Below are 140,578 nucleotides of genomic sequence, written 5' to 3'. Positions count from 1 at the left end.
TCAAACAGCATGTAAGTACACAAATATAGTTGTATACTTAAACAGACGGTATTTTAATTTTATTGAAATTAAGTGTATTTTTGTTGCCCTATAAATGTATTATGTTTTAAGACATTACAACTATGGCTTTCCAAAGTTATATTTTAGCGCTTAAGTGGAGAAAAGTAAAAAGAGTAACATTTTTTCGTATAGGGGATTTGTCAATTCAAATAAAATTGATTTTTATCAATAATTAATCATCTGGCTAATAATGTATTGATAAATTCTTTTTTTCAGAATGTACTAGATTCGTTGAGAAGTATTTAACATGTACAATAAAGTGTTGTCGACCTTATAAAGTATATGTATATTCTTACTATGAACGTTTGTATATTTATCAATCCGTCAGTATAAACGTCCAGGTTTTGGGAACTTTAAGAGCTAGATAGTTAGGACAACGACATTAGAATAAGTAGTTGTGTAACGCCATACAATTTTTTGCACTCGATTTATTTGTGCTGGCTCCAGGCTCTCGAATGTGGGCGGGCTCGCGTATGCTCAGGTATTCTAAATTTAACAAAATATGCTCTTTACTTCAGAAGGTTATAGAAATAGTAATAGGTAAATAAGGTAGAGTATTCAGCTTTCGACGTTGAAAATATATTTTGTTAGGTGCTTATGTCCGCTGGTTCTGCGTCAAGAATTAAATTTTTCAATAAACAGGTTGCATATTTGAATTTATTTTATAAATATTAATTGTGAAATACGAATTACTTTTATAAAATATATTTCATTTTTTTTTTAAATATATGTAAATTTACCATAATAATTTCTTTTTGCCTGTGAAGTTTTTTTTTAATTATTTAGTATATTTATTAGTACAAATTAGTATTATAAAAGTTACTAGTACAAGTAAGCTGAAATTCCTAAGGAACATTAAATATCACTGGAATAGTATGTATATATTGTCTTGATGGTTTGATCCAAACTACTGCAGCTAAATTTTGAGTCGTCAAAAATATATGTATTTTAGGATCAAGAAAATAACTTTTTCTTTTTAACTAGTAAGTTAACCAGGATCCCCTTGAAAATATTTTTGCGTGCATTCGAGCAAAAGTTGGTAACTGTAGAAATTCACTAGTTAACGAATTTAATATAATAATTGCCAATCTAATATACCTACACATTTTGAAATTGTCACAAAAGTCGAATTGCGAATCAGATGAATATTTAATTTTCAGAAATTGTACAAGGCAATTAGAGGTACTTTGATCAAAATATGTATGATTTTTTGTGCCTGATTTACCTATTGAATTAACTTCGAGTACATCTTTTGTTGGATATATTGCTAAGGGATCCATCCAGTTGCGATAAATGTAGATCGTTAATCTTAACAGAAATCGAGCTCTATCAGAGCTTTTCATACATGAGAAATACTACACGATAGAATCGGACTTGGAAAACTAAAGGCACCATGATAGTTTTTTTTAATATCTTTAAGATATACATTAAAGTTTTTGAAAACATTTTTAAAAATAATAACAACTCTGCAGAGCAATGCATTAAGTGCACGAATAAAAGTGGCGATTTCTCATTATGGTTTCACTTAAATAATGAATGTTATGTGCATAAATTAATCTTTTAAACAAACTTATAAAAGTTTTACTTTTGAAGCCTTGCAAGTGGACTGTGATAGCTGATAGAAAAAAGATACGAAAAAGATAAGAAAAGATAAAAGATTATGCTCTCAATTTTAAGCGAGAGCAATTATTGCCGTCACCAAAAAAGTGGCTACATAGTGAAAAACCAATGTATCTTGTTATTCTAATGTCTTCGGTTGGGAGTAGTATGAACGAGGAGGCTCGGAAACCATAAAACCTAGAAAAGATTTTAGAGACTTAGACGCAGAAGATGCCCAACGCAAGGTCCTCTATTACCTGAGTAACGAGTTGTTTGATATTATTTTGTATTCCAAAAGTTTTATAAGCTTAAGACTGAAATAGAAATCGAATTAAATTTTAAAAATTTACAAAAAGTACCAATCAAAATTATATTTTACCTATAAATTCCACAAATTATGTAAAAAAAAACCGTGATGCCGTGATACACCATAAAGCACATAGCGTTTAGCACAATTTCATAGCCAAGGCATTAAGAAACTTTAACAAAAGTTAAACAGTTAAGTCTAGTCTAGATAGGAAGATGATACTGACCCATTTTCAAAATGTTAATTTTCGAATTTGTACTAAACTGAAACTAATGGACCATAAGTTCTTATTTCGTTTTGCACTTATGTAATTGAAAACCGTTATCTGCCTTTCCCTGGAAAACAAATTTAATTTCATTACATTTTCTTATCCACAGATTTCGGATTGATAACACTGATCATATTATCGATGTTAATAAAGGCAATCTTGCGTTTGAGTTCGACCAGGTTCATATAATATGCCCAGTATATGAGCCAGGGACTTTTGAGAACGAAACTGAAAAATATATAATTTACAATGTGTCTAAAGTGGAGTATGAAACTTGTCGCATAACAAATGCAGATCCGCGAGTAATAGCTATATGTGATAAACCTCAGAAATTAATGTTTTTTACAATAACTTTCCGGCCATTTACACCGCAGCCAGGTGGCTTGGAGTTCCTACCTGGAAATGATTATTACTTTATTTGTGAGTTCGTTTTTGATTCCTCCATTTAAATATAATACTATTTTTACTGTTTATTTAGCAACTTCATCTAAGGATGATTTATATCGAAGAATTGGAGGTCGATGCTCTACAAATAACATGAAAGTAGTCTTTAAAGTGTGTTGTGGCCCCGAGGACAAGAACAAAACCACGGTGATAAACAATTCCAAATCTGGTACAGACACTGGAGGAGTGATCAACGTCAATATAGCGAAAAATGATGATAGTCATGTTAATAGCCAGGGCAATAACATAGCTATTGGAAACAACATTGGTATAAATGGAGGCCTAATTTTAGGAGGACCTCCGTCAGCAGGAATGCCAATTAATCCACTCAACGGAAATAGCAATTTAAATGGCATACCAACTACTATTAATTCAAACATTGATCAGTTTAATCGGATACCAATCCAGCCAAACATAATCGGTAATCATGTAGGGACTAATGCCGGTGGAACTGCAATTGTTGGTGGTGGAGGGATTATATTAACTCCTGGCCATGGTCATGGCAACATTAATATGCTGCAACCAGGACGAGGTGGAATGAATGGAGCATACCCCGGACATCACCACATTCAAACTGGAATACGGATAAACAATGTGCCCACGCAACACAGCTATCCATCCCATAAGGGTAATGCTAACAGTAATATTAACGGAAACGGTACGTAATGGCATTTAGCACAAGAAAGAAAACAAATTATGAAGCATACAGGCAAAAAGTACTCCTAGGTACTTTTTTCCAGTTGTGTTTATACCCGTTACTCGTAGAGTAAAAGAGAAGAAGGAAGCGTTTCCGACCATATAAAGTATATATATTGATCAGGATCTATAGGCAAGTCGACCGGCCCGCCTGTCCGTATGAACGCTTCGATCTCAGGAACTACAAAAGCTAGAATGTTGAGATTAAGTCCAACGACTTAGACGCAGCGCAAATTTGTTTCCAAATGTTGCCATGCCCACTCTAACGCCCACAAACCGCTCAAAACTGTCACGGCCACATTTGAAAAATGTGATATTTTTTCATTTTTTATATATTTTGTAAATTTCTACAAATTTGCCAAAAAAAACTTTTTGCCACGCCCACTCCAATTTTTTAAGTTTCTCTTCATTTTAATATTTTTTCCCCAGTTTCTACCGGATATTCCAGAAAATTTTTAAATTTCTCGTTTGCACTTCCACTAACTGAGTAAGCAAGATTCGTAAAGGCCGTATTAAAGTTGGTTTAATAGGAATTCCCCAACCTTTTTGTGATGCAATTAAATTATTTACAAAAGAACAAACTTATCCTTTATTATCTAATTATTTAAGATATTAAATTTCTCCTTGTTTTTATATATAATAAATATTTTCAGATGACCACCATCATTACAACAAACATCCCAACGAGGTTGTAAAAAATGAAGAGCTGACATATAATAGTGGCACAGCGACATCGGATGGTCACATTTTCGCTTTATGGATCTGGATCTTAACAATTTTCCCACTGCCATCTATTCAATCTTGCCATTTGTCTGCATATTGGATGAACTCATCATTTTGTTTTAGCGTTTTTGCAATCCTTGGCATCCATTATCTTGTTCAAAGCACGTTGCAAACCACGTTTGCGATATAGGCCTGTTATGGTTGAAATCACTGCGACCTCTATAAATGGGATGTTTTGCCAGAAAGCAGATCTTTAAATATGACCCGTACATTTTTAATGAACATTCGATTTTGTGTTCCCCTGTTCAAATTTATTTTTAAGAATGCCAATATCACACAATATTATTTGTCTCTTCTCCGGCTATTGCTATATAAACAGTGATACAAGTAGTGGATTGGAGAGGTTGGAATCAAATGATATGCTTATTGATATTGATTTGGATATGTAATTGCAATTGATCGAGTTTCTGTGACTCACAATTTAAAATAATAGATCAGAAAGAAAGGAGAAAGGTGAAATAGAATTAATAAGTAAAGAAATTAAATATATCGAGTAAATTAAAACTTAGATTTAGTGGTTTAGATATAACTAATAATGCTTAAGAAAAGACGGAGGAGAGTAATGGTATTACGAAACAGAATAATACAAAAGGCCATTTGACACTGCCTAGCCACTGTGTCTTCTGTCCTCTCTTTTATTGTGTCCTTCTGGTTTTCCGAAAATACTTATAGCGGTATGTGTGGGACAGAAATATAATATATTCCCATTTATAACCAAAAATGGTAAAGCGTTGTAGCAATAACAAAATCATTGCAGCTATAGTTTTACCTGACTTCGTGACTGTCAGTTAAAATTATCATTCCGACTTTCTTGTTTTTTTTTTACCGACATACTGAAGGAAATTGTTAAAATATTCTAGAAGAAAGAATCGTATGGCTTTGGAATGGATTAATTCAATTACAGTTTCCCATTAAAAATCCCAATACTGTTTGAAAAAAAGTTATCCTGTACGAAGGATATTTTGACTGAAATTAATTAGCATCGCTGACTAAGAAAATACTTAGTAAATAAGACAAGTAATTTAAAGTAATTTAATTTTATTGCTAATTGCGGATTGCCACGCATAAGTATTGTAATTGTATAAGATCAAATGAAACGTATGTATGTCTTTCGTATATGCATCCATGTATATTTAAAATCGTGGTAGGTATTTTGAATATGGTAAAGGTGAAATTTGAAGAACTCAACTATAAGTTCTATGTTCTTTTTTGTTTTGTTTTATTTTATAATTCCTTTTCAATAATAAAATTTTATTTTGTAAATGAACGAAGCAGTATAGAGAAGTGATTCTTAACCTTAAATAAAGTATATATGTATATACATATAGCATTCACATACTTATATACAAGAAATGTTTAGGTGAAACGTTATAAACTTTGTAAATTTAAAATAACTTAACTAAAAATTACTAATATCGTAAAATCGTAAATTATTGAATATATATTAAGGCATCTTGTGCTACCTTTATGTGAAAAAGGTTACAATTTATATACATAGTCTATATATAGTAAACAATTTAATTATTTAGGCCGTGATTATGTGAGCGTGTCTATAATTTACTCGTATAAGCATGTGAGTAAAACGAAATTTGCCACAGTGAGTTCACTATTTACAAATTATAATTGAAGATAGGCAGAAACAAACATCTCATATTATATCGGTGGGGTGTGTTCTAAAACTGTGCTTTTGTCGCGACTAATTTAACACCTACATTGTGCATTACGTGTAAACTTCGTCGTGTTTGACCTGTTTTGCTTATTTTTTTGTTAGGCTGCTGGTTTACTTACTGCATTAAAGCCTTGAAGGTTCAATACATTTTGATAAATTTTCGGACAAATTATATTCTTATACTGCCACAGCAAAACCTGAACACTAAACCGAATTTATTACGATCCAACGGTGGAAACCGAAATCTAGATTCAGTCCAATTCTATGAGTGAATACCTTAAAAATATGCATTGCTCTACTTAGACCTGTATCCAAAACTTTCTGCCAATGTATTAAATTAAGCCTTTAAAACGACGAAAATGTATTTTTTAGAATTACAGGTTGTTATTACATTGGCAGGATAATATTAATGCGGACCGTACTGTTAATTAATCAATTACTTAATATCATACTTACAAGGAACATTACATACAACATACATAGATTCATACAATAGAACCGTAACTATCTACATATTATCTGACAAGAGTCAGAATTATATAAGGAATCGTTAAGATAACACATATTCATTCAACACAGATTGCATAAATACAGCTTTATAAGCGAGCAGCTTTCTAAAAATGTTCTTGGACAGTAAACAGAATTGAAGACTTTTACTACCTTTTCTCTTAACGCCTACCTACTCGCTCCTGTCTTAGGGAATGATTTCGTTTCAACACAGACACATCTTCATCACCATTGGGGCATACTGTAAGTTTCTTCATGAGCAAAGCTTTCTCTGATAATTAAATTTCATATCGATTATTAAGCTGCATGGTGAATAGGTTTTTGTAAGCGGTGCAGTCGGAACAAAACACGCAATTAAGTATTTATATTCTGAATTGTAATAAGCAACTGGTCGTATTGTGTTGATTTATTTGACTCTACTTAAATTGACGACGCTAGATCGTTTAAAAACAGCATTAATCTAAATTCTCGATTAATTTTTTAGGACTGAATGGCAATGCACAAAATAATTGTAAACATAATGATTCAAAACCATACATGCCGATCGATTAGCTTATATGATTTGATATGGTGGAATAAAAAAAATTCTTACACTGCAACCACGCTAGTATGCAATTGTATGTTACCAGAAAAAAATATATTGTAGTTTTTAATAGTAGCGCAGCATATATACATATGTATATATATATATATATATTTATATGTATATTTATATATATGTATATGTGTATGTATATATGTATACATGTAAGCAAGTGCATATGGAAAAAACTATGTATGAGCATAAAAAATAGCCAAGGTAATATTGAAGATGTGGCAAGCAGATGATTAATTATATTAATAAAAATATAAAAAAATTGAATCAACATACCTATAAGTTTAAAATACCGTGAATTTGATCAGGTTCTTAAAATTACAGTTTGTAGGTATTTCGACAAAGGCAGCAAACCAAGGGCTCACAGTAACACTATATCTTCGTCACCACCAATACGCTAATGAGTGCAATTTTAGTATCGAATAAAAGAACAATTCCACTAACAATAAGCTTCAGTACAAACTCTGGAAGTATATAATAGACTTCGTCCTTGCATAGCGTTTGGATTGCAACATTAACTCAAGAGCAAACGATATAGTCAAATTCCTGGACTATCAGATACCCGCTACTCAGCTAGTGGGACTGCGAACGAGAAAGTTTTAAATTCTTTTGGCATATCGATAGAAATTAGCAAGAGAAATAAAAGGAAAAACAACGCTATAGTCGGGTTTTCCGATTGTTAGATACCCGTTACTTAGGGCGAACGAGTGCGAACGTAGAAGGGCGAACGAGAAATTTCTTCACCTTACGACTAATTTTTTCGAGAAATACATAGCACAAAATAAAATATTAAAAAAAAAAACATTTTTTCAAAATGTGACAATTTTGGGCGGTTTGTAGGCGAGGCAAAATGTTTTTTGGTAAAACGATACAAATTTATATGACTGAAAAAAATATTAAAATATTTTTCAAAAGTGTGTCAGATTTGGGCGGTAGAGTGGCCGTGGCAAAAAAGATTTTTAACATATCGATAGAAAAAATATCAAATTTTTCAAAAGTGTGGGCGTGACAGTTTTGGGCGGCTTGTGGGCGTCAGAGTAAGCGTGGAAACATTATTTAACTTGCGCTGTGTCTAAGTCTTTTGAATCTGCATGCGTAATCTCAACTTTCTAGCTTTTATGGTTCCTAAGATCTCGACGGAGAAAAAAGAAAAAAGGAAACCGTTTTGAACGGTTTGCAAAACTGCAAGCGTAATCACAAATCTCTAGCTTCTATAGATCCTGAGAACTCGACGTTCATGCGGACGGACAGACGGTCATGGCCAGATCGACTCCGCTTTTGATCCTGATTAGTACGTTCTTCTACTTTTCAAGGAGTTTAGTATACCCTTTTCCTCTACGAGTAACGGGTGTAAATAGAGTTTGCCCAATGACGCTACCTTGATGAACGATATTTAATTAAAGCACTACTTACATTCCACCTCGTAGTATTGGAGAGGTGGTAATCAGTAATCAGACTGGGGTCTTATTTGGTTTATTCTGTATGAACAATCTTGCATCTGGTCTAACTCGGGTTTCTAACTAAACCTGCTTACAACGCAATGCAAGCAAATGTCTATGGCGTAGGCGTCACGAGGATCTGCATCTTAGCTTCAACTTTCCAGCTTTTATAGTTCGCGAGATCTCGACAATCATACGAACAGTACATGTTCATACGAAGTGACATGTCCAGACCGACTAGGCTAGTAACTTTTATCAAGAACATATATTCCTTCTCATTGCATTTTTGCGCCGACAAGTGTTTCAATTGTAAAGCTATCTACATGATCTTCTCGAAAAGTTTATTGTACAGAAGGCACTATATAGGTCACAGTAGGAGAGATCGGACTTCTTCATCATTTACATATGTAGCTGCCATAGGAACAGCATTAAGATGAATTCAAAATAATTAAGAAATATTAAAAAAAATACTAGTTTCTACAAAGAAACAAACAATTGTTATTCGGGAAAGTTTTAGTGTTTTTTATTTTCCTTTTTTAGAGGATATAGTGAACTCTAGAGAGTAGAGCGAACTGGTTGAGACTGGTTCCACTGAACCATCATCTACAACATTACACTTTTTCACCGCGCAGCCTCCGTCAAATTGCAGAATACCACCACCACGCAGGCCACCAAGAACAAGACCTCGAACTGGACTGGTACATTGTCGGACGCACAGTTATAAGAAGTAATTGCTTTTGCATTTCCTCAAGAAATGTAGAGCTGTAATACTACTTTCGGATTTTTCGTAAAAAGCATTAACGATCTTTTAGTAGTAAACCCAGTACAAATGTGCATGTAACTCAATTTATGCAAGCTATTTCACACTATTCCACAAATATTTGTGACAGTGAAATAAGCCAATATTGGAGCAAGGTCACTCATAACTCCTGTGAGGGACAAACATTTTTGCTGGCTCAAGGTACATCGGTTGACGTCAAAACTGGTTTCCTAGTTACTTCATTTTTCACTTATGTACTATGTACTTATTTGATATTATATGTGAAATAAACGTAAAAGATTTACATATGACAAGATTAATTGACAAATGGTAATTTTAGCTTTAATGGCCCTTCTATAACTAAACGTAATATAATCTGATCAGGCGATCAAGGCAAATTACATATAAAGCATTTAATGTGTAAGACTATATAACCTTTAATTTTTTACTTTCAGTACGATCCGAAAAGATTAAGAAAAAAAGGAGCCTGCCATGTCATGGGAGAGCATTAATTCTAAGGATCTGCTTAGGTATTCAAATACATTTATCATTTTAAAAACTAATATCTTATGTTTGTATATTTCCTTACGCTCCATTTCATGTTACCTCTCTAGCATCCCACCAAGCCAGAATCTGTCTGCAACACGTCTACTTACATCACCTGATGGATCTCGTTACCTATTGGAAAATTCTAGCGGTTTGAATATTACTTCTATAAAAGTATTTAATAAAAATTTATAATTTATTTGGTGTGCTTCATATATGATATCAGTGTTATGTTGATCTCTTTTAAATCTTAAACTCCATTGGCTATATACAAAAAAACCCAACCAGCAAATTTGTCATGTCCATATCGTTTGACATATGTATGTAAAACTCGTAGTATTCAAAAAAGGGCACTGCGATAGAAAGAAATTGTCTGTCATAACTTTCGTGCGTGAAGGGTGTGTGTACCTACACTTGCTTTTTCTGTTTTAAGTTTCAACCTTTAAGTTGAAGGACCCTATTTTTTTATATTTTATTATACATTGAAACAGTCGGAAAATGACGAGCTATTTAATGTACACGAATCATATCATCGTTGTGGAGCGAAAAGAGTTCTGTATTTATCAAAACATAAAAACCAAAATGAAATCTTCGGCTTTCTTCCTTCTTCCGACTATACCGTTCTCTCTTGTTTATTGTATACCAAACGGCCAATACACAATACGGGCATTGCTTAAAAGTTCCGAATTGGTTACTTATATTTTATTCATTAAATTAAACTAAATTGTTGATAGAAGAGGTGGCACCTTGTTCCACCACTAGGCTATGTGAAAAAGCTATGCATTTTGCCCATAATCAAACCGAAACTTAAGTCAAAACTTTTTAATTAAAAACCGGTGATTCAAACTTTTGTTGAAGCTTCATGAGAATTCTTAACAAAACATGAGTTATTAGCAATCGTTACATATTTTACAGACTTGTGTCAATTAGATGAGAGTTTTTCGCGTTTGGCGGGATATGGATCCAGCCCTGACGTAGGAACCCGTTCCGTATGGGCTAGCCAGGCGCTATTACGATCAGGTTCTATTATTAGTTGCTTTTTGTCCTGCCAGCAAAGCCTAAGGCAGTACATAGCTAAACGAAAGGTATGGCACTTATAAATACACATATAAATATTACCAAGGTATATGTTCTTCTTCCAGATCGAGCGAGGACGACGTCTATATGAGCAAAACAATCAAACGGAGGCCGTACGCACTTGGCGTAGTGCACTAAAAGGGACCTGCCAAAGAGAGGACTGCTTTCAGCTACTGGGATACCTATATCAGGCACATATGGACTGGGGAAAATTTCGTGATGCAATAGAATTTAGTCATCAGCAGCTCGGGTGAGTTTCGAGGAATTAATATATGTGTTCTAATAATAGAAATTTGGAAAATATAATAAATCGAAATAGCTCAACAATTAAATAGTTAATATTATTGGTATACCCAAATGGGCAAAACCAATAATAAAACGAACAAAAATGAAAACATTCTTCATAAGTTGAGCGTGACAGCTTTTGACGGTTTGTCGGCGTAGGCGTGGGCGTGGCGTGGACGAGTAACCGGGTATAATTATAATAATCTCTAACCGGGTATTTTATAGATCTGGGGGTCTTGCTAATTTCTATTGATATGGAAAAGGTTTGTTCTCGCTCACTTTAAGCCCTTGTTATACTACTCGTAAGGGGGTATACTATATTCGTTGGAATATATATTCTTGATCATGATCAATAGCCGAGTTGATCTGGCCATGTCCCTCTGTCCGTATGTACGTCGAGATCTCAGGAACTATTAAACCGCCCTAAGCTGCTACGCCCGCACTTTTTGAAAATGATTGGATATTTCTTAGTTTTTTTTAGTCTTATAAATTGTTATCGATTTTCTAAAGCTGTTTGCTAAGACGCCCATTCTATTGAAAAATGTTTTCAGTTTGTTTATCCATTTTATATAATTAAGATAAGCACATAGCTTATCTAATTTTGGAATTTTCTCCCTCACACCCCTCAATTTTCGTAGAATTTCAGAGGAGCTGGATTCGCCAAATATGCGAGCTGAGACGTACTTAAACCTCAGCAGGGCACACGCCAGTTTGGGAGGCTTGGAGCGATCGTTGAGTTATGCCAGGCACTCACTTTACAATGAATGCGGCACTAAATGCAGAAGTGGACTTGTCCATTTGACGGTTGCACGAGTATACCTAGAAATGGGTGGGTTCTCTAGGGCTTTGGAGGGCTTGCAGGGTGCCTACAAAATTGCTACGGCTATAGGAGATCCATCACTAGAGTTACAAGTATATGTCGCGCTCTCTGAGCTCTTCGGGCGACTTCAGGATAACGATAAAAGTGCAACATACGCTTCTAAGGCCTACGACTTATCACGATCCCTGCAACTCGGTGACCTAAACTCATGCCACCATAGAGCAGCTCTATTGCGAATGGCGGTGTCTCTCCGAAAACAGGGTGAGCTTGGAGATGCACAAGATTATTGTAAGGTATTGTCGAGCCTGTTCATCAACTGAACTCCAGATGTGTGCATCCAGTATCATTATTTCGTTTCAGGAGGCCACAAAGCTTTCACTTATTTCTGGAGACCAGGCGACGTACACGCGAAGTATTCGCGTCATGGGCGACATTTACCGAAAGAAAATGGACATGGATGTAAGTATTGCACTGCGAGGCGGTGTTCAGTGCGCACTTTTTATAGTTCGTCTGACGACCACGTGCTTCTTAAAGCGTAAATTGAATTTTGTTCGGATCGACCAGTCATTAAAACTGTATGAGAAACTATAAAGCCACCGCTGGCTTGTAAAATTTCCTTTCCCCCTTTTTGCCAGTGGGATACCTGAAGCTACATATGTACATATGTGTATATCATTGCAGTCATGAAATATAATTATATATATATATAGTAATTATATAATTATATTTACCAAATAAGACATCTTTATGTTCAAAAACAGCGAAACTACGAGTTCTTTTCTACTATTTTCCTATGGCAGCTGTGTATATGATACAGTCGTGAGATCTTGATAAATCTAAAAACAAAATAATATATTGCCAAAAAATATATAACAATAATAATAACAGAGATGGAGAGCTATGACCGGTATGTTGTTTTTTCAAAGCAACTTTGCTGTGAACGCTATCCACATCGTAAGCCAAATCAACTTCTGTGCCCAAAATAATTTTTAAATTATACAAAAACCCTTCTCTGGCATACGAGTAAGAAACCTCATTTAACCTCTGAACCAGGTATCCACTATTTTAGCTGTTATTTCCATATTCAACTTGTTTGAATGGAGGTAACATCGAAAAACGTCTATTTTCATACCCGTTACTCGTGAGTAAAAGGGTATACTAGATTAGTTGAAAAGTATGTACCAGGTAGACCCGATCTGGCATTGTCCGTCCGTCAGTCCGTCCGTATAAATAAAAATAATATGTTTCTTTTTTCGTTGTATTGTTTGTCTCTTCAATTTCTATCGGCATACCAAAAATAATTTGGTCACGTCGCTTTTAACGCCTATAAACCACACAAAATGGTCACTATTAAACAATTTTTTAATATTTTTGCATGTAATTATTTTTTCTCAATTTCTATCGAAATAAAGAAAAATTTTGAAAAATCTCGTTCGCACTTCCACTAGCTGATTACAATAATGAAACCCTTTTTCAGCGTGCATTCCGGCAATATGAACAGGCTATGGGTACGTCAGCAAGCTTAGGAGATCGTATGGCCCAAATGGAGGCTATGGACGGAGCAGCCCGTTGTTTGGAAACACTCCGCCTACAGAACAAGATCTGCAACTGCAGACCACTAGAATTTAACACTAGACTTCTGGAAGTTGCTAGCTCAATTGGTGCTAAGGTAATGCAAACAAGACAAATGCTCATATAAATGCCTATAAATATATTTCATATTTTATAATTTATATTATATATTTTAAGTTCGATCAGTAGATAATGATTATCTATATTTATACCCATAATTTAAGTACTAGATACCATCCACCTTTATCATGGTATAAGAATGTGTTTCCCACCGAATAAGTTGATATAATCTTGAATAGAATCACTAGCCGAGTATATTTAGGCATTCCTGACCGCCCGATAGAACTACATTTCCCGAGAGGTATACGTGTAGAGTTTAAAAGTATTATTTTTGCCTGCTCTGTTATTTATTAATAAACAAATCCTATAATTGTGCTGCTTGTTTAGTTTCTTGTTCGCAGAATTCGTTGCCGACTGGCATTGATCTACCGTGCACTAGGCGACGAGGATCAATACAACACACATTTTAGACTAGCTAATCAAACGGATGCAGCGCTAGGCTTAAATTGCGGAGCGTGTGGGGAGTTGTTTGGCCTTCGTCCAGAAAACTTGGAAGCTCTACCCTGTGCACACATTCTTCATGCAAGGTAAGCCTTAAAGTATTTGTTGAATTTTATAATACTGATCGGTGAAAAGTATTTAAAAGTCAGCAATTCCGATATTCTTGATAGTAACCTATGAATGCACATTAAGAGAAGCCTACACGCATTTTTTTTTGTTTTAAAGCCCATGGCATATCGCTAAAGTCTGTGTGGCGTCCACGAGCATCAAAATTTGTCAAGGTCTAAAAAAGGTCTCAATACACATCGACGTACAAATAATCGTTGAAAAGTAGGTGACAGCTATACTTACTCCTGACCAGGATCTCCAGCCGAGACTGTATGGGCTTGTCCGTTTGCCCGTCCAAAATTCGAATTCACAGAACATCATTTTTTTTATTATTGCAGCCCTTATCAGTAACAGACCCCACTCCTGTTCAACTTGTCACTCTCACATTCTTAGGATTGTTAATAAAGAAAGGATCATTCGAAAACAATATTAATTTATATTTTATGTCTCGTTGTGGCTCTTGCAGATGTGCCTACAATATCTTGCGACGGCGGGAGAAAAATGCCCCGCGATCATGCCCCGCCTGCAACAAACTGGTCAGCTCGCGCACACACCTCTGCAGCAGCGTTCCGGCTGAAACTGAAGGCGCCGACAGGGACGTCGCAGCCTCTTCTACCTTCAATGTGAATGCTTTGTCGATCGACGGCCTCCTAGGGATAAACTCCGACATCCTTTTACCTTCGGCCACGTTCTGCAACGTTAAGAATCCAGCTCTAGACAGCGAAAGTAGCACTCTGCTATCTCCCAAAGTTATTTACCACAGCAACTTATCATTGGCATCGCTAAGTATGCGCGCATCTAGTCTGACGATCGATAGCGGCCAAAACGTTACGTCATCTGTGTGAATGAAACAAGTCGACTTTGAGCACATGCAAATTGGATCGAGTCATCGTGCAATATCAGGATCGTGATTTTATCGCTTGTTATCATAGATAGATTAGTTCGAATTATAGATACTTGCATTTTAAATGCTCACAGAAGTTAACAGTTTTGTTTAAGTTAATAAGCCTGTTATAAGCAACTGAGACATTAGCATATAAACTACTGCTTATGCTTGTATTTTAACTTGTTTCTCTACTGAAGTACCTTATCCAAACTAGTACTTGTAACGTATTGTGTATTGTTCAAGTCTTAGGATTAAAAAATTCGCACTTACATGTTAGATTGTTCTTATATGAGTATGGATGCACACAAAGAAGTTGTATACAATAAATTGTTACTGTGTTATTAACACTAATTATTTGAAAGGTAGACGTCCTAAAAACTAAGACTTATGTCTTCTTAACTTAGTTATATCCGATACAAGAGTATACTAGATTCGTTGAAAAGTGTGTAAGAGGCGAACGAAACGTATTCCTAATTAAGATCACCAGCCGAGTCAATTTAGCAATATCCGTCTGTCCGTTTGTATGGACGACGAGATCTCTGGAACTATTAATACTAGAAAGTTGGGAGTCACGCGACGCCTACTCGAACAACTACAAGATTTAAAAATTTGACCATTTAATTTTAACATACGACAGGTAGTTACGTGACAATGAAACCATGCGCATTACTTTCATAACGCACCCTGTATCTTCCTAGCACTCCCACTAGCTAAGTAAAGTGAATCAGATAGTCGAGGAAATCGACTAGAGCGTGCTCCTGTTTTGTTTGTGTGTTTACTGGTTCAGTCGCGGTCATTTATCCACTATTCCAGCAGTTGGGCTCTTTTGTGCAGGTGGATGGAGCTTTTATTTTGGTTACGGACTCTTAATTCGTTGGAGCTGATCGGATTTGGCAAATTCGCTGCTTTCACCATCTGCTCCGCGTGTTGATCCTTTGATGAGGTCATCCTCACCCGTAATAATACTCAATTAAGTTTGCCTTTAATTTATTATTGCATTGCCTGATCCGTACATACATGTATATACCTAAATTAATAATGTGCCTAGACATACCCACCTCTCTATTGCGGTAGTTTAGTAAATTTTATTTAAACTAAATTGACTAGCATACATCAAGAGGCATTTTCTTATTCATAATACGTCCTAAAGATATTAACATAGTGACTTATGAATGACATTTGAGTATTTTTAAAAATATTTGGTATCGTTTCAAAATTACTTGTGATTTATTGTGTTTTTTATATTGCAGCCCGCCTGGCTTTTTATGGGAAATCTATATTCAAACTTAACTGGAAGGATTTTTGAATATTTTTCTTATGTACACTTTTTTACATTAATAATAATAAAGTAAAATTTGGTAGCCATAATTTAGTATTCACATTTCAAATTCATTTTTGGCCCGAATATTTCTTCAAAAAGGTAAATACGAAGGTACAAAATAGGCTTTTTAATGTGGACGAGTTTAATATAATTATATAGTTAAATAAATAATTATACAATATATTTATATGAAATGTGTTATCTTATAAATTTGACTAGTTACAGTTTTCTTTACATATTAAGTTATGTGCTTTATATCGCGTTCTTCAATTTACATATAATTAATGTTATTCAATCTAATATCTACATACATACACCTTTCTGTTTTTTTAAGGACATCTTATCTTTTTGCCTAAGGCCAATGCATTCCGTTTCATTATGGTAAAAAATTAAAGATATTATTTTTTTAACATATAAATAGGTACGCACAAACGTGACATAGTTACTCCTCAAAGCTTAACTGACTGTCTGGATATGTTGTGCGATGTGTACCTACAGTGCAAGTTGGGAATATTATATCTGTGAAATGTAAAATCTTAAAACATGGCTATCTTTCTCATGTTACACAATGATATTCGAAAATATTGTCGGCTCGAGGTCCTTCAAAATTTTGCAGTGGAGAAAGTAGATCTTGGTGCGTAACGATTATTCAGCTTAACTACAATCACTTATAAATAATCCGAGTACTCAGTTAAAATTTAAAAAAGCTTTAAAGGTCGGATAACGAATGATTAATATAATATAGATGGCAAAAAACTCTATAATAACAAAGAAGCTTAATTCAGCAAATAAAAGTTTTGTACTTTGCAGCTTTAACACATAAAATGTGGTTTCGTTTCATAAATAAATAATAAATAGCCATAGCCAAATACCCCGACTATCAGATATTGTCACTGGCTGCGAGGGAGGTGGATATCAGCCAGCAAAAGTACTCTTTTCAAGAGTATAAACCACATAGTGTCGGTTACCTAATTGCTCATAACTTTTGAATAATTTGCTCAGACGTTTTTTCCGCTTTAGAGTGGGAGTAACAACAATATTATTAGCATATCGGTAGGTATTGGCAAGATAAATATACATCATTGAAAAACCAAAAAAATTTAAAAAAAGGTGTGAGAGGGTGTGTATATTGGCATTGCGTAGGTATCACTAGAATCTGCTTGCCTAATCTCATCATACAAGCTCTTATATTTCAGGAGATTTTGACTTTCATACAGGCCATATAGCTAGCTATATATTAGTTCGACTCAAGCCCGTAATAAGAATATTTTAATATTTTATTGCGTACATCAAAAATAGAAACTTTTCTTCCTATTACATGTATCATTTATTCTTAAATGCTCAAGTTTCCCTTGTTAGCCGTACTAAAAAACTTTAATAAAAAAATTCATAACAGAGAAGCATTAAAAAATAGGGCCAAACATTTTACAAATAAAATCTCAGTTCATAAATTAGAATTCAGTGGAAAGATATTTGTTTAAAAGTATTTGATATATTTACTATTACTGCATTGAAAATATGTGTTTAAATCAACTTTTATACTAGAAATAAAAAAAGCTTGCTAAATCTTTAGGACAATTAAAGTATCAGTAAGCAATGAGATCGCACGTAGCAAGATTGCACACCTACCCTTAACAGACAATCATTACCTTCAGGTCATCCAAGCAATTTGGAATAGCTATATCATCAATGAAGATATGGGCCTCCTTATCGAGTATTTCTTGGCGAAAGCTTTGCTTAATTATGATCTTTTCATCTGATAGACGTCCGGCTTCAAGCAAATGCTCCGACACGACCTCACCCCGGCTATCGTCATAGCTCCCATTGCTAATACGTTCGTTTTTCTTTCTCACAATGCGATTAATATTGGCATCCATTGCGCTCCTTAGAGGAACCATGGGCGTACGAGACTGAATGCGGGTGTGGTTGAAGTAGTGGGTCAAAGACTTCGGAGCAAATACTTTGGGCTTGTTGATCGTTCGACGTCTGCTTTGGCTATGATGTCACAACATGTCGCTGCTGGGGCCATTGGCATCCCCATGATCATCGGCGTCCACTAAATCAAAGTCGTGACTTTCCAGTTCCAAGTCCATATCAGCCTCTTCATCAAAAGCTCCAAGAGGCGACATAGCTGTTGTATGGAGACTTGAGTAGTGGTCATGCGACATGCTATTATTTATAGCCTGATTTTGAGTGTGATTATGACCATTTTGAGATTGACTATGAGTGTGGCCAGTATCCTTGTCCTGCTCGTCTTGTTGTTGCTGTCGGTTATGTGACAAATGCAAAGTGCTTTTGGATTCGTCATCCCGCCACTTATCCATCGACCTTCTTCGGGCGTTCATAAAAAAATTTCCCACTGTAGTAGGCTCGAGTCCCAGCTGTCTCGCGATGGTCACTTGCATCTCTTTCGAAGGCCTTTTAGTTTCCTGCAAAGTAATAATTAATTATCCACTTCCAAAAGCATACAAGTATTTATTAATGGTATTTTGAAAGCAAGGAAGTCAGAAAAATGAAACTCTTGACAATAAGCATCAAACATTCAATTGAGTTGAATCGTCAAATAACATAATTTTTTTTGGGATTCGTCATAAACAAAATTTGTCTTTTGTCTGAATCATTCAGAAAGCCCCATTGATAGAACCATTTAGACACCAATACCTTTATTTAATAAGCTAAAATTTATACATACTTTGAAAATAGCTTGTAATGTTCGTCGTTGTAGATCGGTGAATACCAATCGCGGTTTTTTTGGCTGGGGCATTTGTTCGATCTGTGGCTCTTCCTTTCGACGACAACTAACGACGCTGCCAACCAAAACGCTTGTGGCAGGTGTGGATGCGGGTGAAGAATCCGATTCGTTGGTCATAACTGATGTTAGCCCAGAACGCAGATGTACAGTTTACCACATGATAATGCAATACAAAAAGTAGTTTTAATTACAATATATTATTACAGAAAAGCCAAAGCTCATATATACTTAGAGTAATTAAATTGAATTAAAATTTAAAATCCTGTGGTACACCGTGTCGGAACAATTTATGATAAAAAAAAGAGAGAATGCTATAGTCGGGACTATCAGATTCCCATTACTCAGCTTTTGCAAGTGCACATTTCTGGAATATTTGAAAAAAGAATTGAAAAAAGAAATAATAAAATTCAACAAATTTTTTATTTTTCAAAACTGTCACGGCCAAAATTTTGAAAAATTAGCACATTTTTTTGTTGCAAATCGTTAGAAATTTACAAGATTAATGAAAAAATATCAAAACATTTTTCACTTTATTTATTAAAGACCTTCCCTTGGCAATAAAACATTCGCAAACCATGCCTGCAATATAAGGACATTTCTCGCCATTCAGACTTATAGTCCGATCTACATACATAGCGTTCAAATATGGGGCCGTTATCACGGCGTTATCATAGCGTAGTAAACTTTAATGGCTTCAAGTGTAAAGTTATGAGCTGCTGTCGTGTCAACCCAAGACTAGTTCCTTTACTATTTTCTATATCGCGTCTATCTCCTCGCCAATCGAGCAGTTCAATACACGGCAACGCCGCTATTTCGGTTAGGCGGGAGGTGTGGCCGTGGGACTCGCGCGTTACAAGAAAAAAAATAGTTTTCGCGTGGCAGTTTTGGGCGGATTGTGGGCGTCATCATCAACAACATTTAACAACCTTGCGCTGCGTCTAAGTCTCTGGAATCGGCATCTCCATTTCCTAGAATTGATAGTTCCTGAGATCTCGACGTTCATAAGGACGGACACAGGCGGAGGGACAGACGAACAGACGGACATAGACAGATTGATCGATCCTGAGGATAACAATGAGTATCTTTTAGGTATATTTTTGTCTAAGGCATAGAAAATATGAAAATATTGCCTTCACTTAATACACAAATAATACTTCTTGAATGAAAAAGTCAGTGAGAATTTACTTACCATTTGAGTTCATAGTAGGGCCGCTATGTGAGTCAACTTCCGTCGGCATGGTTCCGGTGGAGCCACTTGAACCTGTTGCTGACCCAAGTGTTACTACAGAGCTCAAAGGAGCTCGCTGAGGAATTTGGGCAGCGGCCATCCGCAGAGCAGACATGCGCTGGAACTCGGGCTCCTGGAGCCACTTGTACATCCTGCGAAACGTCTCTCGGCCGGACTTCAGCTTGGACCACGGCTTTGGGTTGCGAAGCAGATCGGACAAGGTGCCTTGCGATCGGCAGAGTACCCGTTGTGCAAATATCGCCTGTGGAATGCTGTATCGCTTGAGCTCGGCTGAGATGCGCTGTGCCAGATCCTTCGTATTGATCTCCTCCATGTCACTGGCATTTGCATTGCGGCTGGAACCTGCTCCTCCAGAGGACACAGTCGCCTTTGGGGATGCGCATGCTGAAACCTTGGCCTGCTGGCTGCTGACTTGAAACTCGTTTCCGAGAGCTGATTGAGACTGCTGTTGAATGGCACCCACCGAGTGCGAGGTGCCATGAATGCCCGGACTGCACTGTTCCACTATCACGGAACTGGGTTCTTGGCTTTTGTCCAGGAAGTACTGTTGTCTGTGCTCTGGTGATAATCGCCCGTTTAGTTTAATTCCGCTCACCGAGTCGTCTGTTATCGGAGGTGGTGTAGGAGTAAGGGAAACAACGACGGGCATATCGGCGGTTAAACTAACAATGCCAGTGTTACTGTGTTTCCAATCATCCGCCTTCCAATCCGCGGGGCAGATCGGAGCGTTTGGAGTATGATGTCGGCTCAAGGATCCACGCGCAGGTGGCACGTTGAATCGAGTCCTTCGCTCTGACGAAATGTGAAACCTCGCTTCCAGCTCAGCCGGCACGGGCATATGGAGTCGCACTTCCCTCTCAGAGTGCATCTGGAGCCAATTCCTTTAAATAAATTAAATATTGTTTTTAATAGTATGGGAGAGCTCTCCAAGCATAGTCCATATTGCCAAATACATAGCATAAAGTCTAGTATTAAAGGTACTGCATTACAACTTGGCATATTTGATATATACACCACGCTAAATATATGAACCAACTTTTAAGGCAATGTAATCACAATGTATCAAACAAAAACACCTCCTGATGAGCCCTCCGCATGTAAGAGTGCGAACCGTCGATAAAAATTGACAGCCACAATAAAAAAATGTAAAAACAAATCGATGGTTTGGGTTTGGCAGTTTTGGACGGATTTTAGGCGTTAGAACGGGAATGACCAAAATATTTTTCGCATATCGATACAAATAGGAAAAACAAGTGATAAAATAAAATAAAATCAAAAGTGTAGGCGTGGCAGTATTAGGTGGTATGTGGACGTTAGAGTTATTAGAAATATCAGGATTTCTCAACTTGCTAGCCTTTATAGAATTTCTTATACGAACAGAGGGACGTAAGTGATCAGATAGACTTTGGTAAAGATTCTGATCAAAAATATATATTGTGGGAACCGCGCGACAGTATTTTTAAACAAACTCGAAGAAATTCTTCTCTGGAATATACATGTTTATTATCAATCTACTATGTATTATAGTTTCCAAATCTTAACATTTTTTCAAATTTGTATGAAATCATATAATCACATATTTTGAAGCTAATATTTATTTTGAAAAAATAAGTATTTAAGCAGCAAATCATTTTCTTTTTATTTTATTGGCAGGAAGAAAGGCTCACAGTTACTATTTAAATTAAAAATTTACTTTAAAAAAATCACAACATTTTTAATAAAGTTTGGCAAAGTTTGGTTTCATTCAAACAGTGTTTGAATTCATAGCATAAAAAAATACTTACGTTCCGCCGTTGACGTCTGGGCCGTTATCTCCTTCAGAGATGTGATCTGAATATATAAACTTTTCTCTGTTGACATCTTCATCACCGCTATCTCCTCCGGATATATGGTCAGAGAAAGAGAACTTCTCACCGTTGACATCAGTATCTCCGCTATCACCACCGGAGATGTGTCCAGTATAGGAAAACTTCCCACCATTGACATCAGCAGGCCCATGTGTGTGTTCTTGGGTCATTCCAGACTCCTTTTTATTTCCGCTGTGACTTAGCTGCAAGTGCGATGAGGTAATAACGCGTCCCGACACTGAGGCATGTAGATCACACGAGACCAGGTAGTTATTAGGCGGAGAAGAAATCATCGAAGAAAGCTTTTCGTATGAGGAAAATGGTGACTGGACGCCACTTAAAACCCCTAGGCCCAAATGGCCACTTCCCATGGGCATAGTGAGGGCAGAAAAAGAACTGCAATCATTGTTGGAGCACACAGAGGAGGTAGCGTTGCCACTAGATATTGAAACAGTCCCTGCAGCCTCGCTGGATTGGTTGAGGTCACCAACATCAACGACTCCTCTACCTCCATCATCTCCATTGACATCCGTGTCGCCACTGTCTCCTCCCGAGATGTGGCCAGAGTACGCGAACTTCTCGGACATCGTTGATATAGGCGGAAGTGGTTGAATGGGAGTGAGTGTAGCATAAGATGTTTGACTAAACCCAGGCGAGGATAGGCGATCATTCACCGCGGTCAACGTCTGATACGAGCTGTGACTAAGCAGCTGCTCACGACTCCGTGAGTCGCGTTCATTATCGTCTTCATTCTCTGCATCTCCTTCTGCATCCCCATCACCATTTTCCTCACCGTCCTCCTTATCGCTGTCCTGTGAATGGACGATAACCGATAGAACCTCCCCATGTCCACTCTCCAGTCCCATTTCCGAATGAGTTGATCTCTGGTGCAAGCCATGGAGAACCTGAGTATGAGGTTGGTGATGCGGATGGTGGCTTGTCATGTCAAATTGTTCCTCCTGCTCCAAAAGATGCTGGTGGTGCTGATTCAGCGTAACTCCTTCGTCGTCGCAGCCAACGTCATCAGAGGAAATCTCATCCATATCGTCCACGTGCATGCCACTCGAAACGTCTACAAGCATTCGAATGCGCCTGTGGCTTTGATCCTGACTCTTGGATTGCACAATAAGTAGCTTTTGCTCCTGCTTTATCGCCATTTCTTGGGAGTGAACCGTCTGGGAGATTGCGTCTACAGTAAGACCATCCAAATTAATGTCGGGCGATACAAAGTCCACTGGGCTGGTATTGACATCCCTCTCATGCTGCAAATGGTGACTATCCTGCTGGAGTAGCCCGAATGGCAATGGCATTGTTCTTTGCTGCAACTGCTGAGGCACAATTTGATATGATGGTTGCCTGTTACCTTGTCCCAGTGCGTCTATAACCATGACAACGGAGTCGGATCCCGATGCCGATCCCGACCCAGATGCAGAGCCGTGGCGTTGTTTCCCCCCTCCACTCAATGCGTCTGTTCTGGGACAGGAAATCATTTCTTGCATAGACATTGTCGGATCCTGTCTAGCATTGGGGTGCTGACGAGACTGCGACTGGCGCTCCGAATGATGACCCACAGTAATAAACTCCGATGCATCTTCAACTAACTCCTGGCTAAATGTTTGGTGGTCAATTATCTCATTTAGGGAATCCATTCCTTACAAGATGACGCTTGAGTTACGATACCATTCAAGTGCATCTATATAGGAATAAATATGATAACCAATAGATTATTTTAAGCTTTCGAAACGGGATGTCTTTTTTATATAACTTCCACCAGTTTTTAAAAGCTTATAGCTTTCGACAAAAATATGTCTTTTTTACATAATTTTCACTAGTTCTTAAAAGCTTATAGTTAAAATGAAATAATACAGAAACAATAATAACACATTTTCCGAAACCAAACATTTTACATTTCAATAAAGCCCCTGATTTTACGAATCGGCTACGTAGTGGTATATTTGTTATTATTTGTACAAAATATTTTTGTCGTTGCCATCGTCGCGCGACATTAAGGGTTGCTTCGTCAACACACAAATATATGTATATGTAGCTACACATAAGTATTTGGTCGTACCTACACATACGCATGTATGTGTGGCTTGCACTTTCTAATATTTTTCCCATTTTTAAGTGGGAACAAATTGGATTAAATGTTGATTTCTATAATTAAGCTTCTACTACCGGTTGACGATGGAGTTTACCTTACCTAAAAGCTAAACAACTTTTAAACTAGAGCTTTATAAAGGCGGATCCGTCTTCCTTTGCACATTTTGAACCACATTCATGCAGCGTATTAGTTATTACACAAATCCGAAGGATTTTTTGAAGAAAATTTCGTTCGGTTCCTTGACTGGATCGATCCAATAGGCAAGTTCTAATTCGAAACAGAAGACGCCAATTAATGTGTTTGGGACTCTGTCTAAAAAGGATATGCTTAAAAAAAAGGCAGCTTTTAAGTGGATCAAACTGATGAAAACCTTAAGGCTCCGTCACAGCGCCTCGTCTGTGTTCACAACTGAAACCTTCGGCTAGAAAATTCTCTACGCATGCACAGTTATACACATATGTACACACATGTGGGTGGTTTTTCAGAAAGTTTTTTATGTGGCCGCCGCGTTCCATGAAGACTCAGCCTCACGCGAATTATACCCAATTCGAACTGAACGGAACCAAACCAAACAGAACGGAACTGAAATAAAATTAACGGCCACAACGCACCACCATTGAGCTAAGGGTTGCCATATGCAGACAGTGCACCACAAACCATAAGCCCCACCCTCAAAGTCTGAGCATGCGCAGTGCGAGAACGGGAACTGGAATCTGAAACTGAATTGTTTACTGCTCGTATTACTTCTTTGGGTGGGTTTAAGAGTAGCGCATATTTATTCGTGCCTCAGCCGGGACTTAAGGTTATTTGATTCAAAATTACCCGATGCATTTGTTTTATTACCTTATTAAAGCTTACAGACTTGTAGTTGGCATACTAGTTGGCCAGAAGTAGTCCGAAAAGTGAGAGAATTAATTCAAAAACAAAACTTGATGTACATATTTCAGTGGTTGGCCCATGATGAAATCATTTAATTTAGTAAAGTGGTAAAGACAAGGAGTAATACTATCTGAGTGGTCAAGGGCTGCGCCTGCGCCATTCCTTTACAGGTTGCGGCGATCCAGGACCAACGGTGTCCCACCGAGATGCAGTTCGACCTCTCTTTGTCCTTGGACGGCAATAGACCAAGGTCCAGCGCCTCGCCATTATTTCACGGACTCTGCTTTACAGGGGTCCAACACACAACTCATTATTTTTCAGTTATCATGGCTGCCCTTCTTCTTCGATGTTACTAGGCGCTGCTCTCCTGCATCTAGAATTGCTCTATTTTAAAGACACCTCACACTGGAAAGGAAACTACGTGTAGGTTTCGGACACCGAAGCTTTGACAAAGTCGAGCACTTGCTTGTACATTTCCTACATAATGGCGTCACTGCATATGGATATGGGGTAGAAAAGAAAAAACATGCAAAACAGGACATTTTTCTTCGTGAAAAGGGCCCTAAAACTAATTTTAAAATTGAATAAAAATACGCAAATATAACGAATTTCACTTATACATTTTTGGAAAAATTGACTGTTCTGATTCCTGGTTTTTGGCGTTCAAAATGGTGAAACGGTTTTTTATACGCGTTACTCGTAGAGTCAAAGCGTATACTACTATATTCATTGAAAAGTATGTAACACGTTGAAGGAAGCGTTTCCGACGCTATATAGTATACATATTCTTAATCAGGATCTATAGCTGAGGATCAATCTGGCCATGTGCGTCCATCCGTTCGACTGTATGAACGTCGAGATCTCGGAAACTAAAACTTTAGACATGCAGACATTAGTAAAGCCTATGCTGCACAAGTTTGTTTCAGAACGTTGTCACGCAAAAATGTTTTGATATTTTGTATATTTATTATTAGTCTTGCTAATTCTTATCGGAATACCAAAGCATTTTTACACACAACTGCCACGCACACACTTTTGTTTTTGTAATATTTTAATTTTATTATTTTTTGCCTATTTTTATAGATTATTTTTTTAACATTTTTAGTGTGAGTTTCTTGCTTCAGGCTGTCCTTGTTATATGAGATTTTGGAATCCTTTTCGATAGGAAATTCTGGTTTTCTGCACACTTGAAATTTATTCTTCCATAGGCGTATGCAATGTTTTGGTTTGTTAGGATAAATTCCATCCAGCTTAGAGATCCTTCATCGCGTCCTTCTGTGTACTCTGCGTTCGTCCGTATGGTGCCCATCCTGCCATTGCACATTGGGCCAGCGAGCCGATTTTTCGACGAAAATTCCAATTTTCATACAAAAGTAAACGTGTTTTAATAATAAAATTTGAATAGAATATACTTTGACTAAAATGAATAAACAAATTTTAATTGTTTTGATGCATCCCAGAAAATTTTGGCAGCCCTTCAAAGTCAGCTGTTTGATTGCGAGCGTGCTAACATTTTTGTGGCTTAACCAATTTTCACAAAAATTATGGAAAGGAAAGACCAAGGTATGTAGAATATTTGTATTAAAAAAGATTTTGTTCAGCTATGTTTGTTTATGTGTTTTTGGTGTGCATTTATTTGTGGTGTCCAAAAGTAGAAAAATGATAACCAGCTAACCCGTCTTTTGTGAAGTATAACTAATTTTGTGCCAAAAAGTAATTATTTATCATTGTAGCGCAAAGTGTATATAAACTAATTTTAAAAATCGTTTTTTCTCGAGTTCGCTTATGAACAACTGCTTGATATTTACATACAAAGCAATCGTAGCGCATCTTCCGTTTCGAGATTGATTTATGATGAACTAGCCCTTGTGTTAAAAAATACATTTCTTACTCCGAGAGACCCCAATAAGGCTAGAAAAAATTATTTTACTCGGTTCAACTAACGAAGGATGAAGCTTTGTCATTGCTGCTTTTTAAATGTAAAATACTTATTTATAGTAATTTTGAATGCATTGTTATTTTTTACTTATAAATATTAAGGTTAAATACTGAAAAAAGTAATTAAAAACATTTGCTGATTTAACGAGTGCTAGCATTATAAGTTACCGTACAAGTATGAATAAGATGAAGCCTATATCATACGGATACTTAGATACTATCATACTTACGAAATTTCGAGAACTTAACCCTCATCCTGTAAGCACTGGATTTAGTTGGGGAGCAGATAGGCCTAAATTCAAAAAATATCTTGTTAATTTTTTTATGTAGGACATAAGAGTATAAAGGAACTAGTCAGATAAGGCTCAATCTATGCATTTGCGTAAATAAATGAATACAATAGAATAAAACAAATAAAAACAATACAATAAATAAATTCTCAACACAATTTCTTGTTCGCAATCGGTCAGCTATTTTACGGGTATCTGATAGTCGAGAAACTCGACTATAGCATTGTCTCGCTATAAGTATCGCACATAAGTTATAATCGATATCTATCGACTTTTTTGCCTTCGTCAATGTAATTAAATTCAGGTGTTATTTACGGACAATAAGTAATATAAAAAAATTAATTAAAACTAAAGTGTGGGCATGACAGTGTTTAACGGTTTATCGATAGAATTTTCGCAAGTCAAAGAATTTCATGCAAAAAATTAACCGTAACTTCTGTATAATGTGGTATACTTAATCTTCTTAACCTTTTAGCTTTTATAGATCGTGCATGCGGACGGACAGATAATAATAATAATAATAATATGGGCGGTAACATAAGGCTTATACGTTTTGGACAACGATGCTTTTTACCGTTACTCGTAGAGTAAAAGGGTGAATTAGATTCGTTGATAAGTTTCCGACCATATAACGTACATATATTCTGTATCAGGATCACTAGCATCTCAAGATGCCTCGATATCAGGAACTAGAGGCTACAGAGATTAGGCATGCAGATTCCAGAGATATAGACGAGTAAGTTTGTTTCCAGATCTTGTCACACCCACTCTAACGACCACAAGCCGGCCAAACGCATTTTGTTATTCGTTTTGTAAATTAAATTGATTTGCCACGCACAAGTGTTTTAATATATTTTAATTTTTATATTTCCCTCGATTTACCATATTTCTTTTTTTTTCACGCCTACTCTATTGCTCATAAGCTGCGCAAAACTGCCATGCCCACACTTTTGAAATGTTTTAGATTTTATTGTTGTTTTTTCCAATTTCATTCAAATAATCTATCTACCAAAATAATTTTAAAATTTCTCGTTCGCACTTTTAATAGCTCAGTATCGGGTATTTGGTAGTCGGGGAACTCGACTATAGCGTTCACTCATGTATTTTTTTGTAATCGTCTAAGTAATTCGTCTGGTTATTCCAAATTAAACTTCCATTTTGGTTGCAGTTTGACTTTTTGTTGATTCTTCTTCGAGTGGCCGTTATCAGAGAGGCAATGTAAAAAAAATTAGTTCTTATACCCAAAAAAATTAATCCGGAATGAAATTTAAGCTTAAAACAATATAAATATTATAAATGAGCCATCAGTAATAGTTTTGGAGCTATTATGTTCACCGTTTTCAGAAATGTCATTCATGATAACTGCTTATCAGCTTTCACAAAAACTCACACACTTTTCAAAACTGTACCGGTCGAAATGCGTTAGCCGCGTCAGCTATGTTAGCTTTACTCAGATTAACATGAGCAAACGATCCAATCTATTACTGATCCTAAACAAGTAGTTATACAGCGTGTACAAACAGATGTAAATTCAGATAAATACTGTCATCAGGAAAGTTATGTTATTCCAAGAAGGACAAGCATTTTGTAATGATGATATATTAATTGAAACCCGTTCATTAGATAAAGTGTTAATAATTATTGAAACAGAATGTTCCATTTCGTGCCAATTTCATTATCCCAAATTTGATGGCATATCGTCGATGCTATGTTGACTTCACTTTTTATAAAAAATTTGTTTTCATGGATTTTAATGTGTTATAAAAGTTATCGATACCAAGTGTTTTAACAGAATTGCTATCTAAGTAGAAGTGAATTTTAATAATAAAAAAGAGACAGAAAAGACATTGAAAATGACATTCCGGTCTTTACCAAATATCCACACAAAATCCAGAGGATTTTTGGTCGGAAAAGAACCACTTTAAAATAAAGACGAGAATTAGCCGTGCGGGTATTAATCAATGAGGTGCTGAAATACAAAATGTACATATATAATAAGAAAATTCGTTTAAATATCTTGTGTTCCAAAGCCGTAACAGTAATCATACGTGACATCAAATGTTTAAATCAAAGCTAGCGTCTCTTTACAAGCATACATACACACTATCCATTTGTATATATAACATGTATGTGTATATCAGCATAGGAAAATGCAGGTATCAATGCAGGTCCATATGTGTATACGCCTCCATGTATATATACACATGCACATAAGACAATGAATACTGACTCGAAAATGAACGGGTCTTTCAAAAAAATTTACAGCAATACAATTATGGTTATAAAATATGCATTAAAGCAAATTAATTTATTTTTTCAGTCGTCTTATAAACTGGACCGACCCGAAACACGAATAATGCTCTCAGTATTGGTAAAACCGCATCAAAGTGCGTACAAGCCAATTAAAAAATAAAAGTGCTCGAAAACGATCCCAACAAAATGAAAATGGTGTCCGGGTGTCCCGCAAATGGTAAAGAAGAAGCGAAATATATTGGTATTAAAGGCAATACTTATTCCGAAACAATTCAAACTTCCGTAGATGATGGTATAAGCACTCTCAAGTTTGTGTTTTACAAAGTTCAAGCTCAAATTAATGAGCAAAGCAGATCTCAACTTTTTTCAAGAATGTCTCTATTGAGCACAATACTGCTTATTATAATTTCAATTCATTTTAAATTGGCACATGCAGATCAGGGTACGTACTGCTCAACAGCAATTAAGCCTTAACAGTAAATGACATCTTCCTAATTTTCACGAATTTCTGCAGTCGTTCTATTGGATACAACTAGAGAAGCTACATTGGAGTGGACCAGGTATCCGTATGGACCTCAAGCCCAAACACCAGGGGTACGTAAAATAATATTATATTAAATCAATTTAGAGTATCTGTCAGATCCTAGAGCTTGAATAAAGCATAGCCTTGTAAATGCACTTTTTATCATAAAGCAATAATATTTTTAATATCCGTCGGAATGGCCAAAAACTAGGAGGTTCGAACTCCGTATAGATGAAAACATGCTGACCCATGATATAATTATTAGTTTCTTCGTTTTGGGGGCCCCTAATACCAGTAACTTTGTCATCAAATTAAGCGATTTTAGATTTATAAATCGGAAGTATGTTTCACTGTCTTTCTTGTGCCCAATTTAGACCAATAACACTTGTATGACCTTGCTCTTATTAAACCGCTTTGGAGTGTGCATGTCAATTGTTTTCTATTCTTCCTCAAACTAGTATTTGCTTGACCAATTATTACTTGATATGGCAATAACAAAGAGTTTTTAAAAAATCCTGAACTCTAATATAGTATCTGCTCTATCTGGTACGGTGAGGTAACAATAATATAATACTAAAAAAATCACTACATATTCAATAATTTCATTTTTATACACTTTTAGAGATTACATTGATTTTAGTCTGAAGTTTGCAAAGCAAAGCTTGTTTGTTTTTGATCAAAATGTATTCTAATTTGGTATACACCAGGTTTTTAACCACATATAATTAAAATTTTCGCATGACTATATTATTCAGCTGAATAAAAAAGAATTCATTGTTTTGTTGTTTCCAATCATACATTTTTTCGGTATAACCCAGTTTTTTTCATATAATATATAATATATATATTAATATACAGCGGGGAGCAAAAGTGATTCCACGATCAAAGTTTTTGTGTTTGGAAGCAAATAAAAACTAAACGAACGAAGTAAATGATACAACTTTTATATTTTTTTTAATAGTAGTTAATTTGTAACAACAAGACGTAAGTAATTAAGTAATTTAAGAAGCTATAGACTAGCTAAACAAGCGGCATGTACTCAGTTTTGCACCATTTATGAAAAACTACAAAATAAATTCATTATTAATATTTTGTCCAGAGACCCTTATTTTTTAAGACATTTGTTATACGTTTTGGCATACTTTCAACAAATTTTTCGATTATTCTTTTTGAAATGTTATTCCATTCTTTTTTTACACGCGCCCAAAGATCGTCCAAGCTGGATGGGGCTGACTGTTACTGTACGAGCTGTCGCTTTACGATTGACCATAGGTTTTCAAACAGATTGAGGTCACGACTTTGCGCAGGCCACTCCATCATCTTTTGGTTTCCGAGCCATTCCTTAACAATTTTCGCAGTGTGCTTGGAATCCCCATCATGCTGAAAAGTGGTTTCCTGCTCTTGGTACGCACACGGGTCAAAAAAAATTTGAAGATGGGTTTGCAAAATGCTCAAATAGTCTTCCTTTAGCATAATCCCGTCAATTTTGTGCAACGGTGCAACGTGCGAATACGTGAAATACCCCCATGCCATTATTTTGCCACCTCCATGTACCACGGTTTGCTTTACATGATGCCTTTAAAGCTTGTTACCAAGTCTCAGGCAACAATATTGCTTTCCATCCGATTGAAAACTATTAAATTTAGGTTCGGCCGACCAGATAACACGTTTCCAATCGTCTATTGTCCAGTTCTTATGTTCCTATGCAAATTTTTCTCGGATAAAGTCTGGTTTGTTTTTTTCACTGCTGCGATGTACACAATTCTACCAAGCGCTCTTCTAGCTGTCCATGGACTCACGCCTTTATTTATTTCTGTAGAAAAATCTTTTGGCGTTTAAAGTCTTTTTTTTCTCATTTTAGATATCATAAGTAGAGTCTGTTAGAAGGCGACGCAGACCATTCAACTTCTTTTCATCACAAAAATTTTGTCTTTTCTGGACCTTACCACTGATTGACTAGTTTGCAGCTTCTCAGCAATAGCAAGGGTCGAACACCCACTTTTAGCCAGGGAAATAATACTATTTTTCTTATCAGAAGACTTCTTAATTTTTCAGTGAAAAGTTAGAGACTAAGTTCCAAATTCAACAAATCAACTATAAACTTATCGAAGATAGTGTTTTATTGCATCCTGACAACGTATTATAAATGCAAAAGCCACTTAATAGTAAATCTGCAGTTATATTAGCTGATAAGAAAGTGCGAAGATCAAAAATATGAGCTAATAACGGATGGTCCAAAACTGAGTACAAGCCGCTTGTGTTGCTTTTTAAATCATATCTATTCCATTTCTTATTTTTCTATTTTGCTATATACACCTAATTGTAAAAAACCAGCTAGGTATTCAATAAAAAAAAAATTTTGTCTATACATTATTCGTATAATATTTATGTGAGCTCAAACATGAAAACGTTGATCGTGGGAATCACTTTTGCTCCCCACTGTATAATAACTATATATGCTCGGCTTGTCACTTTTTTCTACTGATAAATATTTATATAAAATATTATCAGCAAATTGGTTCTAGCGATATGTGCTTGCCTCTTTTTTGAGATTTGCAATATAAACATTAACTTACCATAGTTTAAAGCTTATGATGTAATAAGATTCTATAAAGTTAGTTCTATACAAGTCTTATTTAAGTAAATATTTAGTGATAAGAAATATCGCTATTGCTAATAAAAATACTGTTACTTTTAGTGGGTGGAAGAGTCATTTACAGACTTCGTTAAGGGAATAAACTGGAGAAGCTATGTGGTTTGCGATGTGGCATATCACAACGTCAATAACTGGTTGTGGTCGCCGTTTATCGATCGTGGATCAGCAAACCGACTTTACATTGAAATTCAGTTCACAATACGCGATTGTTCTTTATTCCCAGGTAAATATATAAAATTGTTTTTAATAACAAAAAGGTAATATCTCAACTATTTATACGATATATTTCGGGGACTTTATAAGATGTACTTAGTTTGTAGAAATGTAGGAGGAAACGATTCCGACCCTATAAAGCAAAAACATTTGTTTGAGGATCGATTTAGTGAAGTTTATCTGTCCGTCCCTTTGAAAACCAAGATCTTCTAAAAATTTAATGTTGTTTTAATTTTATTATTTTTTTTTTTAATTCCTACCGATATTTGGCCACGCCATATTTAACTCTCAAAAAATTACCAAACCCTTTAGAGACATGGTACTTATTTTGCCCGAAATTATTTATATTATATCAAATTATATACGAAAATTATTCAAAAAACCTATATTACTTCAGAAGATATAAATAAATTAATTTAAATTATAATTTAATTAATTAATTTAATAAAAAATAAAAATTAATTAATAATATGTAACATGATGCGTTACTGGAAAGAATAAATATAATCGCCGATAAGTGGCCCTTGCTTCCGATTTCGAATATATTCGCTATGACATACATATGTCACTTGTACTTTCTTGAGTTGAGTAACGGGTATGTGTTAGTCGAAGAGCAATATCATTTCCTCCTAAATACTTTACATATATTAGTTTATGTATCAATATACTTTTTATAATTGCTTAGATTTTTTGTGTTTTCAATTTTGATAGGTTTTTAAATTAATATAATCATATTAAATAAAAAATATAGACATCAATACAGACATCCTGACTTCGTAATTTCGCTGTGTATCAGCAGTGCTAGTGACTTACTACTAATTCTGTTGATCGATTCATTTTCCCTGTCTTAGGACAAGTATTTGAAAAGTTTTTTACAAAATAAAATAATATCGAAATAAATGATGTTCATTAAAAGTTAAGCATCGAATTTGTATTTGCGAACAAATTTTGCAGTACCGGCTATCTATTACGTTTAGCACTGTTATTCTTTAGTTGAATTATTTGAATTAAGAATAATGATTCAATAGCCTTTAATTATCTTTTTTTTTAGGAAACGCTTTATCTTGTAAGGAAACATTTAGCTTACTTTTTTACGAGTTTGATGCGGCTACTCGAGAACCTCCTCCGTGGCAAACAGATAGTTACAGGCTGATTGCTCGCATCGCGGCTGGTGAGGGGCGCTTCAATCAGAATTCCGATGTAGATATTAACACTGAGGTGAAGAGCATAGCCGTGAACAAAAAGGGCGTATATTTTGCTTTCAGAGATCAGGGCGCTTGTATTAGCGTTTTGGCAGTAAAAGTATATTATATTACGTGTCCTGCTGTTACCGAAAACTTTGCACACTTCAATGAAACACCTACGGGAAGAGAAATTACTATAATTGAGAAACAAAATGGAACTTGTGTCGAAAACGCAGAACCGTATGAGACGCCAACGTACCTATGCAAAGGTGATGGGAAATGGACAATTCTTACTGGTGGCTGTCGTTGCAAGGCTGGCTATGAGCCGAATTACATAAATAAAACTTGTACAGGTTGGTATTATTACAAACTTTCCAATGCTAAATTCCTTATTATTTTCCCAGGCGGTCCCATGCTTGTTGATAGTTTGTTTCTTATTTTTATCACATAATCAAATATTGAGTGTAGTTAAAAAAAAAGTTGTTTTTTTTTTTTTTTTTTTTTCAGAATGTCCACTTGGGACTTTTAAGTCACCAGAGGTAACAAAATGTACTCCGTGTCCTCCCAATTCAAACACTTCAAAAACTGGTTCACCTTTCTGTAAATGTATGTCTGGATACTATAGACATCCAAATGATGGTCGACATATGCCATGCTATAGTCCACCAGCTGCGCCTACTAATCTCACGTTGTTGTTCGCCGATCAAACAAGTGCCATAATTTCTTGGAGCGCACCAACCAAAAATGAATCCCTCTCATCCGAAACTCAGCCTAATATATACCACAGTGATATTGTGTACAAGATTAGGTGTAATATGTGCAGCCCAAATGTAGTGTACAATCCCTCAACTGACACATTTAACGAAACAAAAATAACACTTACTAATCTTGATCCGGTAACGACATACACTGTGCAGATACACGCAATAAATAGCGTGTCCCATATTACCGATTCTAAGAGGCACTTCAACGAGTCCTCACTGGTGGCAGTTAATGACGTAACATTTTTAAATATGTCTTTCTTAAATACACCGTTGGATTTGAACGAAGTAAAGACCGGTCATGCTGAAATCGTTTTTACAACTGAGTCGGTTTTGCTCTCTACAGTTTTTAACTTGCGTATATTGGCTATAACTAGCAAAGAAGCCGATCTAGAATGGGATAAACCCGTTCAAAGTGATTATCCACTTGAATTTTATGAAGTGCGTTGGTTTCCAAAGGTCGAATTGGATGCTATAAATAAATCAGCTTTGAATACAAAGGAAACGAAGGCACATATAGTAGGTCTTTTAGAAAATACGGAGTATGGATTTCAAGTTCGCTGTAAAACGATTAATGGGTTTGGTTCTTATAGTAACATGATTTATGCCCAAACTCTTCAATCCGTTGGTTCAGGTAATTATCATACTTTTATTTATGCACCAGTAATACTTAATCTTAATCTTCTTAATACTTATTTCATCATAACAGTGTACGACGATTCTGTGCAAATACGATTTATTGCTGGAGCCATCGTGACGGGAGTACTATTTCTAGTCATTTTTATAATAGCTACAGTATATTTCATGAGATCCAAGCATCAAGATGAACTTGATAAAAAATCTACAAATCATTTGCCCTTACCACTTGATTACGCGAGCAACGAAGGTAAGAGTATTTTGATAAATAATTTGCTTTGTTGTGCATTCACAAATTTAAACTATAGAAAAACATAACTTAATTAGGTAAAATAACTAATATTGCGATATAAAATTTATTCATAAAATTAAATGTATTACAAAATTAGACGTTTATTAAAAAAATGTATGTGACTCGAAATATTCATTTAAGAATACTGCACGGATTTGCACAAAGAGGACCAAAAAGTAAAAAAAAACTATTTTACCCCAGCTAGTGGAAGTGCGAACGAAAAATTTCTTCATTTTATTTATCGCTAGAAATAACGTAATAAAAAAGCAAGATAAATGCTATAGTCGAGTTCCCCGACTATCCGTTAATCAACTAGTGGAAGCGCTAAAGAGAAATTTCAATTTTCTGGAATATCGTTAGAAATTGGGGGAAAAATAAAAAAAATTAAAAATAACTTAAACATTTGTTTAAAGTGTGAGCGTGAAAGTTTTGTGCGGTTTGTGGGCGTGGCAAAAAGTTTGGTAAATCTGTAGAAATTTACAAGACAAGTTATTTACAAGTTAAAAAATATCACATTTTTCAAAATTCTGAGCGTAACAGTTTTTTGCGGTTTGTGGGCGTTAGAGTGGGCGACTTTTGGAAACCAAATTGCGCTGCGTCTAAGTCTTTCGAAGCTGCGTGCTTAATCTCAACATTCTAGCTTTTGTAGTTCCTGAGATCGAGGCTTTCATACGGACAAGCGAACATGACCTACATACTTTTCCACGAATCTAGAATACGCTTTGACTCGACGAATAATGGATATAAGTAATTTCTTTCGTCAGTACATTTTTTAATTTGTTGGCATGTGTACCATTAAATTTTTCAAATTCATTTTGTGTTCTTGTAGCGTGCCTTATGATAAAAACGATTGTAATCTTGTTGTAATCTTGATTGCACTTAATGACTCTCCAGCAGGGTTTTACGTTAGACGTACAAAAATTGGGCGCACGACATATTGTATGAAAACTATTGCAAATATATGTACATATGTATTTAAAAAGTTTTGTTCACAATATTATATAGTGAACAGATATATATTATATATTATATTACTATAGTGAACCAGATCCGTTTTTTCATGAGATTTAGTTGTTTTAATAAATTGGGTACTGCCAAGTTTCCTAATTTAAACACGCAACTATCAAAGCAAGAGATAACGCTATAGTTTAGCGTTGTATTTTTTGTTTAAAGTAATACGTAGGATTTTTGTGCTATTGGTGTTGTATGTTGGGTTTGCATTTATCTATTGAAGGAGAGGCAACTGAGAACGTGCACCTTTTGATTTTATTATAAAAGAGTAATGAAGGGAAGAAGGGGTTTTTATTTTAGTGTATTCAATAATTAAATGAAAGTGGTCAAAACAACGGCAATATAGAAATAGAATAACAGGATGGAGTAACATTGCGTTAACAACCATGTTTATTTATTATTGGAAGTTTTATTTACGGCTTTGAGCGAAACTATTACGCCTTTAGGGGTATTGATGGAAAGGCTCATCTTCTGTTAACGAAGTTCTGTTTGCTTGAAAATTTTTCTTATACATATTTCGGTGCTATTTGGGTACAGATGGTAGTCTAGAATGAAGAGGGTTGTGAATAATAACGTTTATATTGGGAGCGAAAGCTTTAAGCTGCATAAGTTTATTAGCTTGTAAGTTGTTCCTTATGTTGATTAGAAGTGTACTGAGTTTTTTGCATTTTTTGACATCCCCCAGTAGACAACTGGACCGGAATAGGCGTCATTGGAATCAACGAGTTTAATCGCAAATTTCGAGCTTTCTTTGTTTCCGGATCTAAACTACCGCAAATCGATAAAAGATATATTTATATCGATTCAAATATATTTCAATTTGACAATGTATTTCGCATATAGCATACAAATATTTATTTATGAATTTGCGATCACGTTCGTCCCGACCCCAAATGTAATATAAGGAAAAAGCTTTAAAATTGAGAGAACGGACAGACAGAAAATATAAAATAGTGTTATTTTTATAACTGTTGACTTTGTCGATTTATTCGCTGGTCGACATATTTGGGTATTTGGACCAAATAAATAAATCGAATTAGAAGATATGGTTATTGCTTTGGTCCGGATACATCCTACCTGTCCGAATTATCAGTGGGTTCTTTCCCATAAAGCTTTTTAACGCAATGGTTGAATAAGTATTGTGTACTCGGTCGGATGGCCAAGTACAAAATCTTCAATTGTGAATTTTTTATTTGATAACTATACAAATGTTATATCAATACAATACAACATATTTTTATTTTTATTTTTATTTTTAGTTAATTCTATGGATACTACTCCAATTGTTAAAACACTTCATTTAAACGGTATAACTTTTTGTGAATTTCTATATCTTTGCTACATTCTAAGTTTGATTAATTGGTTATGGTTGCTTGCTCTTAGTATTTTAAAAATGTATAAAAAGCCACCTTTTGTCAACGCCAATCAACTTATTTGCAGACATATATCACTGTCGAAAACTTAAATACGTATAAGTATTAAAAAAGTTACCGTTTGAAAGTAATAAAATGGACGGTGCAGTCACTAAAAATATATAAATACATATGTAGAGTACCATCATTCGAAATCGATCTATAACCTTTTAAATTAAAGGATTCTGTTGAGCTGACATGCAGTTTGGGTTTTCGAGCTGGCGGAATAACTCGGCAGTAAGTTCAGCTTTCAACCGCTAGTTTGCGCGTGACCTAACGAGTATTTTATTTTTTGAAAAGGCTCTTTAACAATACATATACGGGTTTTACAAATTTACAAATATTAATTTAGGTTAGTTTCCTCTGCTACTTATACATTGTATACAACGGATCTGTAACAATACGTGCAAATGTGTTTTAATTGATACATTCTGAATTAGAGTGTGTAAAATTTTACCTCTTATGCTTCAAACCTATAAACCAAATTGTAATACAGACATAGCAGACAATCTTGGCTAATTATTTTCAAACCATACTACTAAAATTATAACTTATGTATGTATATTTAAATATTTATTATGATAACTGCTAATTTTGTCAAGCCTCTTATTTTTTGATGTCCATTTTAGTGACGACTCCTTTATTTGGAAATAGTAGAAGCTACGTAGATCCGCATACATATGAAGATCCTAATCAAGCTATAAGGGAATTCGCTCGAGAAATCGATGCAAACTACATTACAATAGAAGCTATTATCGGTAAGATTTTTGCAACATTCATACTAATACTTTAGTATACTTATGAACAACAAAATATTGAAGGTGGTGGAGAATTTGGCGATGTCTGCCGCGGTCGCTTAAAAATACCCCCAAACTTTGTACAGGACATTGATGTGGCAATAAAGACTTTGAAACCAGGTAAGTTTACAAGTGAGTTAACAATTAATTATTTGTTTTAACATTTTAAACATTTGTCTTGACAGGATCTTCTGAAAAAGCTCGCTGTGACTTTTTGACAGAAGCTTCTATTATGGGGCAGTTTGATCATCCAAATGTTATTTACCTACAGGGAGTAGTTACTCGGTCTAATCCAGTTATGATTATTACTGAGTACATGGAGAATGGCAGCTTAGACACATTTCTTCGTGTGAATGATGGAAAGTTTCAAACATTACAGCTTATAGTTATGCTTCGGGGTATTGCTAGCGGGATGGCATATTTAAGTGATATGAATTATGTACACAGAGACTTGGCGGCACGTAATGTACTCGTAAATGCCCAATTAATATGCAAAATCGCGGACTTCGGATTGTCACGTGAAATTGAAAATGCAAGTGATGCATATACAACTCGTGTAAGTATAATTAAACGGATAGCTTACGATTTTAGGTAATCTGCGTTTTAGTAGGCTATAAATGGATTCTTTCAAAGCATTACTACACCATAAGACTTTACCATAACATACAAGAAAAATAATTTGCTAACAGTATGACTACGATTGGTTTATTATGAATAGAACAGATTATATACATTTTAAACATATTTTAATAACAATACGAGATGAGTACATGGAAAAGCGGTAAGCTTTTCTTATATACAACGAATTTTCACCGTTTGAAAGGATTTGACCATCGGCTCTGTACTATGAGTTTGCGAAGGCAAAATGTTTCTAAGGCAATTTTTGAAGTAGCACCACAATTAACAAACCGACTTCTCAATACATTTATGTAGCTAAATAATCATGCATTCACGAACCGTTTTTAGTATCCTTTCATACTTAAAAATACAATACTGCAAATGTAATTTTAAAACATTAAAATTACTTTGTATATTAAAAGAGAACATATAGCAGATTTTTTTTTGGTTTTCCGTATTTGTATTTTAAAGTATAATAGTAAAGTATATTCTAGAGAACCTGAAAATATAAGGGCTTAAATTTAACCAGACCTCAACAACGCAGGAATAATATTAAATTAAAACAGCGTGACCATTCAAAACATGATGTGTTTTTCGAAGTTATAATAGTCTCTTTTTATATTAACTTTTTATGTTTTATATTTAAAGGGCGGTAAAATTCCTGTACGTTGGACTGCGCCTGAAGCCATTGCTTTTAGAAAATTTACTTCAGCATCGGATGTTTGGTCGTATGGAGTAGTTCTATGGGAGGTCATGTCCTATGGAGAACGCCCATACTGGAACTGGTCAAATCAGGTATTACCGAAATGAAAGTCTTATATTTTTATTTATACTTGTTACACCTATAAATTCTTCAGGACGTAATAAAGAGTATTGAAAAGGGCTATCGTTTACCAGCCCCGATGGACTGTCCAGAAGCCCTTTATCAGCTAATGTTGGATTGCTGGCAAAAGCAACGTACTCATCGTCCCACATTTGCCAGTATTGTTTCAACTCTTGACAATTTGGCAAGACAACCACAGTCATTATTGACAACCCGACACTCACCAGAATCAGACGGTAATCATATTTTGGATGCACAGCGTGGTCAAAATATTTTCATAAGTACCGACCTTTGGTTAGAGCACATTAAAATGTCTAGATACTGTCAACATTTTAAAGAGGCTAATTTAATAAATGCTCAACAGGTAAATATTATAATTTTATCAATTTTAGTTAGATACTAATTTTAATTTTCGTGTAAAGATATCTAGATTAACAGCTCAACAACTGTCGGACATGGGAATTACTTTAGTAGGACATCAGAAAAAAATTTTACATCAAGCCCGGCAACTGGACACTATAATATAAACAATTTATTTTTACAAAGTAGTGTAAGATGTACATATAAATAATACATAATTTATTATATAAATAATATAATATATGGTCGAACTTTCTTATTTCGAATTAACATCTGTAGCATAAAAAAATCGACAGGTATACTTTCAAGTTGTAAAATATTCACGTGCATTTTTACCTTCTATTGCCAATAACATAAGGGTGCGATTTATGCGGACTTCCAGTTAGGAAAGTTCGATTTATATATATTTAACAAATATACATAATTGACACGTGTGAGATACAAAAACACAAGAACACATTACATTTAATAAGGATTTTATAGGTTCTCTTAACTAGAACATTAGAATATATGATAGAAAAAAACATTGTTTTTACGTTGTTTAAAAAATATTTCTTTATATGCCAATGTGTATCAATTATTTATCATACAAGAAATTTTCAAGCTTATTATAAAAGTATAGGGGCGCTAAGATTGCCTAGCTATTTTTACATTTTTTTGTTGTGATAAAAGTGGCATTAACAAAATTATTCATTATTTTATTAGATTTTAATTACTTTGCATAAAATAGTGAAAAACTCAATAAATTACACTCGTGCGTAAGGTGCGGTATTCCGACCTAAATAATAATGTTACTAACGTGTTATCACTATTAGTATCAGTATTATTATCATTATATGTTATGTCTAGTAAGTATTTCAATGGAAAAGGATCTATTGAGGGCTACAAAATCTTCGTGTACTGAAACTGCGTAACGTTCGAATCAACAGATTCATTCGTCAGGAGTTCCCACAGGACCAACTCTCATGAACGTCCCTTGGCAGATTAAAAAGTAATACGCACATAGATAGCTGCGATAAGATCGCCGGCTAAGAAATTCCGTTTTCATGACTATGCAATAAAACAAGTATTTGTATTTTATAATTTCTTTTGAGCTTTTTAAGTTTACATACAAACTTAATTTTCTAACAAATTCTTGAGTTCTAATGTAATTTATATTTTTATTAGCATAGATTCTTATATTTCAATTAAATAAGCATATTTATTTATTCATATAAACCAAACTTGCTGGTATGAGCACTATCATCCATGGCCTACAGCTTGCTTTATTTAGTGAGCATCTACATTTTAACTTATTTACGTATTGATTTATTATTTATATTTAGTTTATTAGCCTTTAGTTGGGTTGATATTAATTCAATTGGCCTTAAGTGAGGGAGGGCTGGTGATAATAATTGTCACAAAGAGATAACAATTTAGCACAAGTTGCCAAATGGTAATTCCCGTGTACCGTCCACATTAAATACATGTTTTTGTATTAAGATTAGAGTGTTTTAATTACTCAAAAAATATTGGCATATTCTTTATCAGTATCAACAGACGCGTCGATATAATCATATTAGTCCGTCTGTACGCATAGGAGTCCTCAATAATCAAACTTCTTCAAGCGCGAATATGTATACAAGTAAGTAATCGAACAATAGGAACGGATGGGATGAAAAAAAAGAAATTTGTAATTTTTTTTTTTTGAGAAGAATATATGTATATATTTTATAGGGTCGAAAAAATTCCTTCTACCTAAAACGTTCTCTTTGACGAATCTTTTTGCCATTCCATTCTATATATGCTATCGCGGAGATCTTCCAGTTCAACGCATCTGTAACGCAGCACTCTATGGAAGGTCTGGATGTTTTTCGAAACAAGTATTGGAGAAATTTTCTAAAACATAGCTTCCGTAAACGTTACTAAGAAGAATAAACTATCCGGAATACTTCTATGATATATATGTACATATATTACTCCGAAAATGTATATAAAATGGTGAAAAAAATCGTATAAAAGAAATTTAACGAAAAACGCATAATTTAATTGAAATGGGTAAAAATATTATTAATATCCGCCGCGAAATTATAAAAAATCAAACACTGACGATATTGATGCTTCAAAATAAAAAAATGCCAGTAAAGAGAAACCAGATAAGACTACATGCTTCTTTTTCGTTTTCGTCATTTTATTTTCATGTGTACTGATTTTTCCAATTGCTTAGTTGTAAAAATATTGCGTCTAAACATATAGCTTTGATAATACTTTATATGTTCTAAAATAAAGCAACTTGAGTTTTTAAAAGGTATTTGCATTAAGTTTTGTTTTTTATCACGTTGGTATTAAATTATAATTTTACATCAATTTCTATGTTAGAACATTTATATAAATTTTCTTAATTATTAACTGAGTACATTTTATAATTAAAATAATACAGAAACAAGTGCTTATATGTATATGTATGCATCAACTGTATGTAAACAAAATATTGTTTGGTCTTCTACCTGAAAGTAAACTATTGTAATAAGGCAAGCATTCGGCAATCTTTGGCTTTTCATATTTTCGCTTATATTTCCAAAGAATATAGAAAAAGAAATTCCAAAAAATTATATTTCCAACTGAATGCATTTTAGCAGAACACTAAATAAAACTTTTTGATGCTGTGTTTCTAGCAAGCATCACGTTGTGAAATTTTTTTGTTAATTCAAGTTGAAGAAAAAAAACTGGAGTAATTCGTTGTTTTCAATGCGTTCCCTAAACTCCGACAGAAAGAACCAATTGCATTAGACGGGTCGCTCTAACCTTGTGTTTCGAGCTGGAAATGGCACCTTAATAGATAGTGATTCCTGCGTAGCGCAGGTTTGTTGCAGACCTGCCAGAAATAATAAAATTAAAAATAAATAAAAAAAATGTTAAAAGTGTGGGGGTGGGGTTTAGGGTTGTGGGCATATCCATAGAAATTGGAAAAACAAATAATAAAAAGAACAAATTTCAACACATTTTTCAAAACTGTGGATGCGGCAAAAAATATGTTGCATACCGATAGAAATTAAAAACCCAAATAAAAAAATGAAAAAATATTAAAACATTTTTCAAAAGCGTGGGCGTGGCAGTCTTGGGCGGTATGGACGGTTAGAATGGGCGTGGCAACGTGAGTCAACTTGCGCTATGTCTATGAAATTTGATTGCTTAATATCAATATCTCGACGTTCAGACGGACGGACAGACGGACATGGCCAAATCGACTCAGCTATTGATTCTGATCAAGAATATATACATATATCTTTTATGGTTGGAATCACATCCTTTTGCCTATTACAATAAATCTAGTATACCCATCGAGTAACGCGTCTAAAAACGCAATTAGTCAATGAAGCTATACATACATATGTGCACAAACGAAAAATATTTTTATATTTCTAACATAGTATTTTCACCAGAAAAAATATATTATGCTTTTTTATTACATGTTAACCCAATACTTAGAAAGAATAATAAAATACAGAGTGTATGTAAGAATAAATCGATTGGGAGAGTTCTTTTACGAACAGGCACACTCTACAACCTGCATATCACTCCATGTCGAAATTTTTAGTTTGTCGCTGTGATCTTCGTCAACATGTAATATTTCTAGCATCTCAAGCTTTGAAGGAGCGCAGCATGGACGGGGGGCTCGGTTGTGATCTTCTTGCCATATTAGACTTTGCAGTAGGGCGTGGTGATGGGCGGGATTGTGACGTGGTGGGCATCGTCCGTGGCAGTAACCTGCATCGAATACCTTCGGCTGTAAAATGAATTCGAATCCCTTAATGTTCTTAAAGGCAACATTCAATTGATTTCTACAACATCGTTGGTGTAATTTGTAACAGTTGTTGCTCCACTTATCCTTTCTCCAGGTGCTATCATGGTCTGAACGATGATGCACGTATTGATCGCTTCTGTTATTGGTCAGTATGATGTGGTGAACGTCCGAGTCGCCATGCTCTTGGGAATTAAGTGTTCCGTGTCCAATTATATTAAGAACTGGCATGATGTTGAGGTGTTCGTTGTTTGAAGCTGCCGAGTTTGGTGATGACGACGGGCTGAAGTCACTTAGTATACGAGCACCTATACTTTTACACTTATAACATTGAATTTCTATTCCCAAGTGGTCATGGCTTTTGTTCAACCAACTACGAACAGCTTTGGTCACGTCGAATTCTATCCACTGTGTTCGGGTTTCTTCGTAGCCAACATTTTCAAATTCAAATTTTCGAGACGATATCTTTCTTCGTCTATTCGCTGAAACAAGTTGATATACTTTCAAATTTAACTGCTGACTACGAATTTTTTTGGATTGGTTCAAGTTGACATCACCGGAATTACAGTGCCTTTCGATTTGATCATTGTGACTGACCTTTTTTTTTCTAGATCCTTGTCCACGTCGAAAATTTGTTGCCAGGGATGAGCTATAGAGAAGCATAAGTCTAATATTGGCCTCGTCAATTTTATCATTATGAAAATTGGCCTCTTTTGCATTTGTCAATGGAAAGTGTAAGAGAATATTCGTTGTATCCTGTTCGCCATGTAGTACCTCTTTATAATGTTTGTGCTTTTTGGTTTGTCTTAACCTGTCCATTTTTTTAAGCGACCTTCTATGACGCGATCGTTTGTTGCTTATGTCATTGAATTCGTTTGTAGTAATGCTTAGAAAATGTATGTCTCTTAGATGGGAAGCTCCCATAAAGTTGTTAAAATAGCTATTTCCTTTTTTCTGGTTATTTCTTAGGCGACTTAAGTATTCTACATATTTGCTGGAATATTCAACTTGGCTTATATTGACCTGTAAATAAATAATATCCTTTAAGTGGTCCATACTTGTTTGGTATAACACTGCACAACTTTCTTTCGCAGAACGTTGCAAATGGCAGTAATTTATCTCTTACCTTTCTCATATCTGGTAGTTTTTTTATCCCAAGGCCTTTCAAAACGAGGCGTTTAAGCTTGGCTTCATCTATTTTTGTTGTTTGTTTAATATGTCCCTTAGTTTTTAGGTCAATGTCCGTGGTTTCCCTCGTTTGCCTACTTTGAATTGGTACGATGTTAATCCCCTCAACTGCCAATTTTTTATTGGATAATAGAGACAAGTTTTTTGACTGGCTTACATTAATCAGACTATATTTATTTGAACTGGCATTGTAGATTGAGTCTCTGCTTTCTTTGCTAATGCTTTTAGATAAAATGTTAAGACCCGTTTCCGGAGTTGATTTGGCTCTGATTCTTGGATGTATTTGATTGGTTTTTAGTCTCTTAGCTTCATTTTCAAAATTTTGAAGTTGCCAAACTTTTAAATTTTCGTTAGGATGACGGTATGAAAACACTGCTTTTGAATTTGACGTTTGGCGGGATATACCATGGCCACTGACTTGATGCTGAGTTGGCAACAATAAAACCAATATGAACCATATTTTGTAAAGCTTTAGTGACCTATTACAAATTTGGGTAAGTTTACCCTTAGCATGATCAGTACAAGGCGAACGTTTGAAAGAAGGTTCCAGTGTATTAGTGTTTCTTATAGTTGGTGTACGGTAAATATAAATATGCCAAAAAATGTTAAAAATCCAGATGGACCTCTCCCGATGCGATGGCAATTTTATTATTGTACGATAACTAGCTTTACATATATGTTGGAAAGCATCGCACCACTCAGCTGTCTCCTTTTTTGCCGTCAAGTTTGGTTCAATTTTCATGTTTCCTCTGCATGGCCATTGGGTTTCGTTTGCTAATGTTAATTATAAAACTGATTATCTCTGCATTTCTTCGATCTTCCAGTATGTAGAATCCTCTTCAAAAATACATATACAAATAAATACATATACTTATGTATATGACGTATGTATGTACATATGTTTGCTGGCATGTATTTATGATGCTCAGAATCTTTGTAAAAATGTTCACATCACACCATTAGTTATTTATGTATGTACAATGTACACGAGTTTGTTAAGCACCATTGATCTTAGATTCGTGAATTCGTTTACGCTGATTAATTTAAGAAAACAAAATAAAAAACTGTCGGTAAAAGTAAATAAATGATCACAGTTCTTCGAAAATTTGTACATATTTTCGTCTCGTTCGCACTCTCATTAACATTCTTGAACACATCGATACGGAACCTGTTCGGGCGTTGCTTCAAATTCGACTAAAATACCTACAGCAAATGCTTACTTAACAGCAGCAATACAAACAACACTCCCATACACTCACCATGCACCCACACAGCTGCAGACGAGACATGCACGTCTTTACAAACACAAGATATTCTGCGCGTTGTGTTTTGACATGTATGTACATGCAACCGTTATGCGTTCCAAGGACCCTATTAGATCGGAACACGGTCAGTGTTGGAAGTTTAAAGAAGCTGGCTAGAAGCATTAAAATACAAAGCTTTTTATAGTGTTTTACTATTCTTTTGGAAAACAAAACGAAAATAAACAAGAGAGAAACTTTATAGTCGAGTTACTCAGCTATTGGAAATTCAAACGAGAAATTTCAACATCTTCTGGAATATCGGTAGATGTTAAGATAAAAAATTACAAATACAAACAATTTTTAATATTTTCAAAAGTTTGGGCGTGACAGTATTTGGCAATTTGTGGGCGTGGCAAACAGATTTTTGGCCAATAGATAGAATACAAGACTAACAAAAAGTTGAGAATATATGAAAACATTTTTTAAAAGTGTGGACGTGGCAGTTTTGAGCGGTTTGGGGGCGTTAGAGAGGGTGTGGCTTGCGATGTGTCTTTGTCTAACCTCAGCTTTCTAGCATTAATAGTTCCTGAGATCGAAACAAACATTCCTGAGTAACGAAAGCTTTGCTAACTGGATGGTTTACAAAGTGATTGCACAAGATAAGGCCCGGCAAAATTTAAAACAAAATACTGAAAAAAACATGTCCAGATTTGTTTATCTTAAGTGTGCAATTTTGTATGGGACATTGCAACAGCCCTTCGTCTAGCTGAATCGAATATTGTTCACACTCCCTTTTAAAACCTTTTGAAAATAAATCTCCGTTAGCTTAGCTTATTCACTTTCCAAGTCGTTCGTGTGGACAAATATTTAACTTTCCCCTTTGTGAAGAATTCTTTATGAATTCCTAGCAAAGGGTTTTCTGGATGGTTGGCATGTATGTACATAAGAGCTCTGAAAAAGAAGGTAATCGCTGAACCCCCATTTTTTTTCGTTTATCAGCTTTTCTTATTCATGTGTGTACATTTCACAACATGACATATTTTCACATTAAAGAATATATACTTTATAAGGTTCTCTTACCTATTATTTAGTTTTCAACGAATCTTTTATACCCTGTTACTGTACGAGTAATGACTTTGACATGCAGATAAAGCACATGATCTCCTTGAACAGCATTTTCAAAATACTAAATAAGGAAACGTTTCCGACCATATATATATGTATTCTTGATCAGGATCTGGCCATGTCCGTCCGTCCGTCTGTCATTTTTTTTCAAAAAATTTGTATTTTCATTTTATTATTTTTTTTCCACTTTTTCCCCTTCGATATTTCAGAATATTTGGAAATTTATCGATTGCACTTCCACTGGCTGAGTAACGGGTCTCTGATAGTCGGGGAACTCGACTATATAGAATGCTATAGTCGATCTTTTTTACTTTCTAAAAACACCACAAAAATGTTGGGGCGAACACTTTTCTCTTACTTTTTGGTTGAAAAGAACTTTAGAGAATTCTTTTTAACTCCATAACTGTATAGCCCTTGACATTTTACAACAAGTAATTTAAGAAGGAAATCTACATATTAAGTCATGTGCAAAATTATTATTTTTAATAATGTAAAAGATTTGGTTTTTTTTGGTTTATTATAATAAGAGATGACACTAAAACAAAGGAACAGTTGGAAAATTATTTTATAATAATTTGCGTTGTTTTGGATCCTAAAGTGTTCTTATTCGGTAGAGACCATTAATTATCATTACTTCAAGATAGGAATCTAAATAATAGCATACTTTAGTAAGGGTATATAAGCTTGTCATACCTGTTACTCGTAGAGTAAAAGGGTATACTAGATTCGTTGAAAAGTAGGTAACAGGCAGAAGGAAGCGTTTCCTACAATATAAAGTATTTACATATATTCTTGATCAGGATTAATAGCCCAGTCGATATACACCACAAAATTGACTCTCCCGATCAGGAATAAATATACATACTTTATAGAGTCGGAAGGGGATCCTTCTTCCAGTCCTTCTACTCTTTAACGGATGTTTTCTGGATCGGATTTTTTAAATATTTATAAAACTGTATTTTCCTACTCACTAAGTGTACATACACGCCATCCTATTCCGAATCTGAATTGTGCCAACAAGAAAAAGTTAAGTTAAGCCATAATCAATGACACATTGCCAAAACATCAATACATATCTAGTTGAAAGATCCAAATAAGAAGACCTTCATTCGTTGAGTTTTTGTAAGAAACTAATTTTATTTAGACATACATATCTTCGGCTTTAATAGGATGAGAATCGCATCTAGAGTAAATGACCTACGTAGAGGCCTAAGTAAACAGTCCCCGCCTTATCAAGGTCCCACTCTCCGGCACATCTGCATATCTTGAGCGGCGAGGACCTTATCTGTGGTCTCCCACTAAGGAACTAATTAAGGATGCGAGGAATGATCTCAAGAGGCGTACTCATGTGGTGCGCACTTAGTCAATGCTATCCAATAAGGGATCCTTTCTTGTTCCCAGTTTTGATCAAAATTTATATTTTTAACTTTATAATTTGGTTAACCAATAATTTGTACCCCATGATAGATTCTTTCGTACTTTTTATTTTAAATTGTCTTTATATAGTTAATATAGTGCGTTTTTCTTAGGTTCTCAATTTGTTGGGAGGCTTGTACACGGGCACCCAGCAGACTTAAATATATATTTTAAATGGGTCAGTAAATTGGTAAGCATTGTTTTGTGGGGGAAACAACAATTCAGTAGAGTAAATCTTATTTATTTTAACATCCGGAACTAAATTTGTAACGCACTGTGTATTTACACAAAGTTACCACTGAGCCTACGTACCCATTCTTAAATCGGGCAATGGCTGAACCCCCTCCTTAAATCATTATTAAATTAAATTGTATGTAAAAAAGTCAACTAACCAGCCCCCTTATATTTAAGCGTTGCTTTTATTATCATGTATAATGGGGCAATCTCAGCTTGCGGAACAGAGCATCGTATTCGGTAGCTTAGCTACTCAGTTTAATACCAGCAATTGCCCTGCGAGGGTGCTGTTTTTGTGACTCTGAACTTAGTCAAAATCGAGAGCAAAAGTCTAGCCTACAACTGCAGTGTTTGATTGTCCTAGACTATCCGTCTCTCGTCCTTAATATCTATTATTTATTTTCAAAATGTACACTAACTCCGCAAGCGATGGTGACGGAGAAGGAGATGGGCGTAAACACGAATCCATTGAAATGAGTAAAGAATTGGGTCATCCAACCAATTGTCAGCCCTACGCACCTACAACTACGGACACGTCAAATAAACAACAGGTTAGTATATAAATTATAACGCAAATCATTCCAAATTAGTATCAATTATTCCTGATTATTATCATACCTATAATAATAGCAGTTTGTTTTATGGTTTTTATATTATGATAATAATAATAAGAGCAAATCCAATTGTGATAATGGAATGCTCCTAAAATGTAGTCTACAGCTGAAGACTAACATTAATAACAGTTTTATACCCGTTACTCGTAGAGTAAAAGGGTATACTAGATTCGTTGTACCAGGCAGAAGGAAACGTTTCATACCATATAATATATAGTTTATATGATCATATTCTTGATCAGGATCAATAGCTGAGTCGATCTGACCATGTCTGTCCGTCCTTCAGTCTGTCCGTATAAACGCCTCGATCTCAGGAACTAAGCACGCAGCTCCCAGAGACATAGACGCAGCGCAAGTTTATTTCTAAATGCTGCCAGGCGCTCTCTAACGTCCACAAACAGAACGAAACTGTCACGGCCACACTATTAAAAAATTTGTGATATTTATTCACTTTTTTATTCATATATCTTGTAAATTTAAAAAAAGCCCACAAGCCGCCAAAACTCTTACTCCCACATTTAAAAAAAATTTTTTTTTTTTACTATATTATTTTTTCTCACTTTTTACCGATATTACAGAAAATTTTCAAATTTCTCGTTTCCACTAGCTGTGTAACGGGTATCTGATAGTCGGTGAACTCGACTATAGCATTCTATCTTGTTATAATTGAAATTTTCAATTTTTGAATACTTTTCGACTTTCTTATATTCATATTAGAGGTTGCAGCAGGCATCGAAATTTCGCAAAGCCTTCAAATTATTCATCGTTTGTTTTCATTTGTTGGATTTCTCTTATTTCTTTATGCTTGAGTTATTTGTTTGATTTCGAAAACATTTTATATACTAATTTAATGTCTTATGCTTTTAAAATCGCGGGCTAAAGATGTGTATCTTGTTGCTTCTGTTTCTTTGGTACCCTGTTTATTATACCCGTTGCGCGTAGATAAAAATACTAGATTCGTTAACAAGTATTTAACAGGCAGAAAGAATCGTTTCCGACCATATAAATTTTTATTAATTTTTGATCAGGATCAATAGCCGAGTCCGTCCGTATGAACATCGAGATTAGGCATGCAGATTCCAGAGACATAGACGCACCGGAAGTTTGTTAAACGATGTTGCCACACCCACTCTACCGCCCAAAACTGCAACGCAGTTTTAAAAAACTGCAACTTTTTAAAAATGGGATTTTTTCCATTTTTTATTAGTGTGGTAAATTTCTATCGATATGCTAAAAAACTATTTGCACCCCCGTTCTAATTTTCTTATTTCCTCCCCATTTTCTACCGATATTCCGATATGCCTTCCACTATATACATATATACAGCAAAATTCGCTAACCGTTAACTCGCTTTAACAATTGGACTTTTGTATCATTTTTTCAGTTGGTAAAGATTGAGCAACTCCCCGATCGTGGATCATGGTCTTCCAAAATGGATTTCATACTCTCAGTAGTGGGCCTGGCTATCGGCTTGGGAAACGTTTGGCGATTTCCCTATTTGTGCTACAAAAATGGAGGCGGTGCATTTATATTACCATACATTATAACGCTGTTTTTGGCCGGGATTCCAATGTTTTTCATGGAATTAGCCCTTGGTCAAATGTTGACTATTGGTGGGCTTGGTGTATTCAAAATCGCCCCAATATTTAAGGGTAGGAACATATTATTCTTATTTTAATAATTTACGTCTTTTGCTGCAAGTAACGCTTATGGAATAGAAAACATAAACATTGGTATTTTGTCTTTTTAAGGAATTGGGTATGCTGCTGCCGTAATGTCTTGTTGGATGAATGTTTACTATATTGTCATCCTTGCTTGGGCGGTATTTTACTTCTTCATGTCGATGAGAGCGGGTTTGTAATTGGTTTAATTTTAAATACATTTAAATCTGCTATATTCTGCTTATGCATATTCGACTCTTTCAGATGTTCCTTGGAGAACATGTAACAATTGGTGGAACACAGTGAACTGTGTCAATCAATATGAAAGAAAAAATTTGCATTGTTGGGATAAGATTATCAACGGCACCGCGCAAAAGGTTTGCTCCGTATCTGCTGCGAACATAACATCTTTAGAAATTACAGATCCAGTGAAAGAATTTTGGGAGTACGTAATATATTTACTTAAGAGCTCTTTAAATTAGGCATTAAAATGTTTCGTTTAAGGCGTCGAGCACTTCAAATATCGCATGGCATTGAGGAGATTGGAAATATTCGCTGGGAGTTGGCTGGAACTCTATTACTTGTTTGGATCCTCTGCTACTTTTGTATTTGGAAGGGAGTAAAATGGACAGGGAAAGTAGTATATTTTACTGCCTTATTTCCCTACGTCCTCCTGACAATTCTGCTGGTTCGCGGAATAACATTACCTGGCGCTTTGGAAGGCATTAAATTTTATATAATCCCAAACTTTTCGAAGTTGACTAATTCTGAGGTAAAAAAATATATTTATTATTCTCATAAAAATGTATAAAGAAAAAGCAAGAAAGCGCTTTTGTCGAGTTTTTCCACTATCAGAAATCCGTTGCTCATCTAGTTCTTGCAATCAAGAAACTTCAAAATTTGTTTGGCATATCAATAGAAATTGGTAAAAAATATAAACATTTTCAAAAGTGTTGGCGTGACAGTGGCAACGTTTGGAATCAACTTGTCCGGAATCAGCTACCTAATCTCAACTTTACAGATCCTGAGATCGAGATGTTCATCCGGACAGACGGACCGACATGGCCAGATCGACTCGGATATTGATCCTGATCTAGAATATGTATATATATATATACTTTATAAGGTCGGAAAAGCTTCCATCTACCATATTCGAGCTATGGTACAAACATATTTGATAATTTGCAGCAAAATAGTTGTATGCTATGGATTAAAAATATAGTCCTAGTTATGTAACTCGATAACTCAATCATTTTAAAAATGTGTTTTAGGTGTGGATCGACGCTGTCACGCAGATATTTTTCTCATACGGCCTTGGACTCGGTACTTTAGTAGCATTAGGAAGTTACAACAAGTTTACCAACAATGTCTACAAGTAGGTCACTGCACTCAAATAATAATAATAATAAAATATAAATTATTTTTAGAGACGCGCTTATTGTCTGCACAGTTAATTCTAGCACTAGTATGTTTGCTGGATTCGTAATATTTTCGGTAATAGGATTCATGGCTCACGAGCAACAGCGACCAGTGGCTGATGTAGCTGCATCAGGACCTGGCCTCGCATTTCTTGTTTATCCATCGGCAGTTCTGCAGCTACCAGGGTCTCCAATGTGGTCTTGCCTCTTTTTCTTCATGCTTCTGCTTATTGGATTGGACTCACAGTTTTGTACAATGGAGGGCTTCATCACTGCGATTATTGATGAATGGCCTCAGTTGCTGCGGAAGCGGAAAGAAATCTTTATTGCTATTGTATGCGCACTTAGCTACTTAGTGGGCTTGACCTGTATTACACAAGTATGTTTCAAGGTTGGCACCGCTGTGACGCTTTATTCACTGGGCGTCATTCTTTTTTAGGGTGGCATGTATATTTTTCAAATATTGGATTCATATGCAGTTAGCGGTTTTTGCTTACTGTGGCTCATATTCTTTGAGTGCGTTTCAATATCTTGGTGCTATGGAGTGGATCGATTTTATGACGGAATAAAGGATATGATCGGATACTATCCTACTGTTTGGTGGAAGTTCTGCTGGTGTGTCACAACGCCCGCTATATGCTTGGTTAGTATTTTGATTAAATAAGCATTTGTTATCTTAACATATTTTGTTTTTTCTAGGGCGTGTTTTTCTTTAACATAGTTCAGTGGACTCCTATTAAGTACTTGGACTACAGCTATCCATGGTGGGCGCATGCTTTTGGTTGGTTTACGGCGTTGTCATCCATGCTTTATATACCAATTTATATGTTCTGGTTGTGGAAACGAACTCCTGGTGAATTTACTGAGGTAATTCAATAGTAAATGTCTTTTGAGGAAAATTTGTACATTCTCCAAATATTTTTTAGAAAATTCGAGCTCTTGTACGGATAGACGAGGATGTAACCCGGTTACGCGAAAAAATGCTGAGAGAAGCTTATGTCAAGGAGATAGAATTTAATTCTTTATAGACGTTTTTGATTTATCTCATAATAATTTAAGGTACCTTCTGTTTGGCTATTAATTTAGCTAAATGTATTTAAATTAATTTTCTAAAATTAAGAGATTATTTCTTAAAAGGACAACTTATTTTGCAAGTTTTCTTTTATTTAAAAATCATTTTCCCTATCTTGACATTTGCAATGAATCATTGTACCAGTTTTATATTTTAATTTATCTTCCCTTTATAACTCAGAACTAGTCTTTTTAATCAATCGCAAAGGGTAGAGGTTTTTCAATGGTTATTGCAGTGTTTTGTGGTACTTACTCAAAGTGGTATGCCAGAAATATCTAGAGTAAATAAATTTTTTAATTTCTGAATATTCTGCTTCTGAAACATCTACACATATATGGAGAATCCCTGCAGTTCTAAAAGCCATTCAACCCTCACGTCTCATATGTGAATCACGCAATGAAAGATTTACCAAAGATTTACATGTCCAGCGACAGAGAGGAATGAAATTTATACATACAACCCTTCCCTTGTAAGTTTTTCTTGCATGACCTATTAAGAATGACTGCCAGAACTTCACGGTTTTACAATAATGTCAGCATCAGAATCAAAATATTTCTTTTAAACTAATATGTACTTTCTACTTGGAAGAGTTTTGAGATGTAGTTGTGTTTAGAAATAAGATAAGATTGTCACCGTATATATACAAAACTACTTTGTCAATGTCCTGATGGTGCTTCAGGCATTGTTCTGTAATTTATCTATAAAATGTCAATATGTTGCTGAACGTGTCAAATAAATTGAATACAAGCATGACTCGAATATTAAAAGGGTAGAGTTTCCGGTATCTGATAGTCGAGGGCTGGACGACATCATGCTCTCACGTACATTTGATTTTGAAATCATTAAGGCTCATAAGTCGATCTGACCATGTCCGTCTGTCCGTCAGTCTGTCCGTATGAATGACTCGATCTCAGGAACAAAGCACGCAGCTTCCAGAGACGCAGCGCAAGATTGTTTCCAACTGTTGCCACGCCCACTCTAACGTCCACAAACCGCACAAAACTGTGACGCCCACACTTTTGTAAAATGTGATATATTTTTATTAATATAATTATAACTTCGCGGTGTGTTGGTTTATAAAAAAAAATATTTTTATTAATCAAAAACTTAAGCGAACGTCGGAGACAAATTCACGTCTTACACAATTGAAGTATAAATAAAATCTAAATCTAATTTGCAAAGCGAACGCTTAGCAAACCCTTGGCTGAGCTTATTTCCTTCTTCATATTGAGCGTACATAGTGGAAAGTTTTGACCCTTTAAGCTGTGTAAGCAGTTTTCACCCTTCTAGTGGGAATAACGAATAAGACTGCGGATGTTTATGTTAAATTTTTTACATCGGCCGAATTTGTTATTGTCACCAAGAAGTTGGGGTTCTTATGTGCTAAGGCATTCTTGGCTCTATGTTCTATTGTTGCTAAGTAAGAGAATATATAAAGTGGCTGGTATATGTTGTAGATATACATATGTTATGTGGTTGAGCATTACATATGTCACTACTGAATTATTTCTTTACCATGTAGATATGATAATGGTTCTAACTTTGTTACATTGTTATTGTCTATATATTGCGTATATCTATATACGCTTGTGTGTAGTCTAGTGTTGTGCTTGTGATTAATATGTTTTCCATAAGGCCTGTAATTTAAAATTTGCTTCCCTAACCTTTAAGAATACCTTTCGCAAAGACATTATGTGCTCTTCCAATGAAGTGGAATACAGAATTATGTCATACATATATACGAGACAGTTTTTGTATATTAAATCTGCTAAGAGATTATTCATGCAACGTTGAAAAGTTGCGGGTGCATTTTTTAAACCAAATGGCATTCGAGTATATTCAAAATGACAATTTTTGGTGGAAAAAGCTGTCTTCGCTATGGAATTTTCATCTATTTGTATTTGATGAAAACCTTTTGCGAGGTCAATAGTTGTAAAGTATTGACAATTTCCAAGCGTGTCCATTACCGGTATTGGGTATTTGTCATCAACGGTTATTTCGTTGAGGTTGCGATAGTCAATGACTATGCGAAATTTCGATTTTCCCGATGCATCTTGCTTTTTGGGTACTACCCAAACCGGAGAGCAATACGGAGAATTCGATTTTCTAATGATGCCTTGTTGCATCATGTCTTTAATTTGGTTTTCGTCTTCTTCGTCGAAGCTTTGTGGGTATTTGTATGGACGTCTGTAAATTGGGTCTTCGTGTTTAGTTGTTATGACATGTTTAGTTGTACTTGTGAAGGTCAAATTTTCACCTTCTTTGTACTGTATGTCACTAAACTCGTATAAGACACTGGTGAGGGCTTTCCTCTCTTCATCGTTTAAATGATGAAGTCGAAATTCATTTTTTCATTGAGTTCGTTGTTAATTACATAAATGACATACTGAATATTTGGGGAAACTAGTAGGTTTTCTTTTAAACTCTCTTTAGGTGTTTCTTCTTCTTCATTAATATCTTCAAGTCGCAATTTAAATGTTTATTTATTTAAAGTAACTGTATTGGATGTATAGCATATAGTTGCTTTGGAATCTTCCAAATATTCCCTGCCTAACAAAATGTATTTTTCTGAAAATTTATGTAAATAAAATGTTTGCTTTTTGATTTTAAAATAATTTGACCGTTTATTGTGTGTACAAGTTAACACGGTTAATGAGTAAACTTAAGTCGGTATAAGTTCAGGGTCGCTACCCTAGTATTTTATATGCAGATTCAGCATAAAAGCCTTAGGGGCCGTGCCTGGTTCCCAACGGTTTCCCAGTATTGGGAGATATGCAGTTTTTGCTAGCGAATAGCTGGAGTAAAATAGAATAAGTTGAGTTTGATTTCAATTATAATAAAGAGCACACGCTCAAGAAACCTACTCCAGCGAAGGCTGCATATTTTATATTGGTTGGCTAGCCTTAAGGGTAGTCAATAACGGAGAAAGTTCTCCCAACATATACTAAACCTGCTTTTTTGGGGCTGGTTAGTAGTAGAAAAAGATGTGAGTTTTTGATAATTTAGAGCGTTTTGCGCTCTACCTTGGTCTAACATTTGTTTGAACTCACTGTATGTCGCTTGGTTATTTTCAACTTCTTTTGAATTATTACTTGCATAATTATTTTGATTTTGATTTTGCTATGTTTGAATATAATAAGGTTTTGTACCTTGGTCATTATTATTTCCTTTATTCTTTTGAGAATCATTATTTTTACTACTGCTTTGTGATGTAGATGGACTTTTTGATTTAGCTTTTAGCTTTTTTCTGTATTTAATATAATTGTATCGTAAAGGCCTTCCATTTGCGCTACTTGTCTTAATAATGTTGTTGTTGTAATGTCGTATCTTGCTAAAGTCATGAACATTCTGTCTGGAATTCTTTTATAAATTACATATTTTATATTGTCCATTGCAGCGGTATAAAGAGTTGTATTTGTATAATTATTTTCTAGTAATAATTTACTTGAAATTTCGAACATCTTATTTTCTAGTTCTTCTACAAACTTACGAATTCTACCACTACGTGTTGTAAAGTCTTCTTAGCAGCTCTTCGTATGTGATTTGGGTTTTGAATTCATCAATGAGGACTGTTGTAGTTCAGCCCAAGTGTTGCAGAGTTGTAGCTGGGACACTTCTTGTGCGTGTCGGGACAGCTGCATCTCGATGGCACTGTAGAGTACACTATGTTGCCTCTTGTATGTTGTCGGGTATAGGGACATCACGAAGTACACACGTCTCACAAATGATGCCAGTTCTTTTGTGGAACCGTCAAATGTTGGGATGTGGCGAATCTGGCCCAAAGCCTGATTCAAATGTAACTCGAATAGAATCATAATTTGTTCACTGGGTTGTGCCATGTTGTTGGCTATTGTTGATTTTTGCTTTTGAATCACTCGGTAGGTTAATACCGAGGTTTTATTTTTTTAATTTTAAAATTCACACACCTTCGAAGCGGTCCAATCAATGTTACATGGGCCTGGTAACAGTCACACCTTTTATTTATTTTGGTGGGTCACGCTTTAATGGTCACTTGCAGTTTTTAATATTTATTAATAGTATCCAACATCGAGAGTTAGATAACTATTCACAAATATTTTGTCACATAGATTCTTTTGCGGATCTGCTTTGTATAAACTGAAGCACAATCGAAACTTTGTTCGCCACGAGCTGCGCTTCATTAATCTCGAACTATTTTATTAGCTCTAAGAGATTATGTTCACACGCGGATCCTACAGACTGCGCCAATTACAACTTCGCGGTTTGTTAGTTTATAAAAAAAAAATATTTGTATTAATCAAAAACTTAAGCGAACGTCGGAGACCAATTCACGTCTTACACAATTAAAGTATGAATAAAATCTAAATCTAATTGCAAAGCGAACGCTTAGCAAACCCTTGGCTGAGCTTATTTACTTCTTCATATTGAGCGTACATAGGCTCTCATTTATGTTTACGTTCATTTATGTTTTTTACATCGGCCGAATTTTTTATTGTCACCAAGAAGTTGGGGTACTTATGTGCTAAGGCATTCTTGGTTCTATGTTCTATTGTTGCTAAGTAAGAGAATAAATAAAGTGGTATATATTTGTGGTATATGTTGTAGATATATGTTATGTGGTTGAGCATTACATGTCACTATATGAATATGAACATATCTTGTACATTTCTATTAATTTGCCAAAAAACCTTTTTGCCACGCCCACTGTAACGCTCACAAACCGCCCACAATTTTGAAAAAGTTTTAAGTTTTTTTTAATTTTCTTATTTTTTTCCCTATTTCTACTGGTATTCCAGAAAATTGTTAAGTTTCCGATAAGTAAGTTAAGTATCTGATAGTCCGGGAACTCGACTATAGCTTCTATCTTGTTTTATTATTATACAAGTTTAAATATGTATATATTGCATTTATATTTTAATAATATTTTTTTTTATAACGTATCTGAATCCTAAATTTTATTAACAAAGCTTAATATATTACAATTTAGTTGGGTATTTACTCATTTAATGTTTTCAAAGTATGTGTTCTTAATGAAAGAAAACCTTATTTTTTATTGTCTAAAATTGAAAACTCAAACACATAAATGAAATCAATAATACTAGGAAATAGTATTATCAATTCGTTGGCCTTTCGGAATCGTACATTCGCTACAAGTTCGACTTAGTGCAGGCCTCTTTTGCTTGTTCATACAGCATGACGCATAGCGGAGTTCCTCATAAATTTCGATCCAGAAGCAACGGTCAGGTTGTAAATATGTGTTTTCGCTTTCGAGAATCTCACCTTTAGTAGATATATTATTAACAACCGATTGAGTTGGTGTAGCTTTATGGTGGTATCGAAATTTAAACCAAAATTCAAAGAAAGCAACAATCGCAGCCGCAATAATTCCAGTTATTAGCACCACAAATACGCCGCCTGTGTATTACAAATTATAAACATTATGATAAATTATTAAATATAGATTTGTTTAAAGGCATATATACACGGTGTGTCCCAAAAAATTACAACATACAGCGCCATCTATTGAAAATGTGCAACAATAAAAAGATACATTCATCCTCTTTCAAACGCACCTAACTTCACGTAAGTCGGATGACAGATCTAAAAGTGCTAATGGTTCAAATGTGTGCTTATGGTTGATTACCTTTTATGATTCGAAGGGTATTGTCCACAGGAATTAGTTCCAGAAGGTCAAACTGTTAATGGAGAATACTACTTAGGCGTTTTACATCGTTTGTGGAAAATAGTCGGTCGTGTTAGACCAGAATATCCAACAGGAAAACAGCTGTTTTTATTGCACGATAATGCACCACCTCACAAGACCAAAAAAGTTAACAAATTTTTAATGAAAAAGGGATTTCTCTCATCGACCATCCTCCGTATTCGCCTTATCTATCACCATGTGACTATTTTTATTTCCAAAACCGAAAACCAAGATGGGAGCATTTTATGATGATATCCCAGCCATTCAAGCAGCCGTAACCGAGGTACTGAAGAACATTTCTATAAATGACTGGTTGATCGCTCCAAACGTTGTGTTGAGTCAAATGGAACCTATTTTGAATAAATAATAACTTTCAAAGATAATATAATGTGTATTTTATTTTATATCCAAAAAGTTCGGTTAGTTTTGGGACACACCGTTTATATGGGTTTCAAAAACGGAAACCCCATTTCAAATCATGTAGTTTAGTAAGTAGAGTGCAAAGTGGGGAAAACATTTTCGATCGCATTAACTTTTATACCCGTTACTCGTAGAGTAAATGTTTGGGAGTGACAGATTTTGACGGTTTGTGGGCGCTAGAGTGGGTGTGGCAAAAAGTTTTTAGGCAAATTAATAGAAATTTAAAAGACTAATAATAAAATTCAAAAATATCAAAAAAATCTTCGGCACTTGCTTGTGTAATATGAACTTTCTAGCTTGTATAGTTCCTGAGATCTCGACGTTCATACGGACAAACGGACATACGGCATGCCCTGATCGACTCGGCTATTGATCCTGATCAAGAATAAATATACTTTATATAGTCGGAAACGCGAATACACGAGAAACAAGAGATTAGGCATGCCGATTATAGAGACATAGACGCAGCACAAGTTTGTTAAATGAGGTTGTTATGCCCACTCTAATGTCCACAAACCGTCCAAGTTTGCCACATGCAGTTTAGATATTTTTTCATTTTATTAGTCTTGAAAACTTCTATCAAAGTTTTTACAAAATTTTACTTTTTACAAAATTTTACATTTTTTTCATTTTATTATTTTTTTGCCCCATTTCTACCATGTTCCAGAAAATGGTGAAATCGCACTTCCACTAGCTAAGTAACGGGTATCTGATAGCCAAGGAAATATACTATAGCGTTCTATCTTGTTTTCCTGTAAAGTCAACGCAAAGTACGCTTCAAAAATGAATTTTCGAGTTGGCGGTTTCAAATCCACCAGCCATAACGGTTTTTTAGATATATTGTTATTGTAGACCTTTCGCTATCTATATCTATAATTTTGAAGTTGAAGTAGTAAGCAAATCATTAAAAAAAATCATTAACAAGTGGACATTTACCTTAAAATAATCATTTTTTATAATTATAATTTAATATTAGATTATGAAAGCGTACCTATGCTCTCCAGACCAAGTGCATTCGCTTTTGATTGTTTGCTTGTATTTTTGCGAGTACATGTTTCATCAGTGTTTTTCCACCATTTATCATACAACATTTGAATGTCACCCCTTTCTTGAAGCTCAAGTATAGCCAATGAAATTTTATCTCGCCAAGGCGATCCTTTTGGTGTAGCGATACCATACCCTATAGAAGTGATAAATGGAAATATACGTTTAAATGAATATTTACTTTTGGTGTCAGAGTGGGAAACTATTTACAACCTCGATAAGTTTACAAAAATACTTTTTAAAATAAAAATATATTATTTAAATATTTAGGTTTTTTTAATTATCATCAACATTTTTTAACTTTATCTTTAGCAACGGAATTGTTCAGATTTCTTTTACGTTTTCTATTGTTTCGCAAATTGGATAGTGCGACGATTATACATACACATATCTACCTTAAAACAACACACAAAATCAATCATACCTTTTGTATCTAAAAGTCCTCCGATTTGCGTCAAATTACAATCCCGCTGAACGATGTAATCAAGCATTGTGGATTCCATCAAGAACGCATATTTACCCTGATTTACTCGCTTAATACCATCCTCATAAGTAGTGGTAAATGCCGATGGTTTTTTGTTATCCATGCTTCTCCAAATTTTTTTGTATGTTTCTATCATGGAGTCCTACTTAATAGATGCATTTAGTCACCAATGAAGATTTGTCGATATACTAGTTACATACCCTAAAAAATGTCATTGTAGATCCGCTATCTAGAGTGCCATAAGATATCTCAGTTTGAGAAGCCAAATCATCTGCGTTCTCGATAGGGTTAATCATACGCTCCGTGGTTAAAAAAGCTGCTAGATTTGCGGTATAAGATGCAACAATAATAAGCGAAAAGAAACCCCAAATACTGCTTATTATTCGGGTCGACATTGCTCGTGGATAAATATCAGTTGACTGTTGCATAAGAGTTTCTATAGTAAACCAAAAACTGTCAGTTAGGGAGAACTGGTTGCCAATAGAAATATTGTCTAGATCGCAGGGGTGAATGCACTTCCACTCGAGAGGCGAAAGTTTTCCAACAACATATATGCAAATAGATACAAGGAAATATGCAATTAGTACATATAACCAGATTTCTATCGCTAATGGATTCATAAAAGAAAATAATCTCGTTGGCTCTGATGCTGGGACCTTAAACAAGAAAAGGGTATTATCATTACCATCAATTTCCTAACTAAAATAAACTATATGCAAACCTTAAATAAAATACTTATCCCCAAGTTCATAAATGGTTTAGTGAAATCAATAACGCTTTCTCTTGCATACGTTATAGTCATAGATCCAACGGCCAGGTCCGCCTTCTAAGTATATTCATAAGTGTTATTGTCACTAAAAGAGAAAAACAAATTGGAACCAACTTACATATTTCATCAGCTGTGCGACCATTCCGTTCCATTGCCCAGTTTCGGGGTCCTTGGCCCCATACTTTCTATCCGGTACCAGATCCAGTATATAATCAAACCCAACTTCCCGAGAAATGGTTTCCAATATATCTACGCAAAAACCATAAAATCGCTCGTTGCCCGTAAAATTTTTGCCGTAATGCATCATTACATATGGAGTTTCCTGGAAGTAATCTTTACAATTACTTTTAAATATTTTATATTCGTCGTCTTCACAGACCAGAATTGTTATCACTACAAGTGTCACATTCATGGAACCAGCATCGAAAAACATTGATGGTTCTGTTATATTTAGATGCCCATGAGGGGTCCATTCCCCGACTTTTACAATGGAATGTTGCTTCAATTTAATTAAGTCCAACTTGAACTGTACTCGCTGGCCATCCTTAAACTGAATGGGACCTGTCAGACCTTTCCATTCAACCTTGAAAAGTATAACAATTGAGTAACAATCATAAAAATATATTTTAGAGAAATTTAAATAAAAATAATTATATAGTAGCATATGTACCATAGTATAACACTTTGTCACACACACACACCACACACGCACAGTACATATGTACCCCTTGACCACACCCACCCAATCCATTCACCCCAACCATAAGTCAGATCCCAAGCTCTTGGCGACAATAACAATTTCAGCCGCGTTAACATAAACAATTGATTCATAGACATAAACATCCGCCGATGCCGAAATTCGTTATTCCCACTAAGCAACCAAATAGCTTACGCAGCACAAATCCTGGTAATTTTCCATGCGCAACTCTCTTAAAGAGCGCAACCCATTTGAATAAAGAGGAGAGCCTTCAAGCTCATATAAACAAAGTCGACCAAGGGTTTGCTAAGCGTTCAACTCACACTCCAGATTTAGTTCTAATTCATCCACTATACCATTAAGACGTGAATTGACTCCGATTCAAAGTTGTATTATTATCTTGAAATAAAAACTTATATTTTTTTCAAAACTTGCTACCGCGAACTCGTTATTATATACATCTTACTGTCTTGCCCGCAACTAACTCTACAATCGAAAAAACAAAATTACAAAACCGCTGCTTATTATCAAACAAATGTATTTCTAAGTAGAGTAACGCTATAGTCGATTTTCTCGACTATTGGATACCCATTACTCAGCCAGGCTGAGTAATTCAACAAATTATGTTTAGTCTAGTACTGTAAGAATAACTGGCATAATAATGTAGTGCCAAAATATTTGTTTGCATACATTTTTTTTTTGCCTATTGGCAAAATCTTTGGACAAATCAGAATCGCACGCGACATTTATGTATAAAGATAAGCTATAGCCATCACTTTCTATATTTAAAATTTGTTTAAATACGAGATTTGTTATGAGATTTAAGGGAACGAATAGCAATACAAAGATATAGAACCGAAATAAAAGTTCAATATAAATGCGCAAAGGTGAAATTAGTTTATATTAATTAAATTGAAAAGATTCCCTACAAATAAATGTGAAAAATATAATAATTGATAAATTATATATTTTCATTTTTAAATTTGATTAACCTACTCAATTCTAAGATTTTCTTTTTACTATCTACAAGTACAACGACTGGTCATATCGTCGTCTAATTTTAATCAATTTACGCCCGAAATCAAAAAGCTGTTATCTACCAAATTCGAACACGTTATGATCAACAATAATAAAGGTTTTTGTTTTCATTTTTTTTCGATTATTCCTAAGCAGCTTCATGATAGCTTATCCTGCACGATCCGACTTTAATAGTGTCTGCAATAGAAAATAGCATTTTGGGAAAGTTTCGTACTAATAGCTTCAGAAAGGAGGAACTAAGTATATCGACACGACTGTTAATACCGGTCAAGAATATATATACCCTATGAGGTCTTATTGAATCTGCTTACCTAAACTTACCTAGCATTTAAAGTTCCCGAGGTCTGGACGATTTTGCGGACGGAAAGAAAGACATAGCCAGAACGACACGGCTAATGAAAAAAAAAATTTCAAAAATGTGGGCGTGACATTTTTGGTCTGTTTGTAGGCGGTAGATTGGGCGTGGCAAAACGATATTTCAAAAATGTGGGCGTGTTAGCAATAAACTTGCGATGCGCGATTAATTATCTGATTATCGAGAAGCTTACAGCGTTCTCTATTACATTTTTTACATTCCAACAAATTTGTTGTTGGTCGCTGTCCGATTTTCTAAGCGTGAACTCAATTCAGTAAAGCGAACACGAAATGTTAAATGGTAAGTTTGAAATATTATTATTATACTCGTATTATAATGATATTATACTCGTAGAGTAAAAGGGTATACTAGAATTAGGGTATTCTTCTACGCCCACAAACCGCCCAAATCTGTCACGATCACAATTTTGAAAAATGTCTTCATATTTATTATTTTTGAATATATCTTGTAAATTTCTATAGATTTGCCAAAAAACTTTTTTCCACGCTTACAAACCGCACAAAACTCTCACGCCCACACTTTTAAACGTTTTTAAAGTTATTTTTCGTTTTATTATTGTTTCCTCAATTTCTACCGAAATTCCAAAAATTTTGAAATTTCTTGTTAGCACTTCCACTAGCTGAGTAACAGGTATCTGATAGTTGGGGAACTCGATTATAGCATTCTATCTTTTTTGGTACTGGAATCATTTGAAATTGTAGGTAATATGGAGAAACGAAATTTTAATACTTCGACAAGTTTGCAAAATTATTTTACTTTTACACTTTACCTCGTAGAGGTAATCACTCACTCAGATCTGAAAAATTTTGTTGATAAAATGTTGTTGATGTTGATGAAATGTTGTTTCCTGTTTCGCTACTTAATTGTAATCAAACTCACTGCATTTAAGTAGTTAATAAGACTAAGGCCCCCGTTCCATGGAATTTCCTCGTCACAGCTTATATTTGAAAAGGTTAAAGAGTGCGATTGCTCCAATGTCTGCAATCCAATCGCGAACACGTACACCGAATCGAACATTAGGGCTGGCTCTGACTAAAGATTTGTTGAAACGCTTTTAAAATAGTGTACTTTCCGCGACATTTCTATTTCTATTAAGCTTACCTCAAGAATAGTTGATTTTTGAACATGTAGATTAAAAAAAGGTTTTTTTAACATATGGTGACTGTAGAATCCGATATCCTTCAAAATCTGCTTCACCCCAACATCCCCAGTGTCGACCAATCGAAACGATGTTATGTTCACAAAATTATATTTAAAATCTTCCAGATCGTAAGCTTCCAAGTCAAAGCTTGTAAACAAATAATGATACTTGTATTCATTCATTTGCTGCTGTAATATCTATAGTTTTTTTTATAAAAAAGATAATAACAGATGAGTTTAAAGAGTGTTACATGCAAAGTTGAAAAACACAACAATTACTACTTTAATATAGAGACGATCTTATCTTAGCTGTCGATACTGATCAAGAATATACATATGTGTCGGCATTAGGGGAGTCTTATTCATTTTATTTGTAAGTTTTATAATTTTAGTGCAGTTCCGATCTATTCCACCAGTCAAACTTCACTGAGGTGATTTCTCCTTTTTCTCCAATCTTCCTCATATTCTATTCGGTCTATACAGAACACTGGCGTTCACTACTTCTTATTGTCATCCCTCTCTAACACACTATTTATGACAACCAGATCGGATCTCACTCAGCTGCTTCTCAGAATTTCACCACAATGCTACAATTTCATCAGATTGTGAAATCATGGAAACGATTCCCAAAATTCCAGGAGACGCGCTCCGACACGGCCTTCCTGGCCTATCACACGTCCTCGTGATTCTTGTCCACCATTCAAGTCCAAATCACACAATTTCATCAACTTAATTCCAATTAATTCCATTTATTAACTTATAGAGCCGCTTACACAAACATTAATTGACAATTCATCTCATGATTGATTTTTCTTTTACAAACTTAATTATAGAGACATCTATAATCTACGCATCAAAACTTCAAACTATTCAGATTAACTTAAAGTTAACTTTAGTTAAGTTTTCCATAACTTTAATTTCGCATATCAACATTGGCGTGTCTTCTCTCACACCCAATCTCTTGACCCCCGTCATAACACTTCACGTCCCTGCGAGATAGCTGTTATAGTGCGGTCATTACTCTTTTTGAACACACGCCATTTCACTCGTGCCGTTTATCAAATCTTTCCCCTCTTGGGACACAGCTGCACAATCACTAGTGACATCTTTCAACTCTTCTCCCTCTTGGAATTCACCATTACATTACATTCGATCACCATCTAGTACATTAATTACCTGAAATGGGCCCTTAAATTTGGGGTCAAGCTTCGTTTGATGCCGCTCCTCGCTTTTCAGTAACACATGATCACCTACCTTATACCAAACTACTTTTGCTTTGTTTTTATCAAACCTTTGTTTATCGTACTGTGCATTCTTTTGCATGTTTTTTTTTTGGCTTGTGCCGTCATCTGTTCTTTATCGACTACACTTTCTTCCACATCGACTGGCAAAAGGCCTAGTTTCTCTTCCTATCAGCAGTTCCAAAGCACTTGCCTTAGTGACTCGATTTGTGGTGCAATTCATGGCTAGTTGGATTTCTGCCAACGCATCTTGCCATGATCGCTGACTCGTTTCCACAGCAGTAAGCATAGTCTTAAGAGTGCTCATCACCCTTTCAACCTGCCCATTTGCTCTACTGGCACCTGTAGATATTAAGTGCAACTCAGTCCTGTTTGTTGCACAAAACTCACGGAACTTGTTGGCAAAACTTCTGCCTTGATCCGCTATAATACAACTGGGAACTCCAAAGAAAGACATACTTGACACAGCTTTAATACAATTTTCCGAGTCTAGATGTAGAGTATGATACAAGTGAACAATCTTAGTGAACGCATCTAAGTGAACTATGATATATTCCTTTAGATCGTTCTTTCCACTAAGCTTCCCACTTATATCTACGTGTACGGTATGAGACGGTATGTCAATCTTGGGAATTGGGTGCATTTCAATTTACATTTTGCCTGATGAAGGCTTGGACAATTTGCAATTTTCCACAAATTTTCTTACATATTTGGACATGTGCTCAAACCAATAATTCTCGTAGACTTTGTCTAAAGTTTTCTGCAACCCCAAGTGCATTACAGCATCGTGTACGTGATTAATAACGGACCACCTAAACGCTTTAGGGATTACTGGTAGGCAACGAGTATTGCCATTACGCTGTATTTTGTATCCAGTTCGAACCTCATGTTTTATCGATATTTGCCTCCATATCTTCATTATTCAATTGAGCCAATTGTTGCTGTTCGGCTAATAGCCAATTATCTATTATTGTCGCCAGATGAACACGAACTTCATCTACTTTGCTTGGCATTTGAAACTGTGGGAATACGTGGGAATCCACGTGAGCCATTTGGCTGCCCTTGCGATACTCTACACTAAAGTCAAATACCTGTAAGTACGCCCACCAGCGGTGTACTCTTGGTGTCAACTCGGCCTTTGTACGACTAGCTTTCAATGAATTGCAATCAGTATACACAACAAATTTTCTAGCGTGCAAATAATGTCTAAAATGTCTTACTGCATTATAGACAGCTAGCGTCTCTAATTCATACGAGTGATATTTGGCTTCTGATATTGACGTGCATTTGCTATAGTATTCGACTACTCTGTGTTTCCCTTCTATTTTATGCATAAGCATTGCGCCATAGCCATCTGCACTGGCATCAGTTGCAATTCAATTGGAAGCTCGGGGTCGAATATGATCAGTACAGGGTCACATGTAAGCACTTTGATAATATCCTGCCGTATCTTCTCGTGTTCCTCCTTCCAAGTAAAAGCATTCAGCTTAGACGTTAACTGATACAGTGGCTTCATCTTCTCTGAAAATCGTGGAACGAATTGTCTGAAGTACGATGCCAGACCTATAAACTGCCTTAACTGCGTTGCCGAGGTTGACTGAGATAAAACAGAAAGGGCTTCTATCTTACGAGGATTTGGTTTAATTTCTCCGCCCTTGATGTAGAATCCTAGGTATTCTATTCCTGTACAAAGAAAATTACAATTTTTTATATTGAACGAGACAACGCTTTAAACACTGTATTCAACCTCTCACATGCTTCCTCCTTTGTATTCGCAACTACTAGCACATCGTCTATGTAAACAACTGCATAGGAATAGGCTAAGTCCCCCAAAGCTTGAACAATGGCACGTTGAAAAATAGACGACGCATTTTTTAGACCAAATGGGATGGCCAGAAACTCGTACTGACCCTCTGTAGTCACAAATGCTGTTTTTTCTTTTTTAAAAATTTTAGATCTGCTGGGATCGTCCCAGCATAACGACTGGAACTAGTTGCAAAAGTGTTGATGTAGCAAAACGGAACTGCATGCTAATATCTCGTTATCACGAGAACAATATTAAGTAATAAATTCGAAGTTCTCCGGCCAAAGCTAATTGCAATGGGAAAGTTTGATGCGAATTCTTCAATTCTTTAGAAAAGCACGACAGTTTAACGGAAAACCACAATAAAAAGCTAAGTTGCACCATTAAGCCAAAGAATTCTGCTATGCAAACATATACACATATCGATTTTTGAAAAGATATTTTTAAGTTCTCTGTACAATAAATAATTCTATGGTAACTATAATTATTTTAACCTTAAAAGTAATTATTTTAACATTTTGAGACTTTTTGCCAGTTTTCCTATAAAACGGATCTAACAATTTCTGTTTCAACTAAATCCGTATAGACTTTTTGTAGCATGACTTTTAACAATAAAATAATAACGTAAAAAGTGTGCTTATAAAATTGGAGTCCTCTTTCGCGATGGTCAAACTAGTGTTGTTGATAATCTGGCCATGTCCATCGAATACTATATACTTAGAAGACTATATAAAATTTTTTCTATCTTAATTTTTTGGCCAAATATCGAAAAATTATTTCATACCAGTTACTAGTAGAGTAAAAGGGTATACTGGATTCGTCGAAAAGTATGTAACAGGCAGAAGGAAACGTTTTCGACCACATAAATATATATTCTTGATCAGGATCAATAGCTGAGTCGATCTGGCCATGTCTGTCTGTCCGTATGAACGCCTCGATCTCAGGAACTACAAAGGCTAGAATGTTGAATTAAGCATGCAGCTTCCAGAGACATAGACGCAGCGCAAGTTAATTTCTAAATGTTGCCACGCCCACTCTAACGCCTACAAACGCCCACGTTTTTTAAATGTTATTTTTTAGTTTTTTATTAGTCTTGTAGATTTGTATTGATTTGCCGAAAAACTTTTTGCCACGCCGACTCTACCGCCCACAAACCGCCCAAAACTGCAAAGCCCACGTTACCAAAAAATAAAAATGATACTTACATTTTTTAACAAAATGGAAATACCGTTCGAGTTTGTATCGATAATAATATTATGTATTTCCTTTCCTTTAAATTCGTTCAATGCGGATAAATAGGACCCTCGAGAAACCTGTCGCATATGAACTTCTCCATGAAATGACCGAGATAGCTGATGCAAGTTTAATATTCCTGTAACAAGTTTTTTATATATTTTATGTATTACTTTTTTATATTTACTTATAGTAGGATAGAAAGCTAGTCGTCTTTCTTGATCATCAGATACCCGTTACTCAGCTAGTGGCATCGGAAGGAGAAATACTAACATTTTCCGGGTCATCGGTAGAAATTGGGGAAAAATTAAAAAAATATATATAATTTTTTCATAAGTGTGGCCGTGACAGTCTTGCGCGGCTTGTGGGCGCTACATTGGAAGTGCAAAAACTTGTTAGGCAAATCTATAGAAATTTAGATGATATATAAAAAAAAAATTAAAAAATATAACAAATTTTTGGAGTGGGCGAGGCAGTTCTGGGCGGTTTGTGGGCGTTGGAGTGGCCGTGGCAAACTTGCGCTGTGGCTATGTCTCTGGAATCTGCATGGCTTATCTCAGCTGTTTTCCATCTATAGTTCCTGAGATCTCAATGTTCATACGGACGGACATAACCAGATCGATCCTATTGATCCTGATTAAAAAAACCTTATAGGGTCGGAGAAGCTTCTTTTTACCTCTTACTTACTCCTTTTACTATACGAGTAACGGGTATAAAAATGAAAAGACAAATAATAGAATCGGGGTTAGACTGGGCGAAGTAACACTATGATACAAACTTGCACAAACCAGTGGAGGTATACGGGAAATGTGATCTCGGTGAGCAAACATGCAGAAAGTGGGTTGCGCAGAAATTAAAAAGTGCAAATTTTGACTTGAAAGACAAGGAACGCCCTAGACATCTGAAAAAGTTCGAAAATGAAGATTTGGTGACGTTGCTTGATGAAACACGTGCCGTTCTGGAGTTGTCCAAGAGTTCTGTTCTGGAGTCGGTTTTTTGATGGTCGCAAAAGGCCTCAAAGCCATAGGAATGATGTCGACAACTCCAGGAGTGTTTGGCAAATTTGATTGATTTAAAAAAACTTTATTGGAACCACTTTAGTGCATTTTTCTTGGCAGTAAATAGTCTACGCGCTCGTGTATTAGTATTAGATTATAACATTGGTGACCTACCATTTTCTTTTTCATGCAAGATTCCAAAGCGTGTCCAATTTAAATACTGTATTACGTCATTAAAGGCATAATTTACATATTTCTGCGATGGATAGACGTTAATAGAAAAGTCATGGGCAGACCGACCAATGTTTGGGATGTCCAGGGCATCGCATACTGAATTTATATGGGTCGCCAAAACAGAGTCAGTTGGACTAAAAATAGCTTGAACACCAACTCGTATAAGTTTGCACACTAGAATACAGGTTACGTTGTATTTAAATATTTCCCAATGACATAACAATCTCACCCTTTTGAACTGTCTCGAAAGAGTCAAATCGATTTACATATTCAATATAGTAATCAACGGTAGTCTCAGGCAAAAGGCTTTTGTCCATATTAAGCCTATGAATAGCGTATCTAAACGCCATTTCCGAGTTATACATTCCAGGATGGTTTGAAAATATAGCGCCTTAAAAAAATATTAGAAGACTGATTTGGACTCATTTCTAGGTGTTTTACCAACTCTCACTAAGGGTGGAACTCCCGAAGCGTATGAAATAAATTGAAGCAGTAATAAGCCGTTTGCTATAAACATTACGGTTCAACCCCTTAGGCACGAAAGAAACGACTGGCTTAAAATGATGTCTGTTTTGGAAAACAGCAGGTAATGAAGAAGCCACACAAAAGTATAGAACGGGATCAAGAAAAAAGAATGTCACGACTGTAAAATACCATTGTCATTATATTTTTCAAATATATATTGTCATTATATTAATAAAACAAAATTTCATAGAAATGAAATATATTCGTATTGCTCTGCGAATATATATTTTTGAAAGTGGTATTACATTTTTATTTTCTCATTACACTTTAAAAACTTTTCTAACGAAATTGAATGTGAAATACGCGTTTACATTTACTTACCAACCACTACACGATCTTTATCTTAAAAATGTAAGGCGAAGATTATGACATGATTATTTATTGAAGCATTTTAAGGAATAAGTGTTGATATTTCAACAAAATGCATTTTATTTTCATTAATATCCGATTGCTACAGATGTATGTACATATGTACCACGAGCGCAGAGGTATCAAAAGAAACTTTACATTTGAGATGCGCAACGGAACATGAAAAGACTAACTAAACATAATGGACGGAGCGAAGGCCCTTCAAAACCGCGAATTTGATTCAGTGCCAACATATTAGAAAATTTTAAGTATTTCCGAATTTGTTTCATTAATATTTCAGGAAATTGATTAATTTTATTAACAACTACAAGTAAAACTTACAAAGAGTGATTATTTAGGGAAATTTATGTAATATATATTTGATAACAAAGAACTAATATTTGTTATGTTGAGGATGTTAGGGATGAAATCAACTGGGATTTTATATTTATATAATTGAATTTAAATGTTATTCATAATATAAATAAATTAAGGCAAATTAAAAACAAGTTAGAATGCTATAATCGAGTTCCCAGACAGATATCGGTTACTCAGCTGGTGAAAGTGGGAACGAAAAATTTTTACTTTTCTGGAATATCAGTAGAAATTGTGAAAAAAAAAAATAAAAAAATAAATGAAAAAAAAAATGAAATAAAAGGTCTTGGGTGCTTGTCGGCGGATTTTTGCCAAATGGATAGAAAGACTAATAAAAAATATCAACGGCAACATAATTTAAATAACTTGTGATGCGTTTGTGGACTGATCAAGAAAATATTTGTAACTTTATATGATATAAAGTTTAAATATTATTATGATATATTATATGTTTATAAAACTTTTTTCTCTACGATTATTAATTACTGAATGTTGCCAAAATTGGAAGGAAAACCTAGTTAAATCTTGAAAAAGAGATTGAAATTTCTCCCTCTTCGAAATTAAATAATGTGCATGAACCGTGACTAACAGTGATTATTTTGTGCAGTTTTTGTGATGGTTTGTCTAAGCGATGAATTGCTAGGACAATGTTAAAATCACCGCTAGTTTTCATACAAATATGTACTTGGTTATGATTCACCGATGAAAGAATATGAATAGAAGAAGAAATCTAAACACTACCTAATCGTCCTTTCTTCTCATAAGATGGAATAGTTAGTATTTTCAGAGTCTGGCATATTATTAGCGCAGCAAATACCGAGATCGCGTCAAGATTTTAAATCAATGTCTCACTCGACGATTTTATTTATTTTTTTTTTAGAGCTGGCAACATCGTAACGTTATTTCGTTACCTTCTAGGAACACTAATGCAACGGCTCAAACACCAAATACCTTAACGGTTTTTAGAACTTTAGTAAATCTGACAACTGCGACTATTTTGTAAGGGCCCCAGTGAAAAAAAAACAGGTGAAAGTGTAACAAAAGTTATAGAAAATGCAGGCTGCTTTGTGAGGTGTCGTTTCATCCACCTTTTTGCTTTCAATACCACAAATCAAAAACTACAATTCAAAATTGTTAATCCCTTTTTGAATTATATATGTATATTTAAATGGGGATACTAAGTTTATGGGAACTTCTATGGTCATAAAGTTTCCTCTATTTACATTATTACAAATTACAATTACATTACAAATTATTAATCTCTCGAAATACTTTTAATATCACACAAAACCACACTATATAAAATTTACGCGTTCGACCCGCGTAACGTCATTTCCGACTTTTCTATGACAGATACATGTGCATCATAGATGATATAGTCGTCCGTTTTTGATCAAACTAACATTGGTACATACTGAATAAGAATGTGAACTACACTTCAGTTCCACAATTCATCGCTACTGGAAAACATAACAAAATCATCGGATACGCCAGCAGAGCCAACTGCTTCGGCTGCAAAGTCGACGATCTCCCGACTCTCTCGCGCGCGATCACTCTCTAAATAATTTAGGCTGATGAAAATTCAATGACAATGTCATTTTTAATAAATAGGTGATGATTTTTGAAGGAAATTCATCAAATTCTTGCCGACTGCTAAGCCGACGCTCTCATTCGGCGAGCGCATAAGCATCATAAGAAACTATGAATTTGTGACATGCAGAGACAAATTATGCACATATGTATGTACATACATAGGTACATAGGTACATAGTGAACGAGCAAAAGGAAAATAATACTAAGAGAAAGAAATAGACTAACGCATTCCTTTTCTAAAAGGCACATTTTTTCGCCCTTTTTCGCGAAATCACTTGCGATTTGATTTTTGTGAGAAGCAAACGCGATTTTTATTGAGTGCCAGTTTCGAAGAAAATAGTAAGAAAATTATTTTAAATTAAATTTTTAATTATCTTCAAATTTAATTCATCAATTTTGTGAGAAGCAAACGCGATTTTAATTGAGTGCCAGTTTCAAAGAAAATAGTAAGAAAATTATTTTAAATTTAATTTTTATTTATTTTCAAATTTAATTCATCAATTATTCCAGGTAATGGATTCATTTTATAAAAGCAACAAATACAACTCACATAAGAGATCATTTAAGATAAATTGTTTTAATAGATTTAATACTAATATTTTTTATTTTAAGGTTAATTGAACATGGGACTATTTTTCAACGCTTATGGGACTATGGACCAAAACCCGTAGGAGAAGACGCTGAAAACTCCGAAATTATATATGTACTAAAAGTTATGAAAAAGCGATGGATATTTCAGACTCTTCAAAAATGAGCGGGGACCTAGTGTTTAAAATTTGGTGAAAGAGCTATGAATAATATGATGATTTGTTCGTTAAAATGTGCACAAGCAGCAGTAAAAAAAGATGATTTTGCGCTCTTTTTTCTGGGTTTTTTTCTCAGCAATGCTTCCCTAGGACACGCCAATGTTAAAATCATCGCTAGTTTTTATACAAATTAAACGGTGATTAGGCGCTCGAGATTTATGCTAGGTGGTGAAATGATACACTCGTGAAAAGTTTGTGAATGGAAATTTAGGGTAGAAACACGAAGGTACGTATATACGAGTATGTACATAGTTGGTTTCATTATTTGTCCGTTATTCCTATGGCAGCCATATAACATATGTATGTGGTCTGATTCGACCAGCTCCGACGTATACTAAGTGCAGTAGACTTTAAAACTGAGATACTAGACCAGCATGTGTTGAAACGGACGTTCGGGCAGACAGACATGGCTATATTAACTCGCCTGTTTATACAGACGGCCGGATATCTCTAGATATCTAGATATCTCTACAATAGTGATCATTTTTAGGAATATACCACCAATACTATGTATAAACTATTGATCAAAGTGAATAATGTATAAGCATATACCTACAGCTGCAATCAAATTAATAGTAGTGTTTATAGTGATTTTCGTGGAAGCCAAAAACGTTTATAATTTTTTTTTTTAATATCAATGCAACTCAACTAATGTAAGGTAGTAACAATAAAAAAAAGCTTAATTAAAAAAGAAAATCTTAAAAAATGTAAAGGGTGATATTATATAATAGTCCAATATTTACGGTAAAGTTTCCAAATATAAATATTTTCTTGGGTTATTTTGGCCTTAATGGACCGCAAGGGCCAAAATAGGGACTGCTCCAAGGGCCAATACTAGAGTTCTCTTGAGTGAAAACACTTTTGTTGGGCTTTTTGAAATTACGCTATTATTTTTGAGTCGTCTTGTATTAAAATTGTCTCAAAACTTGCATTTAAGTTACAAGATTTTTTTTGCGATGGAGCAAGCCCGAAAGGCAGAATCCTTGACTGTCCTCAGAAGCAAGGACCTAACCTCTCTCTAAGTGAAGAAATGGAGAAAATAATGAGAAATAACTGTTTGCTTGACCGAGACTATTTTGACCGCAGCTGTAAGTATATACACAATTCAAACGTACGAGTTATTATTGCGTATTTAATTTTTGTATATTGAAGCCCCTCTCATCTTATAACATCGGACTAATGTTCAATTCGAATCACTTACTTTTACTAAACAGACATATCTATTAATGAAAATTATTTCCAAGCACAACAATACTGGCTCAATATTCAAAATATTGGTAAAATTTAAACCTTACATTTACAAGTTTATATCTATGAACGATGAAGAAAAATAAATGTGCAGGCATACAAAATTCTAAGTCCATTCGTCTATCAGTCGATCCACTTTTGTATTCCCCACAACGTGGTCTTGCTTTCCATACATACTTAGTTTTATATCATTTGAAGCTTTTGGGTTTGTGTATATTCTTGATCAGGATCAATAGCCGAGTCGATCTGGCCATGTCCGTCTGTCCGTCCGTCTGTCCGTATGAACGCCTCGATCTCAGGAACTACAAAGGCTAGAATGTTGAATTAAGCGTGCAGTTTCCAGAGACATAGACGCAGCGCAAGTTAATTTCTAAATGTTGCCACGCCCACTCTAACGCCTACAAACGCCCACGTTTTTTAAATGTTATTTTTTTAGTTTTTTATTAGTCTTGTAAATTTGTATTGATTTGCCGAAAAACTTTTTGCCACGCCCACTCTACCGCCCACAAACCGCCCGAAACTGCAACGTTACCAAAAAAAAAAAATTATACATTTTTTAACAAAATGGAAATACCGTTCGAGTTTGTATCGATAATAATATTATGTATTTCCTTTCCTTTAAATTCGTTCAATGCGGATAAATAGGACCCTCGAGAAACCTGTCGCATATGAACTTCTCCATGAAATGACCGAGATAGCTGATGCAAGTTTAATATTCCTGTAACAAGTTATTTATATATTTTATGTATTTATGTATTAGTAGGATAGAAAGCTAGTCGTCTTTCTTGATCATCAGATACCAGTTACTCAGCTAGTGGCATCGGAAGGAGAAATACTAACATTTTCCGGGTCATCGGTAGAAATTGGGGAAAAATTAAAAAAATATATATAATTTTTTCATAAGTGTGGCCGTGACAGTCTTGCGCGGCTTGTGGGCGCTACATTGGAAGTGCAAAAACTTGTTAGGCAAATCTATAGAAATTTAGATGATATATAAAAAAAAATTAAAAAATATAACAAATTTTTGGAGTGGGCGAGGCAGTTCTGGGCGGTTTGTGGGCGTTGGAGTGGCCGTGGCAAACTTGCGCTGTGGCTATGTCTCTGGAATCTGCATGGCTTATCTCAGCTGTTTTCCATCTATAGTTCCTGAGATCTCAATGTTCATACGGACGGACATAACCAGATCGATCCTATTGATCCTGATTAAAAAAACCTTATAGGGTCGGAGAAGCTTCCTTTTACCTCTTACTTACTCCTTTTACTATACGAGTAACGGGTATAAAAATGAAAAGACAAATAATAGAATCGGGGTTAATGGGCGAAGTAACACTATGATACAAACTTGCACAAACCAGTGGAGGTATACGGGAAATGTGATCTCGGTGAGCAAACATGCAGAAAGTGGGTTGCGCAGAAATTAAAAAGTGCAAATTTTGACTTGAAAGACAAGGAACGCCCTAGACATCTGAAAAAGTTCGAAAATGAAGATTTGGTGACGTTGCTTGATGAAACACGTGCCGTTCTGGAGTTGTCCAAGAGTTCTGTTCTGGAGTCGGTTTTTTGATGGTCGCAAAAGGCTTCAAAGCCATAGGAATGATGTCGACAACTCCAGGAGTGTTTGGCAAATTTGATTGATTTAAAAAAACTTTATTGGAACCACTTTAGTGCATTTTTCTTGGCAGTAAATAGTCTACGCGCTCGTGTATTAGTATTAGATTATAACATTGGTGACCTACCATTTTCTTTTTCATGCAAGATTCCAAAGCGTGTCCAATTTAAATACTGTATTACGTCATTAAAGGCATAATTTACATATTTCTGCGATGGATAGACGTTAATAGAAAAGTCATGGGCAGACCGACCAATGTTTGGGATGTCCAGGGCATCGCATACTGAATTTATATGGGTCGCCAAAACAGAGTCAGTTGGACTAAAAATAGCTTGAACACCAACTCGTATAAGTTTGCACACTAGAATACAGGTTACGTTGTATTTAAATATTTCCCAATGACATAACAATCTCACCCTTTTGAACTGTCTCGAAAGAGTCAAATCGATTTACATATTCAATATAGTAATCAACGGTAGTCTCAGGCAAAAGGCTTTTGTCCATATTAAGCCTATGAATAGCGTATCTAAACGCCATTTCCGAGTTATACATTCCAGGATGGTTTGAAAATATAGCGCCTTAAAAAAATATTAGAAGACTGATTTGGACTCATTTCTAGGTGTTTTACCAACTCTGACTAAGGGTGGAACTCCCGAAGCGTATGAAATAAATTGAAGCAGTAATAAGCCGTTTGCTATAAACATTACGGTTCAACCCCTTAGGCACAAAAGAAACGACTGGCTTAATGTTTTGGAAAACAGCAGGTAATGAAGAAGCCACACAAAAGTATAGAACGGGATCAAGAAAAAAGAATGTCACGACTGTAAAATACCATTGTCATTATATTTTTCAAATATATATTGTCATTATATTAATAAAACAAAATTTCATAGAAGTGAAATATATTCGTATTGCTCTGCGAATATATATTTTTGAAAGTGGTATTACATTTTTATTTTCTCATTACACTTTAAAAACTTTTCTAACGAAATTGAATGTGAAATACGCGTTTACATTTACTTACCAACCACTACACGATCTTTATCTTAAAAATGTAAGGCGAAGATTATGACATGATTATTTATTGAAGCATTTTAAGGAATAAGTGTTGATATTTCAACAAAATGCATTTTATTTTCATTAATATCCGATTGCTATAGATGTATGTACATATGTACCACGAGCGCAGAGGTATCAAAAGAAACTTTACATTTGAGATGCGCAACGGAACATGAAAAGACTAACTAAACATAATGGACGGAGCGAAGGCCCTTCAAAACCGCGAATTTGATTCAGTGCCAACATATTAGAAAACTTTAAGTATTTCCGAATTTGTTTCATTAATATTTCAGGAAATTGATTAATTTTATTAACAACTACAAGTAAAACTTACAAAGAGTGATTATTTAGGGTAAATTTATGTAATATATATTTGATAACAAAGAACTAATATTTGTTATGTTGAGGATGTTAGGGATGAAATCAACTGGGATTTTATATTTATATAATTGAATTTAAATGTTATTCATAATATAAATAAATTAAGGCAAATTAAAAACAAGATAGAATGCTATAATCGAGTTCCCAGACAGATATCGGTTACTCAGCTGGTGAAAGTGGGAACGAAAAATTTTTACTTTTCTGGAATATCAGTAGAAATTGTGAAAAAAAAATAAAATAAAAAAATAAAATAAAAAAATAAAAAAAAAATGAAAAAAAAGGTCTTGGGTGCTTGTCGGCGGATTTTTGCCAAATGAATAGAAAGACTAATAAAAAATATCAATGGCAACATTATTGAAATATAAATAGAAGAAGAAATCCAAACACTACCTAATCGTCCTTTCTTCTCATAAGATGGAATAGTTAGTATTTTCAGAGTCTGGCATATTATTAGCGCAGCAAATACCGAGATCACGTCAAGATTTTAAATCAATGTCTCACTCGACGATTTTATTTCTTTTTTATTTCGTTACCTTCTAGGAAAACTAATGCAACGGCTCAAACACCAAATACCTTAACGGTTTTTAGAATTTTAGTAAATCTGACAACTGCGACTATTTTGTAAGGGCCCCAGTGAAAAAAAAACAGGTGAAAGTGTAATAAAAGTTATAGAAAATGCAGGCTGCTTTGTGAGGTGTCGTTTCATCCACCTTTTTGCTTTCAAAACCACCTTTTACCACAAATCAAAAACTACAATTCAAAATTGTTAATCCCTTTCTGAATTATATATGTATATTTAAATGGGGATACTAAGTTTATGGGAACTTCTATGGTCATAAAGTTTCCTCTATTTACATTATTACAAATTACAATTACATTACAAATTATTAATCTCTCGAAATACTTTTAATATCACACAAAACCACACTATATAAAATTTACGCGTTCGACCCGCGTAACGTCATTTCCGACTTTTCTATGACAGATACATGTGCATCATAGATGATATAGTCGTCCGTTTTTGATCAAACTAACATTGGTACATACTGAATAAGAATGTGAACTACACTTCAGTTCCACAATTCATCGCTACTGGAAAACATAACAAAATCATCGGATACGCCAGCAGAGCCAACTGCTTCGGCTGCAAAGTCGACGATCTCCCGACTCTCTCGCGCGCGATCACTCTCCAAATAATTTAGGCTGATGAAAATTCAATGACAATGTCATTTTTAATAAATAGGTGATGATTTTTGAAGGAAATTCATCAAATTCTTGCCGACTGCTAAGCCGACGCGAGCGCATAAGCATCATAAGAAACTATGAATTTGTGACATGCAGAGACAAATTATGCACATATGTATGTACATACATAGGTACATAGGTACATAGTGAACGAGCAAAAGGAAAATAATACTAAGAGAAAGAAATAGACTAACGCATTCCTTTTCTAAAAGGCACATTTTTTCGCCCTTTTTTCGCGAAATCACTTGCGATTTGATTTTTGTGAGAAGCAAACGCGATTTTTATTGAGTGCCAGTTTCGAAGAAAATAGTAAGAAAATTATTTTAAATTAAATTTTTAATTATTTTCAAATTTAATTCATCAATTTTGTGAGAAGCAAACGCGATTTTAATTGATTTTAAACTGGCACCAATTTCAAAGAAAATAGTAAGAAAATTATTTTAAATTTAATTTTTAGTTATTTTCAAATTTAATTCATCAATTATTCCAGGTAATGGATTCATTTTATAAAAGCAACAAATACAACTCACATAAGAGATTCGACCAGCTCCGACGTATACTAAGTGCAGTAGACTTTAAAACTGAGATACTAGACCAGCATGCGTTGAAACGGACGTTCGGGCAGACAGACATGGCTATATTAACTCGCCTGTTTATACAGACGGCCGGATATCTCTAGATATCTAGATATCTCTACAATAGTGATCCTTTTTAGGAATATACCACCAATACTATGTATAAACTATTGATCAAAGTGAATAATGTATAAGCATATACCTACAGCTGCAATCAAATTAATAGTAGTGTTTATAGTGATTTTCGTAGAAGCCAAAAACGTTTATAATTTTTTTTTTTAAATATCAATGCAACTCAACTAATGTAAGGTAGTAACAATAAAAAGAAGCTTAATTAAAAAAGAAAGTCTTAAAAAATGTAAGGGGTGATATTATATAATAGTCCAATATTTACGGTAGTTCCAAATATAAATATTTTCTTGGGTTATTTTAACCTTAATGGACCGCAAGGCCCAAAATGGGGACTGCTCCAAGGGCCAATACTAGTGTTTTCTTGAGTGAAAACACTTTTGTTGGGCTTTTTTAAATTACGCTATTATTTTTGAGTCGTCTTGTATTAAAATTGTCTCAAAACTTGCATTTAAGTTACAAGATTTTTTTTGCGATGGAGCAAGCCCGAAAGGCAGAATCCTTGACTGTCCTCAGAAGCAAGGACCTAACCTCTCTCTAAGTGAAGAAATGGAGAAAATAATGAGAAATAACTGTTTGGTTGACCGAGACAATATTATTTTGACCGCAGCTGTAAGTATATACACACTTCAAACGTTCCAGTTATTATTGCGTATTTATTTTTGTATATTGAAGCCCCTCTCATCTTATAACATCGGACTAATGTTCAATTCGAATCACTTACTTTTACTAAACAGACATTATATCTATTAATGGAATTTATTTCCAAGCACAACAATACTGGCTCAATATTCAAAGGCAACAAATAACTTCTTAGATATTTTTATTGTGATTTTTTAATGTATAACCGAACTTTTTCGGTGGGAATGCTTTAATGAAAGCAAAACCGTAATACGATTATAACTTCCTATAATGAATATAACACAGGTATTTTTTTCCTTACTGGAAACACAAAAACACTCATGAATAGTAGGCATTTGGTCGATATGCACAAGCAGCAAAATAGGACGTGGCCCTAACATATATCTATGTACACAAAAGATATACAATGCATCTATTATATGTTATATCTTGGACAATGCAGGCTGCAATTTAGATAATTACATTAGACTTTGTCCCTTAATGCTACCGACACTCGACTTCAGTCGTTACTGAAAATTTTTATTTTCCATAAACATATGTATAGGTGTTGCAATACATAATTTATTAATGTGTAATTTACCATATGAGTTTGCATGCGCACATATACACTGCAGAGAATTTTTCCCGTTTCCCAAGGTAAGCTATGGGAGCCAGAGTCAAAACACTTTACTTAAATAGGAAGGTTTGCTTTTTGGTTGTAGCAAACCACCAAGCATGCCATTTTTTTAACATCATATATATGTCGGATGTTTTTTTATATTGGTAAAATTTTAACCTTACATTTACAAGTTTATATCTATGAACGATGAAGAAAAATAAATCTACAGGCATACAAAATTCTAAGTCCATTCGTCTATCAGTCGATCCACTTTTGTATTCCCCACAACATGGTCTTGCTTTCCATACATACTTAGTATCATATCATTTGAAGCTTTTGGGTGTGTGTGTGTCTTGAGTCACAGAATGCGATAGTCAATGGCCAATGACCAATGGAACTGGTAATTGATCTTTTAATCATCAACAATGGAATAAACGAGAGATATATAATCAAAGTCAGCTTCTCTGCCTGATGGCCTGCTTTGATTTTGAAGAGCTTGGTTTTGGCTAGTTTGACGCCAGGTTGAATTGGTGCTATTAGTTAAGTTAGAGGCGTTAGACTGGCCACTAGGTAAATTGTTTGCACTACTCTTTGAAACAGAACTGTTTGCAGTCCCTGCCCCATTTATGGAATTACCACTCGCTGTACCACTAGCTACAACACCTGTACTAGAGCTAGCAGAACCGCCAGAAGAATTTGAGACAGAGCCTCCACTAGAACCAAGCAGACTTGAATTTGCTACAGTGGTAATCGTGTTGTTGCTGCAGCTGCTGCCCCCCCCGCCACCACTGTTGTTGCCACTACTATTGCCATTGTTGCCGCTGCAGGCGCCACTCGCGCTGCTGTTTCCGTTACCGTTGCCGCTATTGTTTCCGGATAGACAAGCTCCAGAGCCACTGTTTACATTATTGGCTGAACTGCCGATGCCTACGCCGTTCCCAGCACCAGTTCCACTAGAGCTTGTAGAGGAAGAAGTTTGTGATAAGTGCTGCATTATGTTTTGCACCTCGTTCTCGCTGGGAGATTCAGCAAATATTGTGGTGTTGGCGAGGACACAGTTGTTTAACGCCATTTGCGCTTTGTTCGCCTCTTCTCGAGTTGTATATTTACATAAGGCAATTCCTTGGTTCAAATACGGGTGAAAGCTAACAAGGGGGCCATGCTGCATACACAATGTACGCAAAGTAGGACCATCAATCTGAAAAAAAAAATACGACAAAATTACGTAAAGTTACGACATAAAAAATTATGATGTCTTACAACTATAATAGTCATTAAAAAATCCACTTTGTAATAAACAACTTTTAGAATTAGAAAAAAAATGGCGTTAGATAAATACATAGTTCCTGATTTTAGTTATTTAATATACCTTTGAAGAGCAGAAACATTAACTCTGACCTGTTACACAAAGTATTTATTTAGAAACCGATTAAGTTGCATGTTGGTGATCATAGTACTGTTCTGATAGGCAAGCTTTGTATATAAAGGATAAATGAATATGTTAGGGAACATTCCTGAAGACAGGAAGAGATTTAAGTAAGCGCAAGGCCAGGAAAGGCATTAAAATCGAAAAATATAATTCACTTGCTTGTGTGAGTAAAAACAGTTAGCAAGAAAGTGTGTATGTCTGCGTACTTGTGCTAGAAGACGATTTTAATCTAAGAAACGAATTTGAATTTCGTGATGAATTGTTGATATGAATTTGTTGATCAGGATCAATAGCTGAGTGGAACTGGCCATGTCCGTTCGTCCGTTCGTCCGTTCGTCTGTCCGTATGAACACCTCGATCTCAGGAACTACAAAAGCTAGAATGTTGAGATTAAGCATGCAGCTTCCAGAGACATAGACGCAGCGCAAGTTTATTTTCAAATGTAACGCCCACAAACCCCAATTTTACCGATATTCCAGAAGTCGACTATAGCATTCTATCATGTGTTTTTACTATGTATATATATTTATTTTCAGTCAATTATTTAAATATTTTTTAACATGGAACTATCACTCATTTTTTAATTTATGAAGTAAGATAGAATGCTGACATAAGTGCTTTTTTCCTATCAGCTATTACAGTCCACTTGCATTGCTTAAAAAGTAAAACTTTTATGAGTTTGTTTAAAATATCAATTTTGTGCACAAACGTTCTTTTTTTGAGTGAACCCATAATGAGATCGCTACTTTCATTTGTGCACTTTATGTATTGCTCTACAACAGATTATTTTGTATTATTTTTTAAAATATTTTCAAAAACATTAATGTGTATTTTGAAGATATAAAAAAAAAACCAGATGGTGCCTTTATTTTTCCAAAGTCCGATTCTATCGTGTAGTTTTTCTCATGTATGAAAAGCTTTGATAGAGCTGTTAAATGCTCGCTTTCTTTTAAAACTAACGATCTGCATTTAGCGCAACTGGATTCCCTAGCAAAATATCCAACAAAAGATGTACTCGAAGTTAATTCAATGGGGCAAAATTCAGGCACAAAAAATCATCTATATTTTGATCAAAGTACCTCTCATCGCCTTGTACAATTTCTGAAAATTAAATATTCTTGCTTCTTTTTTTTCAAGGCAAGGCTGATATATAATTGCATCGAACTCTATTGGCAACATAACATCATCATTTGATTCGCAATTCGGCTTTTGTGAAAATTTAAAAATGTGTAGGGATATTAGTTTGGCAATTATTATATTATAAAATTCCTTAACTAGAGGATTCCTACAGTTACCACCTTTTGCACGGAAATACATATACAGGATAAAAAAAAATATATATTTATATTATAAAAATAATTCATATTTTAAAATTAATATTTATAAAATAAATATAAATATGCAACCTTTTTATTGCAAAATTCAATTCTTAAGGCAGGACCAGCTGACATAAGCACCTAAGAATCACAAACTTCACATATTTTTTCCACGTCGCAAGCTGAAAACTCTAACAACAATAATTGTGGTATAAATAATTTAAGAAAATAATTAGGTATTATTTATTCATCTTTTACTATTTATTTGATGTATTCAAATAATTAGATTTTGTACATGGTGGCAATAGATAAACATAATATAGATTGAAAGTCCATAAACTTGTAAAGTAAAGGGAATATTTTGTCAAATGTACAATACATGAGCATACGTGTGCACACATACAGTGATCGACTGTCGCTGAATGCGTACAAGAGCACAAGACTGTGGAACAAAAATTCGAGAGAGCTTGGAGCCAGCTAGAGCCAACACAAAAAAATTGTGTACAAAAGAATCGTATTGGGTTAGGCATATTGTTATTCTAATGTCTTTACTCATACTAAATTTATTGGTAAAGAAGAGTTATGTTCTAAACTGAGGAGTAATCCATTTTGATTTGTAATAACATTAAATTGTGCATTTTTACTACTAAGTACTAAAAATTCAAGTTCCATACAGCTTTGAATTTTAAAAGACTCGTTTGCGAGAAATTTACCAAAAAAGCTAAAATGTATTTGTTTGTTGAATCACTTTTTAATAGCCAGTGATGGTCAAAAATTGACGTTTTAAACATACCTGTGCTGTAAGATTTCTTAGAAGCAACCAACTGGAGCCCCAAGAGGTGTTACCACCTGTCCAAGTCGTGTTTGTGGTTGGAACACCGCCACTTCGAGCCTGTAACCATCCATTAGCACCTCCGGTAATGGTCGTTGGCGTTGACGTACAACTATTTCCTCCATTTCCAGATTTATTTGAATTGGCAGTCAATCCTGGTGGGGGACCTCGAGACGATGATTTATTTAGGGGACTTGTCCATAGCTCTGAAGTGGCGGCACATTGTTGACTATTGTCAGACCAACTGTGACGGTATTGAAATATAATCGATTCATATATTTGGTTATATATTTAAACATTCGTACTTTACCTCGGAAAATTTTGGTTTGGATTAAAACTCCATGTAGACGACGATAAACTTAGTGGCGGTAAATCAGTCGGTGAGTTTTTACCGGTAGCAAATATGTCAGCATCTTTTGGCGTCGAATTAATAGATAATGGAGATCTAGCAACGCTTCCTGGGGTAATGCTGGGATCGTCTTCTATGCTTTTGATCTGTGAACCCTTAAAAACAAACTTCTGCTTGGATATGTTTACATTTTATGTAAATTAACAATTTTACCTTCCATGGCTTGCCTGGCTCAAACTCTTGGACCAGGTCAGTATAAGCAGTTGCTGCTGAAGTTGGCTGAGCAACTGACCAGTCTTTATTCTCGTTATCAGATGAGGGGTCAGGCCAACCGTCCCCAATATTGCGACCAGTTGACCAGGTACTATGAAATTCGATAATCACATTAAAAAATGCATTATGTTATATAGCTAAATGTAATAGGAATCAATTGTCAATTGTGACGATGATGGAATATTGGCTTAAAATATAAAAAGTTATAGGCTGTTTTACATTTTGGCATGATAAGTAATAAAACAGTCGATACACTCATTTCACAAGCAATCGTTTCACCGAGTGTTTTTTCCCCATTATCATTTGTTGGATCAAATTGTGGAATCAAAAGATAAAAGGCTTTTCTGTATACGTATATACCCCGCAGCAAACCGGCATTACTGAGCAAGAATTGTGGCGTTATGCAATGATGAGACTTATTTGCGGAACAGTTCACAGGGACTAAAGGGCAAAACACCTCTCCAAACATCTTCGTATTTTTGAATCACTAGTGTTTGCTCTCGACAAATTACAATGTTTCAAGACCCATATGAAAATATAAATATCAACAATATATATTTTTGTGGTATATTCTTAGACTGCAAAGTTAAGTTGTGGAACAACGAGATGAAACGTCTGTAAAAAACAATCAAAATTCTCATATTGGTTCAGGCGGCGCATACATTGCAGTATAGGTTGACATTCTGATTCTGGAGATGCAGCGTGGGGGGTGAATATCAAGAAAAATACCCTACACTGAAGACATTTTGAGCTCAAAACGATAAAAAGGAATGTCCAGAAAGCAATGATAAGAATGAAAAGAAAGATGTACCGCTTTAATAGAATATACAACAAAATATTTGTAGTCGTACTGAGTTATAAAAAAAAAAAAGCGAAGCTATGGTTTCTTTTTCATTAGTTAGCTAGAAATTTTCAAACTGTAACTATATGATATAGCGGTCCGATTTCGATCAAATTAAAACTTGTATATCTTTTAAAAAACTAGTTTTCGTAAAGACGGACAGAAGGGCATGGCTATATCGACTACATCGTAGTGTATAGATTCACTTAAGAATCTCTAGCTGTTTTAAACACAGACGGATGGTCAGACAGATATAAATTTAAGAATATATTTTCGGCTACTACTTTTCAACGAACTTGATATACAATTTTACTTTGCGAGTAGATCTACATAGTAATATATTACATTTTGTAACATTTTTAAAACATTTTTTAGATCTACATAGTAATATATTACATTTTGTAACATTTTTAAAACCTCAAAATTACAATGTCAAATGCTCAGTATGCCTTTGAAAGTTATGGTAAGATTATTTTGTACGAATCCGACATCTTTCACAAAGTCATATTCGTACGTGTTTTGCACTTCATTAAATCTTTTTCAGATCTGTTTATATATGATATGATATATTAGTTTGGCAAATATCTCCCTTCCGCCTTTTTGTCTTTTGAATTTCGCGGCTATGTACAAAGCGCTACATCTGGCAATACTATACATAATTTGAAAGGTCTTGACATAACCTACAAAACGACGCTATGCATGATTAGTTTGGATATTGCGTTCAACAGTTATAGACGTGTAAACATGGAGTTCACTAACGCCGAAATTCGCGCTATTTTAAAGTTTTCCTTCGTTAAAGGCAAATCCGCTAGAGAAACGTTCCGTGAGATTAATGGTGTTTTGGGGGATGGTACTCTATCACTTCGAACAGCGGAGGAATGGTTTCGACGATTCAGAGCCGGTGAAAACGACACCATGGATAAGCCAGCCGGCGGAAGACCTGTGACGACAAATACCGATCAAATCATGGAATACATCGAGTTAGACCGGCATGTGGCATCTCGTGACATCGCCCAGGAGATGGGAGTTAGTCACCAAACCATTTTAAACCATCTGCAGAAGGCTGGATACAAAAAAAAGCTTGATGTTTGGGTGCCGCATGATTTGACGCAAAAAAACCTTCTGGACCGCATCAACGCCTGCGATATGCTGCTGAAACGGAACGAACTCGACCCATTCTTGAAGCGGATGGTGACTGGCGACGAAAAATGGATCACATACGACAATATCAAGCGAAAATGGCCGTGGTCGAAGGCTGGTGAATCGTCCCAAACAGTGGCCAAGCCGGGATTGACGGCCAGGAAGGTTTTGCTGTGTGTTTGGTGGGATTGGAAGGGAATCATCCACTATGAGCTGCTCCCATTTGGCCAGACGCTTAATTCTACCATCTACTGCGAACAACTGGACCGCTTGAAGCAGGCGATCGACCAGAAGCGTCCAGAATTGGCCAACAGGAAGGGTGTAGTGCTTCACCAGGACAACGCCAGACCACACACTTCGTTGATGACTCGTCAGAAGCTACGGGAGCTCGGATGGGTGGTTTTATCGCATCCACCATATAGCCCGGACATAGCGTCAAGTGATTACCACCTGTTTCTGTCCATGGCGAATGCCCTTGGTGGTGTAAAGATGAACTCAAAAGAGGCTTGTGAAAAGTGGCTGTCCGAGTTCTTCGCAAATAAGGAGGGGGGCTTCTACGAGGGAGGTATTATGAAGTTGCCATCTAGATGGAAACAGATTATCGAACAAAACGGCGCATATTTGAACTAAATCCGATCACTGTAACACTTTTTATAAGGCATTGAATAAAGAGCAAAAAAGCGGAAGGGAGATATTTTCCAACCTATTATATGATATTTTTATATTTATATGTATTAACTAAGAGTAAACTAAATAATGAACTAAATAACTTACCTATCGTTTTGAAGACCCAAAGAGCTTATGTTGCTTGAGTTTCCGGTCAAATTTTGTTTAGTTGCACCTGGGGCACGAGAAAATTCCGCACTGTCAGAGTTGATCTCCTTATCTAATACTGGAAGCTTCCACTGATTTAATCGGGATTGTTGATTGGACGCTCCTTGATATCCACTTGGCTGAAAGCATTTTATTGATTTAAGTTCATAAACATATAAGTTTAATAAACTGAATTTGTGCAGGTTTGTTTTTATATTAAATTTCGATAGACACCTAAGCCCTTTCTGAAGCTCCAGAAATTCAGTATGTCATGGCTAGCTGGATTCAGGTGCTGATCAATTTCGAGAGAAATCTCTTTATCTTTTACTATCTAAACCAGAGGTGCCCAAAGCATCAATACACAAATAAAACCAAATACTTGAACGTTACCATTTTGCTTATTGCTATTTTGCTTAAAACAGTCAGATGAATAAAAAATGAGGAAAACTAAAATATAAAGAAAATTACCTTTTTTACATAGGATAATAATTATTTCTTCAAAAATCAGGCCGAGATAGGAAACACTTAAGATTTGTTTAAGCTTACCTTATTAATATTGAGCTCAGAAAAATTGTTTTGCAAATTATTTATTGCATCGTGACCTCGTAAATAATCGTTGCCTGAGTTACTTAGATGAACAGAAGGATGTTGCTGTTGTTGGGGCTGTTGTTGTTGTTGTTGTTGTGAAGTTGGTTGCATATTCTGCTGTTTTACATATACAGCCTGTTGTGCATTTATCTGGTTCTGTAAATTCTGAATTTGCTGCTTGTATTTAGATATAGCCACATTCACTGCCATTGGATTCGCGTTTCCCCCGCGGGCAAGGGATTGCTGCGCTGCCTGGAGATGCTGAAAGAACACATTTTAAATACAGTGACAGCTGGTATTTTTTTGTCTTAAAGTAGTGTTATTGTTTTCAAGGTAAACATGGGTTTGGCGATTTAGTTGTCTTTTACATATCTTTTACAAAACTTTTTTTTTGATCATCATTAAATTTAAAGATAAGAATGCTTAACTTGATAAATCTTTGACGAAGTGTTTTTCCTGCTCTTGAAAAATATAATTTGTAGATGTTTTAATATTACTCTATTTGCTATAAACATCAGAGGAATGACAGCGTTATAAATGATAATGTTAATAAATAACATATATAAATAAAAAAAAATGTTGGTTGAGTACATTGCTTCAGGGACCAAATTCCGAGTCTGTGTACTGCAATCTGCAATTACTTTTTGCCTCCCATTAATGTAATTTTATCATGTTACCCACTTATCCCACACTAAAATACTAGTTTTTATACCGTAACACATGGGCTGCTTTTTAAAAATATAAAATTACCTTAATATTGCTAAGAAGTTGGTTTAAAAGATTAAGGGTTGTCTGAGTTAGCGGTTGAGTCAATATCTGACTAGATATGAAACCACTATGAATGGCCAATTGAATTTGTTGGCCAAGCATGCGAATTTGCTGACCCGACGGTTGGTTGTTTGTATTTGCTGCTATATTTACAGAGGCTGCTGCTGCCACTGTTGCGTTAGATGTGTTTTGACCAAATCCGACAGATACGGCTGACGAATTACCAACGGCTTGCGGTCCAACAGCAACACCATGTTGGCCTTGATTCAAATACTTTTGCACTTGTAAAGCTGTCATGTTCGCGTTGTTGTTACCACCTCCAGTAACAGCGGTTCCTGCCATATTATTCATAAGGTTATTCTGCAAAACAAAGAAATTTTACGGTTAAAATATTAGGCTTCGGTTTGTACATTCAAAAGTTTTTAAGCTTTGACATACTACACCCCAGAGAGATTAAGAACTAAAATAATTGAAATCGGTAGTTTTCATCGTTTTTAGAAGTTTCAAACTTTTAATGGGAACAAACAGTTTTTATTTCAGTTTTCTGAGGCTAAAGTAGTCTCGGTTTTAAGTTTGTAGAAGAGAGCGTTGAAGGGAAGACACAGAAAAAATTAGAGACTTGATTTAATATAAGTAAAAATAACTATAATTCGAATATTAAAATAATTTAACTAAATAAAAACAGTATTGAAGGTATGTGTGTATCTTATAACTTTGTTTTTGGTGCCGAATGTTTCTAAAAGGCCAAACACGTTACCCGGACACGTCTCAGCAGGGGTTGTCTGTACATTCAATTTAATTTAATTTTAACTGCTATTATCTTAAAGACCATCGCATGCTAATGTAAAATAAGGTAATAAGTAACTATAGTAAATAAAATGAGTCTTTGAATAACATTTTCTTTTTGTAAAAATTGGGATATGTATCGGTAATTCTCGAAAGCAAGATCGTTTTACCTCGAAAGCGAGATTGGTTAACCTCTAAAGACTTGTTTTAGAATTAATCAAATTTATATACAGTTTCGTTCAAAAGAATTGTAGTGCCGGTGAAGTAACACGTTATTTCTCATTATTTCCTCTATTCCTTCACACATTTAACGCTCACTACCCGGAACTTTGTGCCAAATGTTCCACCTCTTGGAAGGGACCGCCTTGGGTTCATTAAGAATATTTATGCATATGGGGGCGCGCTTTTAATTGATTACATATATATTTCCAGGTATTAATATCATGAAATATTAAGACGTAATTTAGACGTAAGTATAGTAAAAAAAATTCATTGGGTTTAGTTCCCTTCTGTTCCATGCTTATTAACAGAAAAACGGTTTTACGACTACTTACATGAGGAAAGGACATGGAAGGTTGTCCACTGTTGACTGGGTAACGACCAGCAAATCCACCGCTGCTTGTTGAACTAGTGTGGTCGGCATAAGAGCCAAGGGACTCATCATGTCGACGCCAACCATCCATTGACAAGGATGAGTTGGCACGGAGCATATCGGCTGCCTCTTCGATGTTCATATTGGCAATTACTAATGCCCGCTCAACATCTTCCTTTTTAAAGCCGTTCTCGACAAGGATCCTGTATTGCTTGCTTTGCTTAATGATCTCTGCGTTAATAACGTTCACCATTCCCACGTTGAGTCCCGCTAGTTTTTGTTGTTGCTGAGATTTTCCTATAATCCCTCCGTGCGTGTTCCACTCAGATCCTAGATCAACGCCATCCACCACGCTTGCTGCAGTGCTCCAACCTGATGAAGTACTGTTAGCAGGCGGTTTGCTTTGCTTATTGCCCCAATTAACTCCAACTGGGGCCGGGTCGCTCCAAGAGTTTTGTGCCAGGGTTGAGTTGGACTTGTCATCAACCCAATTGTTGCTGGATACACTTGCACCGCTGGGGGCGCCGACATTAACGTTATGAGTGTCATCTCCCCAAGTAGTGACAGCAGGTACATTATTTCTGCCGCCTACGTTGCTGGAGTGCACCCACATAGCGCCACCGTCTGGTTTGTGTTGCACGCCGCCCACAGATTGAATCCGAGTTTGGGGTCCAACTACACTGCTTATAGGATTATTTGGATTGCCTCCCACTGGAACATTGCTATTTCCAACGCCGGCTAATCCTATACCACCCGTTTGGCTTTGGCCACGCATGAGATGACTACTACGACCAATTGAATCAGTCATGTCTTTCCAGTGACCGCTTGCAGGGGGAACACGAGTTTGCTGACCCCACAACGATGTACCATCATCGTAGTTAGGAATACTGCGACGCTGAGGCGGTGGGGATGGTTCCTCCCATCCACTTATCTGCTTCGACATGTCTTTGGGACCACTTACTCCAACGCTTACCGGTTGGGCAGGCCCCCACTGTGTTGGGATATTGCCTGATACAGTACCAGGACCGGGCCCACCAGGACCGATACCCGAGCTCGATGTTCCTATATTTGTACTGGCAGTTGCTACGCTTTGACCAACCATTTTGTTGATGCCTTGCAACTGGTTATGGGATATTTGTGGATGATGGCCCCACATTTCAGAGGTCCCATTAAGCCGACCAGATATTCCACGAGGATCTCCTCGAATAGGGTCGCGCGGATCGATCATGCGGATGTCTCGCGGATCGCTCGAAGTTGCCCCAGAACCGTTACCGCCGCGATGTTCAACATTTCGAATATCCATCGAGCCTCCGACTGCCAAAGGGCGTATTTCGCGGGGGTCCCCCCAACCGTTACCAGTATTGCTGGAGTTTCCGCTACTACCTGTGGCGACTCCAGACGTTCCAGTTAAATTGCTTGAACCGTTACCTCCTAAAATAACAACAGAAATTTAAAAATATTTCGGGTTAATGAAATTCAATTCAAATTAAATTGAAAATTACATTCAAATTGTCTGTTAAACTTAGAATGGGAATTTAGCCCCCAATATCTGTTACAACCTTAATGATTTTATCACGTTGTGTTAGCAATGTTGGTGGAAAAACTAAAGCCTTCAACTGATCTTTTAGGCTTACTTAATTATTTCTATTTAATATCTAATAGAAATAATGCTTACCAGTTGATCCAAGTCCGACGCCAACGACACCTTGTCCCCACTGAGGTGCGCCAGACGAAACCACACCGCCTGGGCCGACATTAACTCCGGCTTGATTTACTCCCACTGTAGCTCCAGACACCGCGTTGCTAACAGATCCTCCGGTCCATACACTACTACTATCGGCCCCATCGTCGTCCTCTCCCCATGTTCCACCTAGGTTGGAGGATGGTGTATGACCCCACGACGGCTTTGGAACTTGCTGTGCGGTCGGCTGACCGCCGTTTCTCAAATTGGACTCCCAAAGATCAGTGCCATTGTTAATGCTTGGCTTCCACATTGGTGGACCGGCAGCATCTTTATTGGCTGGTTCTGGTGAACTGGGAACTTCCCAATTGGTATCCTGGTTAACATGCTGACAGCCCCAGCCATCTTGGGAAAAAAGGGCTTCGCGCATAGTGCTTAAGTGTTCTAACTGATTGTCAGCTTCAAAAGTAGCATTCCTTACTATTCCAACATCCACTTGATCTTTAACTTCATTCTCAAAAGCATTTATGGCAATTTTTAAGAATTTTGTAATTTATTAGAAAAGGAATGACTTAATCTTAATCCTTGTGGTTTTTGTGATCTGTATAAATATAGAAAAAACATCTATTATTTTTAATACAAAATAAAAAATTTGTTTTTAAATGAAATTTCTAAATTGTTTGCAAAAAAACCGTCAAAACGTTAAAACGTTCCGAAGCCCAAAGCTGTCACGCTCACACTGTTGAAAAATTAAATGTTTTTAGTTTTCCTATTGATAGTTCTTAAAATAAAATTAAAAATGTTTATATTTCCCAAATATAAGCCATATACAATTAGAAAACAAGATAGAATGATATAGTCGAGTTCCACTACTATCAGATACCCGTTACTCAGCTAGTGCGAACAAGAAATTTCATAATTTTCCAGATTATCTGTCAAAACTGAGAATAAAATTAAAAAAAATGAAAACAATTTTTTCAATAGCGGTTTGCGAGCGGTAGAGTGGGCGTGGCAAAACGATTTTTGGCAAAACGATAAAACTTTACAAGACTAATAAATAAATTATAAAATATCCAAACATTTTTCAAAATTGTGGGCGTGGCAGTTTTAGGCGGTTTGTGAGAGGTACAGTGGGCGTGGCAAAAAGTTTTTCAGGAAATCGATAGAAATTTACAAGACTAAAAACAAATTTAAAAAATATCAAATTTTTCAACAATGTGTGCGTGGCAGTTTTCTGCGGTTTATGGGCGGTAGAGCGGGTGTGGCAAAAAGTTTTTCGGCAAATCTAGCTTTTGTAGTTCCTGAGATCGAGGCGTTCATACGGACATGGCCAGTTCGAATCGGTTATTGATCCTGATCAAGAATATACTAATATAGAGTATACTTTATATGGTCGGAAACGCTTCCTTCTGCCTGTTACATACTTTTCAACGAACCTAGTATACCCTCTTACTCTACGAGTAACGGGTATAAAAACAGAAATAAATATCTACTTTAGGCTTTTAACTGAAGTTATAGTACACTCTGAAGGAGGAATCATAAAAATTGAACTATAATCGATACAAAAACAAGTGCTCAAGATATATGTATATACATACATATCAATACCTTCCATATAAGAGAGGTAGTCATTTGATAGCAGTTACAAATGTATACTTGGTATTTAAATATATATATATATATGTACATAATTAGTTATGAAAATTAAATATGTATTGCGATCGCTGCACTACCAGTACTGCTGTCCAACCGGCAGTTCCCCCAGGCGCACATAAACGAAAAATTCACGTGTGACAAACATACATACATATGTATGTCAAAATATAAAAACTTAATACACGACACTAAAATGGTATATAAATACACAAACGCATATGTATCCATGTAAAACGAATTTGACAACTCTGGGCAGGCAGCCATCATTGACGCAAGCACCCTATTTTAAGTCTACCTTTCCTAATTTCGCGTTTACAATTAGGCTTAGATAAACTTAGAATTCAAAATATATTTACACAACCTGTATATATGATAAATCCTAAACTTTTAATTTATATATATTTATATATGTATGAAGACATTCTGTGAATTCATACATATGTAGAGAAGACATTGTACAATACTTAGTATATTCGCGTGTCTACTCTTCTAGAAGAATATACAAGCAAAAACCTGAGAAAATCACAAAATGGAGATCCAACAAGAACCTACCAAACAGAGGGTTGAAAAATGATATCCATTGCCAGCAGCTGCGTTTATATTAAGATTGAACACTCGTGTCGTTTGCCGAATATTTGCAAGAATTTTTGCCTATACCGAGCGAGATGATTTTCTCTATATAAGTATATATATTTATACATATAAATATATATGTATATTTGTGTATGTATGCATGCCAAGCCACTTTGACGGTTCCACAAAGTATGTATGTGTTGTAAAACATACACACATTCTGCACTCAATTATATTTTTTCATATTTCACAAAATAAATTAGAAGTAATAAAGTTAAATGTGAAATCTAATTTGGCTCAAAAATAATTTTATTTCGATGTAATTGAATATAAATTTCGGCGCACGTTCGACGATGAGGACGGCAGTTACTAGTGTATTAAATAAACACATACAGATATTGCTGCTAGCAATATTGCCACCTAGTCGAAATTCAAACACGGATTGGCAAGGTATGAGGGGTGAAAAGCCTCTTGCATATACAATGTGCGCATCGCTTTTAATTTAACTATGAACTAAATCTTTACAGTTGGATATGAAAACATCAAAGCAAATGCAACACATTTCAGTTCACAGGTGCTTTAAGTCATTATGTAAAATGTTTAAAGCGTGGCAACTCTTGACTGGAACATATGTACATATAACGTTTTCCAATGCACGATACACAAGCGAACAGAATTTATTCTTCACTGTTACACACATGAGTATGTCTGAAACTATTCGCTTGGGTTTTCGCGACCAATTAGGTTATGCATAATTAGGTTATGTCTGAATGATTCTTTTTTGATCGTATAAGGTCCGTATTTAACCATACATAAATATTGTTTTATTTTAATTGAGCTGCAAGAGTATACCAACACATTAGATTATAATCCGTATATTCTATCCGTGGTGAGCTGTTTTAAATCTTTTTGTTTTAATGACAAAGGGCTTGTATTCGGATGAGTACGCACACAAAAACATTCACTACTCGTGCTAATTCATTTTAACACATGGGCTTATGTTAAGATGTAACTATACGATGCTCTCGCTCGCACATTGCCTGGACCAACGAATGGCTTTCTAGGTAGATGACCGATATTTTCTTAAACCAATCGATACTAAAAAATCCTAAGTAATACCCAGTCCACACAGCTACCTTAATTGTGTCTAGCGATGCGCTTACACCGTAGGGAAAGGAGAAAGTAATTTGAGGTATCATGCATACTTACATATTAAATAGACATGTGAGGCCGAAATATTGTTTAAACAAGCTATCGACTATCAACTTCACCACGAATCAGATTAAAGATCTGACTGTTCCATTGTTCTACAGTTTTCTAGCGAAGGTAAATTAATTAAAATTAGTCTACTATAATTATTCATACATCAAATATAATAGAAATTAAAAGTCTGATATAGCGGTAATAAACATTACACATCAAGGAATGTGTTAAAAATATTAATTGCATGTTAGGTATTTTACTAAAAATCTAGTTTTCGTGTTGCGGGTTAAAGACCGCCAGCTGAATACTTTACAAAAAAATTCAGAGAGTTTCTTTCGGAAGTATATAAGGAAAAATTAGATGGATATTTCGGAAGAAAGATTTGGAACAGGTATGTGAAAATCCGTATTAGTGTGAGCCTTTCGGAAATGAATTGAACAGGGCCGATAATAGTTCGAGCAAATGTAATCGATTATTATAATTATTAAATCAGAATCGGAAACTGCGGTAGTCATGTAATCCTTTATTTGAAATTCGTAGAATTGAAATTTGATGTTGTACCACTAAAGATTAACTTCAATTAACTCATACGCTCCTTTTTTTTAAAACAAATAAATAAGGAGCACAACAAAATCAGAAGGCATTTTATTTTGTGCTTATATTCCAGTTAAATAGGCTTGAGATTTTTCACATTTTCTCACATTCAATCATATGAAAGAAAAATACGATACACAAGGGACTAGAGAAAAGAATCGACTGTAACGAAAGCCGTGACAGAGAAATTGTCAAGGCATAATTATGGATATTTCTCGGCAGCTTGATCCTTTCACCAATCAAGTCTACACTAGGTACGATATTGCAGGAATTTTCTGTTGCCGTAAAAAGATTTTAAACGAAAGTAAACCAAATTTCAAATTATGTATATATATTATTTATTTCATTAAATATATGTTTAAAAAAATAGAAAGCTCTTAATTATTTTTGTTTAAAAAAAATATTGAATACAAAACTTGGACTTATGGTAGATAAATTTGAAACTGTATGTATTGGTGTTCCGCGTTGAAGTCAAATGATATGTTATAAAAAAAACGCCTTTCCTTGGATTATTGTAATGAAAATGAAATAGGTTTCACCAATTACTAAGAAAATCGAAACCCTTAGGCATTTTTAGTTCAGGAGATAATAATTTTGTATTTTCGTCTTCACGTACATCTTTAAATTCGTTTTCATAATCAGAGAAGTCATTTGATACACTGTTTTCAGATCCACATTTAAACAATAGTTTCATTTTCTCATTATATTCAATACATTCGTCAATATAAGCACTTTGGTTTTTCGGGTTGTCTTCAAGAGTAGAAATCTTTTTTTTCCCTAGGTCAATCTCGATCTGATCATTAGAATTAACTTGAAGAATTGGTATTTTTGTTTGGGTTGAATCTTTTGTTTTCAGTTTTAAATTAACGGATTTTTTTGCATCAATGGGAGTATCCAGACAGATATCATCAAATTCTTTTAATACTATGTTTATTTGTGATTTTGTTCGATAAGAAAATGGAAACGAATGCTCATCTCGAAAATCGCCGGTGTTTTCATCGCGTAATATTTTTAAGCCAACGTGTTGATAATTATATGTGTGCAAATCTTGGCCGTTATATAAATATATAAAGTCTCCGTAACAAAATTGACGGTAATCGTTATTACTAAGTTTAGAATGTACTTGCGAATCTTGTGCCGCCAAGTTTTCTTTAGTCTTATGGCAGTACTTAAAAAATATATTAGGATCTATTAAGTGGTCGTTCAATATTTTTTCCTGTTCGTTTAATGTCAATGCAAGCCAAACATTTTGACTATGTGAAGATTTAACTTTATTTAGATCGCAGGTAATCCTTTCAGAAATAGAATTAAGTCGCGAGAAGTATGACTGAGGCCCATCGTGTGTTGCCATCTTTAATCTGAAAGTAAATTGCGTTTCCACTTAATAATAACATCTTATTTGTATGTACGCGTATGTACATACACTGCGCGACAACCGATTAGCACACCCTATGCTGCTCGTCTTAGAAACTTAATATCAGGAAAACTAAAAAAACTTTTCAAATACATTTTTTCCCCTGAAAAGAATATATAATTTCACACGAAAATTAATAGAAGATAGGATACTAACTTTATTAAGAACATTTTAAATTAATGTAAACAAACATAACATACAAAATTCACTATTATATTATTTTTGCGACAGCCGATTAGCACGATCAGCCGATCACTTGAAAACTTAAAATAACAAAATAAAATGGGTTCAAAGTTCCTTTAAATTGCTTTTTAATATTAATTTAAATATTATGACTTCGTACATCCGCTGAGGTAAGGACTGATATAACGACCCGCACGGGTATGCCTTTCCTTTCTGAGATCATGAAAGTAGTAGGCATAGCCGTCAGGACCCTCCAAATTAAACATCTTTTCATCCGAAAAGACTACACGCTCCCACTCCTTAGTCCAGGTCATATTTGATCGACAGAAATTGAGTCGTTGCATCTTTCTAAGTTGGTTTAGAGGTGTTTTTTTTTTTTAATTTTAGATGCTTTATATGTTCAGCATTCAAAATAGCTCTTTGCACAGTCCGAAAGCAAGCTTTAACACCAGTTTTTTCCTTTATTTTAGCGGCTGAGTCGTGGGAATTAGATGCGTGTCGTAGTATGATTCGCTTGTCAGATGGTGTTATTGCTGATGATGGCCGACCTTTCATGTTTTTCCCATATGTTTATCCCTCATTGCTTAAATATGCGGTAATAACTTTACGGCTGCGCTTAATATTTTTTGATATTTGAAGAATAGATGGCCCGCACTCCCTGTAACCCTTTATTTTGCCTTTTTCAAACTCGTCCAACGGTTTTCCTTGCCGATTATTACTTTATTTTATTGATAATTAGTCCCAATAAATAAATAATAAACTTAAACACCCAATCTAGGCAGCTTACACGCAAAAGGTGACATGAAAGCGAAAATGTGCTAATCGGCTGTCTCAAAAAACATGCATGCATTTTTGTCGCACTTCAAAAGAAAAAAGCAAAGCAAAATAACGGTACACTTCCAGAGCTCACAGTTATACTTAGAATGAGCGAAAATGATACAGAATAATAGGAAAAATAGAATACGCATGAAACATATTCAGAGTAGGGAGTTATTTTCCTTTAAACTGATAGGTTAGACAGTGTGCTAATCGGTTGTCGCGCAGTATATCTAGTTTTTCAGTTTGAACTATGTACATACAGTGGCTCACAGCTTATTTCAACCACCGTCGATCTGAAACTTCAACGGTCTGTAAAGGCTGAACTAAAAATTTTATCATACAAATTTAAACGCAACATGTTTCAAGATATTATTTACTAACTTATTTTGTTTTTAATAATTTTTGTAGTATTTTTTTAAAAATTAATAATGAAAATGTACCTCAAATCAATGCAACAGCTTATTTCAACCAGTTTGTAAAATTGGTATTTTTTCCTATGCTTAAAACTATAAAAAATTTTTTAAAATTTTGTGTGACCTCCCTTGTTGTTAACAACCATTTTAAGGTCTTTTCGGCTCGAATCCACTAATTTTTGGTGAGCTCTGGGGTTATTTTAGCCCACTCCTCTACCAAAGCGAGATCTTGTATTAAAACGTTTTAAAAATGGACATTCGCGGAGGAAAATTGCAGAAATGGTTTCGCTGAGTGATTCTACAGTCCAAAGCATCATTTATCGTTTTGTCCGAGAAAATAGAGTGCAGGACAAGGGAAGGAATGCTGCCAACAAAATTTGTAATCAAACGGACGAGCGCCATACGGTCCGGAAAACACGGGAAAATCCCAGATTATCGGCTACATTATTATCCAAAAATTGCCAACGAAATAGAATCCGCGTTAGGAAAGTCTTGCCGCCATGAGCATGATTTAAATGGTAGAATGGCACGGAAGAAAACATTTATAAGTGCTAAAAACATGAAGGCCCGTTTGAACTTAGCTAAAGAGCATTTAAACAAGGATTCCGCTTTTTGTAACACTGTTATATTTGCTGATGAGTCCAAGTTCAATATTTTTGGCTCAGATGGAGCATCTTATGTGTGGCGAAAGCCAAATACAGAGCTGCAAGCCAAACATTTAAAAGCCACAGTGAAGCACGGCGGTGGCAGCGTCATCGTTTGGGCCTGTATGTAGTCAGCTGGAGTTGGAATGCTCGAATTTATAGATTCAACGATGAATAAAATGCGTTACCTCGATATTTTGAAGTTAAATTTATTGGATAGTGCGGAAAAACTGGGCATACGGGACAATTTTCGCATTTATCAAGACAATGACCCAAAACATAGGTCGGGCATTGTGCAAAACAGGCTAGTGTGGAATTGTCCCCATGTAATGAAACCCACAGAACAGTCGCCAGACATGATTGTTATAGAGAATTTGTGGGCAATTTCGGATATAAACATCCGGAAACCCCAAATTTCCAATAAATCTGACCTAAAGTAGCTTTGGTAGAGGAATGGGCTAAAATAACCCTAGAACTCACTCAAAAATTAGTGGATTCGAGCCGAAAAGACCTTAAAATGGTTGTTAACAACAAGGGAAGTCACACAAAATTTTTAAAAATTTTTTATAGTTTTAAGCATAGGAAAAAATACCAATTTTACAAACTGGTTGAAATAAGCTGTTGCATTGATTTGAGGAACATTTTCATTATTAATTCTTAAAATAATATTACAAAAATTATTAAAAATAAAATAAGCTAGTTAATAATATCTTGAAACATACAAGAAATATGTTGCGTTTAAATTTTTTTGATAAAATTTTTAGTTCAGCTTTTACAGACCGTTGAAGTTTCAAATCGACGGTGGTTGAAATAAGCTGTGAGCCACTGTATATGCGAACCTTCTATTAAATGGATATAATTGCAAAGCCTCAATACCGTTTCCTGTTCTCCTGAAATCGAATAATGTAATTTAGTTACCTAAATTGATTTAATATTTATAATTCTTTTTATGTGCGCTTCTCGAAAAGTAAGACGGTTTACTAAAAAGTGCACTAAGAAATAGATAACAGGTGGAGGGAAGCGTGTCCGACAATATTTCTGATAGATTTTAGTAGGTCACTGCCGAGTTGATCTGGCCATGTTAGTCACAGGCGGGGACCTGGGACAAGCAAAACAACTGAGATAAGGCGTGTAGACTCTAGTTAAGCGGACAAAAAGCATTCTCTTTACTGCTTGCTGCAGCAATTGAAATTTTGGTTGCATATCACAATCTTTTTCCTTTTCTTTTTTTTAAGCTAAATAACCAATAGTTGCGGTACTCAACTACCTTAACTAGCACCTTAACAAACTTAACTTAGCAAATACAAAATAAAGAAATATCTCTAGCATCTAAACTAATACTATTTTAGCATAGCCACGTTCGTAACCCGAAACTATTTTTAATTTCTATTTTTTTATAGTTTTTGAAAAATTACTAATTTTTAATTAAACAGGAATTTGTTTAATTCACTTTGGAACTTATTCGCATTCGAACTAGTGACTCGTTATGCAAATGCGGTGATCATTTGCAAATCGGATCAGACATTTGAACCTTCCTGAGGTGGCTATCCCAAAAAAAATTAAACAAAAATAAAGTCTTCTAAAATGAAAGAATGTTTTAAAAGTGTGGGCGTGACAGTGTTGGGCGGTTGTGGGCTTGGCAAAATTTGAAAACCATCTTGCGTTTATTTCTCTGGAATCTAAATACTTAAGCTCAGTTTTCTAGCTTTTATAATTCCTGAGATCGAGGCGTTCATACGGAAAAACCATTCCTGTTAGATACTTTTCAATATATCTAGTATACTGTTTTACTCTACGATTAACGGGTATACAAATAAGAACATTTATTTTCGGGTCGCATCGACTTATATATACATATGTATACTACCTGCAATGGAAAAAAGACTTTTGGACAGATTTGTAGCATTAAAACTGACAGACTAAAAACGGAAGAACGGACATGGCCATATCCACCCGGCTGTTGATACTGTCTGCACATTTCATTATTTGCGATTTTTTAACTGAAGTTTCAACGTTCTTTTCAATAATATGAATTACTTTTGATTTCCCGTTTAAAACATAACACAAGAATTAATAAGAATTTTGTCCTGGCGATTTTAGGTCTATAAAATCTTATAAAAATGCGCATCCGTCGATAGATCACGTAGATCAAAAGTATCGAAACTCTTAATTTTATATTATTATATAATGTTCACACAGTCAGAAAACGCGTCATCTACACTTAACAGCACAAAATTCAAACGAATCCACAACAAATTTGATGACACGTGCGTATCAAACAATAGAGTGGAAACAAAAAGCCATATAAAACAGAAATGTTTATGAAAAAAAGCCGCTGGTGCAGAATATGGACAATTTACAGAGTTTCCACATATTTTAGTGTTATAAACAAAATTTTTCGTTTATTGCATTATGCTCGTAAATATCATCGCTAACACTGGCGTATTATTGAAAATAAAATTTTTTTGTTTTAATATTAGTAACAAACATTATTTTGCCATTGTTTGTACATTTTTTTGTAACAACATCCGAGTGGGTTCCCTTGAGCGGAACGTCAACTTAACCACTAAGATTACAAATAAAACCTTCTGCAAGCACCATGCAACTGTAACTGCACCATGAAAGTAAGTTAATTAACATTTGTCTACTCGAATAAGGACGTGTTATAAGGTTTGCATTTTTATTTAGGCACCATTAGGCAATCAGTAAACGATTTTTTGGTATCGATTAAATGAGATTCCAACCAGTTCCTAATTCGGACTCTTAATCGGGGATCAATGGTCAAGAATTGGACGGACTAGGGAAATTAATATAATTTTAGTTTTTTGTGATAATATCTGTCCAAAGAGCACTCACTTAGAGTGTAAGTCGCAATAGCTCGAGGTAGCGCATTGTGAAAAGTAATTCTTCGTTACTTTGTTATCCTTATCCTATCAATAAGAAAATTGCATAAGTGTTGATACAACCAAAGAGAACATTAAATCTTTTGAAAAAGTAAAAGAGTTGTTAATTTGTAATGCGGTTAAGTCTTCGCCGATCAGAAAAATGGCAGTAGTAACCCTTCCTCTGCGTAACATTTTATACGGGTCATGAACGATTCTCGTTAAGAGAAGAAAGAGCAATCAGGAATGCTTTTTAATCATAGGGGCGCCACCGCTTTTCGCGGTTACCCTTTCTAATCCAGCGAACTAATGCATACCACAATTTCAAATTCCAACAGTCAATTCCAACTTAATCTATTGCAACAATATGATGTATTGTAAATTTGCACAGACTTTTCACATGCGTGTATAAGAGTAGCTAATTTCATACGCCGTAATTTCTCAACTCGTTAACGGTTTCGTTTCTGTAAGGGTTCGATTACTTAAGAGAATCGATTACAATATTAATTAAATAGAAAACGTAAATGACCTAAATGAAAACTAAAGGTTTGGCCACACTATCGAAAAAATATGTATACAATTAAATGAAAATAAAATATGAGATTTGAATATTAAGGCAGCACTATGAGTAATGCCGAGTACGAATATGTTGTATTAAAAGTAAGTTTCATATAAATTAGGACTAATAACCATTTTCATGCTTATACCATAAATAGTTCCATTAGGGTGAAATTGTTATTTTTAGCGTTACAAAATGCATATATTCTGTTTCAGATAAATGGATACGATGTTAGTCATTTGTCGAGGTATGAAGCGGTTCAAAAGTTCCTTCAAGCTAAAGAAAACCTTGTTGTTGAATTATGCAGACAAAAACACAATGCATTAGATTTAGAATTAAAACGAGGCTCAAATGCCAAAATATCAAAACTGGACAAACCCGAAGAACTTTCTGTCCTAACAGAAAAGTCAGCAGAAACGACGATCACAACTGCCAGTGCCTCTCAAGAAAAACATTATCCTTCCACACCTTTGAAAGGAATCGAGACGGAAACTCCTGTGGTTTTGATTCTACGGGCTGGAAGTCATGAGGATCGTTTGGGCGCTCCACAAGCCGCATCGAAGGAAACGCAAACCTCAACTGTCGTCGACACGGACGTTCTAAAGGATAGCGATTTGGTTCAAACGATTACCGACAATTTCATTGAGCATGAACATCACTTGTTTGAGCAATGCCTGGAACCGGAAATCGACATTGAGGTATTTAACATATTTTACTCAAAGAGTGTCTGTCTTAGATGGCACACTATGGGTAATTTGACCACATTCTGACCAAAAGCATAAGAATATCCTAAAGATGGAAAAGTAGGCTTGTCATAAAAATTCAAATTCTCCCACAATTACTATTATCTAAACAATTAAAAAAGCTATAATATTACGTATTTTTCATAGTTGAAATCTGCTGGAATCACTTTAAATACTTTTTGACAGTTAAGTCATTATCAAAAAAATGTAACAGCTGATTTATATTTTAATTTCTGGTATGCAGCACTTGTTTTATTATTAATGCGTACATTAAGTATTGTTTTAATATTCCGATAATTTCCCATAGTGCGACAAAAAACATAGTGATGAAGTGCAGTGAGAGTGTGTGCGAAGATGATTTCTCTATACACTGCACCCCCATTCATTACAATATTGTGTGAGAATGCCCTTTTAACTGCTTATAGAAGCAGTAATTATCTAATTACCAGTAATTTTCAACCAAGCAGTCGTTTTATTAACTACGAATCAACACAAAATTTTTCAAGAAAGAGATTGCGTTAAGAGTGAGAAAAGAATCGCTTACATCCTCTCCGAGCCAAACCAATTACCTATTTTGTGTTTTTTTTGCGCTGTGCTCATTGATTAGCATTTGATAGCGACACCAGAGAACATGCGTTGGTATGTATGGGCTCTTGCGAAATCAGTGCAGAAACTTTAAATTTCCATTTAGCTCTTCAGATCTATGTATGTACATATATGTATACATATTATAGTTCTGCTATATTGACGGAAAACTTGTCTGTTCTAGTCAAGAATATACATACTTTTGTACATACATATATACTTTATTTGGTCGCAAATGTCTTATTCACTGCTTTGCAAACTTTTGACTGAAATCAATTTACCAAGAGCAAGGGTATTTCGATTGTCTTCCTCAATGATAGCTGTAATAATTTTATCTCACTTTTATATTTTTTAAGTATCTTAAAAAAAAACAAAATCCTTGAAATAATTTGTGCGATATACATATGTATAAGGTAGACGCCTTTCGTACACCGATGGTTTGATTCGTCAGTATTAGCGGACTACACAAATGTTGTTATTTAAAAGAAACCGACAATTCCTAAAACTGTCAGTTGGTTAGATATATTGAGCTTGGAAATAATTGTATTGTTTTATATTTAACAGGAAGTAACGCTTACAAAAGGTGTTGAACATTCAAGCTGCAATCAAATTGGGCTCTTTATTACCTCCTCCGGACTTCAGCAATCAAGCATCGACACGAATAAAGGTGACATACTGCGTAACGACTTAGAACAGAGTGAGGATGTGTTCATTAGTGGTGTGCAACCGGAAAGTATAGCCTATCGAGATGGGCGCCTGCGACAGGGGGACCAGATTCTTCGTATTAACGGCATGGATGTGAAAAACCAGGAGGAGTTAGAAACCCATATAGCCGGGAGTAGTACATCAGTAACACTACTAGTTAGTCGAATACTATACCCTGTAAGTCGAAAAAAAAGAATTAAAAAATAGTTCTTAAACATTGAAGTCAACGCTGCAAAACTTACAAAGTTCTAAAAAAGGTTACTATTAAATTCACTATAGTAAAGGGTTACACCACTGTAGAATTTAATACCTTCAAAAATTAACACCCTTAAATGGGAAAAATTATTTTTCAATCTGATTAAGATTGTTGATCCGATCTTGGCTTATTGCCCCAAAGTAATCACTCTCAATTTCGTAGGTTACATTTACAAATATTGTTTTTACCTTATGTTTTTATTTATGTATTTTTTGTACCTCATGGCCAAAGTCGCATACGTTTACTAATATTTTCCCTAAATGAATCCTCAAAGTAGTTTAAAAATAGGTGGTAAGCCTAGTATATATAATATAATATAATATAGTTAATGTATATATGAGTACATATATCCCATCTAGAAAATATGGGAGTTTGAATTTAAAGTCTTTAGGTATATCCTTTAAGGCCAACATGTTAATGTTAAAAAGAGTCGAGGAATTGTCGACAAAAAAAATGATTATTTACTGAAACAAATCGCGAAAGAACTTTTCAAAACCAGTCAAAAAAACTGCGTACAGTTGTGTGACCCATTGAGTAACAGCGTTAAATCGATAGAAATTAATTAGTTAATAAGGCAACGCACAAATTTTTAAGGTGTAAATGTTTTAACTGGTTGCAATTTTTTGGAACAAATTTTTATAGGAAGACGATGATGAAGAAGATATACATTTTGAGTATACTAATACATTTCTGCCAGATGACTATACAAATGTAGTGGATAAATTGGATAAAGTTTTGTTAACCCACGTCCAGTCTTTGGAAGAACTATCAGAACAGAATTCATCTGATTCAAATATTAAAATATCTTCTTTGGCGAAAAATATGATTGAACAATCCACCAAGTCGTGTAGTAAAATAAAGCTTCGCCCAAATGCTAACTTTGATTACCGAAAAAGCTTCAATCAATCTCTAAGCCAAAATGAACATCTGCAATATGAGTACGATGAAAGTGAGCACATTTACGAGACCATTCCAGAAGATTCTGAAAGTGAACCACTGTATTGTTCACCGTACCAACGTTCTAACGGCAAGACGTCGATAGGTTCTTGTTCATCTGCAATAGCATCGAGAACGGTCGAAACATTAGAAACAACAATGCAACAACAAACTCAAAGAGTCGCCCAGTGGTTGGGCTTGAAACCGCAATACCCGAAAACTAGACACACTCTAGTTGGTCGACCCCCGCCGTTAAAATTAGTACAGCAACCTGCATGTAGTCGTGTTTTTACCTTACGGAGCACGTTAACCAACACAAGCGGATCCAGCAGTAGTGGAGTGGCATACAGCGCTTATGGACCAAATAATGCTGTTAGTGGGAACGTTGCGGCTCCTGCCGAAGAGGTCGATAACTCCTCAAGTGCCTACAACACTGGCGGCTCAAATAATAGCGCCTCCCCTCATCAAAATACTACAAATCCTGATGACGGTATCGCCACAGGTCGCAAACTAGAAAGTACAGTTATTAATAGCCCCAACGATCATTTGGAATCCACAGCTGTAAGCAGTATGCTGCTATTACCATTCGGCAAGTCTGGCCGTATTGGTCTCTGTTCTTCCAATCTGCCAACAGCATGTGTCAGCGGTAGGCATTATAACCATTATATTTTAGTTACAGATATTAGGAAGCGTCTGAATCTCCGATTATCAGTTTTGAAAGCTTTTCGCCTTTTTCTTTAAAAAACTTTCCAAGTATAAATACTAGGTTCGTTAAAACGTAAGTAACCTGTTGAAACGTGCTATGAACGTCGAGATCTCGAGAACTATAAAAGCTAGAAAGTGTAAACAAGGCTGCAGATTCTAGTGACGTCGATGCAGCGACGACACTCTACTTAGTCACGAAACTAAATTTTAAATAATAATTTCTTTTTTTTTTAACTTTTTGTTTGCCAATCTATCGATATTCCAAAAAATTAATTTTTGACACTCCCATTTTAACGCCCACAATTTGCCATTAATTTATTTTTTGCATATAGCGTTCTCTCTTTTTAATGTGGGCAAAGTTGTGCCATTTCCATTTTATGCACGTCAAACATTTTCATTTTAAAACAAACTTATGTTGTGAGGCTTCAACTACAGTCTAAACTCTTTCGTTCTTTTTAACGAATGTAGTATAAATCTGTTCTCGGCTATAAAAACCAAACGCATACAAACGCCAAACAATAAAAAATGATATACAATTTGTTATTACGTTTGGTTCTATAATACAAAATAAAAAAAATGTAATTTCAAATTTGTGCAACATTTTACTGTATATTCTGTCTATGCTTCTCATTTATTATAAGATGAAAACGATATATCGTACATTTTATTTTTTTATTTAATTACCCTCAATATTATTAAATTTCAGAGAGGCATATTAACGTTGGTGTCGAAAATGAAAACCATCCACCTAAAAGCGACATTGAAATACTAAGAGATAAACAAACTGAGGATTCTTATAGCCATTGTCCACAGTTTAACGCCCCAAATTTGAGTAGTTACCACTTTGTTAGTAGCCAAGAGGTAGGTGCAAATTAAATGTAAGTGTAAGCATATGGTAAGATATTATTATTATCAGTAGATTGGAATGTATCGATGTTACTTAAAAGAATTCATACATAAAGTTGTAGATAGCTTTGGAAAATTTCAAAGCGAGTTCTGCGTTCAACTAAATCGGTAGGCATACATAATTTAACAGTTGAATAAGAGTCATCTTATTCATCTAATTATATTAATCTAATCTTTTTCATCTAATATATACATCTAAATTTTACACGTTTAAAATTTTTGTAGTTCATGAAGTATCATTTAAAAATATAGAATTTTCGTTTGTCTTTCTCCTGGTTTAAAGTTTAAATCTTGTAAGGTCCACGACAGACAGACCGTTTCACAAAATATACATACATATATTCCCTGAATATCGTCGGAAAAGATACAAAAATATTGGAAAATCAAACTTTTGTCCATTTAAAAATCTATTTTATCTGAAAATGTTGCACAACAGAATGTACAGTTCTAAAAGCATTTGTACATTTGCATTCAAATCCAAAGGCAGCGGAATTATTAAATGGATATATATATATGTACTTATATAAAATAAGTATTTTAAAAAACATCGATGTGAAACACCAATACAAATACAAAGAAATAACTACTTGTTCTTGCCTTATTCTGCTTTTCGAAAAGCAAAGCTTTATTTTTATACCTGATAAAATAGGCATTCCATTGAATATATCTTTTTTTTATTCTGTAACCAAAATTGTATAAAGAAAATGTAATTAATTTTTGTGTAGGTTGCAAACAGATGTCATATTTCAACAAATTTACAAAAAAATGCTGCTTTGCTTAACGGTGAAAGTAGTGAGGACATTCCCATGGTATGGAAGGTTAAAAGACGACCAGATGGAACGCGCTATATAGTAAAACGCCCAGTACGTAATCGACCCCAAGTTGCAATTCGGAAAAATGTGCGCTGCAACGAAGTTACCACAACGGAGGAGGATACCGTATCTGAAGTAAAAATTGGTCGGTATTGGACAAAAGAAGAACGTAAGCGGCACATCGAACGAGCTCGAGAGAGGCGGCATCATCAGACGCAGCCACAGCAACAATAGCTACATTAACACTTTCCTCTTGTACCATTTTAATATTACATTGCTTTAACTACAGTCTTAAGAACACAAATTGGATTCAGTGTCCAAAATTTTTCTTTGATTTAATTGTTATGGTCACCAAATCTTAAAGAGATTATAGGAGTGTATAAAAAGGTTATTCACAATTCCGTTTTAAAATTTGGATAATCTATGAACTTTTTATTGTATTTACAGTCGAATTAAAATATAACGTTATTTTGGCGGTCCGTAAAATATTCCCAAAAAAATTTCGTTGTGAATTGTTCCTATACTAGTTATTTGTTGAAATAAACCCAACCATACGTACAGTCTTTGTTGATGCCGGCACGATTATGTACGGAATATCAATACACTTTTGCGTTATTTTAAAAACTAATTTCAGTTAGCTATAAAATAATGGAAGTCATTCTTAAGATATTGTTTATTTAAAATAAAAAAAAAAATCGTAAAGAAAACGTATTTTTTGTGAAAATATACATATGTAAACAAGGAAAAATGGTATAACGATAGAAGTTGACAAGATAATAAAATCAAATTTTAAAAAACGTGGCCGTGGCAAAAAAAAGGTTTGGCATCAGCATGTGTAGTCTGAACTTTCTAGCTTTTATAGTCCCTGAGAGCTCAACGTTCATACGAACGGACATGCCCAGATCGACTCTGCCATTCATTCTGAAACGATTCCTTCTACCAACGAATTTTCTACTTTTCAACGAATCCCCCTTTTACTCCGCGAATAACGGGTATAATGACATTTTCTGCGGCCATTGCTTTCGATTTTACGTGAAACCAAAAGACTGTTTTTACCAATTTTTCATAAATTCCCAATGAAGTAGATAATATTCCCATTTTCGTCTGTCCGGTTGAACGACCAGTCGTCCGGAAAATAAAGCAAATGCTGAGGTGTTTAGTGACTCCTACGCTGCGCAAGTTTGATTTAGAACGTTGTCATGTTTTATACCGACCACACTACGACACGACGACATTATAACGACCACAAACATCCCAAGCTGCCACGCCCACAAAAAAAAGTAAATTGTTTAGTTTTTCATTTGTAAGGCAATTTCTAGATATGACAAAAACATTTTGGCCACATTCACATAAATATGAGGATCCCACACTTATTAGGAATTTCTAGATTTGTTCGCACTTTATTATTCGTTTTGCTTATTTCTTTTGATATGCCAATATTTTGTTATTAATGTTTTTGAATTTTTACTTAGTTATACAAAGTAACTTTATAATTAAATTCTAGAAAATGTTGAAATTTCTCCTTTATACGAGTGAATCCATGATTCGTTAAACAGGTTTTCCTTTAACACGAGATTTTTAGGATCTTAAGCCCGTGTTAAGCGACGGCCAGTTTACTAACGTTAACATATTTTTTAACCTATTTATTTAATTTTCTGTTGATATATGGCAAATGAATAAACTAAGTAACAATACAAATAATAAATTTCAAAATTTTCGTATAAATATTTTATTGAATGAAAAAAAAATGGAACAATATGTTTTTACAATTTGATCAATAGTCAAAATTACCGAAATTATTTAAATTGTAACATATTTGTCTTCGAATTTTGTTGTTACTGTTATATTTTCTTTTTATGGCCGAAGGGTGGTTTTGTTACATTAAATATTACCTTAAACATTTCTTGAGAATTCTAAATTAATGATGTTCGCTATCTAAAAAGAGCACGGACCTGGCCGAATTTTGCACCACAACTATGCAATATCAATTTTGTCAACTCTCAGGCAAACAGAAACTGACCAAAAAATAATTTGTATGTTCACCCACATATTTCTGACCAATATACGGTCTTACTGGCTAAACCAAAATACATAACTATTAAGAACTCAAATGTAAGCACGGACATTGTAATTAAAAAACAAATTGATACTAATGCTATAGTAGCTGCTGTTGCTGCAGCATTAGTTATGCATGAACAAAACTCATTTTCAGATTTAATCTAATGTTAACAAATCGCGGCGGTCTATCAACTGTGCTCAATGCTTAAAAAATATATAAAATTATATATTTTTCTTGGCTGGTATTTAGTATTTTTTTGCCGCCTGAATAATAGGCCTTAAACTTTAAAATCAGTTATGAAAGGTCTATACAAATAAAAGCAATAAGACTTTTCAATACAATAAGTGTGCCATCGCATATCAGAGCTCAGCGGTTCAGTGTGAGTGAGGTATTATAAAATGTTCAAGTATACCGGCTCTCATCTCTAAAACATCGATACCTGTCATATTTTTGATTGTGTTCTCTATCGTGCGTTGAATGCCGGTAATGTAATTTAATTGAATTGGGTGCGCCTAAAAAGAAAAGAGGATCTGTCCTGCTAATGTGAATTTCGTCAGAGTAGTTCTTTTGGAGAATCGCTGTCTATATGTTAATTATCTTTTGTAACTACCATTTACCATCTTCCCATACAAAAGGCGTGTCAAAATACTGCCGGAATGTGTACCTGGGGATACAAGTTTTCTAGTGTACACACGTAAATTTTTGGCCACTCTGCTGGTGTTGATATCAGTGTTATTCGTAAAAAGATATATCGTGGATTTGCTAATAGATCATCACAAGCGTTGTTAATGGATTGCACTTAGGCAATAAGCTGCTATATTAAATTTAAGGATCGCCGCCTACATAACTACATATGTATATGAACTTGTTCATAAGGTATTCGGTATTGTGTGTTTCAGTGAGGGTATGAGAAGAAAAGAAGTTACAAGGGGTGAGTGACACAAAAGTTGTAAGTTAGGGGTTGGTCATGAGCGCGGTATTCTGTATTTTGGGTGCTTAGACATCGCGGGCATTCAATAAGAAAATAGTTTATTTTAGTGTTTGAAGTAATATATTAGAAAAGGTGTCTAAAATAAAAAAAAAGTACCCCTATATGCCAAGTGTTTATTCTTAAGTCCGAAGAACATTTGTACAATTGGGCAGATGCATAGCTATCATTCCCATAACCATGCGTATGTATACCAAATGCAATTTCGGTCTTTTCTATATATTGCAGAAAATCCAGAAAGGGGAGAACTACAAATGTATTGGTACCAACATTCGGCTTGGGTCTTGCCAAATGTGGCCAAACGAGAAAGTCTTTTAGCTTAAAGCTGGGTAATACCTTGACATGTCTACAGCACACATAACTAAGGAATTAAGTGGATTCAACAGAGTGAGTTCAAGTTCTCCATCGAGTTCCATCTCATCCGTCAACTTGTCATCGGCTTCCGTGTCACCGAGGTCCTCCTCATTGCGAGAGAGTGCTGTTGCACCGGTTTTAATTTCGCTTCAAAAAGGGGATAAGAGTGCACTTGCCATGTCGGCTCAAGTCACACCGAAGATCTCTACTAACATTAACTCGAAAGGGTCTATCCAGAAAACAAACACAGCACACCATCACGATATGTCTGAACAATCCAAAGGCAATGAATCAACGCTACCACTATCAGAAGATCCGAGAACACTGCAACTGGCGTTGGAACTATCATTGGTCGGATTTACCGACAATCAAAATTGCTATGCGCAACCTGCTCAACCGCTACCAATGCCCCTATGTGCACAAAGTGACTTTGAAATTGGGACCATGCACTCATTTTCGAAAGCAGACAGCACGCTACCAATTCCATCGGCACCGAACTGCCTGCTATTACCGACTGCCGGCGCCGTCAGTTCAGAAGATCGATCTAAGAAGTCTCAAAATATGACCGAATGTGTTCCAGTCCCCAGTTCTGAACATGTAGCAGAAATAGTGGGCAGACAGGGTAAGCTTTTTATAAATTACAGTGGTGGAAAAAATAATAGAAACACGTTAATTGAATCATTGATTTTAAATTTTGTGCTCAGAACGAAAGTAATATTTTTTAATCTTTATTTTTTTAAGTTCATATATAAGTATATTTCACAATAAGGAACAAAAAAATTTTTTTCATCTTTATATTAACTAAAAATAATTAACTTCATTTTTGGCGCTTGGAAAAAATAATAGAAACAAAACTCTTAAAACTAAGAAAAACTTAATTTTTATGAATTATCTTATAAAAATAGTTGTAATATTAATATTTAGTGGTATTTCCTTTATTTTTTATAACTGCTGAGCATCGACGGGGCATTCACTAAATCGTCGCAGATTTCGGGGTTAATAGCATACCATTCTGACTTAACTTTTTCCAACAGCTCTTCCTTATTTTTTGATTTAAAACCTCCAATTCTTCTTTTTAATATTCCCCATAAATGTTCTATGGGGTTTAAGTCCGGGGATTGGGCAGGCCACTACATAACATTAATTTTTTGGTCCTAAAACCATTTTTTAGCAAGGGTTGACGAATGTTTCGGATCATTATCTTGCATGAACTCCCATTTTAAGGGCATTTCCTCCTCATCATATGGTTTCATAACATTCTCCTATATGTTAAAGTAGTCGGGAGCACACATCCTATCTTTTATCCGGAATATCGGACCAACTCCAGACGTGGAAATGCATCCCCATATCATGATGTTAGCTCCACCATGTTTTAGTGTTTTTTTTTGTGTGCTTTGGATCAAATGCGGTATTTTTTGGACGTCTGGACGTATTTTGCCATCAGATACGAACAAATTAATTTTAGTTTCATCAGACCATACAATATTATTCCAGTTTTTACGGTCTAGGTGTCGCTTTGCAAAAGACAGTCTTTTAGCGATATTTTTTTTACTAAGCAGTGGAACTTTCCTAGCCGAGTGTGCCTTCAAATTCTTTCCAATTAGTCTATTTCTTATTGTTCGACTTGACACTGATGTCTGGAAAGTATTTTCCAGGTCCGTCGACGACATAAAAGGATTTTTTTTGGATGTTCGAATCAAAAGGTCGTCGAACTTTTGGGATGTGGCTCGCTTCCTGCCAATTTCTCCTTCGTATCTTTATAATGAATCGCGGAAAACACTTTTTTTTGCAGAGCAGTGCATTAGTTCAGCAATTTCCCTTATTGTTTTTCCTTCGTTTTTTAGTTTTTGTATAATATCTCGTTCTACATGTGAACAGTGCACTCCGAGCCCCATTCTGAATATAAAGGCGAAATTAAAAATTTTTATTTTACAAAATCACTTATTATGAGCTAAACATACCTGAAAGTATTTAATATATTGATTTACTTACAAAATTAACAGGGAAAAACTCAAACAAATCTCAGAAGCGTAGCTTGATTTTATTATTTTTTTCCAGTTCAAACACGTGACCACTTCAAATATCGTTATGTACTGCAAATAACAAGAGCGAAATCAACTCAAAAAGAAGTGCACAATAAAGTACCGTTATGAGTGGCTTATGTGCTAACGGTTTATCCACACACACTTCGTACATAATTAGTAATTTCGTTTTACATGCAGGAGCGATTCTTGTTTCTATTATTTTTTCCACCACTGTATATTGCATATTATCCAATTTTATCCAATAATAGTTAACAAAATTAACAAATATTCACTCGTTTCTACTGAGATTTGCATAAGTTTTTAGTTTTTCTCTCTATATATCATCAAAAATGTTATTATTTCATTGAGTACTCTAAGAGTTTATGTGGATTCCAAATGTTGATCTAAATCGTCGTATTGGTTTATCACGAAATTTAAGCGTTTAAGTACATAGGTGGCATTGAGCGGTAGAAAAATGTAAAAAAAAAAAATAGGGAAACAAATATAGAATCGTTATTATACCCATATCCGACCTTATAAATTCTTAGTCAGGATCGATGGCCCGCCCAGTCGATCAGACGTCGAGATCTCGAGAACTCTAACAGATAACAAGTTAAGTATATGTTAGGCATTTACCAGAGACGTCATCGCTATTGTTTGTATGTTTGCCACGCCCAAACTAACCCCACAAACCGAAAAGAAATTGTATGCTCAGACTTTTCAAAGATCTTTAAAGTATAATAAAATGAGGTGCTGAGAATATTTCATATTCATAGCACATGTTTTTAACGATGAACATTTTACTTACACACATATAATTTACACTTCAATGATGAATATACGTTCTTATACTTTTTTGTACATAATATAATTATATATGTTTTATATACATATGTATATTTATAGGCAAAGTTGGCATCTCCTGCCTTACCCGATTTCAACAAAATAAAATTTTTGGCACAGTACTTAACGATACTTAAAATTAAAACAGAAACAAATTTTGAAATTTACATTAATATTTTGTGCCTTGTTGTGGATGTCTTTTGAGAGGAGCATCTGATTTTCAAAGGATGTAGACCGTCCACAGTGATTTTCAATACGGATTGGTTTCTGGTAGGAGCCAAATTTTCTGTTATGTTTTAAACACCCGTGTCGATTAACCTTTAGTAAGCAAATTATGCAGTGTAGTAGCTTGCCTGAAGTCACAGTTGATATGAGTGTTTTTGTATGTGTATTTCCTTTAACATTATTTCGGGTTAGGTTATGGTCTTGATTTGGTTATATTTTATTAAAAATATCGGTAATGGTATCGGATGAATACCCTGTTTTTATAACTAACTTTCTTTTACTTATATGTTTAAGACGGATCAATTATTTTAGATGATTTCGACTGCCGCCACAGCGATATAAAACCATACACATTTTTTTTTTAATATGATTAATTTTTAAATACCCTCTTTCAATTTTAGGGTGCAAAATCAAAGCTTTGAGAGCCAAAACCAACACTTACATTAAGACGCCAGTTCGAGGGGAGGAACCTGTGTTCGTAGTGACTGGTCGAAAGGAAGATGTCAACAAGGCTAAACGAGAAATACTTTCCGCTGCTGACCACTTTAGCTTAATTCGCGCATCACGTAAGCCTGTAAGTGATGTTCACAACAACGGAATTGTAGGAAGTGCGAGTAGCTCCAGTGGTGGTGCAGTTCCCCGTATGTCAGGTCCCCCTTGTATGCCTGGACAGGTTACCATACAGGTACGAGTACCTTATCGGGTAGTAGGACTCGTTGTGGGACCAAAAGGCGCTACGATCAAACATATTCAACAAGAGACGCAAACTTACATTGTGACACCATCTCGAGAAAAGGAACCAATTTTTGAAGTGACTGGCTTGCCAGACAACGTCGATACTGCTCGAAAGCAAATAGAAGCTCATATTGCCCTTCGAACTGGGAGTGGATCTGGAAATGCTGATGCTATTACTATGCAAATTAGTGATTCGGCTGAGGCTAATGAATACGCGTCACTGCCTTCATTAACGCAAATTCTAAATGATGATTTGAATTCGGAAATTCTATCGTCGATATACAAAAATGCCCTTCCGTCTACACAGGAGTATGCAAATAATTCAATGAAGACGATTGAAAACGTAAGCAATTCAGTGAAGCATGTGCAAGGACTTCATACTGGCAATTGTTTTCCAAAATCTGAGTGTGCTGAGATGGAAATGACAGCGAATATGACGGCAACAGATATATATGACAAACGTCTTTCTGGAAATGAAGTTTCTATGCCATTGGCCAAAGCTAATGCTGCTAATATTGTTTTTCGCACTACGTCTAGTAAAACATTGTCTTTCTGTCCTCCCGCATCTACATCGGCATCGTTCCATCCCAACTGTAATACAAATATTTTAACAAGATCTTGTTCTTCTGCTTCTTCCACCACTTCAACAAAAAGTACCAACAATAGCGCCAATACACCTCCAGAAATATTGAATATATGGAAAAGTATTAGTGATTCAATTGACGTTGACGAGGGTATAGGGGACTCTCCTAGTATTTGGAACCAACCGGCAAATATCATACCCACAGCTCACTGCTCGCCCACAATCTCAGTTAGTCCAACCGACTCTCTTTTAGGTATGGGTGAACATTCTGCAAATCAACAAAATCTGAACAACACTAAAGAGCTCCCTATGTGTAATATACCACAAAAGTTAAAAGCAATTCAAGTGCAATCTAATACAGAAAAATTTTTGATTCATCGCGAATGCTTTGTATGTAATGAAAATAATGTTACCACTGCTTTGGTTCCGTGTGGTCACAATATGTTTTGTATGGAGTGCGCTAATCACATCTGTCTGTCTATGGATGCAGTTTGTCCGGTTTGTAATTCTATTGTTTACCATGCAATGCGGATTTTAGGATAATTTGGTTTTTTTTTCTCTATGTATTTAATATTTGTTAGTTTTTAGTTAATCGGTTGTACATCTAGTCGTGACTTCCGTGAAGTCTATTACCATTAGTTGAACATTCAGGGAATATAGGGATTTCTTATTTTCAAATTTACTTCTGTTTATAACAAACCAATTCAAAATTTTCTTCTAATTTGGGTTAAGGAGTTTTCGTTCCTACAAATGTGGTTTATTTGTGTACTATTTAAATTGACAAAATTTTGGAAAAATAGGGAGGCTTTGGGGCTTATTTGTCTTCATTTTTTCAAAATCGTATAAACCGGGTATTCTGAAAATTAATCGTTTGAAGAAGGTAGTAAATTACTAAAACCTCGCTTCAGGCCAACCTAACTATCCAATATACAAGTAAATAAATTGAATTAGTTTTATCTGTATCTCGTATAGAACAAAGGTATCTAAGATGTAGACGGAAGCGCTTGCGAACCTGTAATGAGTATATATTCCCGATCATAATCACTAACCGATTCAATCTAGATTTTATTTTTTCGTCTTGTCAATTTTTTTTCTTTTTAATAGGTAGAGCATTTAATAGGATTTTCTGGGTGGCAATTTTTTTAATTTGGTTAAAACTTATAGCGCATCACCCTTTAAAATTGAACTGCTCGTTTTGAGTTAAAATAATGAATATTGGAATATAATTATGTTGTAATAGTAATGTCAAACGTAGTCAGTTTTTGTGGTTTGTTGAAGTATAGATTCTTCCCGCAAATAATAACAGTATGTTAAAAATTTATAAATGAAGCTATTTTGCTTTTAATGGGTATTGTGTTTTTATTTTCTGTTAGTAGTAGTGCACTTAATGTTATTCTTAACACTCATTACTCCAAAAATTGAATATTATAGATATTTTCTCTTGAACCGATCCATATTTAAACAAATATGGTCGGTTTGTTTTCTGAAAAATCGGTAGCACGTCCCTTTGAAGTTCCGATTAGCTCCGGAGTAGTTCACAAAAGTTTAAGCAGGTATATTCAATGACTTTTATCTGATTTAGTTTTCAACAGAGGAAAACATTATACATAGAGTATAACATTTTATGTTGAAGCTTGCAATGTATTGAAGGAAACATTTCTTGAGTTGATCTAGGCATGTCCGTCTGTGAATACGCCAACCAGTTTTAGAAAGGTGTTCCTTAAATTTCCTGTAGTATATAAATTGGAACGTGACGAATCTTACGGCTAAATGGAACAGCTCAAAAAAATTTTGTAAATAAGCAAGTAAAGTTTTCTTGATATACCTCGTTACTAGTAGAGTGAACGGTATACGAGGATCGTTGCGAATTAACAGGTAGACAGGCGTGTTTTTGAAAGTGGATATTAAATATTGTCACATACACAAACCGTCCCAAACTGTCACGCCCACATTTTTTTTTTACTTTTTATTATATTTTGTGATTATATTATTGGTCTGTCCAGTTTTCACTAATATGCCAAAAACATTTTGACCACGCCTTGAAACTCCAAAGAAATGTTGAGCCCACCTTTTCTAAAGTTTTCAATTAGTTCAAAGTTTTTAATAGTTTTCGATTTTATGTAGAAAGTAACAATGTAACTGCCATCAGGTGGCTCTCGTGGCATGCATATATCTACCTATCGTACTCCGTTTAGCTGAATACAGGACATCAAACAGACGGTGATGTTTGCTTTCTTTTTTTTATTATTTTGGGAATATCACTCTTTATAACTAGCTTTGTCATACCTGTAATAGATATAAAGAAGTTTAGGAAAGTTTCATACAGATAACGGACCGACGGATACATGCATACTAAACTCCAACGAACCGATATTTTGCCCTTTGTATGCGGAGAAAACTATGCAAAAATACAAGGCAATACGGTCGCTCAATCTGCAATAACAATATTTTTGTTTAATTGTCAGGTAGTATTTCTTGATAGCGTTTAAACGCACTGCGTAACACAAAGGAATCTTGCACGTGCATCCTCTGAATAAGTAAGCATGGACTTATAGGATAAATGGAGCGGGTTTGTTTTTTCTGCTACCGCATCGCTGCTCAAAACTATAGAGAACTCCTCGAGTGCGAGGGAGAAAAGTTTTTCAAAGTTTTCTCCTGACAGTTTTAGCAATTAGTGGGCGTGGCAATTATTTCAAACAAACATCTTACTTTCTTTCGTTAATCTAAACTTTTTATCTTCGATAAATCCCGAGATAGGAATGGATACGGCCAGATTACCTATTGCTCCCTTTTAAAAATATATATACTTCATAGGGTCGAAAACGTTTCCTTCTATATGCTGCATACTTTTCAATGAATCTAATATATCCTTTAATTTTACGAATAGCGGATATAAAAATTGTTCTCAGTGTTTTTAGAAAAACATACATAAAACAAATAAATATATAATTATATATATAAGTAGAAAATTTAAGAATATTCGTGTTGCTAAAATAATTTTTTAGTTTGAACATTATATTAAGAGAAACTAACGAACAGTAAATATTTGAATTCAACCAAAATAATACCAAATCCAATTACTAGGGAAGACGAAGACCTACAATCTCTAGTGATATATTTTAATAGCATAAACAAAGAACATAGATTATATAAATAATGGTTATTTATTATATTTTAAAATTATTTAGTAAATAAAATATATTCGTATTTTGTATTGTACGTTAAGAATCGTAAAACGAACTATATTCGTATTGGATAATTAAAAAAGTAGACAAAAATATGTTTATCAAAGAAAATAGATCGATTTTATTTTTACTATTGGTTTTTCGGCGTTTGTCTGAAAAATGTTTAATGTGTAATAAATTTAGCACAATTTTTTAGTGATTGCTTGAATTTATATTTCAACGAGATTAAAGAATTGCATAACTCTAGTTCTGGTTTAAAAGCATAATTGGGCTTAGTCTTGGCTATATTAAGTAAATTTAAAAAAAAAATGAGACCTCTAATATCTTAATATGATGTAATCCCCCAAAAATTTGGTTGATTACGGCTCATAAATTACGAGTTTGGTGAAAGACTAATTGACTGAAGCTAGGGAGGGTTCCATGAATCTAAAACTGGAATTTGAAAAAAGCTTATTTTTTCCCATTTTCGAACGCTAAGTCCATTTTTCGAAGGCTTACAGGCAAACTTCAAGTAAATTGCTCTAAACTCACATTTATATTTAAAGCCTTACGTACGAAATTACATGTGTGTATTTTTTTTGTGTTTATTTGCAGGTTATAGAAAATTTTTTTGCTTAATCCTTCGTTAAAAATATAAATATTTAAATTATTCAATGCTAAATGTACAATAGTTTTTTCAAACTTTTAGGGGCTATTTAACCGAAGCCAGCTTCAAGGATCATTTTCATGACCGGTTTCGGTATCCGTATATCGAATAAACCAAATATTTTGGGTCCGATCAATGTAATATTTTCATGTTATACAGTGGTATTAAGCAATATTGCAATGTTTTAGCGTAATTCCTCAATTATTGAGTTTTTACCTTTTTATGTAAATATAGGTCACTTAGGTTTTAAATGACTTAAACAAATTTACGAAGTGGTTTCGCACAGCATAAATCTATTAAAAGATTATAAACTAATCGAAGAAATAGGCGAACTAAAAAACTACCAAAAACATTTTTCCAAATGTTTTTTTATACCCAGTTTAATTAGTTAGTGTGTACTACACGTAATTCTTGCCGTTAACGGAGATAAGGCTCCGAAAAATTTACAGATATTAAAATCTGTCGAATTTATTTTGCGTTTCTCATATAAATTACTTTTTTATATCCTTCTGATTATGCAACGGTGTGAAATTAGTGACTACTACTGATTTGAGATTCAGAACGCAAATATATTAATGAAGATATTTTTTGTTTAATTATCGGTACGAATAAAACTTTAAAAATAGAATAATTATTTCAAAATGTTGGTATAAAATATATGAACAATGTCATTGACGTCGAAAATTAAGTTTCAGATTTAATTTTAACAATTAGAATAAATCTTGTACATATTTTAACTCTAGTCCATTTCCAATATCGGAAAACCATTTAAATACTGTGGATGAAAAATAAATCCGATTGCTAATTCTTAAAGTTGTGCCACTAGGTAAATTATTGACCATGGTTCTTTTGAGCAAGTTTGAGCAAATGTAACTTTACCTTGTTGTCTGGCTACTTTTTTTTTTTAGGTTTTTGGGCAAACTTTTTCTTTAGATCTCAGTCAATTATGCATTTAAATTTTAAACACTTTAAGCAATAATTTGAACGAATATTTTAATCAATTTTTAATCAGCCTATAACATAAGCTAGAAAATAACTATTCATTTATAAAAGTAAAGAATATATTTTGTCTTAAAAGTAATGTTTATGACACTAATTCTCTGAAAAAACGACTGATAAATTAGCGTTAAAATTAAGATCAGACACAATATATATATATATATAAAATAATAGATCAAGTAAAAAATTACCAAAAGGTTTATATACTTTAAACTGCGATGTATGACCCACATGTGACAACTACCTTTAAAAAAATTACTATTAATGTGAATAAAAAGACTTATATATTTATAGTCAATCATATTTAATCTTTATAATACAATGCGAGTTGCGCAGAGTGTTATAAAACTCAACGTATTCCAGTTATGTTTAATATTGGAAGTTTAATATTAACATTTATGTTATACCTGTGTTATTAACATTTTGTACTGTTCGTTCTCAAAGTTAAATGAATCAATCGAATATTTGTAATAGAGGCTGGCTTATATATATTAAAATGTATATAATTTTAACATAAAATCATAAGGTCAAAATTTCAAACGAGTGAGACTAAATAATTTATTAATTGCACAAAATAAACCTCTTACATTATTTTTGAGATATAATTAAAAAAGTTTAATTTCTTAAACAGATTTTAAAAAAATATATTGTGCATTTATGTATACATACTATAGCTATATAATTATATATACGTATTACTTATACCTAAAAAATATTCTTCATAAGATAGAATAATATTTTAAGGAATTTAAAGCGTTCTCATTCATATGGCGAAGAATCAGTATTTCAATATAAAATACATAGGACATATTAGTGTGTAATATTGCAATTTTTAAGGTTTTTTATAAAAATAAAACGATATCTAGGGTGCTTATAACAAACTGGAACCATAATTATTGTTTAATGATAAAAATCACGCATATAATATTTTTCGAAAAAAAATCATGGACAATTTATTCATGGAAAATTAAAGATGAAAATATATGTACCCCTCGGGCGAGTTCATATTAACCGATGGACCTTGGATATTGTAACATTGTAATTCCACAAAAAAATTCAAAATTCAATACCATCCCAACAACAATTGTAATTTATAGTAAATATATTACTAAATTTATTTTACATCAATCATTTTAAAACATTGTTTAAATTTGATTGTTTTTATTTTAGTATGGCGTAGAAAATGGTGTAACAATCAAATATTAATTTTAATTCCAATAAAGACGTAGAGTCTACATTTTGGTAAACATCAAGTTTAACGCGCATTTATTTCCGCTATCCGTTTGGTTCTGGTTTTGTTAAATAAACTTCGCTCAAATAGAAACTTGACTACACTTCACAAAATAATTTGTAGTAATTGTACACATTCGTACGAACAAAAAGAGAAGTAAATATTTTTTTACACAGTTTGTAAGGACTTGCATTTAACTTATAATTGGCAGCTAATATATTTACAACGAATGCTTTACCAATTCAAACGAGGGATTTTGTATTAAGAAATTTAAATAAATAATTCATGCAAAACAACAACAATACATTCAGAGAATTAATAAATATATGTATATGACTTTATGAATATACTCATCTAATTTAAAATTAATAATAATAATAATAAGTATAATACAAAACTAATTAGAATAAAAGTAAGCACCCAATAACATAAACAATATTACCTATATGAAAATATCCGTATTGTGTTCGACAAAAAATAAAATATCTTAGAAGTACATTTCATGTATCGACTTAAATTGGCATACTCATTTTACTGATTAGTATTCAAATTAAAAAGCCAGCTTAAGAACCGAAACCCCTAAATTTATATAAGAAATATTTATGCAAATATAAGTATATCAATATATATAATACTGTATCACTAAATGGTTATATAATAAATTTTTCGGAGATAAATAAATTTGTTTGCTATACATAAGAGGGGGTTTGCATTTTAAGTTCTATCAGTTAAGATGGCATATTTTCCCAATGAAAGCAGAAGAGTTTATTAAATTAAACCGAAAGCTTATTTATACCGGTAAGGAATACAGTTTCATTTTCACTTAAAACTAAAATAATAAAAAAATGAGAACGAGATGAGTGATCGGGATAAGATGCAATCGATAGCCATATTTGCTCACGACTCTTTGGCGATATAACGAGGAACTCCTTAGGGAATGTATATAGAGGAGTTAGGTTTTTGTGCGCCTGTTTTTTGGGCAAAATGCATTATTTTGTATGGTTTATTACCCACTCTAGACTCGGAATATCACGACCATCGCCCGACTATGCCTATAAGTGCTTACCTATCATCAGCTGATGTGGGATCATATTTCAAAATTATGCCGTAGGAACTAATCGGAATTTGTTTGAAAACTTAACACATTCTTATATTTTTTCTTAAAGCATTAGAATATAAAGATGCGTAACGTGATCTTCCGTCTGGCCTTAGAGCTGGTTCCATGTTATCTTTATACAAGTGACGGAGGAAGAGCGGCACTAAAAAGTAACGCCCCTTACGCATCTTAGATATTACATCGGTCTTCGCTTTTACTAATGATTTTGACTATGATCGCTAGTTGTTTTGTACTCACTGTTTACTAAATCAGTCGGCTGGCTTACTAGCATATCTTTCTATTGCTCTGGCACTTTAACTTCTAATTTTTTAATTAGTTCTGTGCTTAGCGAAACTCAAGACTTGACTCAGATTACGCACGAAGCCGTTCCCCGTCAAAAATTCTCAATTTATTTGATACACAGCATATGAACACCTTTATACATTTAGCTGAGTATCCAAATTAGGTAGTCGCACAGCCGTAAAAGATCCACATTTCGGTGCCATTTGTTATTCATTTGATATTTTGTCAAAACTTAAAGTACTTAGTTTATTTTAATCTTGTATTGCTTAATGCGTCGTACAAGCATTTTATTTGAAACGATTCATTTTTGATTGCTTTTCATTCGTAATTAAATGTACAGTTTAAAAAATAGTGTTTGGTTTTATATTTCTGCATAAGCTAAATGTAGTAATTAATTATAAAATGATAATTTTTTTTTCTGTTTAATTGCGATCTATTTATTAATTTAACACTTTGGGAATCATCAGCATGCTATGTGACCTATGTAAAAAATTTATTTTTTATAGAAAAAGTGGGAAATATACTTTAAACTAGCTTTCTCAAACAGATCAATATTTCTTTACGTATATTTATTTACATACCGTATATATTAGTTATATTTTTAAAACACACCGAATTTTTTTCCCTAAGAACAGCTGCAACCCTCGACAGACATATTTGGTATAACACTTAAAACCAGATTATGGTTATCGTCAAAATATAACAAACTTAAGGAACTCATTTTAGTTGGAGAGCAACACGGTGTGGCCGATGTCGTTAAGGCTGCTAAATGCGTATGGGGATATTGCTCTAGGTAACCAACTTTGCAATCACCACTGCAGAAGTATGCGTCAAATGACGTTGGTGCTACAACGAAATGCCATCCAAAGCTGGTGAAATTAACTTTAAGGGGATATCGACAACATCGCATGTCATGATCATTTTCTGTGCAGTCCATATATACGCTGCGCTTTCTCCGATGCTTTTTTTGTGACCCAATTTCTATGTGAACAGTCTGAAATATTGAAAATATATGAAGTAGAGTAAGTATTGAACTTCATTACAATTGGCATGGCTTCTAACCAATGGATTTTTCGCTGTGTTATCAGTGGTCACCACTAATGTCTTCATCCAGGTTTCTGCGCCCTTTATTAGAATTTCCTGCGTCATATTTGACCCAAGATTACCAAGCAGAGACTTTAGGTCCACAGTAACCCACTGTCCAAGTCCTGACGGAATACTTTGCCGAAACTCAAACATTTTGACTTTAGGAGTAAAGCTTGTTGTATTTGCAAGCCTAATAGCGCGGTGAATAGTCACAACAATATCTTTACATGGCTGTTTCTTAATTTCTTCAATAAGCCCAGGCTGATGAGTACTTATCCAATCCCAACCACGTAGATATAGATGAAGGGTAGCGTAAGACAAATCAGAGTAGCTACTGTCAATTTGAAACCGAAATACATCGACCTTGCGATTGTGTCGAACATGAGGTTGAATTTCTAAATGAACGAAAATATAAACGAAAATGATTGATTTATTGATAATTCGCATTTTGATTTCTTAACAGCAAAAAGTAGGTTTTGATGTTTGTTATAAACATGACTATATATTAATTATTATTTCAAAGTATTCATTTGTCCAAACCATTTTTATCGCGTACCAGAAGAGTAACGTTAAGAAACTTAAGGGTCTACAAATATTAATAATGTAAATATCGTTTTTTTTATAATGCTGTAGCGGGAAAGCTACTAATCATATTGTTGTGGATGGCAGTCCACGTAATGGCAAAGCGCACCAGGAGAGTGCAAGAGTGAAGAAAGTCTGCTGTCGTACATCAATCGAAAGGCAGCACAAAAACAATACGCACACAAGACTTTGAAAAATATATGGATCAGTAAAAAAACCGGTGTAAGTGTAAAATTAAACTTACTCGTGCAGAATGAGTAAATTTTTTAAAGTGTATTCCGAAAGTAAATTGCAAAATCATTTTTGGCGCAAAAGTTGATGTCAAACCTTTTGTATATGAATGGTCTGCTTGTACTTCGTCATGAGTTTAAGAAGTGTGACGATTGTGCGAAAAAACTCTTCCGCTGTCGACATTATAAATGAATTGTGGGAAAACGATTGCTAAAGATAGAGAAGGAGTTATATGTATTTTCTGCCTTCCTCTCTCTTATAAGTCTAATGTCAGAGATGGTATGTCATGGTACGCGGATAAGATAAATCATAAAAACACAAATTTTAAGAAACCACATTATTCACTAGGTAAAAAATTGAATATATTTAGCTCCCGATACTTTTATAAGTTCGACTTGAGCATTGTATCAAAGATAGTATGTTGGTAATATGATAATTAATTTAAAAAAAAACCATAATAATAGTATCTGAGAACAGGGTATCAAATTCAATTGTCCAAAAGAGTTGGAAATCTAACCACATAACCACCATAACAGCTAGAAATATTTATATGATTAATCATGCAGATTCTGGTGACGTATGTATGCTAATCTATATATATCCTATCTATCTATCTATAATCTAATCTATATGTATCTTAAAAATGCTGTTTACTTACGTTCAGGAAAGATGTATATACTGCTGATGTGTGACAAAATACTTTCATACTCCTCATCGTTGGTATTAATGGGAATATCCGATTCTTTAGCTTGATTTTTATTCAAATCTATTAAAAATTCATTAACAGTGTTAGCATCATCTCCCTGCATTTGGGAGGATGAACTATCTTCAAAAAAATCAGTCATGATGTTGCCGCCATAAGTGTCATTTATAGATAAATGAGATTCTTCATTGTTTTCCATGCGATTCCAAACATTATTTTTTGAGGATGCATTATAATCTCTATAAAAGTTATCTATTATATTTTGTGGTACTGAAATTGGTTTTGTTATATTGGGAAGTTTTTTTAAATTCAAGCGCATAAGTATGTGCATTTTAATCGATTCTATACTATCCACTTTAGCTTTCTCACGCAACTGACGTTGTAGCATACTTTCTATGTTAATTAAGGTATTGCGATACAAAGATACACTTTGAACTCTTGATAGATCTCCATACTCTGATACCTTTGGTAAAGGGGAGCTTTTTTTCCCCATTTTACTTTGTACTTTCATTTGGAATATTCCCGTATTTTCATTAATTTTATCCTCCGCCGATAGTGAAGAAGAACCATTTTTTTCTGATAGTACGTTGGTACTGTTGTTTGTTTTGTTACTCAACAAAACCATTTCCGGACTAACGCCGTTTGAGGAATTACTGAAGCTTTTAATTTCTGGTTGAGCATAGGCACTGACTGCAGTCACTAATATTAAAAGTACGGTGACCGTCACATATCGTGTTACACGGAAATTACATCTCATATGTCCAAGAATATTCATTCGCCCGATATTTTGTTTTTTTGAGTGAAAATTATATCTGTAAGAACCTGGAAACTCGATTTCGTTGGAGTGCACCTTTATGTGAACTGTTGTATCTGATGCGTTTTGTCGAGTTTTTTTATTAAGGGTTTTATGATATTGATCATGAGTATTGTATTTTTTCCAACCGCAGCATGAGTTGGCCAGCATGATTTTAGATCAAACCGTTGATGAATGCTGAAAAAGGCTTGTATTTATAAAAATATTTTTAAAGTAAAGTGAATACATATTATATATAATAAAAAAAAAAGATAAAATAAGATAACATAAGATAACAATCAAACTTCATCTTAATCCAATTAAAAATTATTATTAACTTGGTTATTAAGGGCAGTTTTAAGAAACCACCAAATAGTGCGAGGTACCCGATTTCCGCCGATTTAGAAATATATCCGCATATATGTATGTGTATATCTTCAAATAATCATTTTTTAGAATTAATTTTACCTTTTCCTTATGCCCATAACTACAGCAATGCTGTCCTTATTTCAATTCCCGAAATCCAAGCTATGATGATCACTTTTCGCAGCTAACGTTCAAACTAAAGCCACTTTTTTACCACCACAATTTTGCTAATAGACAATATTCTGCCCTATCCCATTAACCAAAACCTTAAGGAGAAAACAGGGGAGAAAATCAAAGCTGTGCTGAGGAAGAAGAAAAACGGCATGCTTATATAGAAAAGCCTTAGCACGGAAGTCAATGATGAACCTTTGTAATAGGTCCTTTGTAAGGAAAAAACAGAAAAAGATAAAAATATGAATTGCCATCTTCGCCACCAAAATGATGGACCTCCTCCAACTCTCAAAAATTTCCAAAATATCAGCAGAGGCTGGACAATATACAATTTAGGTTTTAGTTTGATAAACTTCAGACGACTATATTATATAGCTAATTGTGTTAACAAAATTCTAGACTCGTTTTCTACCGAAAAGAGTTATTCGGTATACACAAGTTTTTTTTTGACAATATATAATTTCTTTTTTAAATTAATACAAACAAAATAAAATATGTTTCAGGAGAAAAAACAGTCAATTGCAAAACCATTTATCGTTATAATAACCTTTGCACGTTGAGGGCGTGACTTGATTTTTTATTGATTTGTAAACTTGTAAAAACTTTCTAAAATTTTTCTCAGTCTACGAAAAAACTTACTCTGAATATAGTAAAAGTCCAAAATCCTGTAGCACCGGATTAATTGATTTTTTAATAACCGATGCTACAACCCATTTTATCTGCATTGTTTGAATCGCCTTGGAAGCGAGATGCGCCAGTGGAAAAACGACCACCCTAATGTGCACACAGTCGTAAAAGTTAGTTTGAGCATGTGTATATATGTATATGCAAAGCACGTTCATAAACGTTTCACATAAGTCCTCTTGATGACCACTATTGTATTCAATTAAAACCATTTATAAACATAATAAATTATTGTGCTCTTGAACTTCAGTTCATCGCTGAAAGTGCATTATTCCCCTTTTACAAACAGAGCAACGTAAATAAGATATATCATATGTATGTACATACATCTTAATTTACCAGAATAAATGATATTGATATAAACACATATGTATGTACACTTTTATAGCTGTGTATGTTCTAAGGTATATATAAATGTAAATGTACATTATTAATATTTTAGCGATAACAAACTTTTTAAAACACCTACCAATTGTACCTATATAAGTACATATAAACTTATCTATCGGTATTTCTTTTATTTTTATACACTTGTACAACCAAAATCTATTTTGAAACTAGGCAATTGTGTGTTTTAACATGTAGTATGTACTTATTAAATGTTTTATAATGAAGCAACAGTGGGACTATGGTTTCGGGCATAATTAACTTGCAACACGGATTTGTTAAATTTAGTATTCATTGTACAAAAACACATAGTTCGAAATAATGGTGTGTTCAATTGCGCACAAAATAATAATTATATATTTCTCATAGAGAACCAATATTTGGAAACCCGAAGATATTCTGTTCTGCTGGCTGTGCGATTGAACGACGAGGTGGAACTGAAAGCAGCTGATCAGACGCGATCGGATACATACGGCTCCCCGGCGATTTCGTTTTAGGTGGCATAACAAGCGACTTTTAAAATTGTTTCTGCTGAAACGCATGCGAAGTCTAAACTTTAATGTGATTAAAATTTTTATCGAGGAAAATAATCAAATTATTTATTTATTGTATATAAATATATATTTGTGAATATTTTTACTCATTTAAATTACCCTATCACCGAAAAATACAACATATAATAAATTTTTTTTTGTATAACATTAGTAATATCGCTAATAACTCCCTGTAAAGTTAAATACAATTTGATTTTAAAGTTGTCTTAACTTTTTTAAATTATGATTTTTAACATTTACAAGAGTGCTGTAAAAATGCAGTCTTTATCCATGCCAACCCTTAACAAGAATTTGTTTCCTGGGCGTACAGTTGAAACATTCCGCCTGGCATTTTAGAGCTTTGATGATTTAAAACATATTAGCGGTGGGACCTGAAGCAACTAAGTTATGTCTATTAGCAGGGTTTAATTTTTTTTTTTTTAGTTTTTACTGTTTTATTGTTGGTTTATGAATTGTTCTGTACCACTACAGCGCCGCGGAATACATTGAGGATTTTTAATTTTCTCTAATATTTAATTTATTAAGCTCAGTTTACCATTAATTACTTCTCGAAGGACGAAAAAATCTTAAAAATTCATCCGAAATTGTCCAAAATTAATTTCCTTATATTTCGGTCTTCAAATTTAAATATATCAATAGACAAGAGACTATTGTATGAACCAAAAATATCCGGAAATATTTGCAAATGTAAAAGTCCATTAAAATTATTTTGTTCAATGTGTTTTGGAATGTGTTTTTCAGATAAGCTCTCGATATATCGACGTTAATACGGATGTTAAAGCCTTTTCACACATAAATACGTGAGTTTCCTATCGATAAGGAAAAGAAAACGCAGAATAGATGTTCACACTGGACTAACATATTGTGTTTGCTTTTCATCAAGTATTCTTTCTTCTTACTCACAAATAGCTATTGGAAAGGAGAAGACTATTTCTCAAATATTAACAACGAAGTAACCTATAAAAAACTAAGTATGTGGGTTGGTGCTGTAAACTTATTTCCTTTAATTTGTTTTGTTTAAACTAACCATTTCTATCGCTTATAATTAAATCGAAATAACATAAAAATTAAAATCTGCTCCTGATAATAGTACTTAGAGCTGCGCATATTTAAACGATATATATCTGAAAATCTGGTGGTTTTTATTTTTCTGAAAAATAAATAAATAAATAAAATAAAACGGTAGCAGGAAAGTAAAGAAATAAACTAAAAAAAACTAAATATATATAAAAATAATACAACAAAAGTATTTCAGCTCTGTCAAACATTTGATAAAAATATATTTTATTTCCCAATATTTATTAAAATAATTTTTCGACGGCTAACCAGCATCGGATTCCCTTTTCCGATGCGGCGGCAATAAAGCGCGCTGACAACGACCCGAAGACGTATGCCGAAGGCACTAGAACTATTACGCAATAGTGTTCTGTATATGTATATGTACACATCTCAGCAAAACGGCGTTACTGATCAAGAATTGTTGCGTTATGCAATCATGATGTGCCATCACAGGCACTAAGGCCAAAACATCTCTCCTAGCTTGGTGAGCAGAAAGGACGTTAAACGTTAAACATCTAAATGTCTTTTAATAAAAATACAAAACTCGGTAAGTATTGTAGCGGCAGGTGTTCCGTTTCTAGAAAACTAATCAAAATCGGCAGATTTGGATTTCATATGTGTAAAAAAGTAGAAGAATTTTTCTAATGGAATGGAGCAGGAGGCGCCTAGAGAATAAGTAGGGGATGCAGTTGATGCAAAGATTTACTGCTATGATACTGTCCAGGAAAAAACTGATAAATACAGAATCATGGTCAATAACAAGGATTTCATTATATATTGCAAACTTTTAATTACTTTTAAACTTTTAATTACATTTTATAGGACTGATTTTTCATGTTGCTCCGATAAACATACACGTATGTCTGAAATAATTTATTTTCTATATCGCATTTTGAAAATAACGTACATACTTTCGAAGCCATCGCCGGTATTGTGTTGCCATCCCGATTTCTATGAGAGTTGAGAGTTGCCGTCTTGATTTCTACATATGCCAAGAGCTGCCAACCTGATTCCAACATATGTGGACTGGACTCCAATCGATAATAAAAAATACCCAGGGTATGACAAGTCCTTGATATACATTTTATTAAAGTATGACGGTTGTCATAAACTAATCCGAAAATTGGGTGTTACTTGCAAGGGTATATCACATATAAATTTAGATAATAATAACAATCTAGTAATAATATTTAATAAACTGTAGTATCTAACTCCGAAAAAAGTGGTATATTACATTTTGTCCTTTTTTTATACCCTTGCTGAGTACACATTGTTTTCAGAAAGAAGTTTGCAACGAAAAGAAGGATACATGTGCGATACATATACTTTATATGGTCGGAAGCGCTTCCTTCTACTGTAACAGAATGTAAATTATACACGAATATAGTATACTCTACTACTACTAATACAATAGCATACTCTACATTTGTTTTGTAACTACAGTTGATATTGAAACTTGTGTATGTTGGTGGTTTGATCTTCGCTTGCTCTTTCTTGTTAAGAGGTGTGTTTGGTAAATCTAACAGCTAATATCATCAAAATATAGATCTTTTGAGTTCTTACATAAAAAAAATTACTACTAACTAAAATTACTACTGTTACAGAATTTAAATTATTAACGAATATAGTATACTCTACTACTACTAATACAATAGCATACTCTACATTTGTTTTGTCACTACAGTTGATATTGAAACTTTTGTTTGTTGGTGGTTTGATCTTCGCTTGCTCTTCCTTGTTAAGAGGTGTGTTTGGTAAATCTAACAGCTAATATCATCAAAATATAGATCTTTTGAGTTCTTACATACAAAAAAATTACAGCAAGACAATACAGCAATTACTGCAATTAATATTAGATGTATATAATACATGTATACAATACAATACAATAATAATAATACATGTATTAGATGTATAAGGTGTTTGCAGAAATTAACGTAACAGTGAGTTAATACTTATATCCAGTTGGCAAGTCAAAACCTCAGCCAATGATGTAACTCTGTTTGGCAAAGAATAATTAAGAAATTACCGGTCTTGGGACTAGTCAAGAATTCAATATAATTAAGGGTCTGAACCCCAGGATGCAGGAACTTATCCCAGTGAGCCCCATAAGTTTCGTACTACAGGCATCACGGTAAGATGCTTAAAATTTCTCCTCTTTGTTATTCCCTGTTTGGGCAGATCGAACACTTTGATCTTCCTAGTTGTGCCTCACAGCGGGTAAAAAAGTTGGTTTGCCTGTGTTTGTGGAACTTTACAACTGGTCGATCACGATCTTAGCAATGCAACCCTTAGGAGCCAACTCGGGTCTGCTATCGATTCTCGTGTGAACACATGCAATTATGGTTTTATTTGTATTATTCGTAGTTTGCATTTACAAGTTTTTGTTTGTTTTCAAAATAGGCCCTTAAATTCGGGTTTGAAATTTTCATGATTTTCAGAAGCTATTGTTTGTGAAAGCCCAACGGCACGACAAAAATATAATATATGCATGTACATATGTGAAGGCAAATTTGATAAGAAACCACGATTTATTTTGATGCAGTGTGCCGAAGTAGTAAATGTTATATAGAAATGTCCAGAATCAAAGAAATGTGAAAAAAAGGTAATTTGTAAGATTACCGTAAGATTTCTGAATTGGTTCTTTTCCACTTTTACTGATTATCCCGTCTTACTTTACCGACATTTAAGTCGTAGAACAAGAAATAACGTTATAGTTGAGTTCCCCGACTATTAGATATAGTATCTAGTAGGAGTTTTACGGAGGAATTTCTAAATTTCTTTTTGGCATATCGCTCGAAGGCAACAGCAACTAAATAGTAATATAATCAAATGTGTGCGTGCATCTGCCTCATTATGATGCTTAGTCTAAATTTTCTAGCTTTTTTATAGTTACTGAAATCTCGAAGCTTAGACGGACGGACATACGGATGAAGTGGCCTGCTGGATTTGACTTGCATTCCTGAAAATTTTGATTGACTTTTAAATCTCTTTTGTTTTACCTGTTACATACTCAGAAGAATCTAGTGTATATACTGTACGAGTAAGGGACTTAAACAAAGGCAATATACAAATTAATTTAACTAAAAAAGCTTCCGCCGTTTAGGACGTTGTTATTCCACGTTTCCTAATTGTACTGTATTTACCCTCCGGATGGGATGAGAAAAACTAGGCATGGTTAGGCAAGGCCACTGGCACTAGCAATAACTTGCCAACCACTTTTACTTTGTTAAATTTGATTTTAATCCGCTGATAATATTTTAATACTTTCTCTTTCGCTTGGTTGAGTTTAATGCGATTTAACCATAGCGTATACAAAGAGAAAGAAAGTGGTGGCAAGACAAAAAATAACTTAAATCGTACGAGCTATTTTGTTCCAAATTTAAATGTTACCCAAAATATAATATTAAGAAATAAAAAGAATTCTAACTGTCCTAAGCGGTATTTAACGTCTACTCTTTTTTACCCTGATAGTTAGATTGTATTAACCGAATGTTATCTGACAATTTAAGACTTAACGTTAAATATTTATAGTTACTTGCCCAATTATATTAATATTTCCATTAATTTTGTAACTTGGTTGTTTATTATTTTACCAATTTGAAGTATTTTTCGTAAAAATGTATTCGTGTGTTTCGTTAAATGTATATGTTAAAGGTAACTTAAATGTAAGCCAGAAAATGAAGGTTCACAACCAAGTAGAACCAGTAGGAAGCGTTTCCGAGCCTATAAAGTATTTGATTTTTTCTATCGGCATACCAAAAAATACCAAAACGCCCCAATTACATACACATTTTTTATTTTATTTTTTTTTATTGCCAAAAATGTTGAAATATCTCGTTTGCATTTCCTTGCAAACCCTTGAGTAACGGGTATCTGATATTTGGGGAACTCGATTATAGCGTGCTCTCATGTTTACATTCAGTTAAAAATTTTTGACATTCTGCGACCAAAACAAGGCCTCCTTAAAAAATATTTTTAATAACACAAAATATGATATTTCTAAATTTGAATGAAAATCGAATTGAATTTATTATTAGTTACTCTAACAGAACATTTTACCTCTGGCGAATAACAGAAAGCACGGTTCCAATGTTTTAAGCTCAGCATGGTTTCTTTAATTACGTATGAGCTCTTAACACAGTACCACCAGTGAGTGGGGTGTTGTCACTCAAAGTACTTTTGGTCCAGTTAAGTGATAGTCGGAAACTTCAGGCAACGGGAGTGCGGCGGACGCGGACGGCGCGGACACGGAATGCTCATAATAATTGAAGCATATTCACAGTGGCAGCCTCTTTCAGAAAAGGCGTATGTAAGCCCCCCGTGAGCATGCAGCACCCACACCAAAAGCTTGCCTTCTAGGGATTCCACTTGGGCCCTTTCCAAAAGGCTTTCCTTGTTTGTATTTGGCTGGTTGGCCAAATGCTTGGCTGGTCATCGCCAGTCCGCGTATGGTACTCGGCTTTGGTTTTCGGTAAGCTATGTCTGGCGCTACTTTAATTGTTTAATGGTTCGTTATTTGAATTCCCAGTGGGGGGTTCCTGGTGCGTTTGTGCTAGCTGGTATTTTCAAGTGCGATAATTGTAGCGTTTTATTACGGATTAAGCAGATTTTGTGAATATTATATCTATATATATGAGGGTCAATGTCACATTGCAGATACGATTGTTTTTTAAATTGTTTTTTTTTTTTCATGGTGGAGCTGGCGAGTTTTCTTATTATTTGCTCTGCTTGTATGCAAGCTGTAGCTCTTCCACTCTATAGTCTATGTGTATTCCCGGCCAGGATCACGGTCCGAGTTTGTGCAAAAACAGAATACATATTGTTAAGAAGTTATAAATCATAATTAATAGAAAGAGGTTAAGGGCAAAGGTGGCGCCTTGGCTTAAACTTGATTGCCTAATCATAGGCTCAGCGACTTAAGACGAAACGAGTTATTTTTAGCGACTCCAATTGTCCCTGCTGTCCTCATCGTGGGACTCGAACAAAGTCGCGCATCCGAATCAATTAATTTATTATTTTCCGAACCGTAAAAATAAATAAATATCCTTAATTTTCTTCCAGTACTTACAAGTTACACGTTAAATAACATCTTAATTTATTATTTTCTATCTAATTAACATCTAATTAATTAATTAATTTATTATTTTCCGAACCGTAAAAATAAATAAATATCCTTAATTTTCTTCCAGTACTTACAAGTTACACGTTAAATAACATCTTACGTAGATTCGTCAAGCCCTCATGCTAAAAGCTTATTTCTATCAATGCAAACTAATACAAGGGTTTTTACACAAGGTTGGCCAACGAAACTTCCTTCCTTGTTAAAACTAAGAGTTTTAATTTCAAGAAACTGAATCTTATGATAGATTCTGGACCAGCTTGCGCCGGTCCTTATTGAATTTTCAACGAACTTTATCGATATATCAGCTAGACGCCCCTTTTCTCGTTCCCCACCCCTAAGTACCATTGCGTGGCCGTGTGAAGTCTTGCGGACAGACGATAAGAAGAACGACGTTTTTTTTATGTCAGCACAAAAGCAACTGTTGCCGCACACACGCTGGCTGCATGTAATAGCCATCTGGAATTGGGAACTTTTTCTTTATCTTAAATTTAAGTTGATGGTGGAAGACATGGAAGAGGTAGTAGGCCGTATTTTTGGTGAGTGCAAGGTATCAGCCATTGTTTAAGTTAAATACTAAATCTTGTTATGGGCAGCATAAGCATTAAGACATGACGCCTATAGCTGAAAGCATGCAAGGTAGGATTTTTGTAAATACTTCGACTTTGTCTTTTTTGATTTGGTAAATGTAGGTAAATGTTTGCTTGGCAAAAAATCCTGACGAGTTCTTCGACTATTAGATTCCCGTTTCTAAGCCAAAGAGAGTACTAAGATGATATCAGATATTTTTATGAATGGTGGCAAATGATAGATAAAATTTTGTACATACATTTTTGTGAGAAAATATAAATAGGTACATATGTATTGTAGTAATCATTTTCGACTTTACATAACGTTTTTTAATCTTTAATCACGCCAATATATACATGTATTTACATATATTAGTCGTAATAAATCGAGGTACCGTAATATACATACCTCTGGGGAAATTTCGACCCCAAAACAACAATGTCCGCCTACCCAGCCTTTCGTCCGCTTGTACGCATATTTTGTATACCCGTGAAAATTCACAAAGCAGCGAGAAAGAGCGTCGTTACCTCTATAACGCAAGTATTCCCGTTCTTGATCACTAGCCGAATCGATCCAGGCTATCTGCAACCATCTTACCGTGGAGGCACTCGACAATTCTCGTCATATAACAATTTATTATAATGTATAGGGTTTCTTACTCTTATTAATATATGTGGGTCGGAACCCTCGAAGGCGGTCTGCAGCTGAAACAGACTAAGCCGAAACGGAACAACTTTTCGCTGCTGAGCATGTGCCGTGTCGTTGGCACGTGCCACGTGGCGATAGCTTTAGCTGCGCGTTCCATCCTCTTGCACCAGTGCGAAGATAATATGATGATTGCAAGGCTGATTCAGCTTCCTGCGGGGAACTAGCTTTCATGTGCTACCATGTAGCCTAATAAAAACATTTGTTTCCTCCACCTTCAGGCGTTTTATGATGTAATCTGTGCATATTAAATCTTGGAAATAATAAAGGGATATGCCAGTCCGATAAAATGAAAATGATTTTCTCTTACCTGTACCTGTACTAATGAATCTTACATGTGCAAAAGTAAGTCAATTTAATACCAACATTTTGTAATCAATTATACGCAAACAATTCCCATTAACGTATGTAAGTATTTACAACTATTGCACCATTTACATTTATATATCGATCGTGCGTGGATTTTATATAGTAAAATGTCAACATCTTTTTGTTAAGAAGAAAACGAATTTAAAACGAAAAGTTTCGTGGTTGCCCTAATGTTTTTAAATAATGTAAAATATTTTAATACCAATTTTTTCAGATTTGTTTAACATTTCGACGTAACAAAAATATAATTGTAAAATGAAAATGGAAAAGGGGTATTTTAAAAACTTGTGGAAATTCTGGAAATGGAATGGAAGGAACAGAGTGCATTATTATTACATATAGGAATGGAGTGCATTATTATTACTATATACATATTTAAGACGTTGTGATCATCACGACTTTTTCCTTTCACACTTTTCAAAGTGTACTAAGACCGTTATGAACCTTTCAAAAGTGACAGTACCCGTGGGCATCGTGACACTAAAAAATATAAATATGAAAAATGCTTTAGCTAAGCCTTGGTTGAGAACAAATTGAATCTTATATATGATGTATGTACATGTATCCTGGTGCCAATAGCGGGATTATTATTCGATTTTGAATGTTTGAATGAAAGGTTGTATGCATTTATGTTTATGTATCATTTCTATTTCTTTCGCATTCGAAAAGAACTCAATTGTATTGGAAACAGAAAAATTGGACGAAATATCGCTGTTGAATTTTGCGTAATGCACTTAAATCGACATTATCACATTCAGCGGTGTAGGTGTGCGGTAGTTTTTTAATATTCCTCTCGAGCAATTTGAAACAAACTTCCGCCTTTTAGCCATAACACTGGCCGTCCCTTTCTGGCCATTGGCAACACATACTCTTGCTTTGCGGCGCAAAAGCAGAACAGGATCTGCCTCTTCAGGACCTAGCCCGCACATGTGACTCCAGCTGATAAGAGGTTGCCTGGTGGGTGTGACCGTGCTTATGCTT

The 140,578-nt window shown here is 34.7% G+C and overlaps 12 protein-coding genes and 5 long non-coding RNA genes across 76 annotated transcripts in view; 9 read left to right on the top strand and 8 right to left on the bottom strand.

Moving 5' to 3' along the window:
• LOC113563689 overlaps positions 1–4,735 on the top strand; it is a 7,063-nt gene extending 2,328 nt beyond the window's left edge. For all 10 annotated transcript variants that reach the window (XM_026983224.1, XM_026983230.1, XM_026983225.1 and 7 more), the window contains 4 exons: positions 1–11; positions 2,344–2,654; positions 2,713–3,336; positions 4,028–4,735. The exon at positions 1–11 is cut by the window's left edge. In XM_026983224.1, coding sequence (XP_026839025.1) covers positions 1–11; positions 2,344–2,654; positions 2,713–3,336; positions 4,028–4,287 — 1,206 coding nt within the window. In that variant the 3' untranslated portion in view covers positions 4,288–4,735. The remainder of the gene's footprint in view (positions 12–2,343; positions 2,655–2,712; positions 3,337–4,027) is intronic.
• A 4,185-nt stretch (positions 4,736–8,920) lies between these two features.
• LOC6555857 (43 kDa receptor-associated protein of the synapse) lies at positions 8,921–15,347 on the top strand. 3 transcript variants are annotated; one of them, XM_026983201.1, is made up of 11 exons: positions 8,921–9,094; positions 9,258–9,328; positions 9,583–9,657; positions 9,742–9,824; positions 10,589–10,758; positions 10,816–11,000; positions 11,674–12,148; positions 12,216–12,314; positions 13,333–13,524; positions 13,875–14,074; positions 14,563–15,347. In XM_026983201.1, exons 3-11 carry the CDS (start codon positions 9,620–9,622, stop codon positions 14,939–14,941), a joined length of 1,821 nt encoding a protein of 606 aa, XP_026839002.1. In that variant the 5' UTR covers positions 8,921–9,094; positions 9,258–9,328; positions 9,583–9,619; the 3' UTR covers positions 14,942–15,347. The 3 variants fall into 3 exon arrangements, with proteins under 3 accessions (XP_026839002.1, XP_026839003.1, XP_001982720.1); XM_026983202.1 differs by lacking the exon at positions 9,258–9,328; XM_001982684.3 differs by lacking the exons at positions 8,921–9,094; positions 9,258–9,328 and adding an exon at positions 9,335–9,457.
• On the bottom strand, positions 14,802–24,890 carry LOC6555856 (homeobox protein onecut). 5 transcript variants are annotated; one of them, XR_003408182.1, is made up of 6 exons: positions 24,355–24,737; positions 22,089–23,844; positions 20,245–21,185; positions 18,996–19,174; positions 17,953–18,732; positions 14,802–14,933 (listed from the first exon to the last, which is right to left on the bottom strand). XR_003408182.1 is itself a non-coding variant. In XM_026983197.1 (6 exons), exons 3-6 carry the CDS (start codon positions 23,798–23,800, stop codon positions 18,307–18,309), a joined length of 3,258 nt encoding a protein of 1,085 aa, XP_026838998.1. In that variant the 5' UTR covers positions 23,801–23,844; positions 24,355–24,567; positions 24,626–24,737; the 3' UTR covers positions 15,684–18,306. The 5 variants fall into 5 exon arrangements, 4 of the variants coding, with proteins under 4 accessions (XP_026838998.1, XP_026838999.1, XP_026839000.1 ...); XM_026983197.1 differs by lacking the exon at positions 14,802–14,933 and having other exon boundaries at positions 15,684–18,732; positions 24,355–24,567; positions 24,626–24,737; XM_026983198.1 differs by lacking the exon at positions 14,802–14,933 and having other exon boundaries at positions 15,684–18,732; positions 24,355–24,563; positions 24,626–24,737.
• A 56-nt stretch (positions 24,891–24,946) lies between these two features.
• On the top strand, positions 24,947–25,742 carry LOC113564652. Its single transcript, XR_003408183.1, has 2 exons — positions 24,947–25,057; positions 25,203–25,742. It is a non-coding gene; the product is annotated as an uncharacterized LOC113564652 (long non-coding RNA).
• Positions 25,743–26,167: 425 nt separating this feature from the next.
• Positions 26,168–27,594, bottom strand: LOC113564666. Its single transcript, XR_003408219.1, has 3 exons — positions 27,499–27,594; positions 27,303–27,364; positions 26,168–26,444 (listed from the first exon to the last, which is right to left on the bottom strand). It is a non-coding gene; the product is annotated as an uncharacterized LOC113564666 (long non-coding RNA).
• A 1,487-nt stretch (positions 27,595–29,081) lies between these two features.
• On the top strand, positions 29,082–41,690 carry LOC6555855 (ephrin type-B receptor 1-B). 7 transcript variants are annotated; one of them, XM_026983483.1, is made up of 15 exons: positions 29,082–29,328; positions 29,683–29,832; positions 29,902–30,057; positions 30,130–30,209; positions 32,837–33,017; positions 34,059–34,544; positions 34,699–35,586; positions 35,662–35,838; positions 38,151–38,198; positions 38,933–39,061; positions 39,125–39,220; positions 39,286–39,656; positions 40,367–40,513; positions 40,576–40,905; positions 40,964–41,690. In XM_026983483.1, exons 2-15 carry the CDS (start codon positions 29,802–29,804, stop codon positions 41,066–41,068), a joined length of 3,225 nt encoding a protein of 1,074 aa, XP_026839284.1. In that variant the 5' UTR covers positions 29,082–29,328; positions 29,683–29,801; the 3' UTR covers positions 41,069–41,690. The 7 variants fall into 7 exon arrangements, with proteins under 7 accessions (XP_026839284.1, XP_026839283.1, XP_026839280.1 ...); XM_026983482.1 differs by having other exon boundaries at positions 29,082–29,518; XM_026983479.1 differs by having other exon boundaries at positions 29,683–30,057.
• A 2,636-nt stretch (positions 41,691–44,326) lies between these two features.
• Positions 44,327–47,103, bottom strand: LOC6555854 (growth/differentiation factor 3). Of its 2 annotated transcripts, none has more exons than XM_001982681.3 (2): positions 45,809–47,103; positions 44,327–45,705 (listed from the first exon to the last, which is right to left on the bottom strand). In XM_001982681.3, exons 1-2 carry the CDS (start codon positions 46,610–46,612, stop codon positions 44,425–44,427), a joined length of 2,085 nt encoding a protein of 694 aa, XP_001982717.1. In that variant the 5' UTR covers positions 46,613–47,103; the 3' UTR covers positions 44,327–44,424. The 2 variants fall into 2 exon arrangements, with proteins under 2 accessions (XP_001982717.1, XP_026839010.1); XM_026983209.1 differs by lacking the exon at positions 45,809–47,103 and having other exon boundaries at positions 44,327–44,667; positions 44,730–45,488.
• Positions 47,104–49,911: 2,808 nt separating this feature from the next.
• LOC6555853 (sodium- and chloride-dependent GABA transporter 1) lies at positions 49,912–55,407 on the top strand. Of its 2 annotated transcripts, XM_001982680.3 has the most exons (10): positions 49,912–50,440; positions 51,888–52,155; positions 52,255–52,356; positions 52,429–52,609; positions 52,669–52,936; positions 53,436–53,539; positions 53,592–53,961; positions 54,022–54,225; positions 54,282–54,449; positions 54,509–55,407. In XM_001982680.3, exons 1-10 carry the CDS (start codon positions 50,297–50,299, stop codon positions 54,608–54,610), a joined length of 1,911 nt encoding a protein of 636 aa, XP_001982716.1. In that variant the 5' UTR covers positions 49,912–50,296; the 3' UTR covers positions 54,611–55,407. The 2 variants fall into 2 exon arrangements, with proteins under 2 accessions (XP_001982716.1, XP_026839011.1); XM_026983210.1 differs by lacking the exons at positions 54,282–54,449; positions 54,509–55,407 and having other exon boundaries at positions 49,917–50,440; positions 54,062–54,151.
• A 4,143-nt stretch (positions 55,408–59,550) lies between these two features.
• Positions 59,551–72,442, bottom strand: LOC6555852 (glutamate receptor ionotropic, kainate 1). 10 transcript variants are annotated; one of them, XM_026983492.1, is made up of 14 exons: positions 72,257–72,442; positions 72,045–72,206; positions 71,756–71,989; positions 70,556–70,722; positions 66,267–66,503; positions 66,045–66,197; positions 63,434–63,637; positions 63,173–63,376; positions 63,007–63,111; positions 62,486–62,941; positions 62,226–62,427; positions 61,749–61,937; positions 60,278–60,687; positions 60,009–60,048 (listed from the first exon to the last, which is right to left on the bottom strand). In XM_026983492.1, exons 1-13 carry the CDS (start codon positions 72,330–72,332, stop codon positions 60,677–60,679), a joined length of 2,400 nt encoding a protein of 799 aa, XP_026839293.1. In that variant the 5' UTR covers positions 72,333–72,442; the 3' UTR covers positions 60,009–60,048; positions 60,278–60,676. The 10 variants fall into 10 exon arrangements, with proteins under 10 accessions (XP_026839290.1, XP_026839291.1, XP_026839292.1 ...); XM_026983489.1 differs by lacking the exon at positions 60,278–60,687 and having other exon boundaries at positions 59,551–60,048; XM_026983490.1 differs by lacking the exon at positions 60,278–60,687 and having other exon boundaries at positions 59,551–60,048; positions 62,486–62,947; positions 63,013–63,111.
• A 1,924-nt stretch (positions 72,443–74,366) lies between these two features.
• Positions 74,367–75,515, top strand: LOC113564668. Its single transcript, XR_003408226.1, has 2 exons — positions 74,367–75,102; positions 75,269–75,515. It is a non-coding gene; the product is annotated as an uncharacterized LOC113564668 (long non-coding RNA).
• Positions 75,516–77,263: 1,748 nt separating this feature from the next.
• LOC26526760 (glutamate receptor ionotropic, kainate 2) lies at positions 77,264–79,125 on the bottom strand. Of its 2 annotated transcripts, XR_003408220.1 has the most exons (4): positions 78,952–79,125; positions 78,736–78,897; positions 78,447–78,680; positions 77,264–77,428 (listed from the first exon to the last, which is right to left on the bottom strand). XR_003408220.1 is itself a non-coding variant. In XM_026983499.1 (3 exons), exons 1-3 carry the CDS (start codon positions 79,021–79,023, stop codon positions 78,427–78,429), a joined length of 492 nt encoding a protein of 163 aa, XP_026839300.1. In that variant the 5' UTR covers positions 79,024–79,125; the 3' UTR covers positions 78,342–78,426. The 2 variants fall into 2 exon arrangements, 1 of the variants encoding a protein (XP_026839300.1); XM_026983499.1 differs by lacking the exon at positions 77,264–77,428 and having other exon boundaries at positions 78,342–78,680; positions 78,948–79,125.
• Positions 79,126–80,694: 1,569 nt separating this feature from the next.
• Positions 80,695–81,632, top strand: LOC113564669. The gene is made up of 2 exons (XR_003408227.1): positions 80,695–81,430; positions 81,495–81,632. It is a non-coding gene; the product is annotated as an uncharacterized LOC113564669 (long non-coding RNA).
• Positions 81,633–82,340: 708 nt separating this feature from the next.
• LOC6555851 (protein Gawky) lies at positions 82,341–97,742 on the bottom strand. Of its 7 annotated transcripts, none has more exons than XM_026983486.1 (11): positions 97,537–97,669; positions 96,565–96,805; positions 94,351–94,957; positions 92,638–94,106; positions 91,280–91,657; positions 90,488–90,790; positions 89,903–90,081; positions 87,088–87,238; positions 86,836–87,029; positions 86,487–86,769; positions 82,341–84,146 (listed from the first exon to the last, which is right to left on the bottom strand). In XM_026983486.1, exons 3-11 carry the CDS (start codon positions 94,784–94,786, stop codon positions 83,361–83,363), a joined length of 4,179 nt encoding a protein of 1,392 aa, XP_026839287.1. In that variant the 5' UTR covers positions 94,787–94,957; positions 96,565–96,805; positions 97,537–97,669; the 3' UTR covers positions 82,341–83,360. The 7 variants fall into 7 exon arrangements, with proteins under 7 accessions (XP_026839287.1, XP_026839285.1, XP_015008691.1 ...); XM_026983484.1 differs by having other exon boundaries at positions 97,442–97,668; XM_015153205.2 differs by having other exon boundaries at positions 86,836–87,020; positions 97,442–97,668.
• A 1,620-nt stretch (positions 97,743–99,362) lies between these two features.
• On the bottom strand, positions 99,363–104,086 carry LOC113564667. 5 transcript variants are annotated; one of them, XR_003408223.1, is made up of 3 exons: positions 103,723–104,041; positions 102,774–102,954; positions 99,363–99,740 (listed from the first exon to the last, which is right to left on the bottom strand). It is a non-coding gene; the product is annotated as an uncharacterized LOC113564667 (long non-coding RNA). The 5 variants fall into 5 exon arrangements; XR_003408225.1 differs by lacking the exon at positions 102,774–102,954 and adding an exon at positions 99,806–99,899 and having other exon boundaries at positions 103,723–104,040; XR_003408222.1 differs by lacking the exon at positions 102,774–102,954 and adding an exon at positions 102,695–102,745 and having other exon boundaries at positions 103,723–104,039.
• A 1,121-nt stretch (positions 104,087–105,207) lies between these two features.
• Positions 105,208–111,544, top strand: LOC6555850 (slo-interacting protein 1). 2 transcript variants are annotated; one of them, XM_001982677.3, is made up of 6 exons: positions 105,208–105,397; positions 105,512–105,994; positions 107,189–107,506; positions 108,228–109,167; positions 109,933–110,087; positions 110,858–111,544. In XM_001982677.3, the coding sequence occupies exons 1-6, from the start codon at positions 105,362–105,364 to the stop codon at positions 111,176–111,178; spliced, it is 2,253 nt and encodes a 750-aa protein (XP_001982713.1). In that variant the 5' UTR covers positions 105,208–105,361; the 3' UTR covers positions 111,179–111,544. The 2 variants fall into 2 exon arrangements, with proteins under 2 accessions (XP_001982713.1, XP_015008644.1); XM_015153158.2 differs by lacking the exon at positions 109,933–110,087 and having other exon boundaries at positions 105,215–105,397; positions 110,858–110,913.
• A 1,872-nt stretch (positions 111,545–113,416) lies between these two features.
• LOC6555849 (RNA-binding protein MEX3B) lies at positions 113,417–121,577 on the top strand. Of its 6 annotated transcripts, none has more exons than XM_026983238.1 (3): positions 113,417–113,486; positions 114,220–114,967; positions 117,839–121,577. In XM_026983238.1, exons 2-3 carry the CDS (start codon positions 114,334–114,336, stop codon positions 119,296–119,298), a joined length of 2,094 nt encoding a protein of 697 aa, XP_026839039.1. In that variant the 5' UTR covers positions 113,417–113,486; positions 114,220–114,333; the 3' UTR covers positions 119,299–121,577. The 6 variants fall into 6 exon arrangements, 5 of the variants coding, with proteins under 5 accessions (XP_026839039.1, XP_026839040.1, XP_001982712.2 ...); XR_003408188.1 differs by having other exon boundaries at positions 113,427–113,934; positions 114,220–114,378; positions 117,839–117,905; XM_026983239.1 differs by having other exon boundaries at positions 113,427–113,509.
• Positions 121,578–126,456: 4,879 nt separating this feature from the next.
• On the bottom strand, positions 126,457–131,796 carry LOC6555848 (growth/differentiation factor 8). 11 transcript variants are annotated; one of them, XM_026983285.1, is made up of 5 exons: positions 131,301–131,796; positions 130,787–130,921; positions 128,773–129,808; positions 127,278–127,696; positions 126,457–127,209 (listed from the first exon to the last, which is right to left on the bottom strand). In XM_026983285.1, the coding sequence occupies exons 3-5, from the start codon at positions 129,779–129,781 to the stop codon at positions 126,841–126,843; spliced, it is 1,797 nt and encodes a 598-aa protein (XP_026839086.1). In that variant the 5' UTR covers positions 129,782–129,808; positions 130,787–130,921; positions 131,301–131,796; the 3' UTR covers positions 126,457–126,840. The 11 variants fall into 11 exon arrangements, 10 of the variants coding, with proteins under 10 accessions (XP_026839086.1, XP_026839089.1, XP_026839091.1 ...); XM_026983288.1 differs by having other exon boundaries at positions 131,593–131,796; XM_026983290.1 differs by having other exon boundaries at positions 131,692–131,796.
• Positions 131,797–140,578: the final 8,782 nt, after the last annotated feature.

The sequence above is a fragment of the Drosophila erecta genome, unplaced genomic scaffold, assembly GCF_003286155.1.
Source record: "Drosophila erecta strain 14021-0224.00,06,07 unplaced genomic scaffold, DereRS2 tig00000294-arrow-arrow-pilon, whole genome shotgun sequence".
Taxonomy (NCBI): Eukaryota; Metazoa; Arthropoda; class Insecta; order Diptera; family Drosophilidae; genus Drosophila; species Drosophila erecta.
Note: the sequence above shows the minus strand (reverse complement) of the source record. Positions and strands in the feature narration are given on the sequence as shown.

Coding starts and splice junctions, on each gene's coding strand:
- LOC6555857 (XM_026983202.1), top strand. CDS start 9,620: ATGTCATGGGAGAGCATTAATTCTAAGGATCTGCTTAG. Junction 9,658..9,741: donor AATTCTAAGGATCTGCTTAG/GTATTCAAATAC, acceptor TTACCTCTCTAG/CATCCCACCAAGCCAGAATC. Junction 12,315..13,332: donor GAAAGAAAATGGACATGGAT/GTAAGTATTGCA, acceptor ACCCTTTTTCAG/CGTGCATTCCGGCAATATGA.
- LOC6555856 (XM_026983199.1), bottom strand. CDS start 23,800: ATGGATTCCCTAAATGAGATAATTGACCACCAAACATTTAGCCAGGAG. Junction 21,186..22,088: donor CCAGACGTCAACGGCGGAAC/GTAAGTATTTTT, acceptor ATTTATTTAAAG/GAATTGGCTCCAGATGCACT. Junction 19,175..20,244: donor CCCTACTATGAACTCAAATG/GTAAGTAAATTC, acceptor GGCTAACATCAG/TTATGACCAACGAATCGGAT.
- LOC6555855 (XM_026983479.1), top strand. CDS start 29,802: ATGAAAATGGTGTCCGGGTGTCCCGCAAATGGTAAAGAAGAAGCGAAA. Junction 35,839..38,150: donor TGATTACGCGAGCAACGAAG/GTAAGAGTATTT, acceptor TTTTATTTTTAG/TTAATTCTATGGATACTACT. Junction 39,221..39,285: donor AATAAAGACTTTGAAACCAG/GTAAGTTTACAA, acceptor TTGTCTTGACAG/GATCTTCTGAAAAAGCTCGC.
- LOC6555854 (XM_001982681.3), bottom strand. CDS start 46,612: ATGAAAATTGAACCAAACTTGACGGCAAAAAAGGAGACAGCTGAGTGG. Junction 45,706..45,808: donor AACTACCAGATATGAGAAAG/GTAAGAGATAAA, acceptor ATTTATTTACAG/GTCAATATAAGCCAAGTTGA.
- LOC6555853 (XM_001982680.3), top strand. CDS start 50,297: ATGTACACTAACTCCGCAAGCGATGGTGACGGAGAAGGAGATGGGCGT. Junction 54,226..54,281: donor CAACGCCCGCTATATGCTTG/GTTAGTATTTTG, acceptor TGTTTTTTCTAG/GGCGTGTTTTTCTTTAACAT. Junction 54,450..54,508: donor CTCCTGGTGAATTTACTGAG/GTAATTCAATAG, acceptor AATATTTTTTAG/AAAATTCGAGCTCTTGTACG.
- LOC6555852 (XM_026983489.1), bottom strand. CDS start 72,332: ATGTTTATAGCAAACGGCTTATTACTGCTTCAATTTATTTCATACGCT. Junction 71,990..72,044: donor TTTCGAGACAGTTCAAAAGG/GTGAGATTGTTA, acceptor CCTGTATTCTAG/TGTGCAAACTTATACGAGTT. Junction 63,638..66,044: donor TTATTAACTACTTAAATGCA/GTGAGTTTGATT, acceptor ATACTTTTCAAG/GTTGAATGGAAAGGTCTGAC.
- LOC26526760 (XM_026983499.1), bottom strand. CDS start 79,023: ATGTTTATAGCAAACGGCTTATTACTGCTTCAATTTATTTCATACGCT. Junction 78,898..78,947: donor TCCACCCTTAGTCAGAGTTG/GTAAAACACCTA, acceptor TATTTTTTTAAG/GCGCTATATTTTCAAACCAT. Junction 78,681..78,735: donor TTTCGAGACAGTTCAAAAGG/GTGAGATTGTTA, acceptor CCTGTATTCTAG/TGTGCAAACTTATACGAGTT.
- LOC6555851 (XM_026983488.1), bottom strand. CDS start 94,786: ATGCGCGAAGCCCTTTTTTCCCAAGATGGCTGGGGCTGTCAGCATGTT. Junction 94,107..94,350: donor CGTCGGACTTGGATCAACTG/GTAAGCATTATT, acceptor TTGTTATTTTAG/GAGGTAACGGTTCAAGCAAT. Junction 86,770..86,835: donor CCAAACCAAAATTTTCCGAG/GTAAAGTACGAA, acceptor ATACCGTCACAG/TTGGTCTGACAATAGTCAAC.
- LOC6555850 (XM_001982677.3), top strand. CDS start 105,362: ATGAGTAATGCCGAGTACGAATATGTTGTATTAAAA. Junction 105,398..105,511: donor ACGAATATGTTGTATTAAAA/GTAAGTTTCATA, acceptor ATTCTGTTTCAG/ATAAATGGATACGATGTTAG. Junction 110,088..110,857: donor ACTTTGTTAGTAGCCAAGAG/GTAGGTGCAAAT, acceptor ATTTTTGTGTAG/GTTGCAAACAGATGTCATAT.
- LOC6555849 (XM_026983238.1), top strand. CDS start 114,334: ATGTCTACAGCACACATAACTAAGGAATTAAGTGGATTCAACAGAGTG. Junction 114,968..117,838: donor AGAAATAGTGGGCAGACAGG/GTAAGCTTTTTA, acceptor TTTCAATTTTAG/GGTGCAAAATCAAAGCTTTG.
- LOC6555848 (XM_026983285.1), bottom strand. CDS start 129,781: ATGCTGGCCAACTCATGCTGCGGTTGGAAAAAATACAATACTCATGAT. Junction 127,697..128,772: donor TATATACATCTTTCCTGAAC/GTAAGTAAACAG, acceptor TCGTTCATTTAG/AAATTCAACCTCATGTTCGA. Junction 127,210..127,277: donor ACACAGCGAAAAATCCATTG/GTTAGAAGCCAT, acceptor TCAATATTTCAG/ACTGTTCACATAGAAATTGG.